Raw genomic sequence first — 130,564 nt, 5'->3', positions numbered from 1 at the left:
ATATTCATCTGAAACCTGAACCACCATGCGTCTCCTTCGAATTGTATTAAGATGAAATTTTATGAGGAAACGCATGGTGTTTTAAAATGATCATGTTTTTTGCATTTCTTAGTGTTCCAGGAAACTTATCCAATTTCGAGTATCTTCCCCGTCATAAATTCCAAATTTTCCACACTTTCCACACACTTTGCAACACACACACACACACTCGTAGCGTGGAAACCTGTTGCCTCGCTCCGGTTTATTTCCTCGATGCCTTGCTAGGGCTGTGCACAAGAAAGGACTTGTTTTTCCTCGGCTCCTCTAAGGAACATAACTTTTCGGGCTGCCCTACCTTCTTCCCTAGCCTTTCCCCGTTGCCTTTACCTAACTCTATTTCCTTCGGAAGTGAGCTTAAAAGGTACTCCCGAAAATGAAGTAAAAAAAAGAAAATAAGAACTTTATATCCTTGTGCACTATATTGCAGTAAGGAAGAGTCCCCCCCCCCATTTATCCTCCTACGTCCCTGCCCTCCTCCTTAATATACAACGTAAATTGAACGTTTCTTGGTGTGTGCACTTTTTTTTCGGTGTCTTTTCGTCGCAAGGAAGCTGCAGCGAAAACGCAGGGGCAGGAGCGTCCGCAAGGGGGGAAGGCGCCCCCCCCCTTACCAACAACAACAAACAGTTGACAGCTAGTGAGCGCCCGCGAGAAAAAAAAGCAGGTTCGCCCTCACTCACACCATCGCAGCAGCGTAAGCTTATTATATTTTCTGGCAGCGTTCGGGTGTGTGTGTGTGTGCGTGTAGTGCACTCGAACTTTTATGTACACACCCGCGAAGAAGTAGGCGAAGAGGAAATGGTCAAAGAAGCGGCAGCTGCTGTCAAAGCAGTCGGGCGAGGACCAAGAAGAAGAAGCTAAAAGTGCAGCGCCACAGTTTTTTTTTCGAGCTATTTCGAGCGCTTTTTTTTGCTGCAAGAGTGTGAGAAGAAATGGAACTTTTCGTCGCCATCGCCAGGGCGCTGAAATGAGGGGGGAGGGGGGGGAGGGGGCATCTCCAACAACTATTTCCATAAAAGCCGAATCGAAAATTCACTTGTTGCACAGCTGCACCACCACCAACGAAAACGAAACGAGCACGGGTTTTGAGTTTGTGTGAGTTGCTAAAGAGGGGGAAAGAGGGGGGGGGGGGCGGTTGTTGTTAGGGAGGGAGGGTGGTTGTTTTGGATGAAAATTTTTAAGCCACCCCAGATGCCACCCTGCTGAGTGGAGGATCTTCTGCTTCTTTTTTTTTGTTCGGTGGAAGAAAGAAGGAAGAAACATGGTCGTTGAAGGGGGATTGGAGGAAGAGGGGCGGGCTGTTCCTGGAAGTATACAAAGGATTTTGCACTGCTGGCGCAGAGCTGTGCTCTCGATGTCATTTAATCAATTATTTTTTGCTTCCTTCTTTCCTCGCACCAGGACGATGTTTTCTGGACGTGTCTGAAAAATGACGCTAAAAGTTTATGGTCAAAAAGATTTTTTTTAATTTTAATGTAGAAAGTATCACAGAATGCTTCATTCATTATAACAGGTTTGAGTATTTCAACAATTTGCAAAATATCAATGAATCTAGAAAAAAATATTTAGTTTTACTTAAGTTTTAAGTATATTCCTATATGTGCTCCCTAATTCATTGAAAACACAAAAATACGCGCAAATTTCATTTAAAATAAATACTAGAATATCTGGAGTTTTTTTTGAAAAGGACCAATAAACCAAATTTCCAGTTTTTGCTTTTTGGGTGTTTTTAAAACCGTTTTAAAGTCAGGGGTATTAAAAAACACCCAAAAAGCAAAAACTGGAAATTTGGTTTATTGGTCCTTTTCAAAAAAAACTCCAGATATAAACTTCGAGCAACAGTTTTATTTTGCCAGCTTTTAAAATGAATTTTGATGTAGGTGTCCTCCCCAACATTTTAAAACAATATTGGCGTTGGTGTTTTATTTCATGTTCTCAACGTACAGAATTCACAAAGATTCTAGATATGTAATTAATGATCTCTGAAACCCATTAAATTCATTCTATGTCATTTCACGCGAAATCAAAAGTATTGTCAGGGGACCATCCATAAACCACGTGGACACTTTAGGGGGTATGGCGATTGTCCATGCTCCGTACAAAAAAGAAAAAAAGGGGGGGGGGGGCGTTCGAGATTACCAAAAAAGTGTCCACGTGGTTTATGAATGGCCCCCAGGTGGTTTTGAAGTGGAGCAACTCTCTACGAAATCGGCCGATTTCGACCATTTTTATTTTTTGTATTTTTTGATTTGGCTCAAACTTTATGGGGGCCTTCCCTATGACCAAAGAAGCTACTTTGTGCCATTGGTTCACCCATACAAGTCTCCATACAATTTTGTCCATCTACAAAATGTGTCAGGTCGTTTTTCGACGTGTGATGTTACACTTGCAAGTGTAGTAGTGAATAAGATGTTCCGAATAATCAAGATGATGATTTTTTTTTTTAAATTTCTTTTACCGATCTTTCTTGCGCGAGAGAGAAGCTCCCTTTGGATTTTTTCTCTTGATGAACGTCCAATGATTTTCTTTTGATGATGATTATTCCATCGCTGGGTTCACGAAAAAAAAATTGCAGATTTGGTCACCTAAAACATATCAAAAAATCTCTAAATTAAAAACATACGTATTTTGGGAAATTGAGTTTTTGTGAAAAAAACTTTTTTTTAACAAAAACTCAATTTCCCAAAATACGTATTTTTTTATTTTAGTGATTTTTTGATATGTTTTAGGTGACCAAAAACCCGCAACTTTAGAGGCATAGAGAAACATGGTCAAAAAATCTGCCGCCGAATTATAATTTTTTGAAGAAATAGTGATTTTTGGAAAAAATCAAAATTGCATGCAGAAACAAATTTTACGTAAAAGTGCTGAGTCATCGCCTAAAAATAGACGGCGTCCTATTTCGCCCAGCAAAATGAAGTCGATAAAGTAGTCAGTTTCGCCATCCCCCTATATTAAAACATGAAGAATTCGTGAAAGGAACGGCCGTAGCTGACTGGTTACGTTGTTCGCGTTGTAAGCGAATGGTCATGGGTTCGATTCCCATTTGCTCCAAAAAACATGAAGAATTCGGGAAAATTTTCCGATCTTTTCGAAAAAAAAAATTAAATCAAGACTAACATTTGAAAAAGGCTGCGCCCATTTAGAATGCTAGTCTAGATTTTTTTTAAATTTTTTTTCGAAGAGATCGGAAAATTTCACGAGTGTTTCATGTTTTAAAATTTTGACCATTTTTGACTCAATTTTGACCGGTTTTAGGTGTCTAGGACCCAAAAAAAAGGTAATCGAGTTTGGCTTTTAAGGGGTTACATACATGTAGAAATTCAAAAATTTCATATTTCAGAAAATTTAATAAATCCACTAAAAAGATGATTTTCAATCACTCCTGAAAGTTTCATAAAGATATTTCATGATTAAACTGAGTAAGAGACGATTGACGTTAAAAAAATTGCCATGCGCAAAGCAAAATGTCGAACTTTGTGGGTGTTTTTCTCTGAACTCCGAGTTGATTTACGGGTGCCACGATATCTCGAGATGGGATGGACCAAATTGGCTGAAATTTGAGGTGAGTTTTGCTTTAAAAAAAAAATACAAAAATCTTAAACTGGCGATTTTTTATATGAAAAACCAACCAACCAAACCAACCTCTTACATTTTTGTCGATTTACATGTATGTAACCCCTTAAGGAAAATAGTTTGAGGAACGAAAAATCTAGCCAAACATTTTAAAAAGTCATATGAAAACTTAAAATGCCAAACAGCCTATGTCTGAAAATATTTTTATCGGATTCCTAGGACAATTTTACATAATATACTAAAAAGTGGGAAGAGTTTATTGGATTCCGAAATATTTTTTTTTGAAAATAAAATCCGGGTTCTTCGACGCGCCGCACACAAAAACGGGAAAATGACGAAATCGGCAAAAATCGTCTTTTTTCACTAAAACACTAAAATATTTAAGCGATGACCTATACAAGTTTGGGTACCGCAATTTTCGTAATTAAATACGCAACTTTTGGTACCCAAACATTTATAGGTCATCGCTGTAATTTTTACGTTATTGCAGTTTTAGTGAAAAAGTCATTTTTTTTGCACACAGTGCGTCGAAAACACGGTTTTTATATTCAAAAAATCATATCTCGGCACTTAAATGAACTTCTCCCATTTTTGATTATGTTACTTAAAAATGTCCGAGGAATATCGATAAAAATATTTCCAGATATAGGCCCTCTGGTCCAGACACCGTCAAAACGGCGTTTCAATGTTTCATACGACCTTTTCATATGTTAGGCTAGACATTTGAATCTTCTTACTATTTTTCATTGAAAGGCCAAATTATCACCTTTTCTTTGCGCAAAAATCGACGAAAATTGCCATGTTTTCGACCACCCTAACACGGCATTGTGCGGCACCCTAATGTCCAAACAAAAAAATACAGGTCTAATTATTTCGGTCAGGGAAAACCCAGAAAAATGTTGAGCCCGATCCGAGCACTTTCCTTTTTCTCATGCTGTTTTCATGGGGATTTTTTTTTTTGCCTTAACATTTGAATTTCAGTTTTTGTTAGTTTTTTTGACAAATATTTGATTTTTTTATAAATGACAAATGACATTTAATAAAGAATAAAGAATGGTCACCTTGGAACGAGCTGTCAAAGAAATACAGCAATTCCATTTGAAAAGAGCCTAAATCGAAAAAAAAGTTCTCCGATCGGGCTCAAATTTTTTCTGAGGGTTCCTAGGCCAAAATAATTAGACCCGTATTTTTTTGTTTGGCCATTAGGGTGACCTACATCGTGGTTCGAAAAATGGCAATTTTCGTCATTTTTCGCAAAAACCACTTTTTTGAAAAATCATAACTCCTCGCCATTTCATCCGATTTTAGCTGTCTTAGACGCAAAAGAAAGGTGATGAGTTTGGCTTTTTGGGAAAAATAGTAAGAAGTTTCAAAAATCTAGCTTAACTATTGAAAAAGTCGTATGAAAACTTAAAATGGCGTTTTGACCGTGTCTGGACCAAAGAGCCTATGTCTGAAAATATTTTTATCGGATTCCTCGGAAAATTTCACATAACATTTAAAAAAAAATGGCGATGTCAAACCGTACGTTTCCAAGATATGATTTTTGAAAATAAAAACTGAGTTTTTCGACGCGCCACGCGCAAAAACAGGGAAATGACGAAATCGGCAAAAAACAACTTTTTTCACTAAAACTGCGATAACTTAAAAATTTCAGCGATAACCTATATATGTCTGGATACCAAAAGTGTCGTCTTTCAATTACGAAAAACGGGTCTAATTATTTTGGCCAAGGAACCCCAGAAAAATTTTGAGCCCGTTCGGAGAACTTTTTTTTCGGTTTAGGCTCTTTTCAAATGGAATTGCTGAATATCTTTGATTTTTTTTTGACAATCGGACAAATAGGTAGTTACTTAGAGAGGGGACTATCCATAAACCACGTGGACACTTTTTTCGAAATCTCAGAACCCCCGGCCCTCCTTCTTTTGGACAACTGTCTATACAAAAACGTTGTTGTGCTATCTTGTCGCACACGCCATTTATAGGCCCCGAGAAAAACGCGTTTTTATGTTTGACCTTGAATAAACAAAAACTAGAGCACGCAATGTAAGCAATAACAAACACGTTCTGTTTGGCTGACCATTATGTGCATTGAACCTAAGTTTAGTTGAAGTTGGTAGCAGGAGTCCCGAGTTATGATTACAAATGTTTACGTTAGTTTAACTTGTACGTGCGTCAAACGCCTTCTGACCTGAAATCCCTTTCGCCAGTTGTCGATCTTACATCAATTTTCAGGGAGTGACAAGATAGCACGACAAGATTGAAACAACTTTCATATGAAGAGTGATAAAAATGCACGGAGTTTTTTCGGATTTTGTTGAATATCTCAGGCATGAAATCAAATTTTGGGGATCTGTGAACGTCAAAAGGTGAGGCATTGTGAGCTGCACAAAATTGCGTTCTTAACTCAATTCGTCCCAAAATGCACGTGTGACAAGTTAGCAGGACGGCGACAAAATGTTGTTGAGCGAACAATTTGATTCAGATTTTTTTTAACTTAATTTTAATAAAATAAAAAAAAAAGCATGAAACTCACCAACTATGTGCACCATATTTTTGGTCCATTTGGCCAGCTCTCGTCGAATGTAGCGTCTTTCTTGGACGCACCGTGCGTACGAACAGTCCGCCATACTGGGGGCTCGGCAACAAACTGCGTCACTAAATTTCGTTTTTTTTTTATTTTTTCACACTTTAAGCGGTTCTAAAAGGTTACTTTTCGCTTAGAATTTAAATTACGTCACACAAAACTTTTGCTTCAAAAGTAGTTTTTTGTTGTTGTTACTGAATTTGGGTTTTGGAAATGCAACAAGTGGCAGGGAAAACGGAAAACTTTCCACTTTTCGTCGCCGCATTCCCGGCAGAGTCTGGTGGCGTCGCCGTCGCCGTGTTTTGGCACCACGACGTCTCGGGAACCGCCGGGAACCCAGCACCAAGAGCCGAGTCTCGATCCGGTGCACTGGCGGTTGCTTCTTGTGTTTCTTCTTACTCTTCTGTCAGTTGCCTGTTGCTTCTGGAAAAGGAAAACACGGGAAAATAATGGAGCAAACCGTACGACAGTCGAACCGTGTGGTGTGTTTGTATGTGTGTGTGTGTGTCTGCATCTATGTATGTGTGTTCCTCCTGCGCCAGTGAATGCCAAAAATAGTGAGGTTATGGAGAAGGGAAGGGACGAGAATTATGGCACAGACAGATAACGAGTTGCTGTTTATGGGTTGTATTTTTAAAGGAGGACAGCGACGAATATTTCTTGCCGGTTCCAATAATTTTTACCCCTCTTACCCTTCAAAACAGGGAAACTTTAGACGGAAGTTTAGCATCAGCATAAAAATATCACTTAAAAAAAACATCTTGTTACAAAACTTATACAAAACTCTATTTTCTAAAAATTAATCTTATCTGATCAAAATCAATTTCATTATATTTTTCTACCATGATCTCTTTTGAATTGGAAATAAAAAAAACTAAAATGCAAAAAACTTCCTCCAATCGCGACGCCGATGCACTATGGGGTATTTCCATATAAGCGAGCGGCCAAAAATATTTTTTTGCTTTTTTGTGACTTTTTTGTGTTGTTTGTACTTAGTATAATGAAAACAAATGAAATTTGATATTTTTCCAAAAAAGTTTAATTTTCGATTTTTCATATATTTGAGGCCACATGCATTAAAGTGGTGAATTTTAATATTCTTGCTCTGTCTATTTGATGCACGGAATGGCGGTTTATGCTATGTTAAAGTTTCTGATTTACGTTCAATCTCCCCCCCTTTTTCTTGAGTTAAAATCCACCTCTCTTTGAAGACATCCCCCTCACCAAATCAAAATCACTATGTAACCGATTGTCGTTAGATTACTTAAAATATGAACTTCTTCTATGGGCTTTTGTATACCTCGTTTTGAAGCTACAGAACAACGTGCGTAGTTTTTCTCTGTGGTATTTCCCTGAGTTGATCATGTGATGGTTCTGCAATGTTGTAATTCTTACAAATATACTCGAATGCAGTTCTCACGTTTTCAGAATAGTGCTTCGTTATATCGTACAGGGACACTACGGTATTATTATCCATACTTTCAAAAGAACACAACAACGAACTGTTACGAATATTCGACGAATCGTTTCTGTAAAATACTTAGAATAGGAATTTCTAATTTTATTAAACGTACCTAATTACCAACAAAGTCATGAATATCAAATCAATTTCAAAACATACATAGCAGGTACGTCATTTCTGCCTCCGCAGGTAAATAATGTGATTTTAACCAAGCGTATACGCGAAATCATTAATTTCCTTGCATGAATCAACATGTTCAAAATGGCATAACTCAAAAAGTGCACATAAGTGCACTTTGAAATTTGGAGACAAGTTAGGACATGGTTCAAATTTTAAGCTGCAAAATTTTCAGATCGCACAAATGCACACAAAAAAGTACTCCATTAACAAAGTTGAAAAAAACTAAATTTTGAATAAAAATCCATCTTTTTTGATTTTTATTATTTTTTTAGCCCGTAAAAGTGTGTTTTGTAAAATATTATTAAAAAGTTGAATCAATTACCTTTCTGAATATATATAATGATGCAGGAAAAAATACAAAAACAGCTACACAGTACAACTATGAAAAATAATCATTTTTTTGTCAAAAAACATGTTTTTTCTTACCATTTTCGCCTTTGAAGGTCTGCAATTCAGTGAATTTTGAACCTACAACTTTCAAACTCCGGATTTTTCTTAGTTAGAATGTTTATTTTCGAAAAAAAATACCAAAAAATTAATTAGAGTATGTCGGTTTTTCGATTTATGGCCGCCTGAAACCCCATAGTGCGATGGTCGCTGGAAAAAAATTATCCTTTATAAATAATAAAAAAACGCTCACACGCCCCCGTTTAGCTGCATTTGCCTGCTGGCAGGCGCGCCAACGCGCCCAAAGTTAGACTATATCGGGCGACAAAATTTGATTGCAGACCTCGAGCAGTAATTTTTTTAAATTTACTCAACTAAAAAAAAACCTCTCAAAATAGCGCCCGCACACTTCCCGGAAACAATTCGCGGGCCTGCAGTTGATGAAATTTAGCCTCACCACCCCACCAGAGGGCACTTTTTTGTCGTGGGACTGCGCCTGCAAGTAGACAACCATCGCAGCGCGACGACGACGTGCAGGCAAACAAATATCGCAACCGCCAGCAAGACGCCATCTAGTGGTAATTTTTTTCTCTGGTTTGGTGGAAAGTCAGGGGAGTTGGGTGAAAGGGGAGGGGGTGACAATTTTTCCTCGCCTTTCACACATTTACACAAATGCACAAACGAACACACACACACAGACACACAGGGGGACGAGCGGCGAGAAATGTAATATGAATATTTTTTTTGTTTTTTTTGGTAGTTGTTGTTGTTGCTTTTCGCGTAATGCACTTTAGGGTAAATGAGACGTGGTGTGGTTTTTTGCTTCTTCTTGGTGTTGTTTTCCCCTTCGTTAATATTCTGGTGATGTACAACAACTAGCGCGCACTATTTTTCAGGGCACACCCGGGAAATGGAATGGACGGATTGGAATATTACCAGCGCGAGCACTCGATCTTCCTCGTTTTACTCCTTTTTTCACTCCCTCACTTGCTTCTTTCTATGCACTTTATTATTTTTTATTATTTATTATTTCGGCCAACGTAGCACACTGGTTGACACTTTGCACTTGATTATTATGTTTTGTTGTTGTTGTTGTTGTTGTGTTTATATCTCTCTCCTTGGTTCTTCACAGTGTAAAATTACTGGGCGTCGTTTTTTCTGGGTGTTGGTGAAATAATCTGAAATTAAAAAATAAGGGTACACGTTTGAACATTTTCTATTAATTACATAAATTTCAAAAATATCATAACCATGAGTTATTTAAATTTGATTTAACAAACTTCAGCTTAAAATTACTTCTAATTTTCAACTGATTCAATCATTCATATTTTTTTTCAATGATGCATTTTAAGGTTAAAAGAAAAGGAATTTTCTGATCGACTTGGTATCTTTGGCAAAGTTGTACATTATGATTAGGACTTTTGAGAAAAAAATAGTCACTAAAAGTTGAATACTCAAAATAAATATGTTTTTAAATTTCGATTTTTTAAATTTGTTTTAGAGAACTAAAAAAGGCATCTTCAGCGCAAGAGTCGAGGATGGTACAAAATTGTATAACAAACATATAACATTGTTCAACTTTTCAGCCCCATTTCAGAGTTTAAAAGTCAAATTTTTCAGCACCTGTACCGAAATGTATTACTTTCAATTCTTTTATTTTTGGTAGAGGAAATGAGGTCTTTTCGTCATGCGAGAAAGACAGGAAAAGTTATAAGTTTCACAACGGAATTGCAAAAACAAGTTTTCGTTGACTCAGTTTTGATTGTCGAGTTTAAGTATGACCCCTTATCTACACTAAATAACTCTGTTATAAATTACTTGAATCCAAGAAAAGCACTCCTCAACAAATATTTTCGGGAAACTGGGAAAATTTGCAATCGTTCTGCAAAAATAAAAATCATAATTTTTAAAACCTTTAAGTTTGCTTATAAAATAGTTAAAAATCGTTTTTCGACTTTTTTCGAGATTAGCACTATTTGTTTTTCCTGATTGTTCGAGGAAAATAGCTTCAATGAGATTTTTAAAAGTTATAAATCAGAGTTTATCTGCAAAAAAATAGAAAAAAAACTTCACAAAAATATTTCACGTTGACTGAAACGAGAAAAGAAGTCAGGTTCTGCAATAATGTAAGTCAAAACTAAACTAGAAAGTGTTCAATTCTTAAAAAAACGATTAAAATTGAAAAACATTTATAAAATATGGGTCATTCCAGGTCAACTGAGTACACTTTTGGACTCGACCTTCACCGATTTGGACCAAACTTGAAGGGAACGTTCATCTATCGATAGTTAACAGATATCTCAAGTTTGGTGCTGATTGGACCATCCCTCTTTTTTTGGCACCGCCCTCTTTTTTGACGATTTTCTAAAAAACTTTTTTTTTCTTTTAATCATAACTTTGCAACTATTTGAGCAAAATACTTTCTACAGGTTTTATTTTACAGAAAATTGTCCAAGGAATTCGATAAAAATGAAATTTTAACCCTTAAATGCCCACTTATATTATATTTTAACGTTTTAAGTATTAAAATTCAGTTTTGACCAAATGCTTATATTTTTATTTGTTTTATTTTATCACCATCGTGTTCCCCGGACAATTTTACATAATAATCAATGTCGACCTCAAACTAAAATGAACTATTGGCGAGATACAGCGATTTTACTGAAAAAGTTTGATTTTGCGCAGCACTCGGAAGTACATAGTGTACTTTTCAACAAAAAGGGATGAATCCCGCATAATTCGGTTTTTATATGTGAGAAACTTATTTCGGATTTGAATTCATATGACAGAGTGCAGCGCAAAATCAAACTTTTTCCAGTCAAATCGCTGTATCTCGCCGATAGTTCATTTTAGTTTGAGGTCTACATTGATTATTATGTAAAATTGTCCGGGGAACACGATGTTATTAAAATAAAACAAATAAAAATAAAAGCAATTGGTCAAAACTGAATTTTAATACTTAAAACCAGGGTTGTTAAAATATCAAAATATCACCTCTCAGCAACTACAATTATCTCGCCTGAATATTCATGCCTCAAATACAACTGCTCTTCTCTCTTCATTGAAACTCTCAGCGCCGAACATAGCCGAACACGTTTTTGTGTTTACCCACTCGCGATTGACATTTTCCTTTTCTCTCTCATTCTCGCTTCCACGATCATCCTACCGCAACAGCGTTTAACCACAAAAGCCGCCACAAAACCAATTTTGCAAACGCAGTTTGAAGGGGCGTCATGCGTGGTCGGCTCCTAATCGCCATCTAGCGTTCTCTCATTGCAGTTTTCGGAGAGGTTGAGAGACTCAGCGGTGAGAGCGCATAGTCGAGGAAAAGGGAAGGAATGATAGAGAGAGAATGACATCGCTGGGAATCACGAGACACAAGAAGAGATCTCACAAGCTATAGTGACGGCCGCTATACTCTCGGATATTTTTGGTGCAGAGATAATCTATTGATAGCTTTTCTATCACTCTTTTGCAACACTGCTTAAAACGTTAAAATATAATATAAGTGAGCATTTAAGGGTTAAAATTTCATTTTTATCGAATTCCTTGGACAATTTTCTGTAAAATAAAACCTGTAGAAAGTCTTTTGCTCAAATAGTTTCAAAGTTATGATTAAAAGAAAAAAAAGTTTTCTAGAAAATCGACATAAAAGAGGGCGGTGCCAAAAATAGAGGGCACCAAAATAGATCAGCACCAAACTTGGGATTTCTGTTAACTATCGATAGATGAACGTTCCCTCCAAGCTTGGTCCAAATCGGTGAAGGTCGAGTCCAAAAGTGTACTCAGTTGACCTGGAATGATCCATATGTATTTATGTATGAACTCTTACAATTTTTTGTCAATATTCTCCATGTTATGCAGGCATATTATAACTTTTTTTTCATGACTTAAATTAAAACTTCGATGATTTATTTGCAATTTTTTTTATAGGATTGCATCATTGATTTGGTATTCAGAAGTTACATATAATTAAAAAAATCCGCTGATTGTCGTTTAAAATTGCTTTCAATTTTTATATTTTACTGTAAAATTTAATTTGCAATCAAAAAGTACTTACTGAAATTTTGCCTAAGTGCAGTATTTAAAAGTTAAAACCATTTTCAAACCACCTAAAAAAAAGTAACAGTTTTTCAGTTTAAAAAAAAGTAAGCCTGATGTTGAAAACAATATTTTCGAAAAGCTGAGAAAATTCTTTGACACATTCTACATACTACACACATTTAGCTTACATTTCTGAAAAAAGTGTTTTATATTTGAAAAAAAATGAGCCTATCTCTCAACAAAAAAAGTATTTTTGGGGAGCTAAGATAATTCTGCATTCATTTTGCTTTGCTTTTGCTTTTTGAATCAAACTTTTGTAAAATTATCTGATCTCTTTGAAAAAAAAAAAAACAAATTTTGTGCGAAAGACTTATATTTAAAAAAGACGGGCGATATATTTAGATATTTAGTGCTTTTAAAATTAAATCTTGATTCTTCAAAATTAAAAAATAATACTAAAGATTTGAATTATTTGAGATTTTGAGTTTTCACTTGCTATTTTTTAATGAACAGCTGTCAAATTTGCATGGAAAATGCAAAATTAGAGGTGGGCCAAACCGCTCTTTTTAGGAGCCGCTCAATTTTGTTCGCTCATTAAAAAGAGCCGCTCTTTTGAACGGCTCTTTCGCTCTTTTTGAAAATCCAGATGAATTTTTTTTAAGAATCTGAGTCTGATTTTATAAGTTATTTCACATTGGACTTTTATAAATTAGTTGATAAAAAATTAAAACTGAAATCGAGAAGATGCCCTTGAAAACCATAGGTCTTGTTGGTCTCTATGTCAAGATTTCTACTCGACCCTTAACATTCGAGTAATTAATGGCATCCAAACTTAATTCTAGGATGCTGGATAGTTGCTATTGATTTTAAAATTGCGTTTATTTCTGCTGATTGTGCTTATGCTGATATTTTATTTGGAGAAAATATTCTGTGAACTCTTTTCTACATTCTGATTTAATCGATTAAGTCAATAAACGCTTAAGTTTAATCGGACAAAAGGATTTATTTTTTTTTCCAAAAACTCTAAACTATTTAGTAGATTTTTGGTAATATTTTACAAATTATGCAATTTGAAATGCTCAAATTTGAGTTTCGGTAATACTTTAGTGTTCGGAATGGCAAAATCAAGTGGAATAAATTGATAACTCTTTTACTTGACGTTTTAACCAAATGGTGTTTCGGAATAGTTGTTGTACTTGATCAGGGCTATCTTTTAAAGTTGTTGACATACAGGGTGACGACGTGTCATCCAAGAACTAACTTTGTTGGATGACGTTGTAGGGCTTTGGTGTTTTCGGCAAAGTTGTAGAGGAGAAAATTTCATGAAGAGATAACGCCATTTTTGCAAAAATGGTCCAAAAAAGCACTTTTTTGGTGATAACACAAAATATTAGCATTTTAGCGGCCTACTACGTTCAAAAAAATTGATTATGACAGAAAGTTACCCATCTTTGCCGAAGACAGCAAAACGTTTTGAGCCTTTATTGAGGAGTTATAACCACTTTCAACTGCATTTCCTGGAAATATATCCGTGTCTATCGGTGTCTATTTTTAGATATCTCAATTTGAATTTGGCGGTTTTGAATCAATTTATTTATTATTTTTAAGCGGAATCTTATTGAAAACGTGGTAATAATCAGTATATTGAAGGGTAAATTGAACGATTAGTGAATAATACATAGATATGGAAAATGCATTGGTCTTGCTTAAAATTATGACACACATTCTAAAATTATGAATAAAAACATGTTTAGCCCAAAAATAATGTAAGTGAAAATTTTAAATAAATGTTCGTTTTTAAAATTAAGTTTTTTTTTAATTAAGATTTATATTTGGTCACTTTAGAAAGGTTATCGTATAAGCAAAGTATTTTCCATAAAAATCGATCAATTTACCTTTCAATTTACCGATTTTCACCTCGTATTAATTATGATTTCGTTTATAAATAAATTGATAAAAAAAAACGTCAAATTCAAATTAAGATATCTAAAAATAGACACCGATAGACACGGAGATATTTTTAGGAAATGTAGTTGAAAGTGTAGACCGTAAGCTGGGGTGAGATTGATAGCCCGTGTGGCATTGATAGAAATTTGATTTGGCCATTTATTTAGATACAACCAATATAACAGGATAACAGTCACGTGTTTGCACATATGTTCGATAATAAGGTAGCCCTTAATGCTAATATACTCAAAATTCTCAAAAATGTTGAGCTATTAATTTGACGGGCATTTTAAAAACCTATCAAAGTCACCCCGGGCTATCAATATCACCCCAGTTTACGGTACTTTCAGGTGCATTGTTCGTTTTTGCACCAAAATGCGCCATTTTGAAAACAAAGCAACTTGAAAATAGCTCAAAATCGCTTAAAAATGGTTATAACTCTTCAATACAGGCTCAAAACAACAACTTTGGTGGATGTGTAATTTTATGTCATAAACAACTCTTCAGAACATAGTAGGCCGCTAAAATGCTAACATTTTGAGTTATCACCAAAAAAGTGCTTTTTTGGACCATTTTTGCAAAAATGGCGTAGATTAAGAGCTGCAAATTCGGCACCATCGACAAACTTTCATGAAATTTTTACTTCTACAACTTTGCCGAAGACACCAATGCCCTACAACGTCATCCAACAAATCCCTTATCAAGTACAAAAACTCTTCCGAAGACACCATTTGGCTAGGACGTCAAATAAAAGAGTTATCAATTTATTCCACTTAATTTTGCCATTCCGAACACTGTGAAATGCTGCAATGGTTTGCTGATTTTTGTTGTTTACAAAAAAACGAATTTGTTTTCGGAATTGATGTAAAGTTTTTCATTCGGTGGAAATGTAAAATAATATAAACCTAAAATGTGATTATATTTCTCAAGTCTGGTTAACTCCGACGTAACCTGAAACAAATTTAAGCTGAACTCGCTTGACATTGGTCTAAATGTACAAGTGTCTTAAAATGACTCCTCAGCTATGGCAAGCAGCGCAGAGCACAAAAAATATTCGCAGGTTACAACCATTTCAGCCGTTCTGCTTGGAGGTCCGCGCGCAACTAATACAGATACGGTGAAATATTTACAGGTATGGACAAATCGCAAAATATGCAGAATACCGTGTTGCTCGAAATCGGCATCCTTCATTTGTCTATTTAGGTAGTAGGTGCCACTTGGTTGCACTTTTTTTTAGTACATGAGTGTACTTTTGGTCGAAACGCGCTAAGTGGCTCACGTGGCCCAAGCTTCGCACACTTGTATGGCCGCCCGCAATTATCTGTTTGGGTCAAATTCTGTCACTTTGGTGGCGAATTGGTGCTGGTGAAACAGTTTCGAGGTGACAGCGATTAGTGTTGAGGTTGGTTTGGAACGGGCATACTTGAGTCATAGTTCATAGTAGTATTTTTAGAAATTTTGAACAAACTTTGCATGAACTCACTAATTGTCCCATATTCACAAATCTCCATTACCCCCTTAAAAGAGCTTGAAGAGGAGCAACAGTTGCTTGTTTGCTGGTGGCGTGGAGGCTATTAAGCTGTACATACCGAACAAATTTAGCAACATTCAACAGGTTGCACAAAACCTGATGCCGCTGGTGCAGCACTCAAGCCCCGAAAGTCAGGGAGCGGAAGTCAGAAAGCAATGTAGAGCAGAGCAGACTGCACAATTTTGTGCCAAAAGTGCTTTACTTGAACTTTGGTGCAGTAGCTGCTGCGGACGTCCTTGGACGTCGTTATCCACTGGCCAAGCTCCTGTCCTGTTGTGGGAAACGGATCCGAATTTGGGATTAAGAGCGACCCGAGCAGAGAAAAACTTGGGTGCAGACTGGCGGAATTCACGGTGCACTCTTGGAACGTTATTACAGAACAGCCCTAGTGATAGAGCAGATCTAGAGCAAAACAGAGCAGATTATATGAAAAATTATTCGATGAAACAGTTCTAGTGACGGAACAGCCCTACCACTGCACAGTGGTCCAGATCGCAAAATTAAGTGGAAAATGGATTTTCCGAAAAATGGTGACGTTTTGGAGCTTTGGTGTCTTCAGAAGAGTTGTTGCAAATGGAAAGGGGCAACTTTTGGTTTGGTTCAAAATTAGGTGGTTCACGATTAGGGTGATTTTGAAAATCTAACTTTTCAGAATATTTTTGGGAATTTTTGTCTTCTAGAAAGTTGATGGGCTTGCCAATCAAGCAACTTTGTCGAAGACACAAAATTTATCTCGTAATCTACGCCTTCTATGACCAAATTTATAAAAGCATCTGAGCAAACCTTCAAAATCAGTTTTGAACGTGGCAATTCAGGGTTAACTTTAGAGAAAAGTGATATTCGGAGCACTTTTAGAGCTCTACAAAACAAACATTTTCATTTTTGACATGTCAATTTGGACTTAAGGGTCAAAAGTTACAGCCATTTAAGGTAAAGATGCAAATTTAAAACTTAAATATCTCAAAATGGCGCAAGCCAATTTTAAGCACTAGGTTGCATTTGAAAGAAGAGATCTAGCACTACAAACGAAAAAATCTCAGGGTGTTTTTTAAACTTGAGATATCTTCATTTGAAAAGTCTAATTTTCAAGGAAAACCATAGGACCATTCGAAATTCGAAAATTGTCCAAATATATGTTTTTCCATGTAATTTTGCGCTGAATCTGAATCTGCCCTCAGAATTGAGCCAAAATGTCAACAAATCGATTTTGGTCATATTTTGGGTTTAAATGATAATTTTACATGGAAACCCAAAATATGACCAAAAATCGATTTGTTGACATTTTGGCTCAATTCTGAGGGCAGATTCAGATTCAGCGGGCAAAATTACATGGAAAACATATATTTGGACAATTTTCGAATTTCGTTAGGTGGTCCCATATGGTTTTCCCTTGAAAATTAGACTTTTCAAATGAAGATATCTCAAGTTTAAAGAAAAACACCCTGAGATTTTTTCAGCGTCTGTAGTGCTAGATCTCTTCTTTCAAATGCAACCTAGTGCTTAAAATTTGGCTTGCGCCATTTTGAGATATTTAAGTTTTAAATTTGCATCTTTACCTTAAATGGCTGTAACTTTGACCCTTAAGTCCAAATTGACATGTCAAAAATGAAAATGTTTGTTTTGTAGAGCTCTAAAAGTGCTCGAATATCACTTTTTCTAAAAGTTAACCCTGAATTGCCACGTTCAAAAACTGATTTTTGAAGGTTTGCTCAGATGCTTTTATAAATTTGGTCATAGAAGGCGTAGATTACGAGATAAATTTTGTGTCTTCGACAAAGTTGCTTGGATTGGCAAGCCCATCAACTTTCTAGAAGACAAAAAATTCCCAAAATATTCCTGAAAAGTTAGATTTTCAAAATCACCCTAATCGTGAACCACCCTAATTTTGAACCAAACCAAAAGTTGCCCCTTTCCATTTGCAACAACTCTTCTGAAGACACCAAAGCTCCAAAACGTCACCATTTTTCGGAAAATCCATTTTCCACTTAATTTTGCGATCTGGACCACTGTGCACTGGTGACGGAACAGAACTACCGATGGAACATTTCTAGTTACGGAACAGCCCTAGCGATGGAACAGTTCTAGTGACGGAACAGCCCTACCTATGGAACAGTTTTAGTGATGGAACAGCCCTAGCGATGGAACAGTGCTAGTGACGGAACAGACCTACCGATGGAACATTTCTAGTTACGGAACAGTTCTAACAATGAAACAGTTTTAGTGATGGAACAGCCCTAGCTATGGAACAGTTCTAGTGATAGAACAGCACTAGCGATGAAACAGTTCTAGTGACGAAACAGTTCTAGTGATAGAACAGCACTAGCGATGGAACAGTTCTAGTGATGGAACAGCCCTAGCGATGGAACAGTTCTAGTGGCGGAACAGCCCTAGCTATGGAACAGTTCTAGTGATAGAACAGCACTAGCGATGAAACAGTTCTAGTGACGGAACAGTTCTAGTGATAGAACAGCACTAGCGATGGAACAGTTTTAGTGATGGAACAGCCCTAGCGATGGAACAGTTCTAATGGCGGAACAGCCCTAGTCATGGAAAATTTCTAATGGCGGAACAGCCCTACCTATGGAACAGACCTACCGATGGAATATTACTAGTTACGGAACAGTTCTAGCAATGGAACAGTTTTAGTGATGGAACAGCCCTAGCTATGGAACAGTTCTAGTGATAGAACAGCACTAGCGATGAAACAGTTCTAGTGACGAAACAGTTCTAGTGATAGAACAGCACTAGCGATGGAACAGTTCTAGTGATGGAAAAGCCCTAGCGATGGAACAGTTCGAATGGCGGAACAGCCCTAGTGATGGAAAAATTCTAGTGGCGGAACAGCCCTACCTGACGGAACAGCCCTACCGATGGAACATTCCTAGTTACGGAACAGTTCTAGCAATGGAACAGTTTTTGTGATGGAACAGCCCTAGCGATGGAACAGTTCTAGTGATGGAACAGCCCTAGCTATGGAACAGTTCTAGTGACGGAACAGCACTAGCGATGGAACAGTTCAAGTGAGGAAACAGTCCTAGCGATGGAACAGGCCTATCTATGAAACAGTTCTAGTGACGGAACAGCCCTACCGATGGAACATTTCTAGTGATGGAACAGTTCTAGCAATGGAACAGTTTTAGTGATGAAACAGCCCTAGCAATGGAACAGTTCTAGTGATGGAACAGCCCTACCGATGGAACATTTCCAGTTACAGAACAGCTCTACCGATGCAACATTTCCAGTTACAGAACAGCCCTACTGATGGAACAGTTTTAGTTATGGAACAGCTCTAGCGATGGAACAATTCTAGTGACGGAACAGCCCTAGTAACAGAATCAAAAATTAAGTACAGAACAAGTCAAAAAGGAGACCTTGTAATGCGGTCAAGGTGGCACAAATGCAGATCGAATCTTCTGCTCGGGCTAACCAGGAGCCCACATTCAAACGAGCGCTTCCGTTCCCCAAAACTCCAAAAAACAAACCCCGAAACGAGAGACACGTTGATTGGAATGCTCTCCAGTTGCAGGGTTCCCTTCTATATTTGCGGTAGCACTCGTCCCCTCCCTCCCCCCAGAAACCCCGCAAACTCGGTGGACAAAAGACCGGAATCATGCACTAGAGATTGCACCCGATTTAGGAGATTTGGATCTCGCCGTACCACCGACCAACCGGCATGCTCTCTTCCGTACCACAAAAGCGATTACACGTGAATGCCCCGAAAATTTGTTTTGCCCCGACGACGACGACGACGACGACTAGGTGGCGCTAGGTGGGTACCTGGGCGAACTTCACACCAAAGCGACGGGATCGTTGCGCGGGAGGGACCGGGAGTTAAACGGTTTTGGGGTTCAGTTTGCGCCAGAATATGGTCCCAGTCTGGTCACAACTTCATCGTTTCGCCACCAGGTGGCAGGGTTGGGAAAAGTTTTACGCTGAAATTCTAAACTGCTCAATTTGTAAGCAATTTTTAAGGTTAGGTTTCCCGCATCCCTGTCGATTCGAACCCCGGACAAATCGGAGGAACGGAAGGCAGCTTTTAAATTCATATTAATTTTCGGGTTTGTTAGAGCGGGTGGCTCAGCGATACTACGGTGTTGTCGCGTCGCCAAAAGTTATGCAACCCCAGCACCCCCCCCCCCCCCACCCCCGGGGGTGCGCGGGGAATCGTTTTCGACGATTAGTTGGAGCGCTCGGAGTGGAGTCTCGTTGGCTGAATGCGAGATCGTAATCATCGTTCGTTTTCGAGGGTTTCCTTTTGCATACATGAACGGCAATAGTTGGGTCAGGGGGGATGGTAACAAAATGCGATTTTGGGATTCGTGTGGCGGCATACGGTAATGGGACACGTGTTGGAATTGGTACGAGCAGTTGGGCAAAGTCCTTGATGCTCAGGCTCGCGCGTTGAAACAGTGGTGAATTCGTGCCTCAAAACTAAACTAAACATGAAATATATTTATGTAAAGTAATTTTTAGAAGGATTTCATCATAATCAAAATGAATTAAATAGTTTTGAATTCCACCGGAGGTATAATGTTGGCCCATTGCTTTTATAATTTGCCTTGGAAAATTGTTTGATTTTCTTTTATTTCCAAGTTTGTTGTCAAATTTCAGTTTATTTAAATTACACAACTCGACAATTGATTATTAGTAAACGCTTCGGTTACCAAAATATAAAATGAAATTATTAAATTTATCAAAACAAAAAATTTTAATGTGTTAGCCGATAAATGTTTTGAATACTCTAATTTAAAGCTTTAAAAATCCTAACTTATTCGTTATTTTTTATTAGAATATTTCCTTTGAGAACAAATTTCATCTTCAATCTGCATTTAAAACGAGCAATTGGGTGCTAAAGCCCTATGTCAATTTTTATGTACAACGGTAAAAAACACGATCAAAAACCATTTCTGATCACTATTTTTCATTTTAACGCAAAAAAAAAATTATAACAAGAAAACATTTTTTCGATGGATCAACTATAGTCCCCTTGGAACGAGCTGTCAAGTAGGAACTTTTCTGTCAAGAAGGACCGCGAGGTTAATTTTTCAAAATTGATTAAAAAATCCATTTTAAACTCTTTGTGGTCGAAAAATAAGCTTTATCGCTGAAAACAATAATATCAGCAATCTAAGCTTCATTTTAGGACCCAATTCTTCACCAAACCCGGAAATGGATTTTATTTGTATTTTTTTATACAGCTCAGACATTGTGGGGCCTTCCCTATAACCAAAGAGACTATTTTGTGGCATTGGTTTACCCATATAAGCCTCCATACCATTTATGTTGCTGTCCATACAAAAATGGTACGTTATTATTCAAACAGCTGTAACTTTTGGGCGAATTTTCTGATCAATTTGGTGTCTTGGGCAAAGTTGAAGGTATTGTTGATGACTTTTGAGAAAAAAAAGGTACACGGAAAAAATATTTGCCGATTTTTTAATTAACTTTTTTTTAGCATGAGCATGAGAGACCACCCATGGTTGTCCTTCTCCGTTGCTGAACAGAACCGTAATATCCTTTCAGCACTACTGATTATAGGCTTCGACTATCAAGTGGTATTTCCCTTATCAACAGCATGTATGAATGCGCTTAAAAGATAAAACACCATGATTGCCATAACAAGATCAGTTGTGAATAGGTAACAGTCATTGGCCACCAACGGCGCCCGCCATGTCAGTTTGTAGATCTCGATTTTAAGGGACGGGAATGTTAGTTAGCGCAGGTTGCTACTAGGGCAGCTGATTTACTTTGTGCTTACACCCCACGAGCGCGATGCAAAATGAAAACTCGATAGAAAATATGTTTTTCTTGGTACCCAGCTATGGGAGAGAATCATGCCAACGTCCAACAAACAAAAACAAACTAGGGGAAATATACCCTTTCTAATCAAACACCTATCTTCGTCATATGGAGAGTTTGATGCTCGATTTAAGCTTCAAAAAAACTATTTAGGCTATAAACTTACCAGCAACAGCACCGCCTCGAGTAAGCACGCAAATTTATGCCATTTACTGGCCAAAAAGATCAAATTTAATGCACTTTTGATCATAATTTCTATTTTGCGAGACCATTTTTCATCATTTTGATGGCACACACATCCACACGCAAGATCAGAGGTTAACTGCTTAACGAAAGTGGCCATGATCGATGACGACCAACTTTTTCAAAACTTTTTTTCGTAAAATCGCGATAACTCGTGATGTTTATGAGCAAACCTCTTATGTCTATATATCAAAATTTTTGTAATTGTCTGTTCTACAACTTTGTAGAACATTGTTACACTCTAAAAAATAACCCTGCAAAGTTAGAAAAAACAGGAAATTTTAAAATGAAAAATTTTGTTCTAAATGAAAAAATGACCCTTCTGGATCAATGAAGATTCGAATAGTATATTAAATTTCCCATAAAATGACATGTTCCAAATTTTTTTACAGTCGAATAACGGAAAATGGTAGAATTTTTAAAACTTTTTTAGTGTTTTTTTTTTCGATGAAAAATACGTTTTTTCGGAATTCTGAGTACGCCATCAAATCGGGCGTCTAATTTTACATCACCGTTTCAGGCTGCAAATTATTGAAAAACACCTCTTTTTTCGCATGTTCAAAAATGGAAGGGGTCGTACCGCCCCTCCGTCACGAGATAACAAAAAACGGACCTCGGATTCGTGATCAGGGACGAAAGTTACCCCTTAGGACAAAGTTTCACGCAAATCGAAGAGGGGTCGGGGCAACTGCTGTGTGAGTTGGCGGAGAACTACCCATAAAATTGCTTCCAACTACCGGCAACATGTGTTTTTGACCATTACTTAGTCACTCACTTGAAAAATAATCCCGAAAAATGTAAATAATTAGCAAGCACCAACAAAAAAAAACAAACGCTAAGTCTTTTGACGTTTCAATTTTGACTACCCATTCCAATCGAAGGCTGAAGAAAACCGAGCGAGGAGCGAAGGCAAATAAAGAACAAAGGGTGGCCACCAACACCACCAACATGCTGGTGCAGCGCCTGTTAGAGTGAGCAAGTGCTGCCAGGAAACTTTCTCTATAAATGCTACTTTTCGTGAGTGTTCGCTTAAAATTTCATCAATTTTGGAAAGAAAAAAAGAACTAAGCTGAAAATATAGAAATGGGCGTGGCTCAATGCACTCAACTGATTAGAATGCATTCTTGAAATATTTTTATTAAATGCTTGTAAAAGGAATAGCATAACTTTTAATAAAAGTGAAAATAAACAAAAATGTTCACAAAAAGTTGCTCTACTCGTTGGTGTACTTGGTTTTAGTGAATTTCTAGGATCAATCCAGATTATCCAGCATCATTCAAACACGACCGCTTATTAGGCTTAAATTGGGCATATTTCCCCTATTCAAAATTACGCTTCGTGTAATACCCAGATTGCGAATTATAAAAATTGGAATACTTTTGCAAAAAAAAAATACGCCTATACAAAAAATTTTAGTACTTTATTTAAACTATATATTTTAAAACGTAAATACATAAAAATGTCGCTTCGTTTGATGCCCATATTTAGCATTAAGAAAATTTGAGTATTTTCGACAAATACGCTATAGAGCAATTCCAGCTCACATCAGGAATATTTCTGGTACTTTTGCTCCCGACCCTCTCTGATTTCAATGAAACTTTTTAGACATGTTATACTAGGCCTATAAAAGCCATTTTTGTGTATATGTTGCACTCGATAATGACATTTAAGAAGGGCGTAAGAGTTTTCAATATTTTTGTATTTTGTAATTTAAATATTGCTGTATCTCGGAGCCGTTGCATCGTATCAAAAAGTGGTCAAAGACAAACTTGTAGGAAATTAGACGAGCTTTTTGAAAAAAATTACACTGAAAGAAAAATACACGCCAATTTCATGAGAATTTTAAATTTTTAAATTTAAAAGTTAAATTTAAAGGTGATGTTACGATTTTTTTTCGTTCAAAATTTTTGTGAAAATAGCCTAAAATGTGACAAAAAGATTCACGAAAAATGCAGGATGATACGTCTCTCCTAAAAAATACAAAAATCATTTACTAAACTACTGTTACTGTTTTTTTGAAAAGTGGTCAAAATTTTCAAAACCCGATAGTGAGAATCGATTCCTCAGACAATTTTACATAAAAGTCTCCATATTGTTGAAAAATGTTGAAAAAATAGGTTTTTTTGTGGTTTATGGCAATTTCTATATGACAGAATTGATTTTTCAGTCTCGTAAATATTTTTAACGGAAAGCTCGTCCCATTTTCCATTAGTTTGCCTTTGACAGCTTTTTAATTTGACTCGTTTAAATATTAACGTAAGCATATTTACTATCCGGGTTTCTACCACACTTCTATTCTATTCTATTCTATTTTCAGTTATGAGCAATGTTATGTAGCTTATATCTGTAAGCCCATACAAAAAAAAAAGACATTTTGTTGCCCCCTAATTTTTCGGGACTTCAAGGGCAGGGAGACAAAAACGATGCACTACCTTCCCTTTCTAAAGCAATCGAATCCAGAAGAGAAAGGATCACCAGTAGTGTTGGCCAGAGCCGGGATTCGAACCCCGATCTACAGCTTACGAGGCAGAAGCGTTACCACTAAGCTACTAGCTACGTGGCTCGGTCCAAATACGATCACGGTCACGAAAACCGGAAATGGAATTTATTTGAATTTTTGATTTGGTTAAATCTTTAAGGGGCTTGCTTTGTTTTACATGAAAATTAAGCTTGAATTAAGATTTAAATAAGTTATTTATTTTTAAAAGAGTCTTGAACAGAAATTGCATTTTTTAAATTTATAAAATTGATAAAAATAAGTAAACAGAATTCAACCCCCTACAATTTCACCAGTTCAACCCCCGGGGGCAGTAAGCCTCCAAAAAGGCCAAACAGCCAAATCTCGGTCTCCGGCAGCAACAGGGTCGCCCAGATATTCCACGTGGCCCGCGTGCGCTTCTCACCTTGAACACCCCACGAACTCACACGTGAGCACGTGGACCGGTTTAGGTTCAAGCTTTTGCTGGGGCCTGCAGTTTTCGGAGAGTTGCGACTGTAGTAAAAGGAAACAAATGAATGAATTAATGAGTGTAGATATTTCCCCTCCCGGCAAACGCCTTCTCCACCTTCAAAGTGGCACTGCGTCCGAAGAGTCGCGGGGGGTGTTGGTCGGCGGCAACAGATTGCATAATTAGCAGTTACCGTTTTCGCAATTTAGCTCGTTTTTTGGAACCACTCCAGGCTCTGGTGCTTCAGGTCCCCATCATTAGCGACCGACCGACCGACGTTCCTCGAAAAGCAGATTTTGGCAAGAAGAGAGCCAAACCATCTCCTGGTTTGGGGCGAATGTCAGTTTTAATTGCTAGGTGTCACTAGTTGGTGTCGAGCAATTGCAGCAATTTGGGCGCGCGTTCTTTACGATTTAATTTGGTGAAGTGGGGTTCGTTTGAAATTGGTGACGAGACCGCATCATTATTGGGCCACTTTTGGATGTTGACTGAGTGGTTTTTGGTGAAGTGGTGTAATAATTGCAATCAGTTATGAAATTGAAAGGTTGGCTGAATGTTGGCAGAATTGCACATCATTCCACGGAATTTTGTCCTGAGCTATGACGACTTCAAGACCAAATCACGGAAACGATTTTCGCTACCGGCCATTTTAGCCGGAAACCAGTCACCCAGGTAAAAACGCAGGCAATTATCTGTCCACGGTCATCGCGCATTAGGTGCCCCCACCTCCCCCCTTGTCCATCACTCCACCTTCAAATAGCTTTAGGATAATGAATGGCTCCATTCAGGGAAGGTCCACGAAGAATTGCGCCACCGCCGTAGCCGTGGCAAAAAATATTGTCGATTCCGCCAAGCCAAGCAATTTGCATACGAAACTAATAACAATATATTTATCTCCTCTATTCAACCCTAATAAACACATTCACTTTGGCAATGGTATGGTGCTGGGACACTAACTTGGGACTGTCCCTAAGGCTAAAATGTCCCATGTTGAGGCGATTTAATTATTTGAATGAAAAAAATAACGTGGAACAAAACAAACAAAACATCAATGTGGCATCAAGGGTTAACCCTAACCGTTAAACAAGTATTTTTTTTCGCAAATCTCCCCTCTCGGAAGATGCGTCTCTGTCCGTTGCCGGCACAACACTGCACACCGGCCAAATGGTCATAATTCCACGAATGTGACGGGGCAAATTTTTTCGGTGAATGGGTTGCTGCACATCTGGGACTTGGCATTTTTAAGCTGCATATCTGAGATCGATGCCCCGTTAGATGCGGTGGATAGTTGTGCGAAGGAAAAAATTGAGGAGAAATATTTAACGATGAACAGTTAGGTAACCGATTTTTTTTGTGTTTTCAAACTAAGGTGAAATATTGGTGGTCGTGAAATTTTTTTTATACATTTTGTTACAATTTTTGAATGTGTTGAATGATTTAATTCTTAATTTCCCCTGTTTTCAGTTTTCGTAAGTATTTTTTTTACAGATAATCTGGTAATTTTCCGATTTTTTTGGTAGAGTTACCAGATTTGTGGAATGTTTTCAAAATATTTAAAGGTTTTTTTCATTTAAACTATTACAAAAGTCAATTTAAAACTCAAAAATAATTCTCAAACATTTAGAAGCGGCTTTACGCAAAGCTTTACTTTTTCATTGATGATGCAAATATTTTTAAAAGTTTTTTGGTGGGCAAATTAACAAGTATTTTAACATGTATTTAACATGTATTTTTAATTTTCGTGCATTTTCGATGTACAGGTAAAGCAATGCATAAAGTTTTTTTTTTCTCAAACCCTTGACTTTTTTAAACTAATAATAGGGTAATTCTCTACCAACTCACACAAAATCGGGAAAAGTTGCCCGACCCCTCTTCGATTTACGTGACACTATGTCCTAAGGGGTAACTTTTGTCCCTGATCACGAATCCGAGGTCCGTTTTTTGATATCTCGTGACGGAGGTGCGGTATTTTTGAACATGCGAAAAAAAGAGGTGTTTTTCAATAATTTGCAGCCTGAAATGGTGATGAGATGGAAATTTGGTGTCAAAATGACTTTTATGTAAAATTAGACGCCCGATTTGATGGCGTATGTGCTCAGAATTCCAAAAAAACGTATTTTTCATAAAAAAATACAAAAAAAAGTTTTGAAAACTCTTCCATTTTTCGTTACTTGACTGTAGAAATTTTTAAAACATAAAATTAGGGGGCGAGGGGGTAATATGCACCCCCTAAGGGAAAACTGTGATTTCTCAACCATAACATCAATTCTGTGGAAGAATTTTGTTAGATGTTCTAAAACAACTATTATTCTTCGTCACCCATGTATAAAAACTCATGAAATCCCTTCAAAATTGCTTAAAAATGCATATTTCTTAAAATATTTTTGATTGATTTCTAACAATCATGCGGGGCAATATGCACCACAACATTGGGGCAAAGTGCACTACAACAACGGGGCAAAATGCACCACAACAATGGGGCAAAATGCACCGGGTAAAAGCAGTTTTCACTAGTCACCACTAGACGACACCACTGTTTTTACAAAGGAGCATCACAGCGGTGCATTTTGCCCCGAAAACGTTTATTACATAAAATTTAATTAAAAATAAATTTTTTAATGTTTTTGGACTCATCTATCTATAGAATAATGAAGATTGTGGTAAAAACTATAAAAAAACACTTAGAATATCAATAAATGCTTTTTATATTGTCCAAAAATCATATTGGAAGTTCAATAAAAATTAGATCAAAACACAACATTTTAAAGTTTTTCAAATAACTTTGGCTGTTTTTATCCTACCATGATCAAACTTTTCCAGCATAGTTTTACAATGTTAAGCTTCCAATTTCTATGATTTTTTCCCCGGAAAATTCTTCCTAATATCGAGAAAAGCTGGGGTGCATATTACCCCCTCTCCCCCTACATGAGAAATTTAATGTACTTTCGAATCTACATTCCAGAAGATTCATTTTTTCATTTAGAACAAAATTTTTCATTTTAAAATTTCGTGTTTTTTCTAACTTTACAGGGATATTTTTTAGAGTGTAATAGTGTTCTACAAAGTTGTAGAACAGACAATTAAATTTTTTTAATATTTATACATAAGGGGTTTGGTTATAAATATCACGAGTTATCGCGATTTTATGTAAAAAAAAGTTTTGAAAATTATACGTTTTGTGTTTCTCTTTGTTACGTCGTCCGTGTCTATCGCGGGTGACCATGAACGGCCATGATCGACGACGACCAACTTTTTCAAAACTTTTTTTTCGTAAAATCGCGATAACTCGTGATGTTTTTGAGCAAACCCCTTATGTGTATACATCAATTTTTTTGTAATTGTCTGCTCTACAACTTTGTAGAACATTATTAAACTCTAAAAAATATCCCTGTAATGTTAGAAAATACACGAAATTTTAAAATGAAAATTTTTGTTCTAAATGAAAAAATTACCCATCTGGGTCAATAAAGATTCGAAGAGTACATTAAATTTCCCATAAAATGACATGTTCCAAAAAATGTTACAGTAACGGAAAATGGGAGATTTTTTTTAACTCTTTTATTGTTTTTTTTTTTTCGATGAAAAATACGTTTTCACGGAATTCTGAGTACGCCATCAAATCAGGCGTCTAATTTAACATAAAAGTCCCTTTTGGCGAAAAATGTCTATCTCATCACCGTTTCAGGCTACAAATTACTGAAAAACACCTCTTTTTTCGCATGTTCAAAAATGAAAGGGGTCGTACCGCCTCTACCTAAAATTTTCATATTATTTATTTTCATATTTTATCCTCTAAAAAATTGATTCACGGACAAAAAGTCAAAAGTGGACAAAAGATTGAATAGACAACAGGCCGAAAGAAAACAAAAAAAAAATGGCTGACCATTTTTATTAGATTTAAGTCAGTTTTGAAATATTTTACGGTTTATCGATGAATGGTAATTTTAATTCCTTCAATTTTTTTGTGGTTTTTCAAGTACTTTTCGTTTGTACGACGCGTGCTGAAAATGTCTTCTTTATGCAATTTGTGGCGTAAACTACTTGAGGAGCTAATCGATTATTTTATATATTTTTGTATTTTTTTTTGTTTTACTAATGTAATGTGTTTGAACTAGTTTTAAAAGAAAAAGTTCAGTTTTTCCTGAATTTTCTTATTTTTTAATCTGTGAACAGTTATTTAACCAGTTTTATGGTTCATTCAGAAATGTGTTTTTTTTTGTAAAAAAATAAATATTTTAGTAATTTTTTTAACTTCTCTGTTTTTTATATAAAAAATGCAATCGAAAGGTACTTTACAAATTTGTTGATAAAATGCACTTTTTTAAAGATGCAGCCGCTTTCAGTTTAATTTCAACTAAAGAATTCCCGCTTATCGATTTTTTTTAAATTGTGTCCATGATGTTCAATTTTGATTTTTCGAAAAATTTAGCAACTAATTGTCAATTTTTCAATGTTGAAAATTGAAATGCTTGTAATATTTTATGATTTTTCTGAATTTTTTTGAATAAAGACTACCATTTCAAAAGGGCCAAGCATTCAATGTTACAATGTTCAATGTTATGCATGATTAAAATTTTTTTAAATGTTTTTTTTTAACTGTCGAAAACGGATGATTAACATGGCTTAAATGCACTTTCTTTATATTTTAATTCCACAATTTTGGCGGCCATTTCCGATTGAAAAAAAAACCATTAGAGTAAAAAAAAAAAAAAACGTCAATATATTTCTTCGTGGTTCTCATAATCGTGAACTGACTTCACGGTTTCGAGAATTGATTTTTTTCTGTGATTCTCGGAAAATTGCAAAAAAAGAATTAAAAAAATATAAAAATTTAAATAATTGAAGTGCCTTTTCGTTGCCCAGTTATTTTACAATCATTAGTTTTCAAAAAACTCCAAGTACTGAAGAGATTTTTTTTTCGCCGAAAAAAAATTTTTTTTAAGCTGTCCTGTACTTAGGAATTTTACAAAAAATTCAAAATATTTTTTATCGATTTCAGGCATGCTAAATATGATTTTAAACTCAGGAGAATGCTTTTTCAATTGTTTTCAGTTGTAAAGACAATTGAAAAATATTTATTTTGCCCCTTCATTTTCGAACTGATTTTTTAAAAGAAGGGGAGGGGGGAAGCGGCATAAACTTTGAAAAATATTTGCAACGGCCTTTATAACAAAGTTATTTCTTGGATTTTTTTTCTATATTTTCAGCAAATCTTCTATTTTTTAGTAAGTTCAAACATGAGCACTTCTTCGAATAGTTTCATTGGAATAGCCCGATTTATAAATATTTCTGGGATTTTTTTTATTCCTTATGTTATGTTCAATGTTTAACTTCAAATTCACTCTTTTATATCCTTCAAAATACTAAAGTGAGAGTGAGTGTCAAGTAAAGTTTTATTCCGCCAATAAAGAAGAAGGTTTGCCGTTCGCCCATATGCTACCAATGTATTTGTATGTTTCATTTCATTTTATTAGGTTGCTTTAACAATTACATTGGTGCAGTTGTTATCCTGAGCTGAGATATGGGAAGAGAGTTTACTGGTACTAGGGAGAACGAATTGGACAGAGAAGGAAAAAAACTGCAAAAATAACCTTCAAAATAGCTAATAGATGTGGGATAGTTAGAGGAACATATTTGCATGTATTTGTCTATTTTGGGTTCTTTCCAGAATTCTATACATTTCTGGAGTTTTTTTTAAATGTCCAATAAACAAAATTTTAAGTTACTCAAGGCGGTTTAAAAAACACCCAAAAAGCAAAAACTGGAAATTTGGCTTTTTGGTCCTTTTCAAAAAAAATTCCAGATCTCAATTTTTTTACTAGGTCCAATAATAATATGAAAGACAATAGTTTATAGGACATGTAAAAAAATACTCTGGATATGTTCTTGGTTTCCTTGATGCAAAGTATAGAACAATGTATGTCTAAAGAACTTCTAAATTAGAAACAGAGATTTGTACACCACTCAGTCCCAAGGGTGGAAATAAGTATATATTTCTCACCAGCTGCGAAAACATTGCCCTCCCGCTACTTCGTTGCTCTCATTACCCGCAGATAATCACACAAATGCGCGCTACCTGCGTTACCTCTGCGAGAGCGCCTTGCTCCATTACCACCTGAAGGGACAAACCTTGGCCGCCGGTAGCCGTGGAATTACGGGGAATAAAAACTTACGACCAACCTCGTAGATTCCGCGCCCGAGATATAAACCACAACGGAGAGAAGTTCAACTTAATAATAGATATATTGTAGATCGATCAAATTATACCAGTGCAATCGCTGGGCAAGCATTCGCCTCCTTCCATCGGAACTTGATGTCCAGGAGCAACGCTCCTCTCGCGGCGGCAAGTCCCGCAAACCGAGACAAATCTTCCCCATTAATGATGAAAGATGGTATCAACTTGTTCCATCTGCTGCTACCTGCTTCGCACCTGTTTTCCTGCCTGCTCTTGACAGAAATTAGTCGCGAATGCTGGGGGAGTGTCTTGCCCCTGGGCACAGACCTGTTGCGCTGTCCGCCAACTTGGTTTGAACTCTTCATTAGGGGCTCGCAGGAGAAATGACAGAAGACAACCAAAAACCTAACAAAACAGTTTTACAATCCGCACACAAGTGTCGTAAACTTCAAGTGTCACAATAAATAGCAAACAATTTTGCAGATAAAACTCGCCTCTAATAAATTCCAACTTGAGCGGCGCAAGGTGAAACAGGTCAGCAGGTGCACACATCGTTGAGCTGTCAAAAGTTGGCGCTGACTTTTTGTCACCGCGTGTTGCTGGTCTAAACACGTGCTCCCAGTATGGCGGCCATATTGTTTCTATACCACAGCGCACAGAGCACGCGTCACCAATTAAACTTGATCATTCAATTCGAACAAAATGGGACAAGTTCGGTTCGGTTAGAACAACCGCGAATCTTTTAAATCACTTTAAACGCTGGAGGACTTTTCGGACCAATTCGTTTCAATGGTTTCAATTGATTGAGCTGACGTGTGCGGTTGACATTTGACGCGCAAGGGCGGGCGTTTCACTGAGCACAGACAAATAGATGCATTACAGTATCAAGCAACTGTCAAACGCGTGTAAATGAGCTGTGGTGAGTTCAAACTGCCGTGGTGAGTTCAAACTGCCGTGGTGAGTTTTCGATAATTATAATTTCTCGTCTCTTTGTATGTGCTTTAGCGTTCTGATCTAGTATATCTGGAAATTTCAAAGGATTTACAGGTTGCAAATCGCATTCTGTTTTAAATTTTCTATTTTATTTCAGAAATTCTTAGTTCCAAAAGCTGACATTTAAGCCCCTGCTCCAGATCACCAAAACCAGTTTGCAGCCGTTTTCATTCATGGATTGACTGAGCCAACTCCATTCATAAAGATGGCGATCGACGCAGAACAACGCGAACAGCTCTATAATCACCGCAAGAGGCCCTTCTCGTCGTCGTCGTCGTCATCGACGACAGGTTATACTTATCGATCAGCGCTATCATTAGACCCCGGTGCGTACCTCCCCAAACTCGACCAACGGAACTCTCCCAGCAAAGCAAAACCCGAATGCCCGGTGGTAATTACGCCAACCCGCCATTTTCTTCGCCAGTTTTATTTTTTGCACAAACATTTTCGCCATCTATCGGCACTGGAGCGGAATTAAATCGAGTCACGCCACGCGTAGAAAATTGATGAATTACCGCGACGACGACGACGACCGCAACTCTGGGTAGCAAAGAATTTGATGGATTCGCCGCCGGGTTCCGTTTGGAGAGAGCCATCGAAAAAAAAGCGGCGCTGGGTTTCCGCCGAGTGGTGGCGCCACCGACCTGTGACGGCAGACCACGTCACAAGATACATGTGAGACGAATGTTTAATTACGAAAAAAAACTAGTTTTTCACTAGCTTTATCCGCCCCTTGGCGTAGATGCCACCGGACGTCGTCGTCGTCGAAAGTATGATGAATTTCGAGGCCTAACGGCGCAGCGCCATCTTTTGGAGAGTGACTGTGAAACGGGTCGATTGAAGTTGGACTACGGTTTTTGCAAAGTTTGGAGACTTTAGAAGAGTTTGTAGCATTGGGAAATTTGGAGGCATCCTGGTATCCTACAGCGGCGAGTAGAATTTGTTTTGATGACTAAAATGCTGTTGGTAGCCAAAAAAACTCAATTATGTAATGGTAGCAAACCATGATGGCCTCAGAAGAATTGCTAACAGATTGGATCATGACAACAATGCTTATGATGGTAGCTGGTTCAAGAAATTGTATGTGTAGTCCACAATGCCCCGATATAAGCGTTGGTAGCAGTTTGGTAAACATCTTTTGAAACCACAAGGACAAGTACCTTTTTACGGATGCAACCTTCGTGGTAACCAAACTTATTTAGTCATCGCAAAAAAATTAATAAAGATTGCAAGAACCAAATGAACGTTGGTAGCAATCCTGGAAGCACAAGTTTTTGGCGGATTCAAACCATTGGTAACTGTTTGGTTGCTAATTTATGCATTGGTAGCACCTGAGTAAGACAATAGATCGGGGTGGCTTAAGTTAACACCTCACAAATCACATTGTAGTTGTTAGCGAATTGGAATGCTGAGCGTTGGTAGCTATGTTACATGCTGTTGGACGAGTTTGAATTGGTAGCAGACCTCATTAATTAAATTGTTTATCTGGATGGTCAAATAAACTTTAGAAGCAGTTTGAGTTGTTTGTTTCAGAAACCCACCGAAAAATTGGTAGCCGAGGGAAACTCGGCTTTGGAGAACTCGAAATTGTTGGTAGCAAACAGTATTGATTGCAGAAGCCTTTGTGTGAGCTCGGAACGACACTATAAATCCGATGTCATACCTCACCGAAGTTCTGACCGTTGGTAGCAAATCTGTATTTGTTGGTAGCAAATTCAGGTTTTTGGTAGCTTTCGATTCTACATCGGTCTCGAAAGACTTTAAGTGGTAGCTGATCTAAACGAATTATTCAAAATTCACGTTGGTAGCCACCTCGTAGTCCTACGTCACCACTAGATAACCACGCACGTCCTCCCAAATTACCATCTTGCAGATTTTTTTTTCAATTGACTGCTCGCCGGTCCGTTTTTCTGGGAGCAGCAGCTGGCGCACATCCCCGAGGGCCCCCTGCTTTGGTCAAGAAGTTCTGGGGAACGCCGAACCGGAACGCGCGCCGCGTTGACGACCAAGGTAATCATAGACCTCGTGTGTTCCAAGGAATAGATGCAGAGCGAGCGAGGAAGCCAAAGGAAAGAGCCCGGGACGGTCGTATGTGCGTATGATGATTGAAATTGGATCGAAATTAAGTACGGTACGTGATTGCAGGGGATTACGGAGTGAACTGGCCGGGGTTTGCGAGGGGAGGGGCACGAGGAGGCGACGAATCTAGGCAAAGGGAGATAACGAGTGTATGAAAGATTGTGCGGAACGAACACGAAACAACGGCCATTGGACGGCGAAAAAAAAGAGTATCAAGAGTGTGTGTAGCGTTGGTATCAATTCCAGTTCTAGGCTGAAAGGTTCAATGGAACTGCGTTCGGAGCGTGGACGGGAGGAACTCCGGAGGAAGATTGGCGACGCAGTACTTCATACTCTAGTTTTTTTTTTCGTTGTTGTTTCGCCTGGCACAGGCAATATTGATTTCATTTACATGAGCTAACAACATCCTGTCGTTAATTCAGGTAAAGTTGATTGGTTATAATAAAGGGCACTTTTGAAGCCTAGATAGAGCAAGAGAGGGACCCCGATAGGATTGGGTCGATGATCTGGAATGTTGGGTTGGGATGGAGTGTTGTACTTTCCGGCGCAAAAAAGGGGGACAGGAATCGATCGATATAACTGCTTCCACGAAAGGGTCATTAGGTTTGTTGAAATTTACTGCTAATTAGCCTGAAACGTACACAAAACTTCCACCCCGAGCAATAGATTAACGTATAACCTCGCCGTTCTAGCGAGCGATTTCCTTGCCCGAAGGTGCCCAATCTAGTAGGCTACCGAGGGACCCAGCCATGACTTCAACACGATCTCACCGAGCGGCTGCTTGAATTCGAAGGTCGCCTACTTGTTCGACATGAACTTCGTCGTCGTCGAACCCAAACCAATCGGATAATTTAATAAAGCTTGTTTGGTTGAAAAATTTAGATTGACTAATGTCAGCGACGGCATAAAATATGGTAATTTATTGCGAGAGCCGAGCGTTGCTAAATTGCGATCAAACGGCGTGGGAAAAGCCTTGGCTGGTGCGTTGAGCAGCCATCAATCACGGCGCGAAGTGAAAGGTTTTCCCGATCACGGACGTCGGAATCGAGGTACCTCACAGCTAGCATCTCTATTACGGACGTCAAAGTTGGGGTACCTTTGGAGGAACTTTGACAAAATTGAAGTGTTTTTTGTTCCTGAATCGTCTGGGTAAGTACGTAACCGTTGGAACTCCTCTTGGTAAGTACAATCTGTCAAATCATCTGTCAACTCTGTCACTTAAGGGGATACGATTCAGTAGTGACTTAAGTCCGTAGGGATTACTGCTGACCTGGTCACTACTGATTTGTCATCCCGCCTGTCAGCAGCTCCGAGCGAAATCATTCCTGTTTGTGATGATTTCCCTCTGCGAACTGCCCTATCCTTCAGCGTGAGTGCCCTCAAAATGGCGCACGTCGACGTCAATCACCTCTCTTTCAACGACGCTTCCTACGCGTTGACGCTGATACCTTGCTATTTCAGAACATTGGCCCCTGGAAGACGATAAAAATTAAATCAGCAATTACTCAACACGATCAACTCAAAACCGCAGCCTCACCGATGACGACGATCCTTGTCAGCGTGCCCTGTCCTGGCGTTCCGAGCCCTGCCCTGATGGACATGATCTTCGATCACAGCTGCGATCGCGTGTAGTGCGCAGTCGACATACACGCACCTGCTCGGTTTTTTCTTCACTATTCGCGAGACCTGCAGACATTCAGCGGGCAAAAATGACGGCCTTACACGCGGCTACGAAATTACCGGTTGATCATTATAGCTTCTCGGGCACGGCTTCAAGACCAAAGTCAAGTACATATCATAAAGGAGGTAAAAATAGATAAGCTCGATTTTCGTCGTCAAGTCCATGGACTTGGCCGCGGAGGAGAGTGCGAAAAAACTCGATTGACTACTTCCAGAACTTGCCGAAGCGAGCGAGAAAAAGGCATCGAACTCAACGACATACACGATCTTTCGGAGCAGCCAAAGTTCCGACCCAAAATGGCGCCGTCCAAACCACGTGCCCAACCAGCTAGGGAGAAAAAATCCCCACCCTTCTTGTGACTAATCGTTCGAACGCGATAAATTTACGCTTTTACGACCAAGTGACTCACGACGGAGATGCGTCCAGAGTCGTCGCCCTAACTTATGGGCACGAGATGGAAATAAATTTAGAAGCATTTAGCAGGACAGGGTTGCGAAGGACGAGAAATAAAATTCTCGCCAGCATAGTGCAATATGGTGGCATCCAAAACAGTTTATGAAGCGTAAAAGTGATTTTTTTAAGGAATCATTTGTCCACCTCGCGGTGCCAAATAGGAACGCTGAACTGTGGAACGTGGTCTGCGGAAGAATTTGCAATAAGAAAATGGTTGGTCGCATGAGACGGTTTTAAATTTGAATCTCCATTAACGGATATTAAATTTGGCTACCAATGCTTTCATGATAACCCGCTACTACTTACCAAAGAGCTAGATTTTCTAAAATATGTCTGATACCAGTGCTTTCGATGATCTGTTATCAATAAACGTTTTACAAGCCTCTAACAAAACCTTACAGAAGCTCCATTACCCATTTCCTAGAAATCACTAGCATATTGTTTTCAAAATTACACCGATCAGCACTAATTGATCGACCATTTGAAATCGCCAATTTCACTTGATTTTTGCTCTCATCCGAATTCAATCGCTTCAATTATGGCGCCATTACGGAAACGATTCCTGTGAAGCCAACTTGTTTTTGTTTTATCAACTCCCGGTTCCTACAGTTTCATTCAGAAATTTTATTTTAACCCCCGAAAGCCTTCCCAGAAAAATGGGATAATTTAATTGGGATCAAGCCGAAAATTTAATTTTATTATTATAATCATCGCGCCATCCCACTTAACACTGGGCCGCCCTTGCCTCGTGAGGCCGTACGTGTGCCAGCACACCAACCCCTCTTCTGTTTGTGTGAATAAACCCAATTGGGTGATGTAAATGTTTTTATGAGACACCCACAACCCCCGCCCCGCTGTGGTGCTATTTTTCGGTGGCTCCCCGAAGGTATTTGATGTCAATCGGGGTGATTTGGCGGGTGTTGGTAGCCGCATCTGCGTTGTGGATGAATCTGTAGCAAGAATGCTACCACGATATCATTGGTAGTTAGGCAACACCAATTTTCACTCATTGGTTTGGTAGCATTTGGTCTTTGGTAGGCTACCAATGCAATAAGGCCAGTAAAACATTTTTGGTAGCAAATCAGGATGACCAAAAGCCGATTGGTAGCAACATAAAGATCGTTGGTAGCTACGTTATACGATGAAAAAGGCTCATCAAAATTATCAAACGACGATTGGTAGCAAGGCAATAATACCAGAAAATATTTGGTTGCATGTCATAATGACCAAAATATCATTGTATAAGATTGGTAACCTTTAGTTCATTGGATTAAAATAAAAATGCACAAAGCTTACTATGGATATTGGTAGCAAACAGGTAAATTTCGCAACATTTGAATCAATTGAATTAAGGCTGCTAGAAGCCCAATGTTAGCTGAAAAGTATACAAAGGTCATAGTTTCCAGAATTTGAAAATGCTACTATTGCATTGGTAGCAAAACAGTATCATCCGATTTTTTGGTAGCATTTCAGGATGACCCAAATACTATCAATAGCAAGACAAAAAAAAAGAAAACGAGCGAGGAAATTAAATTTATTTCCAGCAAACCATCATGATTCATTTAAAACGATTGGTAACCATTGGTAACCAGTCAAAATACACGGAAGAGCTTTCTACAAATATTGGTAGCACACCAGGTGGTATGACCAGAATCAAGTCAAGGCAACTAGAAGTCTATTAGTAACTGACAGGGTTACCAATGTTTTTTTTTCTGTATTGGTTCCAAAATGTGTGATTGCCACTTTTGCATTGGAAGTCAGTAAGATCCGAAATCTTTTGATAGCATGCCAGGATGAACAAAAGACCATTGATAAAATTAAAGAATCACAACACAATTGTTAGCATTCCCGTTTGATCAAAATATCATTGGTAGCTAAACAAAAAGGGTACAAAAAGTTTGGTACTGTACCAGGATGATCAAAAGACTATTGGTAGTGTGGATTGAGGACTATTGACCGTAAAACAATACGTGTAAGAGAGGAAGAAAACCATAATGGATTATTAAAATCATTGGTAACCATCGGTTCCTTGCTTTCAAGTCAAATTTATAACAATACAATATAACAATACAATTGGTAGAATTTCAGGGTACTTAAAAGATTTTTGGTAGCAAGACAAAAAGACCACAAATAATTTGGTAGCATATCAGGATGACCAAAAGACTATTGGTAGCGCGAAAATGAGGAAATTATTGGCTACCTAAAACCATACGTTTTAGAGCGGTAGCTAACCAACGTGATCAATCAGAACCTGAAGCCATTGGTAACCATAAGGTCATTAGTCACAACAGTAGAATTGACCGTAGGAAATCAAAGTACTTAGAATTGCTATTAATTGCTATGATTTTGCAATTGCCACTTTTGCGTTGGTAGCGAACTATGCGTACAGTAATTTAATGTGAGCTAGATTAAATGCTGGCTGATAAGTTGGTAGGTGTTGTCTCACTAAACCCATTACCAGCCCCAGGATCATTGGTAACTACTTGGTAACCAATAAGAATGAAAGTCAACACTTTGCTTGAAATCCGATGCGAACGCTACCAATGTAATTTAAACGTAAAACAGCTGCCAAATTGCCCGTTTCGCGAGATTTTGGATCTTCCACCCGCGCTACCAGCCGGAGCCGTGTGTGATAATGGGCACCGATTCTGGTGCGGTGATGAAGTTTTATTGAGCGGTGATAATCGGTTTACGAGCGCGGGCGTCGATGGCTGGTATTTTGGGAGGGTGGTGGGTATGTGGGTTTGTTTACATGTGTGTGTGTGTGTGTGTGGACGATAGGTTTCGATATAGTGGTTGACCGGCTTTGCGGTGACCGGGAGGTGGTTTTTGTCTGTTTTGCCAGTTTTTCGTGTGAAAAGTGATGGAGTTTCGAGCACTCGAAATCAATTGGATTGATTAAAGTTAATGGGAGAAGTGGTTTCATTTTTTTAGAAAACTGTGAATAAGTGGAGGATGAATGACGAAAAGTGGTAGCCAAATGTTTGAATAGCGCTAGGCTAGCTGGTAAATGTTTTTGATGCATGATTTTTGTACAAACTGGCAATAAGCGCCGAATAATTATGGTTGCAAATTGCAAATTTTTCGCCTCCTTAAATTCAACTGCTGTGCTCCATCCCTATCTTCTCCACTGGGCGCAAAATATCATACAATAATCATTCCAATAATGACGATAATAACAGTCGGATGGGTAATGTTTTTCCTATTTTCCGTGCTCCTCCGGGAGCACTAAGGAACCATTATCGTCTTGGTAGTGGTGCTAGGACACTGAAGAAAAAATGTAACATCTTACTTGCATGTATTGCAGTTTTGGAAATTACTTCTCTATAACGGACTTCAATATCGAGGTACCTATTGCATAGGGTAAATATGGTTCCGAAGCTTCATCAGGTAAGTGTTTAAGTTTATTTTTCAATAGATAAGATTCACGTGGAATGTTAAATGGTAAGTACTTAACTGTCAAAACCTGTCAACTTTACACTAGAATGAAATTATTCTAGTTTGTGATGATTTCTCTTAGCCGAAATTCTCGTTTTGTGAACACTAATCGAAACAACACCGTAGATTTCCCACCGTGCACGCCGCCAAACGTCCAACAGGAAGACCTCGAAAATGGATGGTGGAAAGAAATATCAACGATCAATTTGCACAAAATAATAACCGCTTTGGTACTTCTCGTTCCCCTTTCCTACCCCCACTGATATGGCAACAGAAATGGGTTTCCGAAGTGCAACAGGCTCCATCTCGCGGAAAGGTGCAGTAATACAAGCAGGCCATGACCACGCGGGCGAAACAGAGAACAGCGCACACTGAAAAGACAGAGACAGCGTCAGGCAAGTTAGCCGCGATCCAAGCAGGCGAACTTGGTCTATGATCTTCAAGCAAGAGAGCGATGGCAATGAGCTTCTGTTTGGTGCTACCGTTTGCAGCAGCTCGGTTCTGGAGCACCGTCGTCGAGGAGCACACCACGACTCTCACTCTGTGATTGCAGGTGCACCAGCTGCTGAACTTGCTGTACCAGCGGAACAACCCTAGCCGGGGGGGCGTTGATTGCGTTTTGTTATTGTTTTGATGGAGGCCACCTGATGGAGAGTGCGGGGTAGCTTTTTTAGCGGGATTCTTCCGATGGGATAACGGTTGTAATCGACTAAGATTCGCAGAATCGATCAATTTTGATTGAAGCCGATTGTGCTTCTCTATTACGGACTTCAACATCAAGGTACCTGTTACAGTTTTGATGTTTCAGTTGATACATCCTAAGCAGATATTGGTAAGTTTTTAAGTGTATGATAAGAAAAAAGAGCATGAGCATGAGCATGAGCATATATCTTTTCCGACTAACAGCCTTCAAACAAAGCATCCCTTTTCGTGCATTCCCTCTGCAAACTACCGGTACATTTTCCAAGCTTTTTTCCTGCATCTTAATAATTTTTATGTAATTTCTTCGTCCCCTTTCTCTCCCAACTCACCCAGTTTTTTTTATTATTTCCGTCTACACTGAGGCCAGCAGCAAAAAAACGGAAACCCTTCCAGAGTGCATCCTAGCGCACACACACACTTTGTCAGTGTTTTTCTCTGCCGGAAAACCGGACCGAGGGAGAAAAAACAGGGCTCAGCCTTTTTCCGCAACCATCTTGCAAGAAAATTTGTATGCAAATGTCGTGTGTTGCCTTGCCGGGCGCATCTCGTGCGAGCGAGAGCTTTGGAGGTGAAAAATGATTTTATTTTGCGGGAAATCCTGAGCTGAGATATTTCAATTTTTGTTCCCAGCCCCCCGGGGGACACGTTGTTTGCTCAACTTTTACGTTCCTTTCCGGAAAAGGTAGCAAAAGCGGCCTTTGATATTGGATCCAACGTGGCGTGATTCTTTTAAAGGTGATTTTTTCAGTTGTCTTATGCGCAAGAAGCAGTTCCAATATTTAGTGCATCCTAGGCGAAGGAAGGAAAAAAAATGTCCAAAGACCGAGCCCGAGCAAGAAATATAAAAATTAGTCCATAGATAACGAAGGAAAATTATATTCTTTTTGCCTGCTAGTTGGAAGGCGGCTGAGAGGACAAGACTCTTTTTTTGCTAGTTTTCGCCTGCGCAATTGGAAGATGTTTTTTGCGATGTTTTTGAGAAAGGGAAGATGGGCAAAATAAAATTTAGCGTTTTTACGCGCAAAACGGCATTTACTTTGGCTCTATTTTTTCATCAAGAAGGAACGCACATTTTATTTACGAGCTTGTTGGATATTTATAATTTATTTCATCTTCTAATCTAATCTAATCTAATCAGACCCTAGCGCAGCCAATCTTTCGAAGGGATCCTGGAGAGTGCCTTAGGTTAGATGACGCCTAGCACTCTTCTTGTCATTCATTAACATTTGTAGTGCGCCATTGCATTAGAATGCATTGAAACATCACAAGCGTTAAACCGGCCAGGCCTACTGCGTAAAGCCGTATCGCAGAGATGACTCGTAATTGGGTTGAGTTTGAGCACAGAGTGTTCGAATCGACAGGGGAGGAATAAGCGTGGGGACACACCACCATACGCTCCGAGATTTGGTTGTATTCGTTGGGAGCACCATGCTAAGAAGGTTTGGTACTCCGGGATCCTCTGGGATGGGACATTGTATTTCCACGAATGCCCTGGACTCTATTTGCCGTGGTTATAGCGCCACAACTCGCTCTTATTTCATCTTCTGTTGCATAAAAAGAAATAATTTAAAAAAAAAACACTGCCATAGAGAAAAATTATTTCACCACAAAGCTTGTAGGAAAAAAAACTGAAAAAGCTAAGCTTGCAATGCATTTAATATTTTGAAATACCAAAAATTGTACAAAATAAAAAAAAAAAAACAAATTTTACATCGGGGAATGTTGACCGAATTTGTGTCTGCAAAAATATGTTCTATAACCTTTACATTTGTGTAAATTTTCATCTTCTTATGTGTTCACACATTATAATAAAACATAATAATATTACATATTACATACACATACAGCAATTCCCCACCAAAACTGCATGGAAAAAAACGGAAGTGCTCGGATCGGGCTCAAAATTTTTCTGAGGGTTCCCTGGCCGAAATAATTAGACCGGTATTTTTTTGTTTGGACATTAGGGCGACCTACGCCGTGTTAGGGTGGTCTGAAAAATGGCCATTTTCATCGATTTTCGCAAAACCACTTTTTTCGAAAAAACATAACTCCTCACCATTTCAACCGATTTGAATTGTCTTAAACGCAAATGAAAGGTGATAAGTTGGCCTTTCAAAAAAAAAAAAATAGTTACAAGTTTCAAAAATCTAGCCTAACATATGAAAAGGGCGTATGAAACTCTAGAATGCCGTTTTGACGGTGTCTGGACCAAAGAGCCTATGTCTGGAAATATTTTTATCGGATTCCCCGGACATTTTTACGTAACATACCAAAAAAATGGGAGGAGTTCATTAACAGGATTCCGAGATATGATTTTTTGAAAATAAAACCCGTGTTCCCGAGCAGACGGAAATAACTTGGGAAGGTCAGTTTTTGATATTGTGAGAAGATCGAAATATATTATTGGGATGATCGGATTAGTTGTTAAAATAACAAAAATCAATAGCAAAGATTTGTTCGAAGAATAACTTAAACTGTTATTATGTTGTTATTGCAATAACAAACCAATAACACAGAAGGAATCATGAAGGAATAACAAGATTTGTTATTTTGTGCGGAGAGGTGGAGCAGCATTATAACAAAAAATGTTATTGAACTGGCATGTCTCCATAACAAAAAAAGTTATTGTTTTGATTTATTTGTAATTTGCAAATAAACCTGCAGTTGCCATAACTCCTCTGTACTAGTCAGGGCTGCAGAGTCGGGTACCTCCAAGCGATTTTGAATCCATACTTTGAAGACAACTCCAACTCTGCATGCAGAATATGACGTCAACGACGACTTCAGCTCTCTAAAAATACTCGACTTCACAGATTCTGACTCCAAGTAAAAGTTGCTGAAAATTTGCTGAATCCGATGCAGTCTCCGAGGTCTCACTCCAGCTCGAACTTCAACGTCAGCTCCGACTTCCTGGCTCTGTGAAAATAATAACAGTTTTTGTTATTCACACTTCAAAAATTCTCAATAAATAAATCAATTCCGTTAGGGAATATAACAAAATTAAAAAAAAATGAACTCTCAAAAGTTAATTTTATCGAATTAATTTCAGCTTGAAACCCCATTTTATGGTGAAATAAATGACCCCGAGAAAATTGGTCAAAATTATGTCATAGTTCTAGCCAGTTTTAGTAAAATCCCTTAGGGAGTGTATCAAATAATTAAAAAAAATCAATTTTCAAAATTTCAACTTTTTAGAATAATTTTAGCTTAAGGACCCCATTTCATGGCCAAAATAATGACCCCGACGTAATTGGTCAAAATTATCCCAAAGATCTAAACATATTTAACAAAAGAAAAAATAATAACAGATTGTGTTATGGACACTTAGAAACTTTTCCATTTGTGCGATTTATGGTAATTTTATTTCTAAGTCATTATACCAAACGAATAACAAATTTTGTTATTTAGAGAGTTTTTGAAATGTATAACATTTCCTCTTATTAGCATGTTATTAAACATTTTCAATATAATATCACTTCAATACCAAATTTTGTTATTTCATCAGAAACTTTTATTATTTTTTCTTCTTGAAGTTGAACTTCAGGATAAAATAATAACATTTTTTGTTATTTTAACAGTATTTTTTATTGAAATATTATTAATTTTGTTATTACCGTCTGCTCGGGTTTTTCGTTCCCCCAGAAAAGTTTGGAGCCCGATCCGAACACTTTTGTTTTTTTTTTTCCATGCTGTTTTCGTGAGGAATTGCTGCATAATAATATTACATATTCATCTTCTTATGTGTTTACACACCAACAAATAAAATTGTATTTTTTTTTATAAATGCTATGGAATCATCTCAAGTAACCTCCAATAATTCTACGATTTAAATCACTACAACTGTTTTTTATTACTATTTCAAAAATATCCCGAGGTCCTGGGAATTCCGGCGAATAAAAAATGTTTTTTCCCATTTCTCGGTAAAATTTGACGCCCAGGGTGAAATTAACCTACAAATGAGTGGTAAACAAACTGCCAAAACTCATTCTTGAGTATTACTCAAAATTAATATGACATTTCTTATTTTGCAATTTCCAAGATAACCGCAGTTTGGAAATGTAGCTAGGGAGGCCAACTATTGTTTAATGTTTCGAGATTTGGGATAAAAGTTAAGTTAGCCTGAGAAGTAAGCAAAAGCAAAATACACAGCTAAAAAAGTAGTAATCCAGCTGCGTGTAAAAGGGCTGGGTGTAAAATAAAAATTGCATTATTTTATGCAATTTAATGTGATTTTACACTCTAAAATATGTAGCCAATCAGTATGGAAAACCTACTTGACCGAAATGTCAAGCTCATATATGCGTTTATCCTTACAGATTTTCATCGGTCTGATGGCCGATTGGGCTAAGGTGCCAGTCCTTACTTTTGGTGCTGGGTTTGAATCCCGTCGGATGCAACTTTTTGCAAAAATTGTACGTGCAGTGTGTAATATTAAATGTTTATGTTGACGAAGGTGATGTGCATGCTTTTGCTTGCGATTTTACCATCGGATTTTTTGCTGTGTAGTACTACCTGTCAAAATGCTTTCTCGTGTTGCTCCAGGCATGTACATGTCACTTTTCAAAGATTAAGCATAAGCATAAGCATAAGCATAGGTGCCCACCCGCAGTTGCTACTCCGTTATTGACCAGGACCTCCAGAAGTTACATCCACGAGCCGTGGAAGATAAGTGGGAGCTATCTTTCCTCGCTTCGCAACTTCTCAAAGGCCCCTATCATGCTGATCAATACCGGCGCCGGCCACGACCAGTGGTAGGGTCACGGGGAAGTGGATGGGAATGTTAGTCCGATACTTGAGTGATAGAGACCGCCCAATCGACTGCTTCTCCGACAAAGTATCACATGAGTTTTGAGGGGTTAGTAGATGGGTATGAGGTCAGGATTCACGAGTGGCAGTGATGTGACCATGAGCATTTTGTTTATCGGTTGAAATTTTAAATCTTAGGCAGCCGGCTGCGGAAAGATAAATAATTGATTATTTAAAAAGTTTGTTTTAATCGAACGCGTGCCAACCGAGCTGTAGTGCTATGGGCTGGACTTATCAGTATATTTTTACAGTTGGTACAATTAAGATAACGCGAGCAAATGTCAAAAATAGTAGATGAGTTAATACTAAAGCTGCCAGTTGGAATAAATTATTACGATCAACGAATATAAACGAAAAGAAAACAGGACACCACGTAACCGATTGTAATGAAATTAAAACAATAACTTAAACGAACTTAACCGGCGGCGTGCCTTCCTAACAACGATGATAAAGAAGGACTTATAAATTTAAAATATAAAAGACTCCAAAAATACGTTGCATAGTAACCGCGAAGTCCCGCTACTCACAATCGAATCCGAAAGATAGCTATCTAGAATTTTAAATATAGTATTAATTCGACCGCGATCCTCCAGAAATTCTTCGTCGGCGTGCCTTCCGATCAACGGTGATGTAAGAAGGGCTTTATTCATTAAAATGATTTTATATCATAAGCCTTAAAACATATTCGTCGGCGTGCCTTCCGATCATCGATGATATAGAAAGGACTTAATCCAGCAATACGACTTGCTTGTCTCGAAAAAAAGAATTCGGATCGTTTCTATCGAAAACTATAAAGAGAACAAAAATAAACTCATTGGCCAACGAACGCGCGAACTAAAAATAAAGAAAAAGAAGAAGAAGAAGAAGACCAATCACCCCATGCACACAAACAGCGACACAAAAGAGATGAAAACAACACGAATCAGAAGAAATCCAATCACCCCATGTACACAAATAGCGACACAAAGAGACGGAAAATAACACGAAAAAACAGGACTGAGCGTCCACACAGGCACCGCACTACTGATGCCATTATTTAATTATAATGACCAATCACCCCATGCACTCGAACAGCGACACAAAAGAGACGGAAAATAACACGAAAAACAGGACTGAGCGTCCACACAGGCACCGCACTACTGATGCTATTATTTAATTATAATGACCAATCACCCCATGCACTCGAACAGCGACACAAAAGAGACGGAAAATAACACGAAAAACAGGACTGAGCGTCCACACAGGCACCGCACTACTGATGCCATTATTTAATTATAATGACCAATCACCCCATGCACTCGAACAGCGACACAAAAGAGACGGAAAATAACACGAAAAAACAGGACTGAGCGTCCACACAGGCACCGCACTACTGATGCCATTATTTAATTATAATGACCAATCACCCCATGCACTCGAACAGCGACACAAAAGAGACGGAAAATAACACGAAAAAACAGGACTGAGCGTCCACACAGGCACCGCACTACTGATGCCATTATTTAATTATAATGACCAATCACCCCATGCACTCGAACAGCGACACAAAAGAGACGGAAAATAACACGAAAAAACAGGACTGAGCGTCCACACAGGCACCGCACTACTGATGCCATTATTTAATTATAATGACCAATCACCCCATGCACTCGAACAGCGACAGAAAGAGACGGAAAATAACACGAAAAAACAGGACTGAGCGTCCACACAGGCACCGCACTACTGATGCCATTATTTAATTATAATGACCAATCACCCCATGCACTCGAACAGCGACACAAAAGAGACGGAAAATAACACGAAAAAACAGGACTGAGCGTCCACACAGGCACCGCACTACTGATGCCATTATTTAATTATAATGACCAATCACCCCATGCACTCGAACAGCGACACAAAAGAGACGGAAAATAACACGAAAAAACAGGACTGAGCGTCCACACAGGCACCGCACTACTGATGCCATTATTTAATTATAATGACCAATCACCCCATGCACTCGAACAGCGACACAAAGAGACGGAAAATAACACGAAAAAACAGGACTGAGCGTCCACACAGGCACCGCACTACTGATGCCATTATTTAATTATAATGACCAATCACCCCATGCACTCGAACAGCGACACAAAAGAGACGGAAAATAACACGAAAAACAGGACTGAGCGTCCACACAGGCACCGCACTACTGATGCCATTATTTAATTATAATGACCAATCACCCCATGCACTCGAACAGCGACACAAAGAGACGGAAAATAACACGAAAAAACAGGACTGAGCGTCCACACAGGCACCGCACTACTGATGCCATTATTTAATTATAATGACCAATCACCCCATGCACTCGAACAGCGACACAAAGAGACGGAAAATAACACGAAAAAACAGGACTGAGCGTCCACACAGGCACCGCACTACTGATGCCATTATTTAATTATAATGACCAATCACCCCATGCACTCGAACAGCGACACAAAAGAGACGGAAAATAACACGAAAAAACAGGACTGAGCGTCCACACAGGCACCGCACTACTGATGCCATTATTTAATTATAATGACCAATCACCCCATGCACTCGAACAGCGACACAAAAGAGACGGAAAATAACACGAAAAAACAGGACTGAGCGTCCACACAGGCACCGCACTACTGATGCCATTATTTAATTATAATGACCAATCACCCCATGCACTCGAACAGCGACACAAAAGAGACGGAAAATAACACGAAAAAACAGGACTGAGCGTCCACACAGGCACCGCACTACTGATGCCATTATTTAATTATAATGACCAATCACCCCATGCACTCGAACAGCGACACAAAGAGACGGAAAATAACACGAAAAAACAGGACTGAGCGTCCACACAGGCACCGCACTACTGATGCCATTATTTAATTATAATGACCAATCACCCCATGCACTCGAACAGCGACACAAAAGAGACGGAAAATAACACGAAAAAACAGGACTGAGCGTCCACACAGGCACCGCACTACTGATGCCATTATTTAATTATAATGACCAATCACCCCATGCACTCGAACAGCGACACAAAAGAGACGGAAAATAACACGAAAAAACAGGACTGAGCGTCCACACAGGCACCGCACTACTGATGCCATTATTTAATTATAATGACCAATCACCCCATGCACTCGAACAGCGACACAAAAGAGACGGAAAATAACACGAAAAAACAGGACTGAGCGTCCACACAGGCACCGCACTACTGATGCCATTATTTAATTATAATGACCAATCACCCCATGCACTCGAACAGCGACACAAAAGAGACGGAAAATAACACGAAAAAACAGGACTGAGCGTCCACACAGGCACCGCACTACTGATGCCATTATTTAATTATAATGACCAATCACCCCATGCACTCGAACAGCGACACAAAAGAGACGGAAAATAACACGAAAAACAGGACTGAGCGTCCACACAGGCACCGCACTACTGATGCCATTATTTAATTATAATGACCAATCACCCCATGCACTCGAACAGCGACACAAAAGAGACGGAAAATAACACGAAAAAACAGGACTGAGCGTCCACACAGGCACCGCACTACTGATGCCATTATTTAATTATAATGACCAATCACCCCATGCACTCGAACAGCGACACAAAAGAGACGGAAAATAACACGAAAAAACAGGACTGAGCGTCCACACAGGCACCGCACTACTGATGCCATTATTTAATTATAATGACCAATCACCCCATGCACTCGAACAGCGACACAAAAGAGACGGAAAATAACACGAAAAAACAGGACTGAGCGTCCACACAGGCACCGCACTACTGATGCCATTATTTAATTATAATGACCAATCACCCCATGCACTCGAACAGCGACACAAAAGAGACGGAAAATAACACGAAAAAACAGGACTGAGCGTCCACACAGGCACCGCACTACTGATGCCATTATTTAATTATAATGACCAATCACCCCATGCACTCGAACAGCGACACAAAAGAGACGGAAAATAACACGAAAAAACAGGACTGAGCGTCCACACAGGCACCGCACTACTGATGCCATTATTTAATTATAATGACCAATCACCCCATGCACTCGAACAGCGACACAAAAGAGACGGAAAATAACACGAAAAAACAGGACTGAGCGTCCACACAGGCACCGCACTACTGATGCCATTATTTAATTATAATGACCAATCACCCCATGCACTCGAACAGCGACACAAAAGAGACGGAAAATAACACGAAAAAACAGGACTGAGCGTCCACACAGGCACCGCACTACTGATGCCATTATTTAATTATAATGACCAATCACCCCATGCACTCGAACAGCGACACAAAAGAGACGGAAAATAACACGAAAAACAGGACTGAGCGTCCACACAGGCACCGCACTACTGATGCCATTATTTAATTATAATGACCAATCACCCCATGCACTCGAACAGCGACACAAAAGAGACGGAAAATAACACGAAAAAACAGGACTGAGCGTCCACACAGGCACCGCACTACTGATGCCATTATTTAATTATAATGACCAATCACCCCATGCACTCGAACAGCGACACAAAAGAGACGGAAAATAACACGAAAAAACAGGACTGAGCGTCCACACAGGCACCGCACTACTGATGCCATTATTTAATTATAATGACCAATCACCCCATGCACTCGAACAGCGACACAAAAGAGACGGAAAATAACACGAAAAACAGGACTGAGCGTCCACACAGGCACCGCACTACTGATGCCATTATTTAATTATAATGACCAATCACCCCATGCACTCGAACAGCGACACAAAAGAGACGGAAAATAACACGAAAAAACAGGACTGAGCGTCCACACAGGCACCGCACTACTGATGCCATTATTTAATTATAATGACCAATCACCCCATGCACTCGAACAGCGACACAAAAGAGACGGAAAATAACACGAAAAAACAGGACTGAGCGTCCACACAGGCACCGCACTACTGATGCCATTATTTAATTATAATGACCAATCACCCCATGCACTCGAACAGCGACACAAAAGAGACGGAAAATAACACGAAAAAACAGGACTGAGCGTCCACACAGGCACCGCACTACTGATGCCATTATTTAATTATAATGACCAATCACCCCATGCACTCGAACAGCGACACAAAAGAGACGGAAAATAACACGAAAAAACAGGACTGAGCGTCCACACAGGCACCGCACTACTGATGCCATTATTTAATTATAATGACCAATCACCCCATGCACTCGAACAGCGACACAAAAGAGACGGAAAATAACACGAAAAAACAGGACTGAGCGTCCACACAGGCACCGCACTACTGATGCCATTATTTAATTATAATGACCAATCACCCCATGCACTCGAACAGCGACACAAAGAGACGGAAAATAACACGAAAAAACAGGACTGAGCGTCCACACAGGCACCGCACTACTGATGCCATTATTTAATTATAATGACCAATCACCCCATGCACTCGAACAGCGACACAAAAGAGACGGAAAATAACACGAAAAAACAGGACTGAGCGTCCACACAGGCACCGCACTACTGATGCCATTATTTAATTATAATGACCAATCACCCCATGCACTCGAACAGCGACACAAAAGAGACGGAAAATAACACGAAAAAACAGGACTGAGCGTCCACACAGGCACCGCACTACTGATGCCATTATTTAATTATAATGACCAATCACCCCATGCACTCGAACAGCGACACAAAGAGACGGAAAATAACACGAAAAAACAGGACTGAGCGTCCACACAGGCACCGCACTACTGATGCCATTATTTAATTATAATGACCAATCACCCCATGCACTCGAACAGCGACACAAAAGAGACGGAAAATAACACGAAAAAACAGGACTGAGCGTCCACACAGGCACCGCACTACTGATGCCATTATTTAATTATAATGACCAATCACCCCATGCACTCGAACAGCGACACAAAGAGACGGAAAATAACACGAAAAAACAGGACTGAGCGTCCACACAGGCACCGCACTACTGATGCCATTATTTAATTATAATGACCAATCACCCCATGCACTCGAACAGCGACACAAAGAGACGGAAAATAACACGAAAAACAGGACTGAGCGTCCACACAGGCACCGCACTACTGATGCCATTATTTAATTATAATGACCAATCACCCCATGCACTCGAACAGCGACACAAAAGAGACGGAAAATAACACGAAAAAACAGGACTGAGCGTCCACACAGGCACCGCACTACTGATGCCATTATTTAATTATAATGACCAATCACCCCATGCACTCGAACAGCGACACAAAAGAGACGGAAAATAACACGAAAAAACAGGACTGAGCGTCCACACAGGCACCGCACTACTGATGCCATTATTTAATTATAATGACCAATCACCCCATGCACTCGAACAGCGACACAAAAGAGACGGAAAATAACACGAAAAAACAGGACTGAGCGTCCACACAGGCACCGCACTACTGATGCCATTATTTAATTATAATGACCAATCACCCCATGCACTCGAACAGCGACACAAAAGAGACGGAAAATAACACGAAAAAACAGGACTGAGCGTCCACACAGGCACCGCACTACTGATGCCATTATTTAATTATAATGACCAATCACCCCATGCACTCGAACAGCGACACAAAAGAGACGGAAAATAACACGAAAAAACAGGACTGAGCGTCCACACAGGCACCGCACTACTGATGCCATTATTTAATTATAATGACCAATCACCCCATGCACTCGAACAGCGACACAAAGAGACGGAAAATAACACGAAAAAACAGGACTGAGCGTCCACACAGGCACCGCACTACTGATGCCATTATTTAATTATAATGACCAATCACCCCATGCACTCGAACAGCGACACAAAGAGACGGAAAATAACACGAAAAACAGGACTGAGCGTCCACACAGGCACCGCACTACTGATGCCATTATTTAATTATAATGACCAATCACCCCATGCACTCGAACAGCGACACAAAAGAGACGGAAAATAACACGAAAAAACAGGACTGAGCGTCCACACAGGCACCGCACTACTGATGCCATTATTTAATTATAATGACCAATCACCCCATGCACTCGAACAGCGACACAAAAGAGACGGAAAATAACACGAAAAACAGGACTGAGCGTCCACACAGGCACCGCACTACTGATGCCATTATTTAATTATAATGACCAATCACCCCATGCACTCGAACAGCGACACAAAAGAGACGGAAAATAACACGAAAAACAGGACTGAGCGTCCACACAGGCACCGCACTACTGATGCCATTATTTAATTATAATGACCAATCACCCCATGCACTCGAACAGCGACACAAAAGAGACGGAAAATAACACGAAAAAACAGGACTGAGCGTCCACACAGGCACCGCACTACTGATGCCATTATTTAATTATAATGACCAATCACCCCATGCACTCGAACAGCGACACAAAAGAGACGGAAAATAACACGAAAAACAGGACTGAGCGTCCACACAGGCACCGCACTACTGATGCCATTATTTAATTATAATGACCAATCACCCCATGCACTCGAACAGCGACACAAAAGAGACGGAAAATAACACGAAAAAACAGGACTGAGCGTCCACACAGGCACCGCACTACTGATGCCATTATTTAATTATAATGACCAATCACCCCATGCACTCGAACAGCGACACAAAAGAGACGGAAAATAACACGAAAAACAGGACTGAGCGTCCACACAGGCACCGCACTACTGATGCCATTATTTAATTATAATGACCAATCACCCCATGCACTCGAACAGCGACACAAAGAGACGGAAAATAACACGAAAAAACAGGACTGAGCGTCCACACAGGCACCGCACTACTGATGCCATTATTTAATTATAATGACCAATCACCCCATGCACTCGAACAGCGACACAAAAGAGACGGAAAATAACACGAAAAAACAGGACTGAGCGTCCACACAGGCACCGCACTACTGATGCCATTATTTAATTATAATGACCAATCACCCCATGCACTCGAACAGCGACACAAAAGAGACGGAAAATAACACGAAAAAACAGGACTGAGCGTCCACACAGGCACCGCACTACTGATGCCATTATTTAATTATAATGACCAATCACCCCATGCACTCGAACAGCGACACAAAAGAGACGGAAAATAACACGAAAAAACAGGACTGAGCGTCCACACAGGCACCGCACTACTGATGCTATTATTTAATTATAATGACCAATCACCCCATGCACTCGAACAGCGACACAAAAGAGACGGAAAATAACACGAAAAAACAGGACTGAGCGTCCACACAGGCACCGCACTACTGATGCCATTATTTAATTATAATGACCAATCACCCCATGCACTCGAACAGCGACACAAAAGAGACGGAAAATAACACGAAAAAACAGGACTGAGCGTCCACACAGGCACCGCACTACTGATGCCATTATTTAATTATAATGACCAATCACCCCATGCACTCGAACAGCGACACAAAGAGACGGAAAATAACACGAAAAAACAGGACTGAGCGTCCACACAGGCACCGCACTACTGATGCCATTATTTAATTATAATGACCAATCACCCCATGCACTCGAACAGCGACACAAAAGAGACGGAAAATAACGAAAAAACAGGACTGAGCGTCCACACAGGCACCGCACTACTGATGCCATTATTTAATTATAATGACCAATCACCCCATGCACTCGAACAGCGACACAAAAGAGACGGAAAATAACACGAAAAAACAGGACTGAGCGTCCACACAGGCACCGCACTACTGATGCTATTATTTAATTATAATGACCAATCACCCCATGCACTCGAACAGCGACACAAAAGAGACGGAAAATAACACGAAAAAACAGGACTGAGCGTCCACACAGGCACCGCACTACTGATGCCATTATTTAATTATAATGACCAATCACCCCATGCACTCGAACAGCGACACAAAAGAGACGGAAAATAACACGAAAAAACAGGACTGAGCGTCCACACAGGCACCGCACTACTGATGCCATTATTTAATTATAATGACCAATCACCCCATGCACTCGAACAGCGACACAAAAGAGACGGAAAATAACACGAAAAAACAGGACTGAGCGTCCACACAGGCACCGCACTACTGATGCCATTATTTAATTATAATGACCAATCACCCCATGCACTCGAACAGCGACACAAAAGAGACGGAAAATAACACGAAAAAACAGGACTGAGCGTCCACACAGGCACCGCACTACTGATGCTATTATTTAATTATAATGACCAATCACCCCATGCACTCGAACAGCGACACAAAAGAGACGGAAAATAACACGAAAAAACAGGACTGAGCGTCCACACAGGCACCGCACTACTGATGCCATTATTTAATTATAATGACCAATCACCCCATGCACTCGAACAGCGACACAAAGAGACGGAAAATAACACGAAAAACAGGACTGAGCGTCCACACAGGCACCGCACTACTGATGCCATTATTTAATTATAATGACCAATCACCCCATGCACTCGAACAGCGACACAAAAGAGACGGAAAATAACACGAAAAAACAGGACTGAGCGTCCACACAGGCACCGCACTACTGATGCTATTATTTAATTATAATGACCAATCACCCCATGCACTCGAACAGCGACACAAAAGAGACGGAAAATAACACGAAAAAACAGGACTGAGCGTCCACACAGGCACCGCACTACTGATGCCATTATTTAATTATAATGACCAATCACCCCATGCACTCGAACAGCGACACAAAAGAGACGGAAAATAACACGAAAAAACAGGACTGAGCGTCCACACAGGCACCGCACTACTGATGCCATTATTTAATTATAATGACCAATCACCCCATGCACTCGAACAGCGACACAAAAGAGACGGAAAATAACACGAAAAACAGGACTGAGCGTCCACACAGGCACCGCACTACTGATGCTATTATTTAATTATAATGACCAATCACCCCATGCACTCGAACATCGACACAAAAGAGACGGAAAATAACACGAAAAAACAGGACTGAGCGTCCACACAGGCACCGCACTACTCAGTACATGTCACTTTTCAAAGATTACGCCGAAAGTAAAAATTACGCATGTACTTTCACTTGCAGTTTGAGTGCTTGCTAACCCTGAAAGTCAAAGGTTTTTGCGTGGCCGTATTTCAGGATTTGAGCAAGAGTTATGCATCGTTCAATGTTTTGTTTACCATTAAAATTACAAATCATACACCAGTTTGATAGACACAGCTCTATTTGTATTCTTTTATTTGTTTTGACAGCAATAAATAAACTGGGTGTAAAAATCGATTGAGATTTGACGTTTACATTCCACCAAAAATGGGTTTTTGATTAGTCTTCAATACCAGTCTACGCTTCATCGATTTTGACCGGTGCATCGCTGTGCGGTCATCTTACGTAACAAGACATTTTACGAAATTTATAATATCCACTTGCAGCAGAGGTTCCACCAGACCCACGCACACTAGATGTACATTTGCATCATAACTCTCTAGTCTAGTGTGTGTGTGTGTGTGTGTGTGTGTGAGTGAGCCGCGCTGGCAAGGCTTCGTCTAGTAAACTCTTGGAGGCTCATCGTTTTTTTTAACGATCTTCGGTTCGAAGACGACGATGATGGACGAGGTGCGAAAGATGACCTCCTGTCCAGCCGGGGTCTTCAAACCTCTGACAGCTTTACAGCCCTGCCCAGAGGGGCCTCGCGGGCCATTCCTCAATTGCGCAAACAGCCCGAATACGCGTGCACGGCGAGTGGTTTTGTTTATTTTGCGATTTCCGCGTACTAAAAACAGGTTTACGGCCGGCTGCTCCTACGAGCCCGCTTCCCCTGGCTCCTGTCAGAATAGTTCGGCGCAAAACGGTCCCGCGGAATCGATATGCCCCGTTTTTTCCTTCGCTCCCCATGACTAATTATGACTGGAATAGCTTTTAAAATAATACTTAAAAACACTCCAGCCGCCATCTTGCGCTCCCAGCCCTGCCGTCAAACTGACAGGTACGAGGGGTGCAGCAGCGAGGCGGGTGAGGTGATTGAATAAAAATTCTTACAAATTCCAGTTTGCACTTAAAAGATTCAGCAGGCCGATAGCGATCGCGCAACATGTTGCGTCTCGCTCCAACTGACAGCAAATTTGTGTGCACACTTGTTTCTCGCTGCTGGCTGCTTCTTTGCGGCCTGCTCCTCAAAACTATTTAGAACACAGCTGCGCAAGTTGAAATCTTATTCTTATTTTTCAGCGTCGCCGGCCATTTGGCGGGCTCAAATAATGAAACGTCAAGTGCCAGAAAAAGACAAAACAAGCCGGTTATTTTCCGCACGCTAGATTGGTTAGATTTTTGTCGACTTCGTCGCAGCAGTGGTTGTTGTTGTTGCGAATAGATTTAATTATCGTGCCGATCGTAGAGTGCTGCTGGCACATTTTTTTGTCGCGTCCCAAACTGCGCTCTTCTTGATCGTGAATCAAAGCAAGCGTGCCGTTGTGCCATTTTGCAGCTGCAAGTCGAATGGTGGCCATTTTTTATTTGTTTCGACTGTTTGTTTATTGGTTAGGAGCAGCTCCTTCGATAAGACGCCAATTAGCAGTGAGTCAGTTTGGTGCGCTCAAAAGTGGCAATTTACAGAAATAATTACATCCTGGAAGTTGCTGCGTTAGTCAGGTTGTTCATACTTACGCGTATTTTGAGGTTAGGAATGTCACTGAATCACTTCTAATGGGATGAATTGATTACCTGCAAAGAAAAACAAAAAAAATCTGATTACTTTAGAATTTCCAGATACTTTAAAAAAAACGGGTCTCCTACGAAAGGCCGAATCCCGAACGGCCGAAATTCAAAAGGCCGAATTACACGGAAGGCAGTATTCTCATAAGGCCGAATGCTCAAAAGGCCGAATCTCATAAGGCAAACCGCGCCCAAAAAGGCGGAAACGCATTCCAAATTTTGAACATTTTTGCAACTATTTTTCGAAGTTTATGCCCCGCGGCTCTGACCAAAGGGGGGGGGAGAAGGGGCAAAAAAAAAGGTGCAGGTGGTTATGTTCTACATGACCAATATGACAAAGAACTTTGTACAAAACTCCTAAAAACTATTCTATTTTATTTTATATTTTTAAAACATTGCCTATGTATTTAATCCTAAATAATTTATTCCTTTAAAATGTTTTCAATCTTTGGCACCTCTGTGAAAATAAATTGCCGAAAGAAGTATGGTTCGGAAAATGTCCAATCAAAATGGTAATTTTCATGTCCAGTATCGAAAAAAACGAAACTATTGGCACTACGCCCCCCGGGGCATGGCCTTCCTCTAACGTGGGATTTCTGCTCCAGCGCCTCTGACGAGACAGGAGAAACCGGGACCGACGTTTTACTTCACCATCCGATAGAAGCTCAGTGGATAAGGCGGGAATCGAACCCGCGTCTCATAGCATCATCGGGATCGGCAGCCGAAGCCGCTACCCCTGCGCCACGAGACCCCCATGTCCAGTATCAAAAACCATGAATTTTGGTACCCATATTGCCCCAAGTCGAATAGTTCGATTAATGTCCCCCCGGTAGAACCTTCCCGAGGGCACTGGCCACTCCGGGTGTGGCCAATCCGGTCAAAATGGCCATTTTCATTACCAGTTTAAAAAACCATGAATTTTGATACCCATATTGCCCCAAGTCGTATGGTTCGATTAATGTCCCCCCGGTAGAACCTTCCCGAGGGCACTGGCCACTCCGGGTGTGGCCAATCCGGTCAAAATGGCCATTTTCATTACCAGTTTAAAAAACCATGAATTTTGATACCCATATTGGCCCAAGTCGTATGGTTCGAATAATGTCCCCCCGGTAGAACCTTCCCGAGGGCACTGGCCACTCCGGGTGTGGCCAATATCCTATAAATGTGGTCCCAAGCCCATTGCCCCAAATCATTCTGGTCCGGTGACCGTCCTTACAATCTTCATAAGAACAGAATTCCTCCCAATTTAGTGCACAAACTGTGTCTTTCAATGTGTGCGTGTGTGTGTGTGAGCAATAAAATTACCACCGTGGATCCGTCTTTGTCGAAACCTCGTAAGGCACTGAATTTTCTGAGGCTATCTGCTTAAATAGTTCGCATGAAATGTGGCAACAGTGGTGCAACATTCTCGCGTGACAGTTCCACGAAAACAGGAGAGGAGGCAAAATTTGCACCATGTTGCCACATTTCATGCGAACTATTTAAGCTAACAGATAGCCTCAGAAAAATTCAGTGCCTTACGAGGTTTCGACAAAAGCGGATCCACGGTGGTAATTTTATTGCTCACACACACACGCACACATTGAAAGACACAGTTTGTGCACTAAATTGGGAGGAATTCTGTTCTTATGAAGATTGTAAGGACGGTCACGGACCAGAATGATTTGGGGCAATGGGCTTGGGACCACATTATAGGATATTGGCCACCCGGGTAACCGAAGGTTAATCGAACCATCGACGACAATATGGGTATCAAATTTCATGGTCATTGAAACTGGTAATGAAAATGGGCATTTTGACTGGATTGGCCACACCTGGCCAGTGCCCTCGGGAAGGTTCTACGGGGGATATCGAACATTTGACAATATAGTATCAAAATTCATGAAACTTGTAATGAAAATGGTCATTTTGACCGGATTGGCCACACCCGGAGTGGTCAGTGCCCTGGGAAAGGTTCTACCAGGGGGACATTAATCGAACCATACGACTTGGTGCAATATGGGAATCAAAATTCATGGCTTTTGAAACTGGTAATGAAAATGGCCATTTTGACCGGATTGGCCACACCCGAATTGGCCGCACCCGTAGTGGCCAAACCATGAATTTTGATACCCATATTGCCCTAAGTCGTATGGTTCGATTAATGTCCCCCCGGTAGAACCTTCCCGAGGGCACTGGCCACTCCGGGTGTGGCCAATCCAGTCAAAATGCCCATTTTCATTACCAGATTAAAAAACCATGAATTTTGATACCCATATTGCCCCAAGTCGTATGGTTCGATTTATGTCCCCACGGTAGAACCTTCCCGAGGAAACTGAACACTCCGGGTGTGGCCAATCCGGTAAAAATGGCCATTTTCATTACCAGTTTCAAAAACCATGAATTTTGATACCTATATTGCCCCAAGTCGTATGGTTCGATTAACGTCCCCCCAGTAGAACCTTCCCGAGGGCACTGGCCGCTCCGGGTGTGGCCAATCCAGTCAAAATGCCAATTTTCATTACCAGTTTCAATAACCATGAATTTTGATACCTATATTGGCCCAAGTCGTATGGTTCGATTAATGTCCCCCCGGTAGAACCTTTCCGAGGGCACTGGCCACTCCGGGTGTGGCCAATCCTGCCAAAATGACCATTTTCATTACCAGTATCAAAAACCATGAATTTTGATACCCATATTGCCCAAATTTTTATGGTTCCGTAAATGTCCTCCCGGTAGAACCTTCCCTCAGGGCAATGGCCACTCCGGCTGTGGCCAATCCTGCCAAAATGGCCATTTTTATCACCAGTATCAAAAACCATGAATTTTGATACCCATATTGGCCAAATTTGTATGGTTCCGTAAATGTCCTCCCGGTAGAACCTTCCCTCAGGGCACTGGCCACTCCGGGTGTGGCCAATTCTGCCAAAATGGCCATTTTCATCACCAGTATCAAAAACCATGAATTTTGATACGCATATTGCCCCAAGACGTATGGTTCCGTAAATGTCCTCCCGGTAGAATCTTCCCTCAGGGCACTGGCCACTCCGGGTGTGACCAATCCTGCCAAAATGGCCATTTTCATTACCAGTATCAAAAACCATGAATTTTGATACCCATATTGCCCAAATTTGTATGGTTCCGTAAATGTCCTCCCGGTAGAACCTTCCCTCAGGGCACTGGCCACTCCGTGTGTGGCCAATTCTGCCAAAATGGCCATTTTCATCACCAGTATCAAAAACCATGAATTTTGATACGCATATTGCCCCAAGACGTATGGTTCCGTAAATGTCCTCCCGGTAGAACCTTCCCTCAGGGCACTGGCCACTCCGGGTGAGGCCAATCCTGCCAAAATGGCCATTTTCATCACCAGTATCAAAAACCATGAATTTTGATACGCATATTGCCCCAAGTCGTATGGTTCCGTAAATGTCCTCCCGGTAGAACCTTCCCTCAGGGCACTGGCCACTCCGGGTGCGGCCAATTCTGCCAAAATGGCCATTTTCATCACCAGTATCAAAAACCATGAATTTTGATACGCATATTGCCCTAAGACGTATGGTTCCGTAAATGTCCTCCCGGTAGAACCTTCCCTCAGGGCAATGGCCACTCCGGGTGTGGTCAATCCTGCCAAAATTGCCATTTTCATTACCAGTATCAAAAACCATCCGGGGACCGTTCTGGCTACCGTCAATAAGTTCGTGCACCACCTGCGTGTGTGTGTGTGAGCAATAAAATTCCCAACGTAAGGTCCTTCTTTGATGAAAGTCTGATGGACACTAAATCCTCCAGAGGCTAACTTTTAGCTTAAATAGTTTTCACGGCATCTACGCAACAGAAACAGAATGTCACGCCGAGGGCTTGCGACGGTAACGCTACATTTTCGAAAAATTTTGCATTGACACCGCAGATAGAGCTTTAAGACAAAGTCCTTTGTCAATATAAAAAATTTAAATTACAAGCCTAGGAAAATGGTTTTAACCGGTTTTCGGTTGATTAAATTTTAATTTTAATTAAAAAATTTAACTGATTATTCAGGCTAGCTTTGAAGTTGGGGGCGAATGATCAAATTTTGGTTGCTTTAATCAAGTGAGTAGAGTAGGTAACAGTATGATCGGTAAAGATAAACAGATTTTACTCATTATGTACCTATTTCACCTAAAATTTAAAAAAAACACACGCACAGTTTGTTAGTTTACTGTATCTTGGAACATCATAATCAATGAAAATCGTGAAAATATGAACAAAATTCAAAAATTCATAATAATTCTGCCTTCAAGACATTCGGCCTTTTGAGACGTTTTGCCTTCTGAGTAAAAGACAAAATTCGGCCTTTTGAATTTCGGTCTTCCGAGATTCTGCCTTTTGAGTTTTGGCCTTTTGAGGCAATCCCAAAAAGCACCATTTTTGAAATGATGGAAAATGATACATTTTAACCCTTTCAGGCCTGAATTAAAAAAAAAATATTTTTGCCTTCCTCACCTTACTGAGGAAAGGCTATAAAATCACTCGAAATATGAACTTCTTAATTCGACCTCGTAGACCCACCTTCACGTATACCTATCGACTCAGAATCATGTTCTGAGCAAATGTCTGTGTGGATGTGTGTAGGTGGGTGGACAAAAAAATTGTCACTCGATTATCTCCGGACTGGATGAACGGATTTTGACCGTATTAGTCTCATTCGATCTGTCTTGGGGTCCCATAGGTTTCTATTTAAAATCAGCAAGTGTAGCTAAGTACTTCAAAAGTTATGCTAAAAAAACGATTTTGACGTATGTCCTGAAGATTGTAAAAAGGGTGGTTTTTGCAAGAAACCCTATCATGTTATACATTTTCAGAAAGGTATTAAAAAGAACTTTCCAATGAGCCCAAAACATTGAAGATCTGACAACCCTATCAAAAGTTATTAGCACTTACGTGATATTTATACACTTTTTGGAGGCCGGATCTCAGATATTTCAGTAAAAATTATGTCCGGGTCCATCATGCGACCCATCGTTAGTTGGATAATCAAAATACCTTTCAAATGAGCCTAAAACATCAAGGATTTGACAACCCTATCAAAAGTTATTAGCACTTAAATGTTATTTATACACTTTTTGGAGGCCGAATCTCAGATATTTCAGTAAAAATGATGTCCGGGTCCATCATGCGACCCATCGTTAGTTAGATAATTGAATGACCTTTCAAATGAGCCCAAAACATTGAAGATCTGACAACCCTATCAAAAGTTATTAGCACTTAAGTGTTATTTATAAACTTTTTGGAGGCCGGATCTCAGATATTTCAGTAAAAATTATGTCCGGGTCCATCATGCGACCCATCGTTAGTTAGATAATCAAAAGACCTTTCAAATGCTCCTAAAACATCAAGGATCTGACAACCCTATCAAAAGTTATTAGCACTTAAGTGTTATTTATAAACTTTTTGGAGGCCGGATCTCAGATATTTCAGTAAAAATTATGTCCGGGTCCATCATGCGACCCATCGTTAGTTAGATAATTGAAAGACCTTTCAAATGAGCCTAAAACATCAAGGATCAGACAACCCTATCAAAAGTTATTGGCACTTAAGTGTTATTTATATACTTTCTGGAGGCCGGATCTGAGATATTGTGATAAAAATATTGTCTGAATCTTCCATGTGAACTTTCGTTGAAAAGGTTTTTTTTATCAGACCTTGCCGATGAGCCAGAAAATTGAAGGTATGCGAACCCTATCAAATGAAATCAGTTTTAAAATTGATTTGTTAAACATGTTAAGGGAATGTTGCTATTTTTACTGAATGTATTGACTTTATGAATGTGAGGAAGGCACCAACCACCTAAAGGTGGATTAAGTATCGTTTTTTAACTAATGATTAAACAAAAAAAGGACAGTCAAATTCATTTGGCAGTTTTGCCATTTTTTAATAGAATAAATCAAACATTGCAAAATTATCACCATCAAAATCAAAAGTTTAACATGGAATTAAAAAAAAAAAGAAAATTGTTAAACTAAAATAAGAGAAGCCAATGTAAATTATATTTCAAGCAGCCTTCAAAATTACTCCAGAAAAGCAGGGGTAAAAAATATTGTTTTAAGATTTATTTATAACTGAAAACTGGTGCAAATGATTGGAAAATGTGTTCTAATACATTGTATAATGTTTATTTTTAAATGTCATATTTTAATTGTCAATTTTTGACCGCTTGAAATTTTTCTTTTTGGCGATGTGAAAAACAAACAAAACTGAACGGGATTTTGTTTTAATTCTTGGATATTTTAAAAACCTTTGACAGTACCATAACTGTCAAAATGTATAAAACATTTTGTTATACTTTTTTTTCAAGTTAAGATGTTGAGCTTGAAGTTACATTTTTTTATTTCTTTGCCCGTCCTACGACCTCAAACAAAGCCGAGGTACAATTAGAAGTAATAAAATGTGTACGAACCAAATATAAACAAAATAAAAACAATATGGAAATACTATATTAAATGGCAAATGATAAAATAAACTAAAACAAAATGCGTAAGAAATTTCAGTTAGGCAACGCTCGATCATTTGCGAAACATTCATTTAAATTCAGTCCAGACTGGATTATCTAAAGTCCTTAAAAAAAATTACTTGGGGTTATGCCAAAACACCGATTATCATAAAAAAATGCATTCCTTAATCTCCTTTTCTTTTAGGCCGTTGCAATTTTTTTCAAAGTTTATGTCGGGGTCAAAAGGGTCCAACATTATTTGTTTAATCCTCTGCCATATTACATTATGACATTTTAAAACATTTTCGAATCAATCACACTGTAGAGAACAGTTTTCTGAACAATTTTCATAAAAAAGTATCAATTTTGGTTCAATATAAGCCGAGATATACCTTATTTCATAAAATAAAAAGTGCCTTTCTCCAAAATATCTGGATTCAATTCCCATTAAAACGATGAACACTACCTACTATGATATTTTTAAGGATGAAAACTTGTTGTTGAAACATAAAACTTATACCAAATTTTGATAAAAATTATGGAAATTATTTTGTTAGAATCATAAAAAAACTCAGTGCTAAACTAATGGTGCCAAATATCAGACTTGCCGATGCTGTATTTTTTTTTTGCTAAATCATGTAACATTCGGAAATATTTGTTTATTTGTAATGATGCAAGATAGGTTGTCGGTAGTGAACAAAGTTTCAAACAAAAAAATAAAAATAAAATGAAATTTAAAGAATTTTTCAAACCATTATTTCAAATAATTCAAGAAACAACATTCTCATACAATTACATGTCATTAATTTGAATGAACTCTTCTTCCGTGCCAAAGTAAACACAAAACAGCAGAGTGCCACTTTGGACTGTGCCGCAACCACACACCTCTTTTCGCCTCACCTTGGCGCATTATTCAAACCCAGCACTTGCACTTGCACTAATCTTCACCAGCACACAAAGGACAAATTTATGACACTGATTAAAAGCGACGCCATGAGTTGCCTGTTTGTGTACGAGTGTGTGTGTGTGCTGGTTTGACAGAATAAAAACCGCGCATTTTTTCTTCCTTTCATTTTCTTTTCAAACCCTGTCATCTGGGGTGTCATTTTCAGCACTCGAATTTTTTCGCCTCCCAACTTGCACTTGCAGGTTTGGTTTTTTTTCTCTCTCGTTCACTCACTCCTTTGGGAGCAGCTTCCGGTTGGTCCTTGTTTTCCGGAAGTGTGACGATGCAAATTTTCTACTCGGTGCATTATTATTATCATTATTTTCTTTCCACGGGTATTTTTTTTTCGGGTAACTGCACTGTGCCAGCTACTCTTCTAACGACATGACATTGCATTATACAAAGAATCACGTTTTTTTCTAGACTCTTATTCGTGAAAAAAAAGTTTAAAGGTGAGTTGACGAAAAAAACGGTGAAAACCCGCATTTTCCATTGCAGCCAAAAGGAATGAAAGGGTGAAGGTAGGGGAGGGTGGAAGGTGTGATTAATTTTCGTGTTCTTTTCAACCCCTCGTTGTACTTTGCGTTTTTTTCGGTTACACAGCTAAAAAAGTAGTAATCCAGCTGCGTGTAAAAGGCCTGGGTGTAAAATAAATATTGCATTATTTTATGCAATTCTGTGTAATATTACACCCTGAAATATGTAGCCCATCAGTATGGGAAACCTTCTTGACCGAAATGTCAAGCTCATATATGCGATTATCCTTGCAATCTTTCACCGGTCTGATGGCCGAGTGGGCTAAGGCGCCAGTCCTTACTATTGGTGCTGGGTTTGAATCCCGTTGGTTGCAACTTTTTTTTGTGTTTGCAAAAATTGTACATGCAGTGTGTAATATTAAGTGTTTATTTTGACGAAGGTGATGTGCATGCTTTTGCATGCGATTTTACCATCGGATTTTTTGCTGTGTTGTCTAACATCTGACAACAGCGTCTTGAAGTTCTCGAAAGTGTTACTCTCGGAACTACAATTAGAATTTATTACAAAAAAAAAAAACAGAAAAGCCAGGAAAACTAATTTATTAGTTAAATAAATATCCAACAGGTAAATGAATCAATTTTAAACGACTAACAAAATAAATAAGAATTGATTGTGAATAAATCCTTGAAAGAAAACATTGAAAAAATAGTGAATAGGGGAAATTCTCGTATCTTTGGCAGGTTAGGCTCTCGCTCCTAACTCCATCCAATTTGCTGATTTTCACTATTTAAACAACTAATTTTGCAAAACTTTTGATAGAAACATGCTTGCTCACTTCTTATTCAACTATTTATCACTCGATTTCAGTTGAAAACGCTTTTAAATAGCTTTAATTCAATGTCAAAGGTCTGACCTGCCAACATTAGAGGCACGCTGGAATTAGATGCTGTTCCCCTATGTGACAAATATAACATTTGAATTATCATATTTTTTGCAATCCTGTTATTTGTTTTTCTCTTTGGCAACTTGTATTCTACCAAAACTTAACTTTCTTATTTTATGTGATAATTTTTTGATGTTATATATTTGTTTATGTGAGACAAACAAATAATAAATTATGTATACTTGTTGAAGGATAATTGCTGAAAAATTTTGATACCGATTTAAAAAGTTCTAAAAAGTTCAATTGCGCTACAATAAACTTTTCAGAAAAAAGGCTTTTTCGTTCAACTAGAAGGACATGAAACAATATTACACTAATAATTTAACTTATTTTATTTCTAATTTCAGGATCACATCCGTTCAAGGCTTGCTATAAAAACTCCTTCCATCATCAAACCAGCAAAAAAAGGGAAATCAAAATCGCAAGGAATGATGATAAAAGGGATTTTCCACCATCACCACCACCACTACGTACACCCCAAGCCCACCCCCAACTCGTCCACAGATTTTCTCCACGAATAAAAAAAAAATAATTCGGGTGCAAGGTGACATGAAAATTTCACAAAGAGCTCGCTTCCACACCTCCGGGCGACAAGAAACGTCGTCCTGGGTGGTGGTGACACATTCCCGTGTTTTTGTCCTTGAGTAAGGCAAAAAAAAATACGACGAGGTGGAAAGAAGAAAGGATTTTTCCTTTTTATGGTGCATTTTGGGGGGTGCTGCATTTTCGAGAACGAAAATGCACCCATTTTTTTTGTAGCTTCTTTGCTGTCATACAAAGAACGGCCACAGATAAGTGGATTTGTGAACAGAATTATAGATTTAAGAAAAAAATATTTTAAATTCTATTTCTCTTCTCAAACTAAGTATTTGCTAAAAAGCAGAGCCATCTTTTGAGCATTTTTGTAACTAAAATAAGGTTTACTTTGACACTCTTTCGGGAATGCCCTCTCATGTGGTAATTATTGAAAATTTACACTAAAATTTTCAGAAATCAGCTCTTTTGATAGCTCTAAAGCATCTTGTCACGGTTCTCCCTTGTGTCCCACCCTCTCTTATGGTTTTCTAGTTATTCAGGCGAGCTTTTTTTTCGGCAAACGAGCCAACGCAAAAAAAAGCACCCAGATTAAAGTAGAAAATCCTTGAAAATATGCATCAATACAGGGCAAAGGATGGGAAGCATAGTTAGGAGGAAGGGAGACACAAATTTACACCTTGTCCTGGAGCTTGGACGAACCCAAAAATAGTCCTTCTGTCATCTTTTTTCCTCCTTCTTTTTTGAGAGCTCTTGCCAGGGCCCGAAACTGTATCCATCCGTCCACTCGCTTTAATCTTCGAGTGGTCTTCTTCCGGTCGTGTTGAGGAGCGCTTTGGGGTAGTTTGGTTTGGTGCTTTTCTTTCATTTTTTTTTTTTTGAGGATAAAACTCTTTGATGACATGCATTCGGGTTGATGCACTGCTGGAAACTTAAGAAATCGAGTTAAAATTTGTTTCCACAATTTTTTTTTTATTTTTTTAAGCGATTTGGTAAATTTGATATCTTTGCATATTTAGGATTTGATCCTTTTTCATTTAATTTGATAAAGCAGTGGTTTCCAATCAGTTTTGGGAAATATTCTAAATGTACTTTCTTATATCTTTTCAAAATAAGATCCTACATGGATAAAAATCCTGAAAGCAAATCCGGTAATTCTATGTTGTCGAGTTTGTAAAAATTAAACAAATTCCAAAACTGTGTATATTTGTGTACTGTGTATATTGGAACGTCGAAAAAAAATGTAGACGATTTTGAATACATGAACATAAAAAAAAAATTTTTTAAGTTGAATCATCTACAATTTTCAGCTAAATTTATCAATTTTAATTTTGTTTAAAAGTAGACCAGTGTGTTGTAGTTTTTTACAATTTTTTGTATTTTCCCAAGCTTGAATTATTTTTTTTTAAATTCAGTATTTTTGTATTTTTGTCTTTTTGTATTTTTGAAGTGATGCCATTTTTGTATTTTTGTATGTTTGTATTTCTGTATTTTTGTATTTTTGTATTTTTGTATTTTTGTATTTTTGTGTTTTTGTATTTTTGTATTTTTGTATTTTTGTACTTTTGTATTTTTGTATTTTTGTATTTTTGTATTTTTGTATTTTTGTATTTTTGTATTTTGTATTTTTGTATTTTTGTATTTTGTATTTTTGTATTTTGTATTTTTGTATTTTGTATTTTGTATTTTTGTATTTTGTATTTTTGTATTTTGTATTTTGTATTTTGTATTTTGTATTTTGTATTTTTGTATTTTGTATTTTGTATTTTTGTATTTTTGTATTTTTGTATTTTTGTATTTTTGTATTTTTGTATTTTTGTATTTTTGTATTTTTGTATTTTGTATTTTGTATTTTTGTATTTTTGTATTTTTGTATTTTTGTATTTTGTATTTTGTATTTTTGTATTTTTGTATTTTTGTATTTTTGTATTTTTGTATTTTGTATTTTGTATTTTGTATTTTTGTATTTTTGTATTTTTGTATTTTTGTATTTTTGTACTTTTGTATTTTGTATTTTTGTATTTTGTATTTTTGTATTTTGTATTTTTGTATTTTGTATTTTGTATTTTTTGTATTTTGTATTTTTGTATTTTTGTATTTTGTATTTTTGTATTTTTGTATTTTTGTATTTTTGTATTTTGTATTTTTGTATTTTTGTATTTTTGTATTTTTGTATTTTTGTATTTTTGTATTTTTGTATTTTTGTATTTTTGTATTTTGTATTTTTGTATTTTTGTATTTTGTATTTTGTATTTTTGTATTTTGTATTTTGTATTTTTGTATTTTTGTATTTTTGTATTTTGTATTTTTGTATTTTTGTATTTTTATTTTGTATTTTGTATTTTTGTATTTTTGTATTTTTGTATTTTGTATTTTTGTATTTTTGTATTTTGTATTTTTGTATTTTTGTATTTTGTATTTTATTTTTGTATTTTTGTATTTTTGTATTTTTGTATTTTGTATTTTGTATTTTGTATTTTGTATTTTTGTATTTTTGTATTTTTGTATTTTTGTATTTTTGTATTTTGTATTTTTGTATTTTTGTATTTTTGTATTTTTGTATTTTGTATTTTTGTATTTTTGTATTTTGTATTTTGTATTTTTGTATTTTTGTATTTTTGTATTTTTATTTTTTATTTTTGTATTTTTGTATTTTGTATTTTTGTATTTTTGTATTTTGTATTTTTGTATTTTGTATTTTTGTATTTTGTATTTTGTATTTTTGTATTTTTGTATTTTGTATTTTTGTATTTTGTATTTTTGTATTTTGTATTTTTGTATTTTGTATTTTTGTATTTTGTATTTTTGTATTTTTGTATTTTTGTATTTTTGTATTTTGTATTTTGTATTTTTGTATTTTTGTATTTTGTATTTTGTATTTTTGTATTTTTGTATTTTTGTATTTTGTACTTTTGTATTTTTGTATTTTTGTACTTTTGTATTTTTGTATTTTGTACTTTATTTTTGTATTTTTGTATTTTGTATTTTTGTATTTTGTATTTTTGTATTTTTGTATTTTTGTATTTTTGTATTTTGTATTTTTGTATTTTGTATTTTTGTATTTTTGTATTTTGTATTTTGTATTTTTGTATTTTGTATTTTTGTATTTTTGTATTTTTGTATTTTTGTATTTGTATTTTTGTATTTTTGTATTTTGTATTTTGTATTTTTGTATTTTTGTATTTTTGTATTTTGTTTTTGTATTTTGTATTTTGTATTTTGTATTTTGTATTTTTGTATTTTTGTATTTTTGTATTTTGTATTTTTGTATTTTTGTATTTTTGTATTTTTTTTTGTATTTTATTTTTGTATTTTTGTATTTTGTATTTTTGTATTTTTGTATTTTTGTATTTTGTATTTTTGTATTTTTGTATTTTTGTATTTTTGTATTTTTGTATTTTGTATTTTGTATTTTGTATTTTTGTATTTTGTATTTTTGTATTTTGTATTTTTGTATTTTTGTATTTTTGTATTTTTGTATTTTTGTATTTTGTATTTTTGTATTTTGTATTTTTGTATTTTTGTATTTTTGTATTTTGTATTTTTGTATTTTGTATTTTTATTTTTGTATTTTTGTATTTTTGTATTTTTGTATTTTTGTATTTTGTATTTTGTATTTTTGTATTTTTGTATTTTTGTATTTTGTATTTTTGTATTTTGTATTTTGTATTTTGTATTTTTGTATTTTTGTATTTTTGTATTTTTGTATTTTGTATTTTTGTATTTTTGTATTTTGTATTTTTGTATTTTTGTATTTTGTATTTTGTGTATTTTTGTATTTTTGTATTTTGTATTTTGTATTTTTGTATTTTGTATTTTGTATTTTTGTATTTTGTATTTTGTATTTTTGTATTTTGTATTTTTGTATTTTTGTATTTTTGTATTTTGTATTTTTGTATTTTTGTATTTTGTATTTTGTATTTTGTATTTTGTATTTTGTATTTTTGTATTTTGTATTTTGTATTTTTGTATTTTGTATTTTTGTATTTTTGTATTTTTGTATTTTGTATTTTTGTATTTTGTATTTTTGTATTTTTATTTTTGTATTTTTGTATTTTGTATTTTTGTATTTTTGTATTTTTGTATTTTTGTATTTTGTATTTTTGTATTTTTTTGTATTTTTGTATTTTGTATTTTGTATTTTTGTATTTTTGTATTTTTGTATTTTGTATTTTTGTATTTTGTATTTTTGTATTTTTGTATTTTTGTATTTTTGTATTTTTGTATTTTTGTATTTTGTATTTTGTATTTTTGTATTTTGTATTTTTGTATTTTGTATTTTTGTATTTTGTATTTTGTATTTTTGTATTTTGTATTTTTGTATTTTTGTATTTTGTATTTTTGTATTTTTGTATTTTGTATTTTGTATTTTTGTATTTTTGTATTTTGTATTTTTGTATTTTTGTATTTTTGTATTTTTGTATTTTTGTATTTTGTATTTTTGTATTTTGTATTTTTGTATTTTTGTAATTTTGTATTTTGTATTTTTGTATTTTTGTATTTTGTATTTTTGTATTTTGTATTTTTGTATTTTGTATTTTTGTATTTTTGTATTTTGTATTTTTGTATTTTGTATTTTTGTATTTTGTATTTTGTATTTTTGTATTTTTGTATTTTTGTATTTTTGTATTTTTGTATTTTTGTATTTTTGTATTTTGTATTTTTGTATTTTGTATTTTTGTATTTTTGTATTTTTGTATTTTATTTTTGTATTTTGTATTTTTGTATTTTTTTTGTATTTTTGTATTTTGTATTTTTGTATTTTGTATTTTTGTATTTTTGTATTTTGTATTTTGTATTTTGTATTTTTGTATTTTGTATTTTTGTATTTTTGTATTTTTGTATTTTGTATTTTTGTATTTTGTATTTTTGTATTTTGTATTTTTGTATTTTGTATTTTTGTATTTTGTATTTTTGTATTTTGTATTTTGTATTTTTGTATTTTTGTATTTTTATTTTTGTATTTTTGTATTTTGTATTTTTATTTTTGTATTTTTGTATTTTTGTATTTTTGTATTTTTGTATTTTTGTATTTTTGTATTTTTGTATTTTGTATTTTGTATTTTTGTATTTTTGTATTTTTGTATTTTTGTATTTTGTATTTTTGTATTTTTGTATTTTGTATTTTTGTATTTTTGTATTTTGTATTTTTGTATTTTTGTATTTTTGTATTTTTGTATTTTTGTATTTTGTATTTTTGTATTTTTGTATTTTTGTATTTTTGTAATTTTGTATTAGAATCCCTCAGTATTCGTCAAACCTTCACTTATTTAGAAATGATTAATTGGGGCATCTATCAGATTTGAGTAAATTTCACCTTCTTCAGAATTGGTTAGTTTAAGATTGAAAATGTCACGCTCTAAATGCAAAAAAAACAGTCATCTTTTCTCGTAAATCAGCTAGGGTGTGTGGTGGGGGTGGCAGAAATTATAATCTTTCTTTTGACAAAAAGAAAACATAAACAAAAAAACGGCAAACAAAACAAATCCACCATTGAATGCCGCCACCAGACATGGTCCAAAATTGTCAACCTGACAGCTACGAAACTCGCGCGTCCCCCGTCGAAACGATACTCACACATTCACACATGTTTGTGTTGTGTGACCAAATCTCGGCGGTGACGCCGGCGACGAAAACCACGTGTCGTCCCATCCGAAACCTCCTGGGCCCAGGTTAATGACCTTATCGCCATATGTGGAAGCCCCTTGAGAGGAGTGCAGCGAACAAGAGGAAGAGAAAAACAAAGTCGGCGGCGGCGGCGACGACCAAAATTGGTGGAACGAGTAAAATCAAGGATGCAACCCCGGCCTACCAGGATGGGTTTTCTTTCTTTTGGGGTGATTTTTCTTCTTTTTTCGCTTTTATAGGTGCTCTCATATGCAAACACGTCTGAACATGTGCGATAGGGTTGGTTTGGGTAGTTGGCAGCACTGGTTGATGTTTTGATAGTTGATTAATTCAAGTGTCAATTTATTTATTTATTTCATTATTTTAAACTGAAATTTAGAGCCAGTTTTAGGTGCAATAATTTCCCAATCTTTGTTAAATATAGTAACAAAGTTTTAATGTATCAAAAACCCGGACCTCCCCTTTCTCTGTTTTGGAGTTGGTCTAAGTGGGTGATGTCTACGAAAAAAAAACAGCACCCCACCGTCCGGAGAATGCACTCTTGTCGCATCTCACACCAAATTTTCCTTCACGATAATGCCGTTTTTTTCGGCGAACAAAACAACACCTCTCTTTCTCTGCTAGATTTTTCAAGAGGGTGTCGAAAATTTTAATGAAAGAGCCACTAAAGACGCGAAAAAAAACCCGTGTACTTTCAAAAAAGGGCCTAAAGTGCATCTGCAGTACCTAGCTTTTGTTACACGGAAAGGACGAAAGGGGGTTGCACTTTCCGAAAAGTGTCATTACTGTTGTTGTTGTTGTTGTTGTTGGTGTTATTGGAGAGGGGGTGGGTGGGCTGAAGGAAAAAGTGATGACAAACGGAGGGAAAGAGCTGTCAGACGGCGCGCCAGACTCTTGAAAAAGTGCTTTGTTGGGTGGAAAATTTTGGCGTCATAATTTGGGCATTCATCAGACAAATTTTTGAAGGGCTTTTTTCAGCCAAGATAAAGGCGTCTGAACAGCTTTGAGATGAGTTTTGGGTGTCAAATTTTACAACAATTTTTTCTACAAGAGGGAGCTGTTTTTATCCCTCGCTTGGTTTAGACCTTAATCCAGTCTAAAGCTGTTGGACCAAAATTGACAGATTAACCCACCGACAGTCGCGTACGCGTACTTTGTATACAGTTAGTTAGGACACTTGTAAGAATGGCGAAATTATGAGACTTGCCGAAGGTTAAAGTCGCTGATATTGGTGGACACAAACTGGAAAAATAAAATTTAGCAAAACTTAGGGAGAAATAATAATAATAAATATCTGTTTCAACATTGTTTTATTTTTTCAACAGGTTACTTCCGTTTGGACGTTTCACTAATCGGTAACAGCAGAGAACAAACTTAGAATCCGCTTGACCCAGTTGCATCCATCATCGGGCAATGTCGACAATCGACGAGAGTGCAATCCGGTTGCCGAAAACGAAAACTGGGGCTGCACATTTGCATTCTGCGTCGTCGGGATGCAAACATTCTATGCAAAAATCTCCAGCACAATTTGAAAGTCGATGACTTGTCGGCGAAGCCGCCACGAGCAACATTGAGTCGAATTTGGAATGTTTGTTGCCAAGCGTTTCGAGCGCTGTCAGATGTACAGGGGGTACTCGCTGGTGTGACACACTTTGATTGGTTTGTTGTTCATTGGCAGAATCTGTCAAACAACCAAGGTTTTACGGTAGCTGTCAAATTTGAAGCTCAGTGCTGCCAGATTTGCCATCTAGACTGTACGAGAGATAATCTAGCAGTCCGAAAGCGGCCCCTCAAGGACACGCTGGTCATCCATTCGCGGCCCAATCCGGCTTCCTCGACACTCCAAAAGTACACATGCCGCGTGCCAAGATTGATCGCAGTTGGCTGCGACTCGTCTACGAACGGCCCAACTGATTACAGTGCATGTACTTGCGACGAATTCCCCCCCAATAGGGTCGACCCGGCCAAAGGGTGGCAGAGCAGCAAGGGGGAAGGGGGAAATACCATTCACGAAGTCACGTTGCGGCACCAACTCTCCAAAAACGGGCGAAATCGCGCCATGCTCTCTTTTAGAACGCAATTGGTGCGCGCAGCAGTGCTGCCAGCCGTTCGGCTATCAGGGTGGCCTACTTGTACTAAGTTTATTTCTTCTTTTTTTCGGGCCGCACTTTTTTGTTGCCTGTATCTATTACACAACACGGCGGCGACAACGGATGACAACTTGTGTGCGTTGAGTGCAGTGCAGCTTTGCAGCGCGAAACCAGGCAAAAACTGATTAGAAAACCAAATAAATTCGTTTACTAAAATACCCCTCGTCTCGCTACCACCACTTTTTGATTGCCCTGTCGCGCGAGCAAAAACAAAGCAAACAACACGCGCTCGGAATCCAATATGGCGGCAGCGGCGACAGTGCGCAAATAAGTAAGCAGGCCATGAATTTGAGTGGAGTTGTCTTTTTTTGGCGCGCGTGAGAGGGCTACACGCTAAATCTAACACACGCTTGGTTTGCGCGAAAACAAAACTAGTTGCGCTGCGTTGACGTTTTGGGACAGCACAATGGCGGAAGCTTTGGGCTATTGACAGGCAGAGTGAGATCTTGATCACGCGAGCATCATTGTTGTTGCACCGATTCGTCCGGGTGCACCGCTTGTTATTATTGTTGACAAAAAAACGAGCTGGCTGACAGCGCCACATCGTCACTCACCTAAATTAATTTAATTGAAAATTAACGTTTGCGAGCACGCGCGCGAGCGGCGCGTTCGCTTGGATTTGTATTTGTGTTCTTTTGTCATCTGTTTTGGGTTTTTTATCTGAGAGTGCATCGCATGCACGGAGAGATGGAACTTTGTAGTGCAAATTTTGCGTGTAATGGATCAATTTTGAGTGTGCTGATGCACTTTTAGCAGATTTTGATTGCGTGTAATGAGCGAACTGGTACACATTTTGTTTGTATTTGTGCTTTTTGAGTGTCTTGTGCAAATCTTGTTTCAATTGCACAGATATGCATGCAGTGATTAGACAGAAAGTTTTTATTGTTCGTAAATAATTTATCAATAATTGGATCTATTTTTGTTAATGATGCCGTGCATTTTTTTCGCATGTCCGTTTTGGGACGCCTTTTGTGCAGCTTTCAGTCCTTATATATTCAACAAAATCCGAAAAACCTCCTTGCACTGTTGTCACTTTTCGTATGGAAGATGTTTCGATCTGATCGTGCTATCTTGACACACCCTGAAAATTGATGCAAGGATCTGGCGACAACTGGCCAAAGGAAATTTAGTCAGATGACGTTTTGTCACACGTGCTTGCCCGAACCGGGGCCGAGGTATAGGGGTAAAAAAAGGTTTGCAATTGTCTCAACAACTAAGCCTTCGGACTCCTAGGGTATTTGTCCCTATTTTGGGCCTAGTACCTATTTTGGGTCTACCAAACTTAATTTAACGAAATTGAGAATTTTACCAAATCTGGCAAGGATCTGCCACTTGAGAATGATTCGTGCTGTCATTATCTTCATTTTGGTGGGCAAGAATAATACACTTTTTCCTCTTAAATTAGAAATAATGCAATAAATATATCACTCTTCACATTTTGCTGAGCAAATTGCAACTTGCCCATTAGGTCCAAAATTGTCACCACTTTTGCTTACCGCTTCTTGGCACTCAGCGTCAAGGCGTTCATTGCTCAGCACACGAATGAGAGCCGTCCCCCGAATCTCCAACCACCGGCAGTATGTTTGTATAGGTCCCGTTGCAAAAACAATCACTAAACTGCCACCAAATCAATATAATAACTGATTAAATTCTCTCGAAGAGAATGGCTGTAATTTCAGTCCATTTGACACTTCTACAAATTGTGACAGAGTATGTCTGGAGTTTTTTTTTAAAGGTCCAATAAACCAAATTTCCAGTTTTTGCTTTTTGGGTGTTTTTGAAACCGTCTTGAGTCAGGGGTATTAAAAACACCCAAAAGCAAAAACTGAAAATTTGGTTTATTGGACCTTTTCAAAAAAAAACTCTAGATGTGTGCTTTTCACAAGTTACAGTCTTTCTTGCAATTTACGGGCTTGTTGTTTGGCTCACAATAATTGTTTAATTATGTTTAAAACTCGTAAAAAATTATGCACGTAATGCAAGTGAAATCAATCATTCTAATGATTATTTGTAGCATAAAACATCACAATGATTTAGCATATTTGTCGACAGAATTTGTGCGGCTGTACTGTACGAGCTGGGGCTGAACCGTACGTCAAAAAAGTTCGCCACGTGCTTCGAGATTTCAACCAATCCCGGTAGGTAGGCCGAAAATATGCACAAAGAAGGTCGTATGCTAGGAGCAATATTCCCCAAATAGGAGCAAAAAGTGTTTTAGCACGCAGAAAAATGAACCATATTTGAATCAACAAAACATTTTGTTGATTTGAAAATCAAGATTTTTGTTGAATCAACGCTAAACGTCAAAGCAACTTTTTCAAAACAACAAAATATTTTTGTGGAATTGAGAAAATCAAGATTTGTTTCAACGCAAAATTTTCGTTGATTATATTCAACAAAAATTTTGTTGAAACAAACCTCGTACAGGCTATTTCTACAAAACATTTTTCTGCGTGAGTTTTTCGTGCTTTTACAGCGATATAAGTTATTTTTATCAAAATGTTGATAATGTATGAGCTTAAGCATTAAAAAACCAACTTATTCATGTATAACAAACTAGGCTGCCAATAGCAGCTTTTGAGAATACATCAAATTAAAAGTTCGTTCTGCTTAGTAGGCTCAAAATAGGGACAAATACCCTAGTTTCGAGTAGGAATCTCGCAATCGAGAACGCCAAGGCTTGTCCGACTATGTTTAGGACAATGCGGAAAATGGTCAGGAGAAAAATACGTGTTTTGATATTGTTTACATTGCTTGCGCTCAAATCACATCTGAAGATTTTATTATTCGAAGTGAATTTACCGGATTATCGAGTGTGGACTGTACTGTAACTGTAGATAATTTTTCACTTTGCAAAAATATATATCCAACTTCAAGTTTTTAATTCTAAAGCAATTTTTAGCTGATTGATCTATGTAGTAAACACCACTTATCGCAAGCACAATCGTTTATCGGATGACGTTCCATCGAGCAAGATCCCTTTTTCTTTCTCGCTCTGCTTGTTTGACATTTATGCCCTTTAGAATTCAGTTTGAATCCCTTCAGGAACACTCGAGTTTTGACTCTAACATTTCAAATGGCCAAATATAATTTGTGGCACTATGTTTACATTGAAAATTCATTCGCATTCACATTCTCATGGAGATGGTGACCTTAGCAGGTTGCATACTGGATTTCGTCATGCTAATGTGATGATTGTCCAGTACAGGTCGCTTAGAAATTGATTAACGGGAATAAAAACCAATTCTATCACTTATTTAGCATTGAATTAGTCAATCTATAAAGTTATTTTGCATTATATTGACTGTCCTCGTCTCATTCTCTACAATCTACAGTTAAGGAAATGGAAAAATTCCGGTTATGTCTACGGCTTAAAAACTTTGATTTTTTATTCAAACAAATCATTAAGACTTTGTCAAACCAACTGGCTACAAACTAAAAAGTGTAAGGTTTCCTGTTCAAATGACTTTATTTTTCTAACAAATACATTTTACTTAATACACAATGTCAAGTCACCGAACCACAAATTGCGGTTTAGCTCGTTTCCTAGAACAAAACAAAAATCATCCTAATCAGATCACAGCGAGTGTGTTACTCACTCCAACAGGTGGCGCCGCTTTGGCAACCGTCCAATTATTCCACCACGCCACGTGGTTCTCCGCTGACTCAATGTGGATGCATAATTTCCTAAAAAAAACCTTGCTCTTTGCCCCTACCCCGAGCACAGGTTCGCGTGTTTGTTCATCATTCAAACATCCGCCCTTGCCGATGGGTATGAATTATAAATTTGACAGCGCAAACACCAGTGACAGCCGCACCCGCAAAACCGCCCATTTGTAAAAAAAAAAGTATAAAATATAAACTTTTCGGTGGAAATTTCCACTAACATTACCCTCGACTGCTGGCGCTGACCAAACTTATTATCATCAATCAAACACACATGCATGTGTTCCGAAAAGTGCATCACACGCACACAGTTGCCCTTCGTAAAAAAAGAAACTAGCCTAGAGAGCGTTATTACCAACAACTATTCGTAAAGAAGAGAACGTCATAAAAGAAGAAGAAGCGAAATACAAAAAAAAACTAACACCAAACCGGACTCTGTCAGCCGTGGCGCAGTAGTCCAGTTTCGATTTTTTAGGACAAGCAAACGAACTTTACCAAAGTGTGCACTGTACACTGGCCAACAACAACAAAAACCTTCTCTGTCAATCCGAGCAGGCCAAGGCGAGGGACCGAGATGGTTCCCATCCCCCACCCTTCTTCAACATCAAGCTCTCCACCGTCGCCTAACCAACCATAAGAAAAGATGATAATAATAGTTCAACTGACTGGAAGAAACAGAAAAATAGAATTCACCACCACCACCCTTGCAGAGCCATCAAACCAAGAAAACTACTTCTTTGAGTGTATTGCACGGAGAGAGAAAAAAAAAGCGTCATTGACAAGGCACCGCCAACTTTGTGATTGTGTGCGCGCTCAGCGAAGAAGAAGGGCCTCCTAGCTCGGCTAAGCTAGCGGAGGCTTATTCAACATGTGCACCACAAGGCCCACGGTAGTGTGAGTGCTCTGGTGGTGAATTTCATGAATAGACACAAGTGGTGAGAACAGAACCGAGCCAGTACGAAAAACTAGCCACAATGGAAACTTGAATTAACCTTCCCTTGGTATTAAAAAAAAATCACACATAAGGTATTGGGGTCCTTTTCGACCCCAAACTTAAAAAAATGGTCAAAAATCCAGTTTTTGACCGATTCCGGTTCTTTTGGTCACAAATGAAAGCTTAAAACGTCCCCTTTCCGAAACCGACCTGGAAACCCGGATTTGGTCACTGTGGCCACCGGGAATCGGCTACAACCGAAAAATGGAATTTTGAGACCCCAACTTTGACGACCTGTATCTCCGGCAAATGTCAACCAATCAGGATGCTCTGGGTTGCATTAGACAGGTATTGACCTGTACTTTGACCACAAATATTAATATCAGGGCCAGGTGACCTACCGGTTCCGGAAATCCGGAACATCCGAAAAGTTCATGTTTTACTGTTTTTCACATATATGTGATACCAATACTCTCATGATAGTTGAAATTGATCCATAAAACTAACTAAAAACACAATACACGATTGCCAGAACCACTCTGGAGTGTTAGTGGCCACTTCCGGGTAACCTGGAACCGGTTCCCGGGTGCCCGATGAACGGCCAACTTGACTTTTTTGGTGAAAACCCATCATGTTGCATATCAAACTTCATGAAATTGAAAGATATGTCCATTTTTGGCAATACCGTTGTTCCCTGATCCATTCTGGCCATTCTGGAACTGGTTCCCGGTGGCCCCTTGGGGACATTCCCGGAATATGAGAGAAACCCTATCATCCGACATATCAAACTTCATGAAATTGAAAGATATGTCAATCTACGGTCATGTCGTTGCTCGCTGATCCATTCTGGCCAATCTGGAACCGGTTCCCGGTGGCCCCTTGGGGACACTTCCGGAATATGAGAGAAACCCTATCATCCGACATATCAAACTTCATGAAATTGAAAGATATGTCAATCTACGGTCATGCCGTTGTTCCCTGATCCATTCTGACCATTCTGGAACTGGTTCCCGGTGGCCCCTTGGGGACATTCCCGGAATATGAGAGAAACCCTATCATCCGACATATCAAGCTTCATGAAATTGAAAGATATGTCAATCTACGGTTATGCTATTGTTAGCTGACCCATCCTGGCCAATTTGGAACCGGTTACCAGTGGCCCCTTGGGGACACTTCTGGAATATGAAAGTAACCCTACCATCAGACATATCAAACTTCATGAAATTGAAAGATATGTCAATCTACGGTCTTGCCGTTGCTCGCTGATCCATTCTGGCCAATCTGGAACCGGTAACCGGTGGCCCCTTGGGGACAATTCCGGAATATGAGAGAAACCCTGTCATCCGACATATCAAACTTCATGAAATTGAAAGATATGTCAATCTACGGTCATGCCGTTGCTCGCTGATCCATTCTGGCCAATCTGGAACCGGTTCCCGGTGGCCCCTTGGGACACTTCCGGAATATGAGAGAAACCCTATCATCCGACATATCAAACTTCATGAAATTGAAAGATATGTCAATCTTCGGTCATGCCGTTGTTCCCTGATCCATTCTGACCATTCTGGAACTGGTTCCCGGTGGCCCCTTGGGGACATTCCCGGAATATGAGAGAAACCCTATCATCCGACATATCAAACTTAATAAAATTGAAAGATATGTCAATCTACGGTCATGCCGTTGTTCACTGACCCATCCTGGCCAATCTGGAGCCGGTTACCAGTGGTCCCTTGGGGACATTTCCGGAATAAGAGAGAAACCGTATCATCCGACTTCATGAAATTGAAAGATATGTCAATCTACGGTCATGCCGTTGCTCGCTGATCCATTCCGGCCAATCTGGAACCGGTTACCGGTGGCCCCTTGGAACACTTCCGGAATATGAGATAAACCCTATCATCCGACATATCAAACTTAATGAAATTGTTAGATATGTCAAGTTACGGTCATGCCGTTGTTCGCTAATCCATTTTGGAAATGGTTCCCGGTGGCCCCTTGGGGACAATCCCGGAATATGAGAGAAATCCTATTATCCGACATATCAAACTTTATGACATTGATAGATATGTCAAGTTACGGTCATGCCGTTGTTCGCTGACCCATTCTGGCCATTCTGGAACTGGTTACCGGTAGCCTTGGGGACACTCTCGGAATATGAGAGAAACCCCATCATCCGACATATATAACACTTCATGAAATTGAAAAATGTGTCAATAAACGGTCATGCCAGTTTTCGCTTATGCATTCTGGCAATTCTGGAACAGGTTCCCGGTGGCCCCTTGGTGACACTTCCGGAAAATGAGAGAAACCCTACTATCCGACGAATCAAACTTCATGAAATTCATGGATATGTCAACCAAAGGTCAGCGAACAATTGCATGACCGTAGGTTGACGTAGTTTTCAATTTCATGAAGTTTGATATGTCTGATGGTAGGGTTACTTTCATATTCCAGAAGTGTCCCCAAGGGGCCACTGGTAACCGGTTCCAAATTGGCCAGGATGGGTCAGCTAACAATAGCATAACCGTAGATTGACATATCTTTCAATTTCATGAAGCTTGATATGTCGGATGATAGGGTTTCTCTCATATTCCGGAGTGTTCCAAGGGGCCACCGGTAACCGGTTCCAGATTGGCCGGAATGGATAAGCGATCAATGGCATGACCGTAGATTGACATATCTTTTATTTTCATGAAGTTTGATATGTCGGATGATAGGGTTTGTCTCATATTCTGGAAGTGTCCCCAAGGGGCCACCGGTAACCGGTTCCATGATGGCCGAATGGGCGGTGATCATCGGCATGACCGTAGATTGACATATCTTTCAATTTTATGAAGTTTGATATGTCGGATGATAGGGTTTCTCTCATATTCCGGGAATGTCCCCAAGGGGCCACCGGGAACCAGTTCCAGAATGGCCAGAATGGATCAGGGAACAATGGCATGACCGTAGATTGACATATCTTTCAATTTCATGAAGTTTGATATGTCGGATGATAGGGTTTCTCTCATATTCCGGAAGTGTCCCCAAGGGGCCACCGGGAACCGGTTCCAGATTGGCCAGAATGGATCAGCGAGCAACGGCATGACCGTAGATTGACATATCTTTCAATTTCATGAAGTTTGATATGTCGGATGACAGGGTTTCTCTCATATTCCGGAATTGTCCCCAAGGGGCCACCGGGAACCAGTTCCAGATTGGCCAGAATGGATCAGCGAGCAACGGCATGACCGTAGATTGACATATCTTTCAATTTCATGAAGTTTGATATGTCGGATGATAGGGTAGGGTTTCTCTGATATTCCGGAAGTGTCCTCGAGGGGCCACCGGTAACCGGCTCCAGATTGGCCAGAATGGGTCAGTGAACAACGGCATGACCGTAGATTGACATACCTTTCAATTCCATGAAGTTTGATATGTCGGATGATAGGGTTTCTCTCATATTCCGGAAGTGTCCCCAAGGGGTCACCGGTAACCGGTTCCAGATTGGCCAGGATGGCTCAGCGAACAACGGTATTACCAAAAATGGACATATCTTTCAATTTCATGGAGTTTGATGTGCAACATGATGGGTTTTCACCAAAAAAGTCAAGTTGGCCGTTCATCGGGTACCCGGAAACCGGTTCCAGGTTACCCGGAAGTGGCCACTAACACTCCAGAGTGGTTCTGGCAATCGTGTATTGTGTTTTTAGTAAGTTTTATGGATCAATTTCAACTATCATGAGAGTATTGGTATCACATATATGTGAAAAACAGTAAAACATGAACTTTTCGGATGTTCCGGATTTCCGGAACCGGTAGGTCACCTGGCCCTGATATTAATATTTGTGGTCAAAGTACAGGTCAATACCTGTCTAATGCAACCCAGAGCATCCTGATTGGTTGACATTTGCCGGAGATACAGGTCGTCAAAGTTGGGGTCTCAAAAGGCCATTTTTCGGTTGTAGCTGATTCCCGGTGGCCACAGTGACCAAATCCGGGTTTCCAGGTCGGTTTCGGAAAGGGGACGTTCTAAGCTTTCATTTGTGACCAAAAGAACCGGAATCGGTCAAAAACTGGATTTTTGACATTTTTTTAAAGTTTGGGGTCGAAAAGGACCCCAATACCTTTAAAGTAACTTTTTTTATGGACGCTCCCCTAGGAGTCGTCCAAGGTTTGTTTGTTTTGTGAAATGTGTATTTATACTATAAATTTAATGTCAGAAAATTTCAAGGCTTTAGCATGTATATAGCAAAAGTTATGGCAAATTTAATTTTCAAAAAGGCCGAAAAAGACCCCAATACCGTAGGAAGGTTAAATATTCTTGGAGGAAAGAACGCGCGCGCGTTCGGCCACTCAACCATCGGCGCTGTGTGTTGGTGGACGAAGCAGAAGAGAATGAAGGAATCGTGTGTGGTGGAGGTACGCGAAGAGGTGAGCAGGTGAGTGCGGGGACGCGAGGAAGTGGCGTGTGTGAGTGTGTTTCAAGGCTATTTCGAAGCAGGCTTCGGAAGCGAAGAAACATGCTTCTTTTTTTCGTTTGCTTGGCCAACTCTTGGCGAACAACTTTGGCAGGCAGCAGAGGCCTATTATTGCTCCAACCAACGCACACACACACACACTCACACGCCAATCCAAGTGGGTCACGGGTTTTTTGGCACCGTGCCATCAAACGCAGTAGGCGTGGCAAAGCCAGGCGGGCACGAAAAAAAATATATTTGATGATTAGACAGCCGAAAACAGCCGAATATAGAGTTGGAGGAAGCCGGGCCCGGGCAGGCAGTGTGAGTGTGTTTTTGTTTGCTGGGTTTACCCCGCCTACTGAGCGAACCGGCCGACCGAGCGCTCCGATCGGAGCAGGCTGGCAGTTGGTGTGCGTAATGGAGATTAGAATTTTTTTTTTTTCGTGTGTTGTTTTCGGGGGACCCAAACGCACTGCAGTGCACGCATACTACGCAACAATTGGATGTAAGAGTCAAACTCAGTGTTACCACATGCTCGTCTGTATCAGAGGGTCCAAAAATCTGTCTTATCTGCACCAAGCATGGCGAATATCTGTACCATTATCTGTACGGTATATTTTTTGTAAAAAACTTTTTTTTAACATGCATTTTGAACAATCTTATGACAACACTAAACGTTGATATGCAGCTCGGAAGGAACGCAAAACTCCATATAAAAAACACCCAAGAAACGGCCAAGGAAAGACGTTTCTTCGCGGGACGTTACTTCGCGCGATGTTTGTTTCCAAAAGTTCTAGTGAAAAAACTTAAATATTCAGAATTTGTTTATTTTATTGCAACTGAAAGTCATAAATGTATCAATAATTTTGTAATCGATATTATAATATTGAAAATTCCGAATTGCCTTTTGATGCCGAATCTCACAAAGCAGAATCTTGAAATTAAAAGGAAGGATTTTGTATTTTGCTTGAAAAGAAGTAAACCAAACAGAAAATCCATAAACACACAGATTCAAAAATACAAATATTAAAACTAAAAAAAACTAAGATCAAAAAAATAAAAAGAAATATATATACAAAACAAAATTTAAAAATAACAAATTCAAAGCTTTAAAATTCTAATAATTAAAAAATAAATAAAATTAAAATAATATAATTCAATAATTCATATATTCAAAATCCTTCAAATTCAAAATTATAATCAAAAAAATTTAAAATTCTAAATTAAAATCTTGAATTTCAAATCATACCCAGATTTAAAATTTAAAAAATATCAAAGAATTTAAGAATTAAAGCATTTATGAATTTATGAATTTAAGAATTTAAGAGAATTTAAGAATTTAAGAATTTAAGAATTTAAGAATTTAAGAATTTAAAAATTTAAGAATTCAAGAATTTAAGAATTTAAGAATTTAAGAATTTAAGAATTTAAGAATTTAAGAATTTAAGAATTTAAGAATTTAAGAATTTAAGAATTTAAGAATTTAAGAATTTAAGAATTTAAGAATTTAAGAATTTAAGAATTTAAGAATTTAAGAATTTAAGAATTTAAGAATTTAAGAATTTAAGAATTTAAGAATTTAAGAATTTAAGAATTTAAGAATTTAAGAATTTAAGAATTTAAGAATTTAAGAATTTAAGAATTTAAGAATTTAAGAATTTAAGAATTTAAGAATTTAAGAATTTAAGAATTTAAGAATTTAAGAATTTAAGAATTTAAGAATTTAAGAATTTAAGAATTTAAGAATTTAAGAATTTAAGAATTTAAGAATTTAAGAATTTAAGAATTTAAGAATTTAAGAATTTAAGAATTTAAGAATTTAAGAATTTAAGAATTTAAGAATTTAAGAATTTAAGAATTTAAGAATTTAAGAATTTAAGAATTTAAGAATTTAAGAATTTAAGAATTTCAGAATTTCAGAATTTCAGAATTTAAGAATTCAGGAATTTAAGAATTAAATAATCTAAGTTAGACTGTAATCCATATTCATACAGACTGCAGTCCCGATTGACCCAGTTGATGGTGCAAAACATGATTTATCGAAAACTTTCAATAAAATTTACTTTGACCAGATTCCATTTATTAAATAGTTTAATGTGACATAATGGCGTTACCTTTCTCGAAACAAATAATAATGTTTTGAAAAACGAGGATTAATTTTTTTTAATATTCAGGCAACTACAAGGCGGTTGTAAATATGTTTCAAATTTAGTGCATGTAAAGTATGGAATGCTAAAAAGATAATTTTTATTATTAAACTTTTTTTTTGCAAAAAATGCTTTAAATGCAATAGCAAAATTATGAATATAAAAAAATCATGTTGTTTTCATGTAATTTAAAAATATACTCAAATTAATTTAAAAAAAATACAATAAACTTTATGACTCATTATTTTCTGTATGATTCAGTTCAACTTTTATTAAATTTTTAAAGTATTTTAGATTTTATTTTACCTGTGTTCTCCTTCATTTTAAAATCATTTTTGAGAAGAATGGGAAATGCTGGAAATTATGTTATAACTTCATTAGAACGAAATGCTATACATTATTTTTGTTAGGTCCTTGTCGGTACTGAAACCTGGTTAGCAATGAGTCTGCTTTTGTAAATGCAGTTTTCTTAAACCTAAGAAATACCTAAAACTACAGAGGATCTTGTGTGTAAATGTTAGTGGGAGGGAGCCAATTACCCGCGGCGTACTGGGGGTTAGTTTTAAGAGAAAATATTCTAGCATAAATGGATCTAAGATCGTTAAAAAATATAAGCTTGATCCATTTCTAAATGTTTCAAAAGTTAAACTAGATTTAATCAATGAAAAGTTTTTAAATGTTGAGATAATTGCAATAACTTAACTATTCAATAAAATCATTTTGAGAAAGAATCTGTTTTATCTGAAAATCTGTACAAATCAGTACGGTGACCCAAATATCTGTCATCTGTACGTACAGATTCTGTACTCAAATCTTTGCTGAAAATCTGTACCATGACAGATAAATCTGTACATGTGGCAACGCTGGTCAAACTAGCAAACGGGGTGTCCAGTAGAAACCCTAAATAGGGAGACTGGTCGAACATTGCTAAATCGATCTGGCAACGTATGTTTTGAGCTTGGCAACACTGACAAGTTTTGCTGGGCGTAAAGGCAAATGCTCGTTTGGATACGTCAAACTCGTGTCTGTTTGGGTACGTCAAATTCACTTCGGCCAGTCTCCCTATTTAGGGTCCCTAGTGTCCAGCTCTTTTGTTAGATATCAGCCCGATATTCTGTCAATCTGTCAACCTGTCAATCTGTCAACATATCAAACTGTCAATCTGTCAACTTCTCAATCTGTTACAGGGATGCCATATTTGAAGATTTTCGAGCACAATGCTCAAACGTATTGTTTTGCCATGTTATTCGATGATTTTCAATGGAGCACCCGCAGTCGAGCAGTTTTTGACAGTTCGCTCCATAAGAAATACATTTTAGAAAAAGCAAAACTGCTCGAATGGAAGTGCTCCATTGAATGAATTGCTCAGGAAAAAGATAACAATGTTTTGCTTCTTTTGCCAAAAACAGATTTGTAAAATATTATTTTGCCATCAAGTTAAACTCATTTGCGTTTTTGTGATGTGCCCGAAAATCTTCAAAATCTGGCATGCCTGATCTGTTAACCTATCAATTTGTTTATCTCTTACACTTCAATAGTTTTTTAAAAGGGGGTAATTCTCTACCAACTCACACGAAATCGGGAAAAGTTGCCCCGACCCCTCTTCGATTTGCGTGAAACTTTGTCCTAAGGGGTAACTTTTGTCCCTGATCACGAATCCGAGGTCCGTTTTTTGATATCTCGTGATGGAGGGACGGTACGACCCCTTCCATTTTTGAACATGCGAAAAAAGAGGTGTTTTTCAATAATTTGCAGCCTGAAACGGTGATGAGATAGAAATTTGGTGTCAAAGGGACTTTTATGTAAAATTAGACGCCCGATTTGATGGCGTACTCAGAATTCCGAAAAAACGTATTTTTCATCGAAAAAAGCACTAAACAAGTTTTAAAAACTCTGCAAAGTTAGAAAAAACACGAAATTTTAAAATCAAAAATTTTGTTCTAAATGAAAAAATTACCCTTCTGGGACAATGTAGATTCGAAAAGTACATTAAATTTTCCATAAATGACATGTTCCAAAAATTTTTACAGTCGAGTAACGGAAAATGGGAAAATTTTTGAAACTTTTTTAGTGTTTTTTCGATTAAAAATACGTTTTTCGAATTCTGAGTACGTCATCAATTCGGGCGTCTAATTTTACATAAAAGTCCCTTTGACACCAAATTTCTATCATCATCACCCCATCGCCCCTTGCGGGACATTCGATCAAACAAAAACAATCTCTCCCTACAGTGTCCAAGTGGTTTACGGACCTAACAATCTTTGGACACATCAGGGTGTTCACTCAAATCACATTCCAGACATTTTCCATAAACTCACATAAGAGGCATTTCTTACACCAAAAATTCTTGTGAATCAAAAACTGTCTATGAAATGTCAATATTTTTATATATTTTCTTAAAAATCAAACTTTTGACAATTCTAGCAAAACAATTTAATTGGGCCAATGTCGAAGTGTAAACAAAGAGTCTATCCTGATCGTTCTTGATGTAAACATCAACTGACATGAGCAGAAAAGACTCTTTGTTTACACTTTGACATTGGCCATTGTTTTGCTTGAATTACGGGTAAAAATAAAAAAAAGTTTTATTTAAAAATTTAAAACAAAAACGCTTTGAATCCATTTGATGATTAAGTTATGTATTTAAAAACATATTTGCTATGACGTTATTGATTTAGGCCGATGCAAACATTTTTCATAGTTTATGTCGACGTCCCCTTCAAAATCGGTCCGAAAAATCAGGGGGCAACAACTTTTTCAGAAAACTTCTAAATTTTACTGCAATCCACTAAAAACATTTAAAAGTGCATTTCCCTGTGTTTATTAACATTTTAAACATGTTTAAGTTTGTTTAAAAATATTTTCAGTTTTTGTAAAATTCCGTGAAAAGTTTTTTTTTCAATGCTCAGATATTTTGGTGACATTAACTTTGAAAATGTTTGCTACGGCTCTACCTGAAAAATATTTTTCTTAGCTTTTGTCAAAATTATGTTCCCTGGTCATCTCAGAACCGATTCCATCAAATAAACCGTGAAAAACGGAACAATAGTTATTTTGACGATTAAAAATGTAAATAATGTGAAATTATATTGCCGGAAATGTGTATGAAACATTAGATTCAAAAGGGCGGACCTTTCAGTGTTCTATCAACTTGATTTATTATTCATACCGTTAGATTGGGTAGTCAGATCTTTATAATTCAGAGCACTAATGTGCTTATAACTTTTGATAGGTTTGTCAGATCTTCAATCTTTTGAACTCGTTACAAAGGCCTTTCGATCACCTATGCAACGACAGGTCGCATGATAGATCCGGATAACGTTTTCATCAAAATTACTGAGATCCGGCCTTTAAAAAGTTCATAAATAACACTTAAGTGATAATAACTATTGATAGAGTTGTCAGATCTGCAATCTTTTAAACTCGTTGCGAAGGTCTTTTGATCACATATCCAACGACAAGTAGCATGATAGATCCGGACAACGTTTTGATCGAAATATATGAGATCCGGCCTTTGAAAAGTTCATAAATAACACTTAAGTGCTTATAACTTTTTATAGGGTCGTCAGATCTTCAATCTTTTAAACTCGTTGGAAAGGTCTTTTCAATACTTTTCTAAAAATGTATAATATGACAGGGTTTCTTACAAAAAACACCCTTTTTACAATCTTCCGGACTTTTGTTAAAAATGTTTCTTTTAGCATAACTTTTGAAGTACTTAACTAAACTTTATAATGTTCAAAAGCAAATTTCATTTTTCGAGTGATTTTATAGCCTTTCCTCAGTAAGGTGAGGAAGGCAAAATGTAAAAATTTACATCTGGCAGACGCTAGAAAAAATATCTGCAATCCCAAAAAACATCAATCCGGCGATAGTTATATATAGCTAACTAAGTCAGCGCCTCAACCCGCACGGCCAACTCGCCGCTGTGAAAATTGAATGATCAAAGCCGATGTGCCTGTACGTATCTCGTATATCGTATATATATCGTATATGACGGGTCCGGTGGGGTAGTGGTTTACCCGAGATTTGCCTAAACAGAATTTGGCCTTCTATCTGATGGGGAAGTACAACGTCGGTCCATTTGCGTAAAAGAGCTTTTGGGTGACTCACCACACACAACCTTCGGACGTCTAGAAATGAGCCGAAACTTGCAACAGAGACCACAAAAGACCCGGAGCTCGTTAATGTGGATTGCATTGCATCGAATATGCAGTAAATACAGTTTAAAATGTACGGAACACATAGAGCTACATTGGCTTTGATTATTCAGTTTTCAAAGCGGCGAGTTGGCCGTGCGGGTTGGGACGCGGAGTTAGTAAGCTAGATATAACTATCGCCGGTTTGATATTTTTTTTGGGATTACAGATATTTTTCCGCCAGACGCCAGATGTAAATTTTCCTACACATTTTTAAAAGGTAAAATTAAATCTTTTTTCTGACATAAAAGATGTACCCCTTTCTAGATGTAATTTTACCATGATTTTTTTTACATTGAAGAGTTTACCATCAAAACCTCACCCTTGGCACCGTAGCACGGTTGGCACGTCGAAGAATGGGACATTTAAAAAAATCGTTTTATTTTTTATACCAACAGAAGGAGAAAAAAAAACGCAAAGAAATTAAATCATTCAAAGTTTTCTTTTGGTAACTGTTACACTCAAATTCAAGTGGCATTTGCAAAGCCAACAGCGCAAGTTTAGGAATCCAAATGGCTCAAAGCGCCATAATTTCCGAAGCTACTTTAACCTTCGCCTAGCCCCTTTCCCCTTAGTTGCACACCGGTTCGCCCGCGAAAATAGTTGGTTGTTTTGTTGTGCCACTCCACTACAGCCGTAGCTAGAGCTAGCTCTAGTCGTAAGCCCCAAATGGTAGCGAGAGAGAGAGAGTGAGAGAGCACGCTGGAGGCCGGTAGGAGCGAGCGAGATCGAACAGATAAGTGGATTTGACACACGAAATAAATGGACAAGGAAAAAAAAAACACGAAATAAAAGTGTGTCGTGGAGGCAATTTGACGGACATTTTGGTGAATTTAAGCCGTATATTAGACGCACACAGCTAGGCAGAATTGGCGGACGATCGGCCAAGCGAAGCTGCTGGCGTGTAATTATTTCACGCAGAAAGACACGGAAAAAATCGCGCGATTATTTGGGCGTTGATGATTCGTTGTCGTCGGTTGAATTTTTTTTGGAGCGTCAAGTAGGCCACGCCTCTTGTAGACCCGAATTTAATTCGGGATGGGCGGGCGCTTCGACGCCCCGAAACGAAGTCTTGTGTTATGGTGTGGAATTTGTTTTTGTTTTGATTGATTCGAGTTACCTTGAACTGATGCAACAGCCTACTCCGGTGGCGTCGCGTCGTCGCTGGAATGCATTGGTGTGATCACATTGTTGCAGCAGCAGGTGTTGATTTCTTTTGTTTTCGATGGAGTGACGTTTCCGAATCGCTCCGACGGCGGCGATAAATAATCAATTGTTATCAATTTAGTGGTGCACACAGCGGGAGCACTAACACACGTATGTGTGAGCGAGTATGCTTTGAATTCACCACACAGCAGTGTGGTGTACGCATCGATCGAACGTCATGTTGATCTAGTAGGCTACGCGCGCACACATAAACACATTGCACGCTAGTGTGCGTGAAGGACAGTGGTGGGTTGAATGGGTATTCACCACTGCACACATACACCACTACAGCGATCGCTGGAGGAGCGCGCGTGTCACGGTCTTCTTCCCGAAATTCACCACAGATTCACAGTGTGTCAACACAAAGCTTCACGGTCACGCACGATCGCTGTCACAGTTGACAGTTGACACAGGAGGAAGTAAACACTCACACACACGCGCAAGGCACATTCGGAGGAAACAATCGCGCGCGGCGCGACAAAAAACGGCGAAAAACTCGGCGCGCCGCTCTGTTTTTGCACTTCTCGGCGTTTCGAAAACTTCACCACAACTGTTTTAGTGTTGGCTGCTGCAGCTCCGCACAACCCCGAACTATACGCGCGTACGACCGACCGACCGAGTGTGCAATTGCAGTTGCAACTGCAACAACTACAGAGCAATACACCAACAACAACAACAAAGCAGGCGAACGACGAAACGAAACGGGCGAACGAAACAAAATAAAGTGCAACAACTGTGTGTAGGTCTTCGCCGCTAGTAGTAGGCCATGACTAGCGATGATTGGCCGTATAACTAGCCCTAGTTGGTCCACTCTCCAAATTTCGTACGGCTTCCTCGGATGGATTGGGCTAAGGTTGGCAGCACTGACGCGAGAGAATTTGACGTTTCCAGCGATCAAACTGTTCGATTCGAATGACAGCGGAACTCTCGTGCGTGACACGACCGGCGACCGCAAAGTGCAATCTCGCACTTGTAGGTGTCTGTGCGCGTGTGGGTGTGAGTCTGGATCTTGTTTTTATCACGAGCTTTTTTTTCCGTACCGTGGTCGTCGTGACACCCGCAACAAAAAACTAGTTGGATGATATAATTTTTATATGACAGCTCCCGAAGGAAATATAGAGTTTAGACGAGAGAAAGAGTGCGACGCGAGGAAAACAACAACAAAAGTTCGGAGCAAAAAAAAACCAACACACTAGTCTATGTGGACCTTACAATTTTAGACCGAGCGTGTAACTAAATCTGCTATGTACACGCCACATAGGGAGAAGCGATTGTAACCTTCAGCTACTGCTCCTCGAGCCACCCCTCTCCCCATTCCAGGCGATCGTCATCGACGTGCCCTCGGCGCCACCACCTTCCTCGCTCCAAAATCCAACACATCCAAAGAACGCATCCACCATGTGCAGCTTGAGATGTGTTGGTGAGTGCATCGCGCGCAAGCAAGAAACTTCACTCACTCTCAAGACGCACACGTGTGTGACCTGTCAAAGATGGCATTTTTTTTTTCGAGATGTCAAAGAGCGTAGAAAAAAAATTGATCAGTCAAAAAGTCTTGAAATAATTTCATCGTAAATTCTACAAACAAAAGCATCGAAACAATAAACAAGTCACTCTCTCGGAGGAGGGCACTCATCCCACCCGATCCAGGCTGCCTTGCCCGAGCGCAAGAGAGTGAGTGTGGGGGGAAACTCACCCCTTCACACGAGAGTAACTTCCATCGTCTACGTGCGAGGTGAGAGTGAGAAAAAGACAGTCGGGCGCTAGCTGAGCTGCAAGGAAAAATGTGCAGTAGTGTGGGTGTAGATTTTTATTCGGTCTGGTCGGTTCTTGTGTGCCAGTGCCGTCACGCCGCTTCCGGACGCATCTTGCTGTTGTGTGTATTCGGAGAGATGCAGTCGCTGTGGTCAGGTCAGGGCCAGCACCAGCAGCAGGAGGAACGGCAGTAGCAGAACCGGAGTGAGCACCAGATGCGAGAATGGCCAGAATCAACAGGTTGAAAGATGGTGCCGGTGGAGCTGGGAAGGCGAGATGAGAAATAAATTTGATTATTTCACTGTCACAAATACTCTTTCGATTCTGTTAGATAATCGAAACAAATCTGTCAAATTCAGTCAAGTCTGTCAAAACTAGTAACTCTGTCAACTGTCAAATTTGGTATGTTTTTACCAGGCACCATCCTCAAAAATAGACGACCCATTCAAAATTATTGGAAAAATGCTGCGAGGGAGGAATTCTTAAATCTTCGAGCTCTTAAATCTTCGAAAAAATGCTACGTCTTTTGTAGATGGCGCTCAACACATTTAACTAGTATTAGTTAAATTTAAAATAAATAAAATCAAATTATTTGCTCTACAACATTGCCTTGGCGTTCTCGATTGCGATATTCTTACTCGAAACCAGGTGTCCAAAGACTTGATTGTTGAGGCAAATGCAAACTTCTGTTTACACCTTAGCTTCCATCCATTCTGGGATTCGAACTGACGACCTTTGGATTGTGAGTCCAACTGCCTATCAGACGACTCCTACACCTGGACTGAGCTAACGACCTAACGTATAGGTTAGACCGGGGTCAACATTTACTTCCCCGTCCGACGGAAGGCATGATCAGACAAATCTCGTCTCAAAGATGCCACCCCTCCCCCTTCTTATTAAAATTTTTCTTGGAAAATTTTAGTTTTTAGTTTTTAGTTTTTAGTTTTTAGTTTTTAGTTTTTAGTTTTTAGTTTTTAGTTTTTAGTTTTTAGTTTTTAGTTTTTAGTTTTTAGTTTTTAGTTTTTAGTTTTTAGTTTTTAGTTTTTAGTTTTTAGTTTTTAGTTTTTAGTTTTTAGTTTTTAGTTTTTAGTTTTTAGTTTTTAGTTTTTAGTTTTTAGTTTTTAGTTTTTACGATTTTCTAAACTGGGTAGGATTTGATTTTTTTTAAAATTTGGATGATGAATGCGTTATCAGTCAGTAAATTGCTACTCTCTTTAGCAACAAGCTAGGAAAATGTATTTTTTCAATCACTATCAGTAGACTGCAGATGTTTAGGCAAAATAATACAAACGATTCTGAAAAAAAAGGCGTTAATGTTGGCCCTGACCGGGGCCCGACTTCGTGACTCTCAAAATAAGGAAGCGCACTCTTTATAGGGGTAAAAATATGCGCACTCTTATCATCCGACCCGGCACAGTCGGATGATGAAACACGTCGACGACTTGTTGAAAAAACGTTATTAAAAGGGTTTGCTGCCCTGTGCGTTATCAGGTTTGTTTGAAACGTTTTTTCAGGGACGATTGAAAGGGTCGTTATTGGCAAAGTTCATCATCGTACGGTACACGCGGAGTTAATGGGACTAAAATTTTAGATTTTAATTCATTTTGCTGCATGGGCTTGTTGATATGTCATTGTTTTATTTCTACAAGTTCTATTTCACTTTCAAATGTCAAAGTTTATTTTTAGCGAAGTTTCCAATAAAATGCAACTGCCATGAAACTACAGTAGTTGTTCGGTAACTGGGCTGAGAACGTAGCCCAGTCACCGAATGCTGCTCGCTAACTGGGCTGAACGAAAAATTACTAGGGGACCACCGATGCATAATATTTTCCTGATGAAATATACAAATAAAAATTACTTAGATTTATTTACAAAGCTTACTTTTCATATTTCTTTGATTGTGACTTGAAATTAAATAAATGTTTGAAAAAGTTTTTTTTATTTGTTGAACAGGCTTTTGGCATCCATCAACCCTCGGTCATTTCGGTTTGTTTTGGTTTTTGACGTTTGTCTGCTTTTAACTGGGCTACAGCCCAGTTATCGAGCGCCCAGTTAAAAAGCAGCCCAGTTAAACAACGCCCAGTTACCGAACAACTACTGTATACAACTTTTATTATTTTTATTTTTTGCATTCCTTAACCCAAATTTCTTCCAAAAAAAGAGTCTCTCAGAACATATTTTTTCAAAACTTAACCCCGAGCCCGCCAAACTTAACCGCTCAAGATGCAATCGAAAAAAGTGCATCCGATGCACTTCTCGGCCGAATGCATCTCAGACGACGGCTGCATTCCTTCAGCGCTGGATTTTCAACCCTCCCTGGTCCTCGTCCGCCTCCCGGCGATGTCCAGTCCTCTACAAAGAGATCTTTTGTTCGGGGATTCTGTTCTCCTCTCTTACCGCTGCCGTCATCGTTTGCGCTGCAATAAAAATGCATTTTTCGCCAATATTAAAATATTAACCTCGTTCGATCTCGCTCACTCTCTTACGAGTTTGTCTCGTTCTTTCCCTCCAGCACTGGCTCCTTCAAGGTCTCTCTCTCTCTTCTCTCTGTTTGGTGGTTCATACTCGGTGCAACGACGAATACTGCATTTGGCTGAAAATGCAGTTTGCACATGCGATTCAAGATTGAAGAGTAGAGGTGAAAACTCAAAACAACGTTTAAAGCAGAAAAAACAAACCTCCAAACTCCCATGCAGCAAAACCAGCACGCACTCGAAAACCGCGTCAACTTCCACGAACGTGTAAGTTTGACAGATCGCCACCTCATCGATGCATCGCCTTGCTCCCGAAGTCGAGTGTGTGCGGCTCACTCTCTTGACGAGTTTGGCGGTGTACAACTTTTTTTTCGTCGCCGTTGTGTTCCTTGCTGTTTGTGTGTGCAATTGCAATTGTCCCCTCGCTCTTGTATCCTTCCCTCCTCGTCATGGAAGTCACTGAAAGGGAGAGGATGGAAAAAATGCATCTTGCACTCGGGCTGGTTGCACTTGTTAGGGGAAGTTTTTTTTTTTTGTTGTTTTTCAAAATGCATTTGGGAAACTGTCGAAAAAGGGTACCCTTAAAATGAGGGGATTTTGGACTTGTATTATTTGAGAACAACTTGAATAATGGTGTTTGAACGTCATTACGAGGCGACTTTTGACTTAAAATAAATATTGAAAAAGAGGGTGCACTTTTCTGAAGAGATGATATCCCTGAAAGACTACCTTCGGGAAGTCACGTGTTTTCGCTTTTCTTACAAGTGTCCTTACAAAGTACACGTACGGGACTGCCGGTGGGTTAAAAGATTGTGTAAAATTTAGTTCAGCTAATGGTACGTTCGTTTGAACAGCCAGTGCGGCACTGAGTGCCACACTCGTCGGTGCCAGTTTTGGTTCAAACGAACATTCTTTTTCAGTGTGCATGGAACTCGCATGAAACTGAAAAAATATCGAGTGCGGCACTAGAGTTTCAGTTCCAAGATGGCGGCGAAACTCGTGCGGAACTAGCGCGAGTTTCTTCAAACAAACACTTTGACAGCTCTGAGTGCGGCACTCAGTGTGGAACTATCCATCAAACGAACGTACCATAAGTCTCCATTTCAATTGTTAACAACCTTTGATGATTGTTTTTTAAAGTACTATTTTGACATTTCCAAAATTTTAAAACATTGGCAAAATTAAATGGAAACACCAAACCACAACAATTACGTCGTTCGTTCCGTCTGGCAGATGCGTGCTGTCCTTGAGGATCATTGCACCGAAACCGGTAATTTTGAGCTGTTACGATCATCCGCCATTGCATCAGAGACCACTGACAGAACACAGTTTTGTTCTGGTCATGTGTTCGCTAAACTTTCGCTGTGTAACCCTTAAACGTCACTTGGCATTTTTAAAGCGCTCAAACTTTGATGGTTTTGGACAGTTTAACCTCAAACTTTAACAGTATGTTTTTCAGGAATGAGCACGTTGAAAAACTGATAGACTTTTGAAATTCAGCTAGTTCAAGCTTTATTTTCAGCGAAATTCAATTTCGACCGCCATATTGTGTGTTTACATTCGTCTTTTTTCGGCCTGCATCATCGTCTTCTTTTGGGACCCTCAAGGCCCGCAAATTGTCGTCGGTTTCCCCCTCCTCTCGACTGTCTGGCTGAATTGGGGCCCTTTCGCTTTCAATGTGCCGTGCCGCCACCAGGCGGCCCATTATTCGGTGCATACAAGCATGCTTTAAATGCACGAAAATTGCATCCCAGAATGCACTTTTTCGTTCCATTCCGGTTGCCAGTCTGGGCTTGTTTTTTTCGGCCCACAAATAACACACTTTCCGGTGGCGGAACGTTTGGAGGTTGGGAACAGGGAGAGGAGACACCCGAAAAATTGCCCCCTCAGACCACTCCAGACGGCCAGACTTCTTCCGGCAACAACCAGCGTGTTTACTTCATGTTTTTTTTCACGAGGAAACACTTTGCGGTCGTAATTTTTGAAATGTTGACAATAACCCAAATTTTGATAACTTTGAATGATTGTGCAGTTTGACAGATAAACACAGTTACATAATCTTAAACAAAATTTACTCGAATTTAGTTTGAAAAGTATTTATCAAAGGAAAAAAATCTAAGCTAAATTCTAGTAAATTTAGTTAAAGATTTTGTAAACGTGTATATCTGTCAAACTGCACGATCATTCAAAGTTACCCAATTTTGGGTTAGTGTTGTAGAGTCTGCGTCAGAGTAGGATTCGGAGTCGGAGTAGGTACTATGTATTAGAGGATCTGGAGCACGATTTGGAGTCGAGTTTCGAGTTTTCTATTAAAAATCTCCCAAAATCTGATTGACAAAACACGTTTAATCGATCTTTCTAAATCGGATCCTTTTCACATCAAAACAAATTTAGATAAATTTGCTTTTAATGCATTTTTACTGATATTTCGCCCCAAGTGGGTCCCAAAGAGTTCCGTCCCAATTACGGGGCGGCCCTTTTTCCCGTCTGCGGTCGAGTCATGGACGAAAAAATGTAAAACAAAAACGACGACGACGAGTACCCACCGAAATAATCGCTCTTCGGGTACTTGGTTAATTCACTTTCCAAGGTCTTTCGACGTCGTCGTCGTCGAGGTTTGGCATTCAGCCGGAACGGGACAACCGGACGGGGGAGTCGAGACGGGTCGGTCTGCTGGAGTTCGTCTCTTTTCGTTGGCGATGCCTTCTTTTTGAAGTTTTTCGATGTCTGGGTTGATGTTCTTGGGCTGTTTTGGGTAAATTTTAGCAACGTGTAAAAATGACAGCTTGACAGAAAAAAAGGAAATCTGACGTTTTGCCACCTTTCAGGGCCACAATCTTGACCATCACGACACCTCCAACCCGCTGATCAAAGATTAAAGCACTCAAAGGGCACTTCCACTGCAACGAAGAGGGAGAGAGAGACCCCCATCGGCGCACACAAAAATGGCGCTGACTGAGCGATTCTAATTCACGTCAATCAAGTGACGGCCGCGCTGCCGCCGATGAATTAAATTAAAATTTGAATTGATCATTAATTCTAGTTGTAGCACAGACTACTCGTACTCCGCAACCTTAAGCCGGCTCGACAGGCTACTTCATCTTGGACCCAACTCCAGCGCCAGCAGCCGCTTTTGTTCGGCTTCCTTGTCCTATCAATTGTGTTTTGTTATTGGCAACGGCGCGGCCAAGGTTGGCCCGATTGGTCAATCTACTCGAACTATCGCACTTACTCTCAATAGGGAAAGCTGTCAAATCTGGACCACTCTGTTGAGAAAAGTCAAATTTCACACATGTCACAAGATAAATTGACAGAAGTGAAAATTAGGCATGTCCGGGTCGAAGCGACCCAACCTCCTAATCCTAGCCGATGGTCCGAGCATTCTTGACACGTCGTAACTTCGTGGAGTGCCGTTTGGTCACATCATTCCCACCAATTTTGCGAAAGGAATCTAACCTCACTCTGAGAGTGTATCTAAACGTCAGTGTGTGCACGACGCTTAATAAAAGATAGATTAATAAGAAATAAATTACGAGCAAACGAGTTTTGCCCCTTCCTGCCCCGCCAAATCCCGCGCAGTAGGCCACGAGTCCCGCCGTAACTGTCAGGTAGCGGCAGCATCCGTCCGTCATCGCAGTCGCCATATTTGCCGACTTTCGACACCACCACGCTAAACCACCTCCTAAACATGGCCTGCTTTGATTCGGTCGACCTCTCGCTCACTCGTGTGGTGAGGCTTAAGCCTGTTGCGATTGGTTGATTAGATCGACACTTTCGGGCGCTTTGGCTGTGTTGGTGTTGCCGCCAAATTTAAGCCCACAAAGTTGTGGTCGTGCGATGTGGTTGGCTTGGAATAGCTGGAAAATTGAAGGTTACATTTGATGAATGGTTAATGGCGCTGGAGTTGTTGTTATTGTGCGGGTTGACGGAATAACTAATCGTGCTTTGGGAGAGACACTTTGTTCGGCGTTGAAATGCGCGAAAGCGTGGTCCATGCTGGCAACGCTGACCTTGACAGTAGGTAACAATGTGACAGGTGGAAAAATAGTCCTAGGAAACTGTTAAATGAGTAGTTCTTTCGTTAGAGTGTATGCTTTTTGATGTCAACAAAAGGCTGTCACTTTTATAGACCGTTTTTCAGCTTCTGATGAAAAATAACAAATTGTAAAGGCATGTAATTAAAGCCTGACCAGTGACACAGATTCGTATTTGTTCAAGCTCCAATTCACGTAAACCTTGACAGTCGTTTGACAAAGGAGCAGACAAAAACCCGAGCCACCACTCCCGTGGCCACCGTCTAATTGGCATTCATCTAATGCGCTAAGGTGAAAATGAAGGATTCTAATAAATTACCGTGCCCTCGCCCGTTTCCAACCGTTTTTGTTGTTTCTTGCCAGCCAAGGAGGCTGTGCGGTGGCGCCGGAGGTCGGGAGCTGTGACAGGCCGGCTTGCTTTGCTGAATTCCGAATCAGTGCTCGCTCGCGGTTTAAAATTCATGGTCACCCGGGCGCACTCACACGCCGAGTACTTTCGGTTTCACGCGGCTGGCAACACTGGCAAAAAGTGACACACCCCTCGTTGCCCCCGCCGCTGACAGCTTCTTCTAATGACTTACCCCTCGGTGCTTGTGAGCATGATTTACAGAGCCCGCGCGAGCGCAGCTCGCGGAGAGTGATTAAATTTCAGATATCAACGCGCGGGCAAGCTGATTTATTCGATGGACCCCTCGTAGGAGGTCGAGGGGTTCGGATTGATTACGAGGGGGTGATTTGAGCGAAAAAGAAGGCTTACTCACCTAATTGATTTGATGTTTGCCGCCAATCACCGACGAGTGAGATGCAGGATTTGTCGAGCGGAGGACCCTCGTCTCGACAGAGCGATTCGATTCCGGCAGGGGCGCAGGAATCCGCTCGCAAGTGGCACCACAGGGTTATTTGTCACCGGGCCGGCCATTGTTCGAACGGATCTCGTCAAGGATCAGCCACACTGATGGGATGAAAATTAGGGTTGCATTACGAGCGCACACAATTAGGCGACCGTGAGAGAGGAAGAATGTAAATTGAGCTGATCTTGTGTGAGTAATGCAGAAATCAATGAGACGAATCAATTAAAGTATTCCACGATGGGAAATGGGTAAATAATCACTCAAATGTCATCAATATTGATTTCACGTGCGCTTTTGACAGATGTCACCAAGATTCTTATTTCAAGCGAGCACTCTCATCCTAAAACACTCAGATTTTGTTCAAATCTCAATTCTGGAGTTTTTTTTAAAGGTCCAATAAACCAAATTTTTAGTTTTTGCTTTTTGGGTGATTTTTAATACCCCTGACTCAAGGCGGTTTCAAAAACACCCAAAAAGCACAAACTGGATTTTTTTTTGAAATCAAATATGTCTTTATTGAGCTTTCTTATTAATAATTACATTTCATTTACATTCTAAGTGATATGGCTACATGCTCATCATCTTTGTTATATTTTTCGTTTTCTTATTAACTGTTCACATTCATTTATTTACTTCAAATTGTTTTACATTTTTGCATTGAATCAAATACATTTGGGAAGCAAAAACTGGAAATTTCAAAAAAACTCCAGAATTGAATTTCAGTAAATTTGGATAACAATTATGAATTATTGACAGCTCGTAGCATTCACATATTTTTATTGAAAACTACACATTCATAATTTTATTAAACCCTGCTCGTACTGGTATCGTTTTCAATATCCTGCCAAGTGAATCCTTCTCGAATCATCAAAGAGTACGACGAGATTTTAATCCGCTATGCAAAAATCTACTCAACTGAAATAAACAAGCGTTCGCTCGTTTTGCTTGTCTTGTGCATTCTTCACAAAATAAGCACTTTTCTCGCTCCTCGAAACTCCAGAAGCAAAACTTCGATAGTGTTACAATCCTCTCCTGCCTCCTCTCCGAATCTGCCCAGACACTAGCTCGTTTTTCGGAATGCACAAAACTGTGAAAATTTAATCAGAGCGGAATATTTATATGCAAATTTGTTGCCAGCTCATTGAGCCAAGTGACGGCGACGACAACGACGACGCTCGTTCTTTAAGGTTAGGTGGCGCTCTGATTATGATATTTTGAAACGAACGTCGATCACACGCGCACACAAGACTAAACCAGCTGAACTTCTTTGTAGATTCGTGGTTGGTGGCACGGAAGACAGAGTGGACGGGGAGGGTCGTTTGGGAGGTTATCACACGCTTCGATAGCGTGTTTGGAGCACACCAGGAAGATCGGCCCGGGTTGCTGCCGTTCAGCTTTCTTCCTGGTAGCATCCTCAGGTATTGATGCACTGATTGGAAGACTAAAAGGGACGAGGATGGTATGCAGATAGAGTGATTCTAAATTTATAGATATGATTTTAGAAGTTATTGGCACCACTGTTTAAACTGAGTTTAAGTACTCGAATACAAAAATACTCGCGTTTTGGCAAATTCAAATCAAAATATTGCATTATACATGCATTATTGCAAATACAAAATACAAAATAAAAATACAAAATACAAAAATACAAAAATACAAAAATACAAAAATACAAAATACAAAATACAAAATACAAAATACAAAAATACAAAAATACAAAAATACAAAATACAAAATAAAAATACAAAAATACAAAAATACAAAAATACAAAATACAAAAATAAAAATACAAAATACAAAAATACAAAAATACAAAATACAAAATACAAAATACAAAAATACAAAAATACAAAATACAAAATACAAATACAAAAAAAGTAAAATACAAATACAAATACAAAAATAAATGCAAAAAAATAAAAATACAAAAAGGTAAAAATACAAAAATACAAAAATACAAAAATACAAAAAATACAAAATACAAAAATGAGTACAATACAAAATAAAAAATACAAAATACAAAAATACAAAAAGTACAAAAATACAAAAATACAAAATACAAAATCATTGTTATCCGAGCATTCGTTGGTGAAGGTTGTCTGAATCAACATGACTCGTCGCGTCCCGGCGCAAAACGCCGGCAATATTGCCCTACCTGCGGCTCAAGCAGGCAAAAAGTGGGAATTTCCAAAAGGAAGGTTGAGGCCTCAACTGATGGCCAAAAACCGGGGATTTCAAAGGAAGGTGCTTTGGAAGTGACATCGAACAGCAAAAAGACGAAAGAGCGACGGTACTGTACCGATGGATGAGGAGGAGGAGAACTCTTCGTCGCACGAGGAGCAGCTATTGAAGAACAACAAGTTCGCTGGACTGCCTGACGAGGACCAGGTAGCGGAAGCAAAGGAGAATGAAGTGAAACAGCGAAAGGAGAAACTGCCTCCTTTTTATGTGCGGCAATCAGCAGCAACGATCGACTTTCGAGCGGGGCTGGTTGAACTCATCAAGTCTGGGAAAGTCCAAGGCAACATTCGTCTGTGTCAGGACGGATTTAAGGTGCTGGTGCAATCCAGGCAGCACTATCAACTGGTCAAGGATTACTTGACCGAAAACGAGGCGGAGTACTTTACCCATGATGTCGTCATGGATAAGCCGTACAAAATCGTCGTCAGAGGTCTGTACGACATGCCAGTGGAGGAATTAGCTGCCGAGCTAAAAGTTTTGAAACTGGATGTGTTGGCCGTGCACAAAATGAGCCGACGCAACAAAGACATCAAGTACCGTGACCAGCTCTACCTGCTGCATTTGGCTAAGGGATCGACGACGCTTCCTGAGCTGAAGGCAATTCGAGCGGTTTTCAACATTATCGTGTCGTGGGAGCGATACCGACCAGTGCATCGTGACGTCACACAATGCTTCAACTGCCTGGGTTTCGGGCACGGAGGTAAGAACTGCCACCTGAAGCGTCGTTGCGCCAAATGTGGTACCGATGCGCACATCACATCCCAGTGCATCCAAGATTCGCTGGTGAAGTGCCTCAACTGCAACGGTGAGCACTCGTCAACCGACCGAAAGTGCCCCAAGAGAGCTGAGTTCGTGAAAATTCGGCAGCAAGCATCGACGAAGAATCAGCCTCAGCGTCGTAGAACTCCTCCAGCCCTGGTGGAGCAAAATTTTCCACCTCTTCAACCGCGACGCCAGGTCCCGAACTTGGCACCGTTGCCGTTGGATCCCAGGAAGAGAGCTGAGATGAATCATCCACGGCCGGGTTCCAGCCAGGAGCCGAGACCGCCACCACCGGGCTTCAGCCAGGAGCCAAGACCAACCCAAGAACCAGCAGTTGAGGAAAATGGTAATGATCTTTACACCTCAACCGAACTCCTCAATATTTTCAAACAGATGTCCGCTGCACTGCGTGGATGCAAAACCAAGACCCAGCAGATTGAAGTGCTGACCTCGTTCGTCATCCAGTATGGATCGTAGGTCCCTCAAGCTGCTGAATTGGAACGCTTGCTCCATTAGGAGGAAGAATTTAGAGCTGGTGGATTTTCTTCGCGAGAAGGAGATCGACGTAGCTGCCATCACGGAAACTCATCTGAAGCCCGGTGAAAAAGTTTATCTGCAAAACTACAAGATCGCGACGCAGCTCGATAGGACCACCTCTGGAGGAGGAGGTGTGCTTGTCGCTGTTCATCGTGATCTCAAGCCACGCCGGCTGCCACACTTTAAGCTGGACATCATCGAGGCCGTTGGGGTGGAAATTCCACTTCGGTTGGCCCAGTACTCTTCATTGCTGCATACTGCCCACGTCAGGTGAATGCCAGAGATGGTTCAGCAGCAAAACTGAAGAGCGATATCCAGAAGCTGACACGGCGGAGCGCAAAGTACATCATCGCTGGTGACCTCAACGCGAAGCATGAAGTTTGGGGCAACAGCAGGAGGAATCGGAACGGAGTGATTCTGCACAACGATCTGCAAAACGGATACTACAACGTTGTGAGTCCGGATCGTCCAACGAGGGTGGCTCGGTCTGGGAATCACTCAATCATCGACTTCTTCATTACCAATATGGCTGAGAACGTGGCTCATCCTGAGGTGTTTGAAGAGTTGAGTTCTGATCACTATCCGGTGGTTGTGGAGGTTGGAGCTTCCGTTACTCCGCAGCGGCAACCAACCCGGAAAGATTACCACAACGTTGACTGGCAGCAGTTTCAGCAAGTGGTCGACAGCAACATCGACTATGATCAACACCCGGAAACTTCTGCCGATATTGATCGTTCGCTGGAGGTGATCCAGCAGGCTATCAACCAAGCAGAGGCTGCCAACGTTCGGGAGGTTCCTGTTAATTTTAAGGTAACTGATATTGACGTAGATACTAAACACTTGATTAGACTTAGGAATGTTTATAGGAGACAATATCAACGGACTGGGGACTATGACAAAAGATTTCAGTGAACAATTTGAACAAAATCATACAAGACCGACTTGACAATATCAGAAATCAAGAATTTTCAAAACATGTAAGCCAGCTTGGGAATTATTCAAAACCATTTTGGAAACTTTCAAAAGTTCTTAAAAACAAACCAAAGCCTATTCCTCCTCTTATTGTTGAGGATTCTCCTTTGATTACATCCGAGGAAAAGGCAAATGCACTTGGGCTTCATTTTGTTAGTTCACATAATCTTGGCGCTTCCATGACCAGCCGTAAAGAAACATCAGTTGCCAATAGTATTTCAACAATCAATGACTCTACCTTTGAATTTCCTGCAGATTCCCATGTTTCTGGTGAGGAAGTCAAAGTTGCAGTTAAACAAATGAAAAATATGAAAGCTCCAGGCTTTGATAACATTTTAATCTAGTGTTGAAAAAACAGAGTGATCAGTTCTTTCAACATCTAGCCAATATTTTCAATAAATGTTTGCAACTTGGTTACTTCCACCAATTGGAAACTGGGCAAAGTCATACCAATTTTGAAGCCTCAAAAGATCCAACATCGCCAACAAGTTATCGTCCCATTAGTCTTTTGAGTAGTCTGTCCAAACTCTTTGAGAAGGTCATCTATTCAAGGCTTTTGGATTTTACCAACGATAATAATATAATTTTGAATGAGCAGTTTGGCTTCCGAAAGGACATAATACTGCTCATCAGCTTACGAGTAACTAAAATCATCAAGCAGAACAAGCTTGAGTCTAAATCAACTGCTATGGCTTTGTTGGATGTTGAGAAGGCTTTTGACAATGTTTGGCATGATGGTTTGATACATAAACTGTATTTATACGGTTTTCCAATGTATCTTATCAAAATTATCCAGCACTATCTTTCGGAGAGATCGTTCAGGTTTTTCTGAATGGGATTGCTTCTGGATTATTCAACATTGATGCTGGGGTTCCCCAAGGAAGTATTCTTGGCCCACTTCTGTACAATATTTTTACATCTGATTTGCCTACTCTTCCTGGTAATGGTGTGTTGTCACTTTTTGCTGATGACACTGCCGTTATTTATAAGGGTAAAATAACCAGATATTTAGTTGGCCGTCTTCAGAAGGGTCTTGACGTTCTTTCCGAATACTTTGGCGACTGGAAAATTCGCATAAATGCAGCCAAAACTCAAACCATCATTTTCCACTTTCCAAATCGGCCAGATTTGTCCCAAAGGATGATGTTTTGATTAAAATGAATGATGTTTCGATACCCTGGTCAAAGGAAGTTGTCTATTTAGGTCTCATACTTGACTCGAAACTATTGTTTCGGCAGCATGTAGATAAAATATTGAACAAGTGCAGCATTCTCATCAGGTGTTTGTATCCTTTAATTAACAGAAAATCAAAGCTATCTTTGAAAAATAAGTTAGCAGTTTACAAACAAATAATTTACCCCGTTATTGAGTATGCAGTACCTGTTTGGGAGTGTTGCGCTAGAACTCATAAATTGAAGCTCCAGCGTGTCCAAAACAAGGTACTCAAAATGGTTTTGAATGTTCCTGGCTGGACAAGATCAAGTGAGGTTCATGAATTAGCAGAAGTAAAAATGTTGGATCAGAAGATTCAAGAAAAATGTTTGAAATTCAGGGAAAAATGTGCTATATCTGAATACCCCTTGATTCAAGGATTGGTTTAGTTTATGGTAAGATTAAGTTAGTTTTAGGTTAGGTTATGTTTTCTTAACATTTTTTTCCTCATTGTACCTAGTGTTACAAAAATGATAAATCATATACTTTTAAAGTTATAAAAATGAACAGTGTTTAAATCACGAAAAGCAAACTAAAGCTGAAGAGCCACAGCTGACCACTTATTATGTAAACCAAATGTAATTATTATAAGAAAGATTCAATAAAGTATATTTAATTCAAAAAAAAAAAAAAAAAATAAAAAAAAAAAAAACAAAAATACAAAATACAAAAATACAAAATACAAAAATACATACAAAATACAAAATACAAAAAAATACAAAAAATAAAAATACAAAAATACAAGTACAAAATACAAAAATACAAAAATACAAAATACAAAATACAAATAAAAATACAAAAATACAAAATGCAAAATACAAAATACAAAAATACAAAATACAAAAATACAAAATACAAAATGACAAAATACAAAAATGAAAATACAAAAGTACAAAATACAAAAATACAAAAATGAAAATAAAAAATACAAAATAAAATACAAATAAAATACAAAATACAAAAATACAAAATACAAAATACAAAAATACAAAATACAAATAAAAATACAAATAAAATACAAAATACAAAATAAAAAATAAAATACAAAAATAAAAATACAAAAATACAAAAATACAAAAATACAAAAATACAAAAATACAAAAATACAAAAATAAAAATACAAAAATACAAAATATACAAAAATACAAAAATACAAAATACAAAAATACAAATACAAAAATACAAAAATACAAAAATACAAGAAATACAAAAATACAAAAATACAAAAATACAAAAATAAAAGAATATACAAAAATACAAAAATTCTGAGAATGGATCACATTTCATATAATGGTCATTTGGATTCTTAATCGGTTTTGTTAAGACTATTAAGACAAAATTTTAGTGATTTTGGATAAGAGTGAAGTCAACTAAATCTCTTATGATAAATGTTTGGCTTGATATTAGAATGGGGTTTACTATAAAACTCAAAAGTTACGACACATTTGCATTGATTTAATGGTAACAACTTTAACAGAAATAGCTTTGCGACAAAATAACATCGAAGAAGCCTTGCTGCAAACATGAAGATATAACTTATGCTCACGGTCCTACACCTCGTAGTGTAGATCGTGCAGATCTATCATCATCAACAGGGGCCGACGACGACGATTCGCTCCGTGGCCAACGTGGATCCCATTCATGCTACAACCACTTGCCACTACTTCTGTGTCAGTCCTGTTTGTAGTATTTATGTCTAACCATTAGAGAACCACGCGGTACGATTATAGTAGGCCGCCGTCGCCGCTCCGCCTGCAGCCGGGGCCTGGTGGAAACGTGAAACACACAAATCAACAACCTGATTGCGCATAAAATGCTCCCCACAACTCAACGGTGGAGACAGCTGAGCCGCCGATAGGTTACCATGGATACACCTCTTAGCCTACTAACATTCGCCATGGTTTTGTTGTTGTTGATTTGTTTACTTTTAGCATGGCTTGGCTTGGCGTGCGCAATGTCAATGTTACTCGTGTTGCACACGTTTTCGCTCAGTACGGAATGGGTACCACAGGTGTGTTGTTGAGGGTTTATGCTATAGGCTTCCTGATGGTGAAGTCATCGGAACTTGCCATTTGTTACCTGGCCAACAGAAACCTTGAAAGTAATGAGTTCAGGTTGTCTTAAAGTTATAAGAAAATTATATCAAATCTGAATTTTATAATTAAACTTATTTAAAAGTGTAACAATACGACAAGCAATAATGTGACTTGTTTTTAGAGAATATTTTTAAAAGTTGTCAAAGAAAAGCCTCAACATGAATTTTCGCTTAGTATTGAGTTAATCTTAACCAAATTTGAGTGAACATACTTCTGAAACTTGTTAATTCGCATAAGTCTGGATCGTCACCTTGTTACACTCTAAAATGAGCTTAATTAAAACATAAAAACAGACAAATTCCACCGAAAGGGGTGCAACGACCGCGTGAAATATTGGCATGTAAAATACAAGAAACGTGTTCTGCCTCGCTCCATACGGCACACATCCAATTCCGAAAGTGCATTAACTTTTCGGCCTGGCTGCGTTCTTTTGTCTCGCACATCAAACATACACGAAACTTCTTTTCGCCACGCGCTGCGTCGGTGTGCATCAAATTATTTATTTATTTTTTCGCTTGCTTTTTCACGCTATCTTTACAAAACACATAAATATTGCGCTTCAACAAATTTCGCGTTGCGTTAGGTTAGGTTCTGTTTGGCTGCATCCGGGGGCAGAAAAAGTGCTTGTTTTGTTTGGGCGAAATGACTAATTTGCGTGCGCCGTGCGCCAAAAATACAAAAATACAAAAATACAAAAATACAAAAATACAAAAATACAAAAATACAAAAATACAAAAATACAAAATACAAAAATACAAACATACAAAATACAAAAATACAAAAAATACAATACAAAATACAAATACAAAATACAAAATACAAAAAAACAATACAATACAAAAAAATAAACAAAAAAACAAAAATACAAAAAAATAAAAAAATACAAAAAAAATACAAATACAAACAAATACAAAAAATACAAAAATACAAATGTAAAAAATACAAAATACAAAATACAAAAATACAAAAATGAAAATACAAAAAATACAAAATACAAAAATACAAAAATACAAAAATACAAAAATACAAAAATACAAAGTACAAAATACAAAATACAAAAATACAAAAATACAAAAATACAAATACAAAATACAAATACAAAAATACAAAATACAAAATACAAAATACAAACAAAGTACATAAAAAATACAAAATACAAAATACAATAAAATACAAAAATACAAAATACAAAAATACAAAAATACAAAAATACAAAAATACAAAAATAAAAAATACAAAATACAAAAATACAAAATACAAAAATACAAAAATACAAAATACAAATACAAAAATACAAAAATACAAAATACAAAAATACAAAAATACAAAAATACAAAAATACAAAAATACAAAAATACAAAAATACAAAATACAAAAATACAAAAATACAAAAATACAAAATACAAAAATACAAAAATACAAAAATACAAAAATACAAAAATACAAAAATACAAAAATACAAAAAATTCTGAGAATGGATCACATTTCATATAATGGTCATTTGGATTCTTAATCGGTTTTGTTAAGACTATTAAGACAAAATTTTAGTGATTTTGGATAAGAGTGTAGAGTCAACTAAATCTCTTATGATAAATGTTTGGCTTGATATTAGAATGGGGGTTTACTATAAAACTCCAAAAGTTACGACACATTTGCATTGATTTAATGGTAACAACTTTAACAGGAAATAGCTTTGCGACAAAATAACATCGAAGAAGCCTTGCTGCAAACATGAAGATATAACTTATGCTCCACGGTCCTACACCTCGTAGTGTAGATCGTGCAGATCTACATCATCATCAACAGGGCCGACGACGACGACGATTCGCTCCGTGGCCAACGTGGATCCCATTCATGCTTACAACCACTTGCCACTACTTCTGTGTCAGTCCTGTTTGTAGTATTTATGTCTAACCATTAGAGAACCACGCGGTACGATTATAGTAGGCCGCCGTCGCCGCTCCACTGCAGCTCTAGCCGGGGCCTGGTGGAAACGTGAAACACACAAATCAACAACCTGATTGCGCATAAAATGCTCCCCACAACTCAACGGTGGAGACAGCTGAGCCGCCGATAGGTTACCATGGATACACCTCTTAGCCTACTAACATTCGCCATGGTTTTGTTGTTGTTGATTTTGTTTACTGGCTTGGCTTGGCGTGCGCAATGTCAATGTTACTCGAGCGTGTTGCACACGTTTTGTCGCTCAGTACGGAATGGGTACCACAGGTGTGTTGTTGAGGTTAGGTTTATGCTATAGGCTTCCTGATGGTGAAGTCATCGGAACTTGCCATTTGTTACCTGGCCAACAGAAACCTTGAAAGTAATGAGTTCAGGTTGTCTTAAAGTTATAAGAAAATTATATCAAATCTGAATTTTATAATTAAACTTATTTAAAAGTGTAACAATACGACAAGCAATAATGTGACTTGTTTTTAGAGAATATTTTTAAAAGTTGTCAAAAGAGAAAAGCCCACTCAACATGAATTTTCGCTTAGTATTGAGTTAATCTTAACCAAATTTGAGTGAACATACTTCTGAAACTTGTTAATTCGCATAAGTCTGGATCGTCACCTTGTTACACTCTAAAATGAGCTTAATTAAAACATAAAAACAGACAAATTCCACCGAAAGGGGTGCAACGACCGCGTGAAATATTGGCATGTAAAATACAAGAAACGTGTTCTGCCTCGCTCCATACGGCACACATCCAATTCCGAAAGTGCATTAACTTTTCGGCCTGGCTGCGTTCTTTTGTCTCGCACACTCAAACATACACGAAACTTCTTTTCGCCACGCGCTGCGTCGGTGTGCATCCAAATTATTTATTTATTTTTTTTTCGCTTGCTTTTTCACGCTATCTTTACACAAACACATAAATATTGCGCTTCAACAAATTTCGCGTTGCGTTAGGTTAGGTTCTGTTTGGCTGCATCCGGGGGCAGAAAAAGTGCTTGTTTTGTTTGGGCGAAATGACTAATTTGCGTGCGCCGTGTAGCTGTCAAAGTTGCACTGTTTATTTGGGTTGGGTAATTGGATTTGCGACCAAAGTTGAGATTATTAGTTGCCTCTTTGAATTACGATGCATAACCCGTCATCACCTTGCGAATGCATTCAGCAAAACAAAACTGCATTTCGAATATTTATTTAAAAAAACGGATCGAATGCAGCAAAAAAGAACACATTTGCTATTCATCTCATGAACCCAGTCATGAATTTTGCTCGTTTTCTGTGAATCATCCCACCAGCCCCCACCATACTGCACATAGAACTGTTACTCGTTGTTATTTGTTGTTTTTCTTTCATTTGTTCAACATTTGCCAGATATTCGCGAGAGCCCGTTTCGGATGCCAGATTTTGTGTGTTTGTACGCGCGCATCGCAAAACAGCAACAGAGCGTTTATTTTTACGACTAGGGGAATTGAGTGCATTTTGGGCTTAGGGGAAACTGTCAGAGTGACATCTGTCGTTGGTGCACGCTTGCACAAAACTTGTTCAAGTTTGAGTTTCGTAGGTTTTCCTGTATGTATACTAAACATTGTACAGGTATTTAAAAATTATAGCTGTCAAAGTGACAGCTGTCATTTGTGGAATTTTCGGTTTTCGTAAGTTATTTTTCAGAAACAAGAAGCTAATATCCCTTCATTTTTCGCTTTTTCGATGTTCTCACATTGCAAAAATGCGTTTGCTAGTTGCAGCTTCGTCGTTCAGAACTCTTAGGTTATGTTTACTTTTTGTTGCTGCAACGTTTTCGTTTTGCTCTTTCCATTTTCTATACGTTCATCGAAACGGAGCATTGAACTTGGCGTTTGGCCGTATGCAACTTTTCCGGTTTTGGCCTTCGTTTTCGACAGTTCCACTCCCATAGAATCGTCTACAATAACCGAGAAGTTTCTGCACAGCCTAGTGGCAACCCGAGATTGAACGTCTATGGGTGCTTCCGATTGACAGATTTGACACATCTGTCAACGGCGCGCGACCACCCTGGCTGTCACTGTCAATTATCGATGCCGCAACAGCAAATTTACGTTTTCACGCGAATTTCCCGCACCGGAAACCGAAAAAAAGAAGCCCAAACAAACTTGTTGCTTGGCCCGTCAGTCATCTGCCACGGCGGCGAGGTATCGGAGAAGGTGGTCCGCGAGCCCCGGTAACCGAAACGCCAACTTTGTTATTTTCTGCGGGACGCGCTGTTTTCAGCGGGTGCTCCTTTGGTTCGCGAAAAACCGGAAGAAGCTGAAATTCAATTTACCTCTGGCGGCGCTGTCGTTTCGCATGAAAATGTATGTGTGTGTGGGACTGACTTCCGGTTCCGTCAAAATGTGGTTGCAACTGTTGTTTGCAGATTGTTTTTGAAGAGTGAGCAAACTGTCAGTTCAATTGCTAGTGGAATTTGGATAATTTCAAGACGACTTCTTTGTAATATTAGTTTTGCGTGTACATAAAGGGAAGTTTGACAGATGAGAGATATTATTAAAGCTTTTTGATAGAAAATATTTTAAATCACAGGCAACACTGCCACCAGCGAGTTCAAGGGCCCAACTTCTTCCACAGCGTTGATGTTTTTCATCAATAAAATCATTGCCAGTTTCAGACCAGGCTGGCTTCAAATTACCCACCACAACGCATTGAACTTCCCAGAACCCATTCCAGAACCCCCCCTTTTCCCAACCAGCTCCACACGCATTCTAGACCGTTTTTCATGTTTTCTTTTTCCAGCCGCACTTGAAATTCTCTTCTCATATTCGACCATAACCGGCCCTGGCAAGCTACTCTGAGTCGTGTAAGTGCAAATGTCGGTTTAATTATCCATCTTGATGGATGATGAGAAGCGGTTGGTCGACCGATCGAATCGAAGATTATTTTGTCCACTGTGCGCTGCGCTCGGCAGTGTTGCCAGATTTGCTGCGATTTGACGAACGAAACAATATTTCAAAATTAAGTCAATTTTTGTAAGAGTGAAATGTGACAGTTAACTTTGATGCTCTAAAAGAACCCAAATTTGAGTCAGGTGAACTATTTTTGTTTCAGCCTCACACGCTTTTTTGAAAGGCACAATCTGTCAGATAGGTTCAGAGTTGCCAATTTGGCAGGGTTGCCAGTTTCACTGTCGAACTTCAAACCACCATGCTTTCTCAGGCCACAACTTAAGGCCTACCTCAACGCATTTCGCAGAGTGGCTGCTTCGCTCGATGACAGTGCAAGTATTAAAGTTTAATAGCCCCCGGTTTTCTTCTTTTTCCAAACCCGTGCATGCACAAAAAAACAGAACCCGGATCGGCGACCAGAGAGACGGAAAACATTGAGGGCAAAAATCCGGTATTAAATCGGTTAATGTACTGAATTAAATCGTCCTGCCGTTCCCCGCTCCACTCATCTTCAGATCGTTCCGTCCCGAAGTCATCGTGGCCCCGCTCGTATTCCTCTTTTTGTGTGTGGCAAAGTGGTTCCCGGTTCCAGTTTTTTCGTCTGTAATTTTAAAATGCATCAATTTTTTCGTCGTCTTGCCGCGCCGGTTCTTGGACTCGGAGAACGCAGCAAAACCAGACCACAAGCTTCTTTTTTCATGTTTGAAAGGCATTATCTCCCCCTCCCAATCTTCTTCGCCATCTTCTTCGCTCAACTCCTAATAAGCCATCTTTTCCGTCGCTCTGCCAACCCTGCCCACCGCACCGTGTCTCATCGTTGCAGTGCTGCCTGCTGCGAATCAATTCCAGCCAAACAAAAGCCACGCCAACTGTGATGTTGATGATGATGACATTTAAAAAAAAAAGAGCCTTGGCCACACCAGTGCTGCCACCCCGCAAGACTCTTCACCGCAGGAAGCCACGCTGTCTTCGTGGAATGACAAAATGGTGGAAAATTTTGACTCTTCTCCCCTTTCCTAACCTCCAAAACCCACCTCGCGGATCGCCTAATATTTCGCGGGTTAACCTAGGTTAGGGTTTGTTTTGAGGTTAGGTTCTTGTGCCTTCTCTTTCCCTCTCTCGGGCCACGCTCGTTATTTCGGACGCTGCCGGGGTTTCGCGTTATGGCGCGGACAATTTAGCGGGAAAATGAGCTTAAATTGTGGGGGCAATTGACATTTGGATTAGTGCAGGCCGCGCCATTGCCACCGTTACCGGCGCTTTTTCTGTGTTGTCCCTTGTGAACACGTTGAAAGAGATTGAGGAAAAAGAGCGCGCTGGATGTGGTCTGCTTCTTTGTTGACGTTTGACACGGGTGAAACGAACGGATTGGGATTGGACGGGGATTTCGATTAGCGTGTTTTTTTTTTGTGTGTCAACGACATACTCGTGGGTAATTCCAAAATACAGGCTGGGTAATTTAATTGAATGAAATGTGCTAATTGGAATTAGGAGTGCATTGACAGTTTATCTGAAACAAAGATTATAACACAAGACAGACCAGTACTGGACTGAGTCTTTTTGGATTTTTTTTATTGAATTTACAAACTTCTTTTCCTCTTTTACCCTATATAACCTGTACAAAAGCATTTTCAACTCAAAATTTGTTACCGTTTAGGTGCTTTAATTGGATTGACATTTTCTAATTGACTTTTTTTTATCAGGCCGAGGTACCCCAACGGAATTCGGGATATCTCCGATAAAAAAATGGTCCATTTTGTTCCCCAACTGACAATTGGGTACTAAAGCCCTATGTCAATTTTTATGTACAACGGTAAAAAACACGCTTAAAAACCATTTCTGATCACTTTTTTTCATTTTAATGCAATTTTTTTTTTTTCAAGACAATATTTTTTCGATGGATCAACTATGGTCCCCTTGGAACGAGCTGTCAAGTAGGAGCTTTTCTGTCAAGAAGGACCGCGAGGTAAATTTTTAAAATTGATTTAAAAATCCATTTTAAACTTTTGTGGTCGTACAAAGGGTCATTGTACTCAGAAAAATAAGCTTTATCGCTGTAAACAATAATATCAGCAATCTAAGCTTCATTTTAGGACCCAACTAAATATATAGACAAATTTGATACAATTTGGTCACTTCTACCAAAAGTTATAAGATTTTTCCAACAAAAATTAGAGACACTACCCGAGCGATTGAGTGTTAAACAATCTTTTGAGGGTTTTAAAACTTTCAGTGTTCAGTGTCGCAAAAAGTTTTGTTTTGCTATTTTTGGTTTCGTCAAATTTAAACCGTAGTAACAGTAAAATAGGGCGAATCTGCGTTTGTAAACAAACAGTCTATCCCTTTTGCTCATGTGACAGTTCACGTCAGATAAGAGGGGGATAGACTGCTTGTTTACAAACGCAGATTCGCCCTTTTTTAACTATTTTCTACGGAAATGATTGATTGCAAAACAACTGAGCAAGTATAAAACTATGACTATGACTTGTTATTTCAATTTGAAACCAATTTCTTTACCTTTTCAGAGTTTTTTTGGTCTGGTTATTTAATCTTATTTCAATGGCTTTTATTTCAAATAAGCAAACATTGAAACTTATAAAAAAAAACCATCAAATAACTTTCCTTTCCCACGAACCGTGGCCTGCTAGCGATACTGCAATTCCATTACGTCAAAGTCATGGTTTACTAATCAATTTAACCTTGAAGTTTTGGCCCAAACAAAACCACTACCAGCGCAACAATCGTCGCTCCTCAGCAACGCTTCGCGCTCGCGAAAATTTCTCTTTGTGTTGTTGATCAATGACGATGATCATTCTGAAAAACAACAAAAACAAAAACAACACAAAGAACTCGGGCCGAAAAGTGCATCAGACGTGAACAACAGACCAAAAAAATAAAGCTGAGCGAATGAACGAACATAAAAGAACTACACACAAAAAGCCGGGCCTATTAACTTTTGAGTGTAGTGAACACATACACACTGACAAAATGATGCACTCTTTTTGTGAGCGAGATCAAAGTAAGTGCAAAAAAAGTTTCCTCCCGCCACACTCTTATTCGAGTGTGCCGAAATGTGAAAAAATGAATAAATAAAAGGCCGAAACCCCACAAACACACGCTTACAGTGGACGGGTCGAAAAGAGCCGAAAAGGACGGCGGAACGAGGGTATTGCGTTGCATTTTTCGGTTGGCCAACTCTGTTGATCGTCGTCGCGTCGTCGCTCGCAACAGCATCGCAGTTGGCCTAGGTCAAACACACACTCACACCAGCAAACAAAAAAACACGGCCCATTCATGGTGGGCCGAAAAGTGCAACGAAATTTTTTGGGCAACCACTTTTTTTTGGCACTCTGCCTACTACGATGCATCTCGTCAATGACAGATCGTCGGAGCCGGTTGCACCGAACGAGAAGAGAGTGCATTTTACTACAGCGAAAGGGAAAGTTTTACGGCCGACGTTGATGCAACGCTGTGTGTGCGTCTCGCCGATTTTTTTGTATGTGCTTGCGAATTTCGACGCTTTTTTTGCGTCGTTTTGTGCAGTTTGTAAACAAGCCGGTTTGGCGGCTTTCTGGCGGCTCTTTCGTCATGCGCGACCTTTTTGGGGTAGGGCCGTGGAGAAATGTCATAAAAACGAGTTTTTAATCGGATTCGCTCGCGCGCGCGCTCCTGGTGGTGCGTCTCATAAATGGTCATTTTGGTCGATTAATTGTCATTTATCGGCCGGGGTAAGCTCTGCGACGGCAGTGAAGTCATAAATCGGGGGGCTGTCATCATGTCGAAACAAGACATTGCGTTCAAGGTTAACGCGATATTCGAGCAGTGGCCTTTTTTGTTTTTGGGTCAGATCGGGCTGAAAGGTTATGCAACTATTTTCACCGTGTAGCCGAATTGGTTGATGTCAAGCAAATGTCAAAGATGCATATCTTTTTTTGAGTTGTTGGTGCGAATGATGTTCGTGATGAAATTTACCAAAATCATTTTTTTTCGGCCAGGTTCGGTCAGGTTACGTAGCTGTCACTTATCGATACATGGCAGCTGCGGGTTTGTTTGCATCAGGTTTGCTTTCTCTTTCTAGGAAGAGTTTGTTTTTTTTTATGAAACTTCTAGCTGGGTTTTTGATTGACTGTTCGATATGTCAGTCAACATTTTGCGCAGGGACTGTCGCATCAAGAAACTGTGGCAAGGAGTTCGTCATTTTTGGGTTAGAAGATGTTTACGTAAAAATCTAGAAAAACAATGTAATTGTTGAAGTGTAAACAAAAGGAGCATTAAAAATATCACACGGTACAAACTTGGGTTAAAATGATTAGCAGTCACCATTAACACCTCCTCAAATTCGTACATTTTGTTCCGCCCACGTCTAAAAAAATGGCCTGAAGAGCACAAAACCTGCCGTCATTGATCGTGGGCGTCCCTTTTAGACGGACTGAAAAAGTTGGTCAAACTTTGGAAGGATTGACAGAGTTTTGACAGTGTTTGACAGAGCTTGACAGATAAATACTCACCACTTACATCACAAACCTCTCGGTTCAATTCACCAGCTGCTACCACACCACTTACCTTTATCTTCTGCCCACACAACTGTTGCGTGGCAAGCCGGTTGCAAAATTTCAAATCAAACACAAAGTCCAAACAAATAAAAGTGGAAAATTTCATAACTCGCACATCTGCACGAAAGCGTCACCGAAACAGCTGCATGGCCTGCTCTCATCTGTCACCCAAGCTAACCTAACCTCCAATCCGGGTGGGGTTCATCCCTTTCTGTCAAGCGTGTGCAGATTTCGCCCACACTCTAAAACGAAAAAAGGGTTAGCAAAAACTTTTTTTGTGTGCCGCACACTCCAAACACGACTGCTATGACAACACGAATTGTGCAGTTATCTCGTCGCTTCTCTAACTAGCAAATTTGTGTTAAACAAACAAAGCAGCACAGACACACGCGCTTGAATAACAACGACGACGGGGATGACAAAAAATGTGCACCGCGAATCTCCGCCGCTGACAGATGCCGTCAGAGAAAGTGGCGAGGCGAGTTGTGTGGTGTTTTGTTTGATTGACCCGCTTTTGGTAGGAAATTTTTAGCGTGTGCACGTGACGGCAATTTAAATTTTATGCTGTCAATTTTGACGTTTGCGAGCTGTCAAAAATTTAAACTCCTTTTTTAATGATAACAGCGTGGTTCGCAAAGTCAAACACAGAAAGTTTTGTGCACTTTGCCAAGCAAACACACGAACGGTCCTGATAACGAAACTAATTTCGCCACAATGCGTTATCAAAAAGTTGTGTTGTTTACATTACACTTTAATTATCATTTGGAACTTATCTCTACGACCGGCTTGTGCAAGCCGTTGCTCTAAAACTAGAAGAAAACAACCCTAGTTTGGGGGTGAAGCGAACAAATGAAAAACAAACCAATATGGCCGTCAAAACCGTCAGCAGCTGTCAGCTGCTGATAATTCAAAAGTGCAGCTTTAGACCTTTTTTTGCGCTAACTTGCATAATGTAAACAGACCAATGTGCAGCTTTGGGGCTTCGAGCTCTTATCAGTTTTGGCCATGGCTGGTGACGTGCGCAGAGGTTTTGTGATTTGTTGAGATTAATTGCATGCTTGAAAATGGTTCAAATTGAGAATAGTTTGCACTAGTTGCCGCTTAACGATTTCAAACAAAATTGTTGTTTTTACACGCTCAACTAAAAATAATAAAAGATTTGGGTTTCACCCAAATATATTGGATTGTTCACAAAATGCTATTTTAATAAAGTTAATTTTGATGCTGTATTTAAAATATTAAAACACTAATAACATAATAAATTCAGATTAAACTGCCACGGTTCAAAGAAATAAACAACTATTAAACCTTAAGAGCTCCAATAATATGTTATAAAAATTTGCGAATTTATTTTTTTAATGGGTTTACTCGAACGATAGTAATCGTTTTTGCAGCAATAAAAAATACTTTTTTCCTCTGGTCTAATTGTGCGAAAGTCATTTGCTACAAAACTTCCCCTACACACTCAAAATAAAAACCACACAAGTTAAATGTCTTTCTCAAGTTTCTTTGTCGATGTGTGTTGATACAAGCTCAACCCTCTCATTCAGCAAACAACCACAGAACCAGAACCGAAACTTGGAGCCAAATGCCGGTTATTATTGTTGTGCAGGCCAGTGTTGCCAACAGTTTCATCCATCTCTCATAGAACATTCCAAATTCTTCTATGACTGGTTCGTTCTGCATCGCAAACCAACTGTACCGAAATTGCATTTTAAAACGCAATTGCACCGATGGGCATCGAAAAAAATAAGAAATAAAAAAGTGCACCAGCGGCCGGTCGTCATCGTCGAATGGCGGAAAGAGTGAAAAACACAAACAAAAACAACTACATTCTGTAACCAAAACCAAACGTCAGAATGCCATTAACCGCCCCTAACCTCACTCAACAGCAGCAACGCAGAGCTCTCAAAAAAAACATAACCTCACTCACTGCACTGTTTCGGGGGGAGCCAGCCCTCATTCGCGAATCCAGACGACGAGGCCTACTGCGTTCTTGCGTGTGTTTGTGGGGTGAGTTGAATCGAAGGAAACCCGAACCAGACATCCGAAAAATGGCTTGGCCTTGGTCATGCACCGCGTGCTCTTTTCTTTCATTTACTTTTCTTTCTTTTTCTTGTACATTTCTGTGTGAGAGTGTATAATATTCGGTTTGTTTGTACGTGTCTTTCATGCACAGTGCAAGGCGGGGGGATGGCAACCCTATTCCGACCAAAGCAAACTGACAACAGTCGACATTAGCACGGTTGTCAAATGAGAGCCCACAACAAAAGCACTAGCTGTCAAATGGTAGCCCATAACAAATCATTGTTTGGGTTTTTGATTTTCAAATTTCCCGTAATTTAAACGATAAATACCTGAAAAACACGTGAATTGTGTTGCTGATGGCAAATTCTATCATATCCTTGGAGATTCCATCCCAATATTGGCTGAAAATTCATACCGAAAAAGTGATTTTTCTGTTTACCTTTTTTGCTTTTTTCTTTTGGTCGACCAAACAGTGCGCCCGTACACTGTGAATCGGCATTACACATTTTCAGTTTGGTTTTACACATTTGCATGGGACTTTTGAGTTTAACCAGGATAACACACTTCGTGTTACCAAAGTAATATGAATAATACTGATTCTGAGTGTTTGTTATCTGAACTTCAAAGATGGCGGATTCTTCGCTACCCCCTGGTGCAAGGGTTTCGGGATGGATAATTTTTATTTGAAATATGACTTTAAACTTGAATTTGTTGTTCCGGAGGATTCGGAGGATGATTTATCTAATTTTATTGATCACTTTTTAATCGAATCCTGCAAGAGGGATTGCACAAATAATCAAACTTTATTATATAAAATGGTGTAGTTTCAAAAGATGAATAAAAAAATATATTGATAGCTCTCGAAATTATAAAGATACTATAATGTTTGTAACAAAATATCTTTGAATAAATGCTCTGGTTTTTGTACAACGTTAAGGTTTTTTTAAAAATATGTTTTGCAATTCCGTCGTGGAACTAATTACTTTTCCTGTCATTCTTGAATTTGTAATTTTCTTGTTTTATTGGTTACGATAGCCTGTTAGTATAAACTGTGCATCAGGTCGAGGATTTAAACATAACGGAAAATTACTCTTGGATTAAAAATAAAACGTAAGAAACATCAAAAACTGAGCTAAAGCTGATTAATAATTAATCGTTTTAAAGATTTTTTTTTTTAAAACGGTGAAATGACCTACTTTTCTGTACCAAAACTATAAGCAACACTTTTCAAAATATGCTGAAAAGTTCTACTTTTCAGCACTGAAATTGGTGCTAAAACTAAAAAAAAATCATTTCATTCACAGTGGTTTACAACTTTGCTCAAAACACCAAACCGATCTGAAATACCTTTTCATGGTACCGTAAACCGGGGTGACATTGATACTATATCTTTTATTTTGCAAATAATATTTTACCAGCTTCAAGACTTCTCTCAAGATTAATATTTTCAAAACAAATACTGGGGTACCGAAACCGGATAAAATCCATTTTATTTATATTTTTTTTGATTTGGTTCAAACTTCAACTTTTTCTCTTTGTCCAAAGCAGCCATTTTGTGTCTTTGGTTCACCCGTACAAGGCTCCATACAATTTTGGTAACTGTCCATACAAAATGGTACGTCAATATTCGAAAATCTGTCACTTTTGAAGACATTTTCTGATCGACTTGGAGTCCTCGGCAAAGTTGTAGGTATTTAAATTAAATTTTGATAAAATCAATTTTGAATTTTTTCGAAAAATGTCATTTTGGAAAAATTAGATTTTTTTACTTTAATTTTGAATGTAAAATTAAATTTGCAATAAAACATATACCTCAAAGGTTTTTGCAAAAATAATGGCAAGCCATTGTTTCAGCATTTCAATGAAAAAGTGGCGAAGATTTTAGCGAAAACAACGTTTAGCGCTGCCGTACATAAAAAATTAATAAATTCAAAAGTTTAATTTTAATAAGCCCAAACATGCTAAAATAATTCAAAAACACAGCGGAATGCATTTCAATTGATTTCAGCGAATTGCACTTAAATTTTCATTGAAATTTTAAAGTGTTTTGAAAAAAAATTGCCCAGTGAATTCTCGTTTTTCGATCTTTTTAAAAAGTATCAGTTCCTGAAAAAATCAAATAATTCTAACATTTCGAAATTCCTCAGCAAGTAATGGTTCACTTTTCAGTGTTTAAAAATGAAAATTTTATGATCTTCTCGAAAAAAAAAATATTTAGAAAATTTTGGAGTCATGACTAACATCTCAAAAGAGCTAAACATTCAATATTACGCAATATTATTTCTAGAAAAAAAATCTGTACGGAAATGTAACAAGCTATTTCAGTTTTTTTTATTATCAGAACATCAGGCTGATTTAAATTTTAAATGTAGTTCTCGGATCAACCACCAAGAATAGATGACGCTACAATCGCTACAATCAGGGCACAGCCACGCTGACGTTGGGTACGAGAGGAATCACAAATTCGCATAAATAATTTCAAGATTGTTCAGGTGTAAACCGAAAACACGATCATAAATTAAATTGGAAGAATAAGGCTTTTGATTGCTTTTTTAATTTTCGGTGTACAGGGCGCCGCTCTGTTTAATCATTTTCTGGCGTACATCCAATTTTGCAGCCCAAAACCAGTTATTGAATTGGAAAAATAAAATTCTTTTTCAAGTTTTCTTTTCTTGATTTGTGTGCACCTGCGTCGAAGACCAAGATTGTTTACTTTACTCTTTGGTCTGACAGTCTTGGTCTGACAGATTTATCATGGATTTTGGTCTGGACTAGGCGAGGGATAGGACACAGCACCTTGCTGGACGTTTCAGCAAGCGCGCCAAAATTATCCTGTTTATGTTCTGCCAGTGCGGTGACGGCTTTCGTTGCGACGGTCATCAAATGTTTTTTTTCGGCAAATAGAACGCTCATCTTATTTCACTAAAAAAGCAAAATCATCCTCAGTTGTTCATTCCCGAACAAAGCAACAAATCACACATAGGAAACTTTTATATATCGTTGATTTTATTTTTAGTTTCGGCCACCAGATAAAGCTAGCCACTTCTTAATTTTGTGATCGATGGATTTTAGAGAAAAATGTTCAATGATTTACGTCTGTTTGTTTGTGTTTTATCTATTTAATTTTAAAAATTTGTTGAAGATGTTTTTTGTTGCCAAATTCTCAAAAATAAACATTATGAAAAATAACATCAGCCTTGTTTGGAACTTGCTAAATAAGCATTATTGAAAACTACACTCCAAGGCAAGTTTTCCTAACATTTTTCGCAAAAAATACGTAAAATTCGTAATCATCGCTCCCTCTCACTCCAGCAGAGCCTACAACACGCGATAATGATGGATGGTTGGATGGATGAGGATAATCATTACTGCTGACATGGTTGTTGCAGCTGCATGCAGCCCAAACTCCCCAAACCTCCTTTCGTAGCAGGTCATCATCACTCCAGAGATAGAGCTTGGAACGGGGAGGGAAGAACAGCCTCGACTACGATGACGAGTGCTTTCCAATATATCCAGCATGCAGAATCGCATCTCTGCCTTGGCCAAGCATGCTAGGCGTCTCGTTTGAAGGGTCCCTCAAGCTCCCAGGACGAGCTGGGAACAGAGATGGTAAAATTAATTTAACAATAAAAATCACACCTGGTTGTAATTTCAAACTTTATCACAATTTGAAAAAAAAAACTCATCGAGTGAGTGATCAAAAATGTGAACTTTTCCATCACTGAGTCCTAGTGGTGATGATCTGGCGATGAGTTGCAAAGATGTATCTTATTAAAAAAGCATATCCCAATAGCACAATGTCAACCGGGGGGATGGCAACCCTATTCTGACCAAAGCAAACTGACAACAGTCGACATTAGCACGGTTGTCAAATGAGAGCCCACAACAAAAGCACTAGCTGTCAAATGGTAGCCCATAACAAATCATTGTTTGGGTTTTGATTTTAAAATTTCCCGCAATTCAAACGATAAATACCTGAAAAACAGGTGAATTGTGTTGCTGATGCCAAATTCTATCATATCCTTGGAGATTCCATCCCAATATTGGCTGAAAATTCATATCGAAAAAGTGATTTTTCTGTTTACCTTTTTGCTTTTTTCTTTTGGTCGATCAAAGTAGCGCCCGTACACTCTGAATCGGCATTACACATTTTTCAGTTTGGTTTTACACATTTGCATGGGACTTTTGAGTTTAACCAGGATAACACACTTCGTGTTACCAAAGTAATATGAATAATACTGATTCTGAGTGTTTGTTATCTGAACTTCCAAGATGGCGGCTTCTTCGCTACCCCCTGATGTCAACGCACTGCGTCGCTATTCCACTACGCAGAGAAACTGGCAACACGGTGTTTTTTTTTTCATTTATTTTAGACAAGTTCGTCAACAATGTGATGAATAAAATGTGAACGCCAGTGCAGAATATCTGATGGTAATGCGACGGCCAACGTGGCATGGCTTCGTCGTCGTGCGTGTGCGATTATTATTAATATCAAAAAAACTGATGATGGTTTTAATCTGGACTTGATCCCCGGACGAGTGGCATTTGACGGATTGTGGCGGCTGAATTGTTGCCCGCTGAATGACAGTCAGCGGGCTTTGGTGCGTAATATTTGAAAAATTGCACACGCATGGGAGTCGTCAGAAGTCACTTAAAAAAATGCCGTATAAATTTAGGCATAATTATTGGAGAATTTCCTTTCTGTTCAATTGTATCGATTGGAGCGTGTTCAGGGAGCCCAAATCTATCATACCTTGACGAAAACTGAAGCTTTTACTGACATCAACTTTAAACATCTCGAGTAGGCTTTGTGATTTTTCACGCTCGAAAATTGCAAATTTCACGAGGACCTCAATTTTAAAACACCAAAATTTCACGCAAATTTCGCGGAACTCGAAAAATGGTAAAATGAAAATCTTTGTTTAAATCACAGAATCTACTTGTTATGCTTCATTATAAACCTTAATAATCTAAAATCAATTTCAATAAATTTGAACGTGACACAAACAAAAATCTCCTTAAATTTATTTTATTGAATTTCATATCAAAGCAAGATTTAACAATCTTGTCCAGCCAAAATGAGTGAAATAATTTGTTTTTTTTTGCAACATTTAGCACATCAAAAATAATTTCAAAGGTTTTCATCCCCCTTTTCAAAATTTAAATTTTTAATCAATAAGGCTTTCTAAGCCAAGCGAAAAAAATATTATTTAACCCAAAAATGACGAATTTCTCGTCACCGTGTCCTGATGTAAACTCGAGCTGTCACAGCCCTGCGAAGTATGTTGGTTGACATATCGGGAGGTCAGTAAAAAAAAACCAGCTAGAAGTCGCCTGACAAAAAACTTTTGCTAGAAAGAGATAGGAAACCTGATGCAAACAAACCTCTAGCTGTAATGTAAACATGCTTTGAATGTGTTGGTAAATTTCTGACTAGAAACCCTTGTAGGCAAAAATAATATATTTGAAACGAAATCGAAATTAAAATTTAAAATGGAAACAAAAACAAAAAAATGTATTTTTGAATTTTGATCGGAATCATCCACCCAAATAATCAAATATTGATATAATTAAACAGGACTCAGAAAAATCTAAAATATTTTTAAAAGTTGATTGCAATGATAAATGATCCCTTCATTTTAATTTGAATAAAGCCTAATTCTTTTATTTTCTTTTGTAACTATACCTTCCAAATAAAATAGCAGAAATTTTTTATTACGGCTGATGAAAATATTACTAAGTTTAGGCTGGTACAAATATTTTTAAAAGTTTTGTCACCCCCTTCAAAATTGGCCCGAAAATCAGGGCAAAAAATATTTTACAATAAACTTCAAAATTTCAATGAAAATTCAAGTGCAACCAGCTGAAATCAAATTAAAATACATTCTCCTGCGTTTAAAATCATTTTTAGCATGTTTGGGTTTATTAAAAATCTCAAGATTTTTGAAAATTTTCTATGCAAAATCTTTTTTTTCGATGAAATTTTTGTTTTTGTCAGATCTTAGATTTTTTGAAAACTAATGATTGCAAAACAACTGAACTAGTGTAAAAGGCATTTTAAAACACTTTTTTCATTTAAATGTGAAGACTATGGCTTGTTATTTAAATTTTTATTTTTTTGCCCCCCCCTTGACCTCGGCCAGGGCCGAGGGACAAAAACTTTTTTAAATATTTGCATCGGCCTTAGTTAGTTTCTAAAAAAACATAAAAATCTGAACATTTTTTTTAATGGTTCATACTAGGGTTCATATCAAGCTTTTCAAGGGTAAACTAACAAAATTTACTTACATAATCTGTATGGATGAAATATTCATTATGTTGTTATTTGAACAAAAAAAAATATTTGCGAAAATTGATAAATTGCACAAATTTCACGCCGTCCTCAAAATCGTCAAAAATCATGGAAAAAGCCAAATTTTTCAGATTTTACGCGTCCGAGAAATCGTGAAATTTCACTTACTCTAATCTCGAGTTATGTAATTCAATCATTTTATTATAGAATTAAGGCAATCCAATGTGGCGGTCTACCCCTGTATTCTATTAATTTGGGGTCACCAAATTCGTACTTGATGAAAAATTTAAAATTAAATCGATTACTATATTTTAAGCAAGGTGATCAATAGAGCGAATGCGTAACGTGATTTTCGAATGATCCCACTTTGTTTACATCTACAAATTAGGAAGCTGTTCAAGCACAAGCATGACTTTTTTTCTAACTGATAAATGAGCTGTTTTATGTTAAGTTGTTTGTGTTTCATTTTGGTCTGTTTTTGATATTTTTTGCTGGAAAATTGTGTGTTTGAATCAAATCAAGATGAAGACAGCTTCTGGATGGATATAACCGCATCGACTCCATAAACAACTTCAATTCAAAATTATAAAAAAATGACGATCTCGTCTTCAACTTTTTAAAGATTTCTTGACTCAAACTTCAGGTCCTAAAAAGCCAAAAAAATCATTCTTGAAAAAAAACACATTTTTTAAATGTTCGATAACAATACTCTCTACTTCTGGCGAACAGTAAATTGGTTTCACTTTGAAAGCTCAAAATTGAGGCCGTTTTGCGAAGATTTAAGAAGTTTGGATGACCAAATGTCGGATAATCGAAACTATGGACAATCGAGTTTGTACTGTATTTCCAAAAATATTTTTTATAAAAAGTAATATGAAGTTAATAAAACAATAGTTTGGTACCTTTCATAAGATTCCCCAATCCCGATTTTCCAACCCCAATTTTCCAATTTCCCCTTCCCCCATAAAAATATAATAATTTACTAATTTACACTTACACACATCACGGAGAAAAAATAGTTCCCAAAATCGTGAAAAAGCGTTCATAAAAATGGGAACCACGAACAAAGTGTTCTAATTTCATAGTACGTTTTCCAAAATCGTACCATGGGATTTGAACACTTTGTTCGTGGTTCCACGAACGCTTTTTCGATTTTAGAACTCTTTTTCTCCGTGCACTAACTGATTCGGAGCATTTGGTACAGTATGTCCACGCATCCTTCCTCCCTGATTATTCTGTGAAATGCATTTTCGGTGTGACTCGGATGTACTGCAATTATTAATATTGACAAGAAAGGACTTGGGGCGTAATCTAACAGCAAGTTCTTCCAGGATGCTTTCTTCGGACTGGCTGCGCTTTTGTTCGATTCGATTAGATTAGATTAGATTAGAATAGTTTGGTAACTTTCATAAGAATACTAAATTCAAAAGAGGCATCTTCCTATCTACAAGGTACAAACATCCTCATCGAATTCATCACGCAAATCTGCTGCGCTAAAAAAACCCGAAGCTTTTCTTTTTGTTGTCACCAAAGCAAAGCAAAACAAAACGCGGATGCACTCAAGCAATGCACAGTGCACACTGGGAAAAAGGGACCCGCAGCCCCATGAATTAGATGCCGCTGAAATTTTAACTTGGAAATATATGTTTGTTATGTAAAAAAATCCGGGGAATCGAATGGTGATGGTTTCGTCTGCCGGAGCTAATGGGAAAGGGTCCATTTTGCCCAAATATCCCCTAAAATGCAACCTTTTTATATTATATGTTACAGTACGAGAAATACCGCAGGTTTTTAGACTTCAAAATAAGTGAACTTTATGTAAAAAACTATGACAAATCGATTGGTGAAGGTTTCACGTGCCGGAGACACCGAGAAAGGTCTTATTTTGCCCCAATTATCCCTATACTCGATTTTTCATGTAATTTGCTCCACATCGTAAAGTGCCGCAGTTTTCAGACTTCAAAATACGTGAACTTTATGTAAAAAACCATGACAAATCGATTGATGAAGGTTTCACGTGCCGGAGACACCGAGAAAGGTCTCATTTTGCCCCAATTATCCCTATATTCGATTTTTTTCATGTAATTTGCTTTATGTAAAAAACCATGACAAATCGATTGGTGAAGGTTTCACGTGCCGGAGACACCAGAAATAGGTCCGTTTGCCCCAAATGTCCCTTATATGGAAAAATGTGCATTTCCTAACATTATTCATCAATAAAGAAATAGATGGTGTTCGAACGAAAGTTGGTATCGGACATATTCGGGACCAGGTCAGCGATAGCCTCATTATGTCAATAAATTGGCTTCAGGAGTCGTTTTACGAGCGAGGTGAGTCCGAGCGTGTTTGTAACGTTTGTGTGTATGCTCGCCTGGTTGCTCATCATAGAAGCACAACGGGTAAAGCTGCAATGTTTAATATTTTTAGAATAAGTGATTTTTTCAAACTACATAACACTTGCAAATTAGATTAAAAAATCGAATGTAGGGTTATTTGGGGCAAAATGAGACCTTTCTCGGTGTCTCCGGCACGTGAAACCTTCCCCAAACGATTTGTCATGGTTTTTTACATAAAGTTCACTTATTTTGAAGTCTGGAAAACTGCGGCACTTTACGATGAGGAGCAAATTACATGAAAAAAATCGAATATAGGGATAATTGGGGCAAAATGAGACCTTTCTCGGTGTCTCCGGCACGTGAAACCTTCATCAATCGATTTGTCATGGTTTTTTGCCTTTCTTACTAAAGAAAGGTATAGGATTTGCTTTTGGCTCCGACGCCAAATCAAGCTTCGTTCCCAAATCATTTCTCGAGCAATATTCATTCGAAAAATCTGCAAAAAATCATGGACGATCGATTTTCGACGCCCGATCGATTGACAATGACAGAATTGGTCTACCTCCAATATCCGAATTTTGGCGCTTAATTTACTGTAAAGCACGCGTGACGTCCGTGTGTGGTAAAAAGTGCTCAATTTTGTGGTAGGGGTTTCTCAGAGCCCACATTATGGATTTAAGCTCTCTTGGGCGCATTTAAAGGGATGTGCTGAACCTGAACCAGTTCCATACCAAATTTGAATTTATCCATTTTTATGGGGACTCAGGTGTGTTTTCACCAAATCTGGCGGTTTTCAAATGAAAATTCGGTCGAAAATTGAAGTATTGAAATCGTTTATTTATCCAAAAATTGCATTTTCCAGCCCTACATCCTCCCAAATTTTCATCCATGTCGGTAATGTGGTTCTTGATTTACAGCTTGTGGACCAATTCACTGTGAGAAACCCTAAAAAGGTAAAGCCAATTTTCACCAAATGCCAAAACTATTCCTTTGGCATTTTATCTAATTTTTTTCTCCACATCATAATCTAGACCATACTCGATGTTCTGAAACAAATTTGACCTCATTCGGATTTACCGTTCAGATTTTAGAAAATTTCCATTTTGCCTTTCTTACTAAAGAAAGGTATAGGATTTGCTTTTGGCTCCGACGCCAAATCAAGCTTCGTTCCCAAATCATTTCTCGAGCAATATTCATTCGAAAAATCTGCAAAAAATCATGGACGATCGATTTTCGACGCCCGATCGATTGACAATGACAGAATTGGTCTACCTCCAATATCCGAATTTTGGCGCTTAATTTACTGTAAAGCACGCGTGACGTCCGTGTGTGGTAAAGTGCTCAATTTTGTGGTAGGGGTTTCTCAGAGCCCACATTATGGATTTAAGCTCTCTTGGGCGCATTTAAAAGGGGATGTGCTGAACCTGAACCAGTTCCATACCAAATTTGAATTTATCCATTTTTATGGGGACTCGGGTGTGTTTTCACCAAATCTGGCGGTTTTCAAATGAAAATTCGGTCGAAAATTGAAGTATTGAAATCGTTTATTTATCAAAAAATTGCATTTTTCAGCCCTACATCCTCCCAAATTTTCATCCATGTCGGTAATGTGGTTCTTGATTTACAGCTTGTGGACCAATTCACTGTGGGAAACCCTAAAAAGGTAAAGCCAATTTTCACCAAATGCCAAAACTATTCCTTTGGCATTTTATCTAATTTTTCTCCACATCATAATCTAGACCATACTCGATGTTCTGAAACAAATTTGACCTCATTCGGATTTACCGTTCAGATTTTAGAAAATTTCCATTTTGCCTTTCTTACTAAAGAAAGGTATAGGATTGCTTTTGGCTCCGACGCCAAATCAAGCTTCGTTCCCAAATCATTTCTCGAGCAATATTCATTCGAAAATCTGCAAAAAATCATGGACGATCGATTTTCGACGCCCGATCGATTGACAATGACAGAATTGGTCTACCTCAATATCCGAATTTTGGCGCTTAATTTACTGTAAAGCACGCGTGACGTCCGTGTGGTAAAAAGTGCTCAATTTTGTGGTAGGGGTTTCTCAGAGCCCACATTATGGATTTAAGCTCTCTTGGGCGCATTTAAAAGGGGATGTGCTGAACCTGAACCAGTTCCATACCAAATTTGAATTTATCCATTTTTATGGGGACTCAGGTGTGTTTTCACCAAATCTGGCGGTTTTCAAATGAAAATTCGGTCGAAAATTGAAGTATTGAAATCGTTTATTTATCCAAAAATTGCATTTTCCAGCCCTACATCCTCCCAAATTTTCATCCATGTCGGTAATGTGGTTCTTGATTTACAGCTTGTGGACCAATTCACTGTGAGGGAAACCCTAAAAAGGTAAAAGCCAATTTTCACCAAATGCCAAAACTATTCCTTTGGCATTTTATCTAATTTTTTTTCTCCACATCATAATCTAGACCATACTCGATGTTCTGAAACAAATTTGACCTCATTCGGATTTACCGTTCAGATTTTAGAAAATTTCCATTTTTGCCTTTCTTACTAAAGAAAGGTATAGGATTCTTTTGGCTCCGACGCCAAATCAAGCTTCGTTCCCAAATCATTTCTCGAGCAATATTCATTCGAAAAATCTGCAAAAAATCATGGACGATCGATTTTCGTCGCTTCGTCGACAAGTTGTCAAGTTGAGCTTCACATGCAGACGCGAGCAATGCTGGCGCGTGATGCTGGCGCGTATAGAGTTTTGATACTAGATTACCCCCTTTTAGTGCACGTTGCTTTATCGATTGCTCGGTCATCACACATCGCCTATCATTATTTTCTATGCTAAGCTTCAGTGAACGCAAACTAGACGCAAGCAGCTATCTGGTCTGAAGCCTCATGCTCATTCTTTTTCCTTTCTTTTTTGTTTTGCTCATTCTCTGATCGATATCTGGGCGAACGAATTTCTGGGAAGCGTTGAA

At 38.5% G+C, this 130,564-nt stretch overlaps 2 long non-coding RNA genes across 2 annotated transcripts; both read right to left on the bottom strand.

Annotated features, from left to right (window-relative positions):
* Positions 1-9,075: 9,075 nt before the first annotated feature.
* On the bottom strand, positions 9,076-91,813 carry LOC119765922. The gene is made up of 2 exons (XR_005276933.1): positions 90,514-91,813; positions 9,076-9,409 (listed from the first exon to the last, which is right to left on the bottom strand). It is a non-coding gene; the product is annotated as an uncharacterized LOC119765922 (long non-coding RNA).
* Positions 91,814-94,475: 2,662 nt separating this feature from the next.
* Positions 94,476-95,271, bottom strand: LOC119765923. Its single transcript, XR_005276934.1, has 3 exons — positions 95,030-95,271; positions 94,838-94,944; positions 94,476-94,768 (listed from the first exon to the last, which is right to left on the bottom strand). It is a non-coding gene; the product is annotated as an uncharacterized LOC119765923 (long non-coding RNA).
* Between the last annotated feature and the right edge of the window lie 35,293 nt (positions 95,272-130,564).

This window comes from Culex quinquefasciatus, chromosome 1, assembly GCF_015732765.1.
Source record: "Culex quinquefasciatus strain JHB chromosome 1, VPISU_Cqui_1.0_pri_paternal, whole genome shotgun sequence".
NCBI classification, from domain to species: Eukaryota; Metazoa; Arthropoda; class Insecta; order Diptera; family Culicidae; genus Culex; species Culex quinquefasciatus.
The sequence above is the reverse complement of the archived record's forward strand: the minus strand, read 5'-3'. Positions and strand labels throughout refer to the sequence as shown.